This window comes from Neoarius graeffei, chromosome 18, assembly GCF_027579695.1.
Source record: "Neoarius graeffei isolate fNeoGra1 chromosome 18, fNeoGra1.pri, whole genome shotgun sequence".
In the NCBI taxonomy this organism is placed as follows: domain Eukaryota; kingdom Metazoa; phylum Chordata; class Actinopteri; order Siluriformes; family Ariidae; genus Neoarius; species Neoarius graeffei.
The window spans coordinates 24,005,465-24,149,643 of record NC_083586.1 but is presented as its reverse complement, the minus strand read 5'-3'; the positions used below and the strand labels follow the sequence as shown (position 1 = coordinate 24,149,643).

Below are 144,179 nucleotides of genomic sequence, written 5' to 3'. Positions count from 1 at the left end.
CGCCGAGAATTGGCGAGTTTTTGAACAGGAGTATGACATTTTTATTGCCGCGGCACACTCCGACAAGCCAGCTAAGACCCAGGCTTACATCCTCCTCAACATCGCTGGGCCAGATGCCATTGAACAGGAGCGTTCGTTCGTCTATGCCCCAGAGGTGCGTGTTCCTGCCGAAGAAGGAAGGTTCAGGATTGTCACCCCTGCCGAGTCCAGAGAGGATCCGGAGTGCTTGAAGAAAAAGTTTCGTGAAATCTGCAACCCACAAAACAACAGGACAATGGAAAGACACAAGTTTCACACAAGAAATCAGAAGCAAGGTGAGACTATCGAATCATTTATTAGCGATCTGAGGATAAAGGCCAAGTGTTGTCACTTTGGAGAAATAACGGATGAGCTAATCTGTGACCGCATTGTCTGTGGCGTCACCAGTGACACTTTAAGGAAAGCCTTGTTAAGAGATAGCAAGCTAACTCTAGCCAAAGCCATTTCAATCGCTCGCATTCATGAAATGACTGAGGAAAGTAGTAAGATGCTGGCACCACCAGCTACCAGTGTTGACGCTGTTAAACCAGCCTCAAGCAATCTACTCAAACCAAAGCCACAGTCCGCCCCACAGACGATCACAAACTGCTCAAATTGTGGAGGCAGCCACGCAGCCAGGCAGGAAAACTGTCCGGCGTTTGGAAAGCAGTGTCACGGTTGTAAGAAGCTGAATCACTACAAACAGTGCTGCAAGTCTAAACCACGCAGCCAGCTACACAGGACCAGACAGTCTGTGAACGAAATAGAAGTAGATGAATCGACATTCAAAGACGAGACATTTTATGTGGATGGCGTTAAGATAGACAGCCAGGTGGATTGTGTTTGTTCGGAAGCAACTGAAAAGGATGAGGGATTCGTCACTATGGACATAAACAACAAGCACATCAAAATGAAAGTTGACACAGGAGCAAGATGTAATGTAATGTCACTGAAGACTTTCAAAAGAGTGACAAATGGAGAACAACTTGTCAAGCAAGGGAAAACTGTCAGCCTTGTTGCTTATGGGGGTACCAGAATTGAAACCAGTGGCATAGTCACACTGCCATGTCGCTTAAAGGAGCAGTACCACCCCTTGCCTTTCTTTGTGGTGGATAGAGAGGTACAACTGCTGCTAGGTTTTAATGGTGATGATACACAGGGCAACTTTTTGGGCAATGTTGCCGAGCAAAGTTGCTGGCAACGGGCAACTAGGTGAGACACAGGGCAACTTTTCAGGGCAACAACAGTTAGCAACGGCAGTTTACAGTTAGCTAAAAAAAAATCGATGTCTTAATTTTTGCTGTGACCATTTAATCAAGCTGTCTGTTGTTTTTTTAGAGCTTTGGTGAGGTAAATTCCTCCATATAGAATATTAAAATAACAACTTACCGGCATAAAAACAGATGAGGAGTCTCTCCATCTCTTCACTCCACTGACACTGAGCGGCCGCCATATTTGTTTGAAATTTCTGATCCGAACCTCACCGGAGGTCACATGATTCGATACTCGCGTTCTGATTGGCTTATCTCAAAAAGTTGCCAGAGATTATCAAAACCATTCAGAAAGAAGCAATGTTGCCCAATCTCAATAGAAAAGAGTCAAAACGCAATTGCCCAGCAACATTGCTCGGCAACATTGCCCAAAAAGTTGCCCCGTGTATCATCACCATTAGGCATGCAAGAACATGGGCATCGTTAAAATGTGTCCTGATGTCCACCAGATCAGCGTGGAAAGCAACACCGACTTCAGCTCACAGGTACTAGCCCAGTACAAGGATCTGTTCAGTGACGAGCTAGGAGAACTTCCTGTCACGTACTCCATGAAGCTGGATCCCAATGTACAGCCTGTGGTCTGCCCTGCCCACCGTGTTCCTGTTGCAATGCAAGAGAGAGTCAGGGGCGAGCTTGAGCGCATGCAGCACATCGGCGTCATAACACCAGTCACAGAGCCAACCGACTGGGTCTCATCCATAGTACCAGCACACCAGGAGGACAAGCGCAAGATCAGGCTGTGCATCAATCCAAAAGAGCTCAACACGGCATTGAAGAGGCCCCACCACCCAATGCGCAGCGTCGAAGAAGTAGCAGCACAGATGTCGGGAGCGACAGTGTTCTCGGTTTTGGATGCCAAGAATTCTTTCTGGCAGATATGCCTTGACAAGAAATCTTCAATGCTGACCACGTTCAGTACCCTGTTTGGGCGCTTCAGATTCCTACGCATGCCCTTCGGCATCAATTCCGCAAGCGAAGTGTTTCAGCGCTCCATGGAACAACTGTTTGCAGGCTACCCATGCTCAGTCATCGTCAATGACATCATCATCGGAGGACGCAGTGTTGCTGAGCACGATGCCAACTTACACAAAGTGCTCGAACGTGCAAGAGAGGTCAACCTCAGGCTAAACCCTGACAAGTGCAAATTCCGGCTAGACCAAGTGTCCTATGTGGGACACATCTTCACTCGTGACGGCCTCAAAGCAGACCCCTCGAAAACAGCAGTGATCAACGCAGTGCCGGTCCCCACAGACGTCACATCCCTGCAGCGGTTCCTTGGCATGGTCAATTACCTTGGCAAGTACATTCAGAACCTCAGTGAGATCGCAGCACCCCTGAGACAGCTCACTCACAAAGAGACTGCATGGTGTTGGTTCCAGCAGCACCAGGAGGCCTTCGACCGCCTGAAAGCCTGTTTGTCTAGCCCTCCAGTCCTGGCATACTACAATGTCAAGGAGCCAGTCACACTTACCTGTGACGCATCTTCCCATGGTCTAGGTGCAGCGTGTGTGCAAAATGGCAGACCAATAGCCTTCGCTTCACGTGCTCTCACAGAAACCGAAACATGGTATGCCCAAATCGAAAAGGAGTTACTAGCCGTTGTCTTTGCCTGCACTAAATTCAGGGACTATGTTTACGGAAAGCCCACCATCGTGGAAACGGACCACCAACCCTTGGTCACCATAATGAAGAAGCCCATCCACATCACCCCTGCCAGTCTCCAGAGGATGCTACTACGCCTGCAGAGCTACGACATCAGCCTGGTCTACAAAAAGGGCAAACACATGTATCTTGTGAATACTCTTTCCAGAGCTCCATGCTCAAAGACCTCACAGAGCCAATCCAAGACCACAGACTTTGAGGTCATGACTGTGGGGTGTATCTCCACGGCCCGTCTGGAGGAACTGAAAAAGCACACAGCACAGGATGACGTGCTACAAGCCCTCAGCTCAGTCACTCACAGAGAGTGGCCTTCCAGAGAAGGCCAGCTCCAGGCTGCCATCGTGTCCTTCTTTCCTTACAGGGATGAGCTCAGCATGGACGACGCACAGGGAATACATCAGCATTGTCCACAAAGGTCACCCGGGTATCAACGCGACTAAGCGCAGAGCCAGAAGTGTCATCTTCTGGCCGGAAATGTCAAAGGACATAACAGAGGAGCTGCTCTCATGCGCAGTGTGCAATAGCACTGTGGCAGCGGGGGCTTGGTCAAGCACCGGTTTGTGACAGGAGGGCGGAGCCAGGGAAGGTGAGTGGCAGAATCACTACACCTGACAGTAATTAACCTGTGTTTGTGTGTCTTCCCAGTAACCGCGCCCTATTTAAGGAGGCAGAGGGAGAGCAGAGGAGAGCTCCTCCCGGGACAAGAACACAGCGTGTGTGTGTCTAACAGAATCAAACTAGGCTATGATACTGAAAAGTCTGACAATAAAAAAGCTTATTAGTACCTGAAGCTTTGTCCTGCCATCCTCTGTGCTCCACCCACACTTCAGAGAGCTCTACAGTGGTGCTGAAACCCGGGAAAAGGTGGAGCACCAACCTCGCAGCCCCATGGAATCCTCCCCATTCGCGGACCTGGTCCACGCCCTCGCCACAGCTCAGCAAAGCCAGCACCAGGCACTCGTCACGCTCCGAAAGGAGCAAGAGCGGCACTTCGAAGCCCTGGTGCTGGTCCAGCAGGAAGATCGCAAGGCATTCCGGCATATCCTCGCGTCGGCGGGGTCCACCAGCGCCCCGGCCGCGGGCCCATCTCCCCTCACCGTGACCAAGATAGGCCCGCAGGATGACCCCGAGGCGTTCCTCACATTGTTCGAACAGGTCGCCGAAGCCTCGGGGTGGCCAATGGAGCAGCGCGCGGCGCGCCTCCTCCCCCTCCTGACGGGAGAGGCACAGCTGGCCACGCTACAGCTCCCCGCCGACCGCCGGCTGGCCTACGTGGACCTTCGCCGGGCCGTCCTCCAGCGCTTGGGGCGCACACCAGAACAACAGTACCAGCGCTTCCGCGCGCTGCAGTTGGAGGAAGTCGGCCGGCCATTTGCGTTCGGCCAGCAGCTCCGGGATGCCTGCTGGCAGTGGCTGAGGGCCGACGATCACGACGCCGAGGGAATCATAGATCAGGTGGTGCTGGAGCAGTTCATCGCGCGCTTACCAGCCGGAACCGCGGAGTGGGTCCAGTGCCACCACCCGGCGTCGCTGGATCAGGCAGTAGGACTGGCGGAGGATCATTTGGCGGCTGTTCCGGCGGCAGGACAACCGACGGCATCTTCTCTTCTCTCTCTCTTTCTCCCCTCCCTTCTGTGTCCCATCCTCGCCCCATTCCCCCACCACGGAGGCGGGGGCCGGCTCCACCCCAGCCGGCCCGCCGCACCCGTGGTGCCCTCCCGTTTCTCCCTTCTGTGTCTGTCTCTCCCCCCCCTCAGGTGAGTGAGCCCCAGAGCACAGGTGCAGAGGGAAAGCCCGGGCCGGTTTGCTGGCGTTGCGGGGAGCTGGGCCACCTGCAACAACAGTGCGCAGCAATGGAGGTGGTCGCGGTGGTACGGATCCCCGACGTGCCAGAAGCTGCCCTCGATCGGGCCAGAGCATATCACATACCGGTGAGTGTCCAAGGGGCTACATATCAGGCGTTGGTGGATTCTGGTTGCAATCAGACCTCGATCCGCCAAAGCCTGGTGCAAGACGAGGCATTGGGGGGAGCACAGGGGGTGAAGGTGTTGTGTGTGCACGGGGATGTTCACAGCTACCCTTTGGTGTCGGTCCACATATATTTCAGAGGGGAAAAACCTATAGTGAAGGCGGCGGTTAATCCTCGCCTTACCCACTCTTTAATTTTGGGGACTGATTGGCCGGGATTTCGGGGTTTAATGACGCGCCTAGTAAAGAGTGGGTCCTGCCATTTGACAGGGGGAGGTCCTGGTGTCGCTTTGGCTGGAGCTGCTGTCGCAGAGCCGTCTACGTCATCTCCGCGACAGAGTGAGGAGCCGCCGGCTCCTCCTCTTTCTGTTGGGGAATCCCTCGCGGATTTCCCATTAGAATAATCGCGAGACGAGACTCTGCGACATGCGTTTGACCAAGTGAGAGTAATTGATGGTCAAACGCTCCAGCCGAACGCCACCCCGTCCTTCCCCTATTTTTCTATTATGAAGGATAGATTATACCGAGTGACGCAGGACACTCAGATGAAAGAGCGAGTCACACAGCTGTTAATTCCAAAGAGCCGCCGGGAATTGGTATTTCAGGCGGCTCACTTTAATCCCATGGCTGGACACCTAGGGCAGGATAAGACACTAGCCCGGATAATGGCCCGATTCTATTGGCCGGGGATTCGCGGCGATGTCCGTAAGTGGTGTACGGCGTGCCGCGAATGCCAGTTAGTAAATCCAGCGGCCATTCCAAAAGCGCCTTTGCACCCTCTACCGTTAATCGAAACCCCGTTCGAAAGAATTGGGATGGATCTCGTCGGGCCATTAGATCGGTCAACAGGAGGGTACCGCTTTATATTGGTTCTGGTGGATTATGCAACGCGATACCCAGAAGCGGTGCCTCTTCGCAATATCTCAGCACGCAGTATTGCGGAGGCCCTCTTCCACGTCATCTCCCGGGTTGGAATCCCGAAAGAGATTCTGACTGACCAAGGCACCTCGTTTATGTCACGAACACTGAGCGAACTGTATGGGCTATTAGGTATTAAGCCGATCCACACCAGCGTTTATCACCCACAAACGGACGGTTTAGTCGAACGGTTCAATCACACCCTCAAGAATATAATTTAAAAATTCGTAAATGAGGACGCACGTAACTGGGATAAATGGCTCGAACCCTTGTTATTTGCAGTGCGAGAGGTCCCCCAAGCCTCCACGGGGTTCTCCCCGTTTGAATTGTTATACGGGCGTAAGCCGCGCGGCATTTTAGATGTGCTGCGAGAAAATTGGGAGGAGGGACCTTCACAAAGTAAAAACGAAATTCAGTACATTATGGACCTGCGTGCAAAACTCCACACGCTCACACACCTAACTCAGGAGAATTTGCGGCAGGCCCAGGAATGGCAAGCCCGCCTGTACAACAAGGGCACGCGCCTTAGAGAGTTCCCTCCGGGAGATAAGGTGCTCATACTGTTGCACACGTCGAGCTCCAAATTAATCACCAAGTGGCAAGGACCCTTTGAGGTCACACGGCGAGTCGGGGATGTCGACTATGAGGTAAGGCGAATGGACAGGGAGGGGGCGCTACAGATCTACCACCTCAATCTGCTTAAACTCTGGAACGAGGAGGCCCCCGTGGCGTTGGTGTCGGGAGTTCCGGAGAAGGTGGAGCTCGGGACGGAGGTTCAAAAAGGGACATTGGCATCACGTACCTCTCCGGTCCCCTGTGGAGACCACCTCTCCCCGACCCAACTCACGGAGGTCGCCCAGTTGCAGGCCGAGTTTTCGGATGTGTTCTCGCCCCGGCCCGGTCGCACGAACCTCATAGAACACCACATAGAGATGCCCCCGGGGATGGTAGTGCATAGCCGCCCTTACAGGCTACCCGAACACAAAAAAAAAGGTGGTTCGGGAAGAACTTCAGGCCATGCTCGAAATGGGCATCGTCGAGGAGTCCCACAGTGACTGGAGCAGCCCGGTGGTCTTGGTACCCAAGGCTGACGGGTCGGTCCGGTTCTGCGTGGACTATAGAAAAGTCAACGCGGTGTCTAAATTCGACGCATACCCAATGCCTCGTATTGACGAGCTGCTCGATCGACTAGGCATGGCTCGCTTTTACTCGACACTGGATTTGACGAAGGGATATTGGCAGATCCCCTTGACTCCATTATCCCAGGAAAAAACGGCCTTTTCCACACCGTTTGGCTTACACCAATTTGTCACACGTCCTTTTGGGCTGTTTGGGGCGCCCGCTATGTTTCAGCAGCTGATGGACAGGGTCCTCCGGCCCCACGCCACCTATGCGGCCGCATATCTCGATGACATTATTATTTATAGTAACGACTGGCAGCGGCACCTGCAACACCTGAGGGCCGTCCTTAGGTCGCTGAGGCGGGTGGGTCTCACTGCCAACCCAAAGAAGTGTGCGATTGGGCGGGTGGAAGTACGGTATCTGGGCTTCCACTTGGGCAACGGGCAGGTGTGTCCCCAAATTAATAAGACAGCAGCGATTGCAGCCTGCCCGAGGCCCAAGACCAAAAAGGGGGTGAGACAGTTCCTGGGGCTGGCTGGCTACTATCGTAGGTTTATACCTAATTATTCGGACGTCACCAGCCCACTGACTGACCTCACTAAAAAGGGGGCGCCAGATCTGGTCCAGTGGACAGAGCAGTGCCAGCGGGCTTTCTCTGAGGTAAAGGCTGCACTGTGTGGGGGGCCACTATTACACTCCCCTGACTTCTCTCTCCCTTTTGTGTTGCAGACCGACGCGTCGGACAGAGGGCTGGGGGCGGTGTTGTCCCAGGAGGTGGAGGGGGAGGACTGCCCCATCCTGTACATTAGTAGGAAGCTGTCGGTGCGTGAGGGGCGCTACAGCACTATTCAGAAGGAATGCCTGGCAATCAAGTGGGCGGTCCTCGCCCTCCGTTACTACCTGCTGGGGCGCCCTTTCACCCTCTGTTCGGACCACGCGTCCCTCCAGTGGCTGCACCACATGAAAAATGCCAACGCGCGGATCACCCGTTGGTATCTGGCACTCCAACCCTTCAATTTCAAGGTGGTCCACAGGCCGGGGGCACAGATGGTCGTGGCGGACTTCCTCTCCCATCAAGGGGGGGGGGAGTCGGCTGCGGGCCGGACGGGCGCCCGGCCTGAGTCGGGCGGTGGGGGTATGTGGCAGTGGGGGCGTGGTCAAGCGCCGGTCTGTGACAGGAGGGCGGAGCCAGGGAAGGTGAGTGGCAGAATCACCACACCTGATGGTAATTAACCTGTGTTTGTGTGTCTTCCCAGTAACCACGCCCTATTTAAGAAGGCAGAGGGAGAGCAGAGGAGAGCTCCTCCCGGGACAAGAACACAGTGTGTGTGTGTCTAACAGAATCAAACTAGGCTATGATACTGAAAAGTCTGACAATAAAAAAGCCTATCAGTACCTGAAGCTTTGTCCTGCCGTCCTCTGTGCTCCACCCACACTTCAGAGAGCTCTACAAGCACCAAAGCACATCAGCAGAAAGAACCACTCAAGCTCCACCCGGTTCCAGACCTCCCATGGTCTACAGTAGCTGCCGACATTTTCGATTGGCACGGAAAACATTACCAAGTCCTTGTTGACTCCTACTCGGGCTGGTTCGAGGTCAACCTTCTCCACGATATGACATCAACAGCAGTCATCTCGAAGCTAAAGAGACATTTCTCTGTCCATGGCATGCCGCACACACTCTTCAATGACAATGGTAGACAATACACAAGTCAGCAGTTTCAGGAGTTTGCCAAACAATGCAACTTTACTCACTCCACAAGCAGCCCGGAGTTCCCACAATCAAACGGGCTTGCCAAAAGGGCTGTACGCAGTGCCAAACAGCTCATGGAGAAATCACACAGAGATGGGACTGATGTTTTCCTCAACCTGCTGAACCTGAGGAACATCCCCCGTGACATGACACTGGGCTCCCCTGCTGAACGTCTCATGTCCAGACAGACTCGCGCTGACATTCCGGTGAGCAGCAAATTGTTGCAGCCTGCTGCAAGGCACGCCAGGCAAATTCATGACCAGTTCCTCAACAAAAGGCTAACAGTGAAACGTCACTATGACAAGTCAAGCCGCCCATTACAGCCTTTACAGGAGGGGCAAGTTGGCCGCATGCAAACAGAAAAGGGCTATGACAAACTTGGCACTCTGACAGAGGTGAGCAGGGAGCCACGGTCCTACATCATCCAGGCCAATGGCAAGACCTACAGGAGAAACCGCCACCACATCCTCCCTGTGGCAGAGCCTACACCGCCTCAGCTCCAGCCCTACAACCCAGAGTGGCAGGATGCCAGCTCTCCTCCAGTGGGAGGCACGACACACACACAACACACACCAGAGCCCAACACCACAAGCCCACCACCCCCACCCTCTCCCAATCCCAACTTACCTGCGCAGGTCCCCATCCAGAACGGCAGATCATACACTACGTGTTCAGGTCGCACTTGCAAGCCAAACCCAAAATATATGTGAAAAAAGACACCTGTTAAAAAAAAAAAGAAGAAGAAAAGCTGTGAAAAAAAAACTTTTGTCATGTTCAGTGTGATTTCAGTATTTTGTGTAATGCCCAATATGATTCTGACAGCATTGTTGAATTTCAATAGGTTATGATGCCTGCTGGCTATATACACTACTAGTCAATAGGGGCATGCTCATTAAGTTAAGTTAAAACTGAAGTTTAAGTTGTTACAGTGGTGCTTGAAAGTTTGTGAACCCTTTAGAATTTTCTATATTTCTGCATAAATATGACCTAAAACATCATCAGATTTTCACACACTTCCTAAAAGTAGATAAAGAGAACCCAGTTAAACAAATTAGACAAAAATATTATACTTGGTCATTTATTTACTGAGGAAAATGATCCAATATTACATATCTGTGAGTGGCAAAAGTATGTGAACCTCAAGGATTAGCAGTTAATTTGAAGGTGAAATTAGAGTCAGGTGTTTTCAATCAATGGGATGACAATCAGGTGTGAGTGGGCACCCTGTTTTATTTAAAGAACAGGGATCTATCAAAGTCTGATCTTCACAACACGTTTGTGGAAGTGTATCATGGCACGAACAAAGGAGATTTCTGAGGACCTCAGAAAAAGCGTTGCTGATGCTCATGAGGCTAGAAAAGGTTACAAAACCATCTCTAAAGAGTTTGGACTCCACCAATCCACAGTCAGACAGATTGTGTACAAATGGAGGAAATTCAAGACCATTGTTACCCTCCCCAGGAGTGGTCGACCAACAAAGATCACCACAAGAGCAAGGCGTGTAATAGTTGGCAAGGCCACAAAGGACCCCAGGGTAACTTCTAAGCAACTGAAGGCCTCTCTCACTTTGGCTAATGTTAATGTTCATGAGTCCACCATCAGGAAAACACTGAATAGCAATGGTGTGCATGGCAGGGTTGCAAGGAGAAAGCCACTGCTCTCCAAAAAGAACATTGCTGCTCGTCTGCAGTTTGCTAAAGATCATGTGGACAAGCCAGAAGGCTATTGGAAAAATGGTTTGTGGACAGATGAGACTAAAATAGAACTTTTTGGTTTAAATGAGAAGCGTTATGTTTGGAGAAAGTAAAGCACTGCATTCCAGCATAAGAAGCGTATCCCATCTGTGAAACATGGTGTTGGTAGTATCATGGTTTGGGCCTGTTTTGCTGCATCTGGGCCAGGATGGCTTGCCATCATTGATGGAACAATGAATTCTGAATTATACCAGCAAAATCTAAAGGAAAATGTCAGGACATCTGTCCATGAACTGAATCTCAAGAGAAGGTGGGTCATGCAGCAAGACAACGACCCTAAGCACACAAGTCGCTCTACCAAAGAATGGTTAAAGAAGAATAAAATTAATGTTTTGGAGTGGACAAGTCAAAGTCCTGACCTTGATCCAAACGAAATGTTGTGGAAGGACCTGAAGCAAGTAGTTCATGTGAGGAAACCCACCAACATCCCAGAGTTGAAGCTGTTCTGTACAGAGGAATGGGCTAAAATTCCTCAAAGCTGGTGTGCAGGACTGATCAACAGTTACCGGAAATGTTTAGTTGCAGCTATTGCTGCACAAGGGGGTCACACCAGATATTGAAAGCAAATGTTCACATACTTTTGCCACTCACAGATATGTAATATTGGATCGTTTTCCTCAATAAATAAATGACCAAGTATAATATTTTTGTCTCAATTATTTAACTGGGTTCTCTTTATCTACTCTTAGGACTTGTGTGAAAATTTTATGATGTTTTACATCATATTTATGCAGAAATATAGAAAATTCTAAAGGGTTCACAAACTTTCAAGCACCACTGTATATCTAGTTAAATGGTGTCAAGGATCAGTCCTGGATCAGTTCAAAGTAATCCCAAGAAAACAAAAAAGGGAAATTCTGTTTTGATGAGTTCATTAAGTTTTTTTAAATATTATTGGCTAAAAAGAAGGGATGTAGATCATTTGGTAAATGATTCTCTGCATTGTTTGTCTACCACTGGCCACCGTATTTGTGTCACGTGGCCCAATCAGAATGCTCTTCTCCCCAGCTCTGTTATGTTATATGTATCTGGCGCCAGCCGTGTTATCAATTGGATTAAACTACAGTCACGGTAAACCTTGTGTGATCATTGACTCATGCAACAAGCGAAATCTTTACAGAAACCCTTCATAAAAGTATTGCTGCGGCTCCTTAGGCAGGTTTAGCAATGTGACAGGATGCATCAGAGCTAGGCTACTGCATAGCTGCAGAGAAAAGGAATGCTGGAGCAATGTAACTTGGTGTTAGATAATATCCTTGATGAATGAATGTTAAATTTATAGACCTAATGGCTTTACAGAATGTAAGTAGTCAGATGTAGGCTACTGCATGGCCATGCAGATGTGCGACTTGCATTTCAGAATCAACAGCGTGACAGCCGCTGAGTCTGCTGCGTTCACCGTTTTACAGAGACCTCTTTCTGCTACTACTAGGTGAGGCTAGATACAACAAATCCATGGTCCTTTACTGCCACCTACAGATGAATATTGGTAACTGCAGCATGAACATAAAAGAAGTCACAAGCACATCTGCAGTGAAAATCATAACACATGTTGCCATCCTTGACTTTCATTACATGACGTTACATTTAGCTGATGCTTTTATCCAAAGCGACTTACTGTTACTATTTTGGTACAGGGTATTGGTTACAGTTCCTGGAGCAATGTTGGGTTAGGTGCCTTGCTCAAGGGCACTTCAGCCATGGATGGAGATGTAAGGGTGGGATTTGGACCTGCAACCCTGGGATCCAAAGACCAACTCCCTAACCATTAGACCACAGCTGCCCTCGTTAACCTATAAGACCTGCATGACATGAAATTATGATTGCTAATGAAAAAAAAAACACCATTCAGAAGCTCTGCCTTGGATCACTTTTGTGTCCCCACCAATGTCAAAATCAAAGTTACTCCCTTGATTATTGGTCCATGTGCTTTGAATCTTTCCCTGTCTTTTCAAGTTACGTGCCTTTCTTGCGATGTCAGAGTTTCGTTTTATGAGATGCTTATTTATGAAGACGTCTGTCCCTTTCAATATCCTTATTGGTTTCAGCAGTACCGTCCTGTATTTTCTGTTTATGAATCTCATGATTACGGCCGGTGTATTTCTGTCATTTCTCCGGGGCAAAGTATGGCATGCTTCCACGGTGTTTAAATCCACTTCAACACCCTTTGATTGGAGGAAAGCAGCCACCTGTTGCTCTGTCGATCGGTCATCCTGCTCACCGGGCTCCACCCCGTTGTCAGTGGTCACTGCCCGGGCATATGACCGGGGTTTGATGCGAAGCCCAGTGATAATCACATCCTTGATCCTTGAGTACTGCTCCAGATCCACCACTCTGTTCTCCAGTTCCGCCAGACCAGGGGCGTGTTTAGCCTATTTTTGGGGGTGCTCAAGCACCCCCCAAAACGAGCTGAGCACCCCCTAGCTCAGCACCCTCAAAAACACTGCTTTTGGACGTAATTTTCAGAAATAAGTGCCCTTGCGCACTGCGCAATGAATGTGTGCGCGGGCGTGTGTGTGTTCTTGAATTCACCTGTTACGTGATAGTTCTATGAGCAGTAAAATCCCTCTCCTCCTTGCGTCCCCTCTGATTGGGTTGCCTGTCCGCGCGAGTGCTTGCTACGACATGGTGTTTTTTTTAACTGGATTCCACGCCGATGAGGAACTCGAAGTAGCACCTGAGTATTACTGGCATAGCGAGATGTGAAGGTACGGACTGGAGTTACAATTGTTAAACACAACACAATAATATGCATAATGCAATATTGATGTTCCCTGGTCTATGAACAGAATGATAAAAACGACATTTATCATCCATATCGAGATACTTTTGTGCAGAGCTGTACAAATGCTACGGTGCTAGACCACCGTGTGTTAGTCAATTTTATTTAATGTAACATAGTGTTTACTAATGTAAAATCATAATAATACACACTATTATTACACAATACACAACACATTAATTAACAATTACCACTGTTCCAAAATGAATAGCTCTTACTATTTTTAAATCACATACTTCTAAACACAAGTAATTTAAACATATTTACCTGTACCAACAAAACTGAAAATAAACAAAATAAACAAAGTAAATAAAAATATGTGCAAAAGCCCTAGTGCTAGTCCCACCCTTCTTCCTCCCTGTACCTAGTGAATACCATGTGTTTGTACCGCTGTTTGAATATACTCATGCTTGGACATTGCTTCAGCCCCCCCGACAGTCTGTTCCACAATTTCACTCCACATACTGAGATGCAATGTATTTTTAAGGTTGTGCGAGCAAAAAGATGTTTAAAGTTCATTTCCCCCCTCAAATTATATCCCCCCTCTTTCTGAAAAAAAAGTTTTTGAATGTTGACTGGAAGTAGGTTGTTTATTGTTCTATACATGATTTGTGCTGTTTGAAAATGAACCAGATCTGGGAGTTTTAGTATTTTTGATTTTAAGAATAAAGGATTAGTATGGGCGGCACGGTGGTCATGTTTGTTTTGGCCTCTAGAGGCCGCCACTGTTCCTGTGTTTGTGTTGATTGCCTGTTTGTCTTCATTATCGTCACCTGTGTTCAATTTATTTTGTGTATAAATACTCCTCTGTTTGTTCCCTAGTCACAGAGTCTTTATGCTATGCTGTTAGTGCTAGTTCCCTCTGTCCCATGTACCTTGCCTGTGTCTTAGTATTCTTAGTTTTGTTGCTTTCTTTTGGACTTTGTGGATTTTGTTTTGACCTTTGGATCTTCTGAGCGTTTGAGTTTTTGCCTCTTCTTTTCTTAGTTGGATTTTGGACATTGAACCTTGGGATATTTTTTATTTTAGTATATCTTCTGAGCTTAGCGCTGTCGCCTCACAGCAAGAAGGTCCTGGGTTCGAGCCCCGGGGCTGGCGAGGGCCTTTCTGTGTGGAGTTTGCATGTTCTCCCCGTGTCCGCGTGGGTTTCCTCCGGGTGCTCCGGTTTCCCCCACAGTCCAAAGACATGCAGGTTAGGTTAACTGGTGACTCTAAATTGACCGTAGGTGTGAATGGTTGTCTGTGTCTATGTGTCAGCCCTGTGATGACCTGGCGACTTGTCCAGGGTGTACCCCGCCTTTCGCCCGTAGTCAGCTGGGATAGGCTCCAGCTTGCCTGCGACCCTATGTAGAAGGATAAAGAGGCTAGAGATAATGAGATGAGAGGATTAGTATGTTGTTAGGACTGGGACTGTTTTGGCCTCTAGAGGCCGCTGTTATTTCCTTTTCTTGTCATGTTTGTTTTGGCCTCTAGAGGCTGCCACTGTTCCTGTGTTTGTGTTGATTGCCTGTTTGTCTTCATTATCGTCACCTGTGTTCAATTTATTTTGTGTATAAATACTCCTGTTTGTTCCCTAGTCACAGAGTCTTTATGCTATGCTGTTAGTGCTAGTTCCCTCTGTCCCATGTACCTTGCCTGTGTCTTAGTATTCTTAGTTTTGTTGCTTTCTTTTGGACTTTGTGGATTTTGTTTTGACCTTTGGATCTTCTGAGCGTTTGAGTTTTTGCCTCTTCTTTTCTTAGTTGGATTTTGGACATTGAACCTTGGGATATTTTTTATTTTAGTATATCTTCTGAGCTTTGGGTTATTCTTTTTGTTTTTTCCCTTGGATTGTATATATTGTAAATAAACTGTTTTTGATACTCTACTTTCACCTCATGCCTCTGCACTTGTCATCCCCCTGGTGGCCTAGTGGGGGTTTGCTGGATTATCACACCAGTGACCTGGGTTTGAATCCTAGCAAAACCCTCACATATGTTCTCTATAACCAGTGTTATGAATTGTCCTTATGGCTCTTTTCTGCAGTATAGTCAGTGGTTGTAATGTACATTTTATAAGTATTACCCCAAATCTCTACACAATTTAAGTATGGTAATATTAGTGAGCTGTAAAGAAAGTGGAGTGATTTGTGGTCCATAAAGTGTTTTGCCTTACTCAGTACTGAAATGCTCCGTGACAGTTTAGTTTGTACATGTTTTATGTGGGATTTCCATGTTATTTTATCGTCCACAATTACACCAAGAAATGTATTTTCATGTACCCTTACAATATCAACCCCATCTACATGTATTAGTGCTTGAGTATTCCTTTTACAATTCCCAAATAACATGAATTTAGTTTTATTAAGGTTTATAGATCATTCGTTCCTGTCAAACCACTTCTTTAATTTAGACAGTTCTGCAGTGATCATCCCCAGAAGATCCTGTAAATTCCCCCTGAACAAAAAATGTGTCATCTGCAAATAAAACTAATTTTAATAACTTAGAAACTTTGCAGATATCATTTATGTAGAGAACGAACAGTTTTGGACCCAATACTGACCCCTGGGGAACACCACAGTCAATGTCCAAGCATGAGGAAGTGTAATCTCCCAACTTCACAAACTGTCTCCTGTCCCTTAAATAACTTTTCACCCAGTGCAAAACTATCCCCCTGATCCCATACCGTTCCAGTTTATTGATTAATATATCATGATTGATTGTGTCAAAAGCTTTCTTGAGGTCGATGAATATTCCAATTGCGTACTGTTTGTGATCTATAGTGTTATAGTGATTTCCTCAACTGATTCCATGAATGCCAGTGCTGTTGAACTGTTTGATCTAAATCCGTATTGACTGTCAGAGTAATTTATGCTTATCCAGGAATTTGTCTTATCTGTTGTTGAATATTTTTTTCTAGAATTTTTGAGAATTGTGGTAATAAAGAAACAGGCCTGTAGTTTGTGAAGTGGTGTCTATCCCCAGTTTTATACAGTGGCACAACTTTAGCTATTTTCATTTTGTTTGGAAATTTGCCAGTTTGGAATGGTAAGTTACAGATGAAAGTTAATGGTTTTGAAATTCCCTCAATGACCCTTTTCACAATTTTCATATCAATGTTATCACAATCAGTAGATGTTTTATGTTTACAGTTTTTTACATTATCAATTATTTCTTTTTCTTCCACTGCTGTGAGAAACATTGAGCTTTGATTTCTATCTATAAGGTTATCATTCAAATCCTGCGATGACGATGGATCAGGGATTTTTTCTGCCAAGTTTGGTCCAACGCTTACAAAAAATGATTAAAACTATTAACTACGGGGGCATCGTGGCTCAGGTGGCTAAGGCGCCATACCATGGACCCGGGTTCGATTCCGACCCAAGGTCATTTCCCGATCCCTCCCCGTCTCTCTCTCTCCCACTCATTTCCTGTCCTGTCTCTACACTGTTCTATCCAATAAAGGTGAAAAAAGCCCCAAAAATATCTTTAAAAAAAAACTATTAACTATATTGTCTTTCTTAATGTTGTTATCTATAAAGTACTGAGGGTAACATTGTCTAGAGCCATTTTTGATTATATTATTTAATAAAGCCCATATTCCTTTAATATTGTTTTTATTTTTATTTAATATTTCATGATAGTATTCCTTTCTGCTAGCTCTAATAATATTGGTTAACTTATTTTAATATTTTTTATATTTATTCTCTGCCTCTTTAGTTTTCTATTTTATGAATTCTCTATGCAGCGTATTTTTCTTTTTACAGGCATTTTGTAATCCCTTGGTGATCCATGGTCGATCCGTGTATTTATGTTTCCTGCTATATTGTTTAATTGGACAATTTTATTATATAGTGATGTAAATATCCTCAGAAATGTTTCATATGCATTGTCAATATCATTATTCTTGTACAGTATATAGCGTCCCAGTTTTGCACTAGCAAGTCATTCTTAAATGCATTCGTTTTCCTCTGTCCTCAATCGTCTATTTGTATCTGGATGATTTCCTTTAAAACTGCCGTCATAAACTGTAAAAACTGGTAGGTGGTCACTGATGTCAGTGATAAGTAATCCGCTCACATTTCAATGTCATTAGTGAATATGTTATTGATTAATGTGGAACTGTATGATGTGATTCGGGGTTTGGTGATTTTTGGATAAAGACATACAATACATTGTATTAATGAATTCGTCAGTTATTTTATGCTTCTTAAGATTTAAAAGGTCAATATTAAGATCACCACAGATGATTCATCCTCGAAAAAGATGCCTCGATCCAGTCCTTGAATAAGTCCATACTAGAACCTGGTATTCTATATATACTGATTATTACATTTTTTTTTTTTTTTTCTGTACAGATTTCAATAGTTATACATTCTAACAGATTGTCAATTGCAGTTGAAATATTTTCCAATATCCTACCGGTATAATCTAAATTTTTGTCCACATATACAGCCACACCTCCGCCTTTGCTCTTTCTGTTTATATAGTTGAATTCATATCCATCCATTTCAAAATCCATCCCCTTATCAGCGTTGATCCAAGTTTCTGATATTGCAATAATTTTGAACGGTTTTGTAAACTGACTTAAGTAGTCCTTAATTTTATTAAATTTTGCATACATGCTTCTGCTGTTGAAATGGATTATGGATAATTTGTTGTCAGTTCTAACGGTCTGATTGTATTGTTCGTTTGTATAATAATAGCAGTTGTCATTAATACTGAAAAAGAAGTTGTCCGGATCTATAACGTTTTCTATATCCAGTAAATTATAATCGGAATATTGAAAGGTTTTTAGCTCCATATTGTTATGATCAGGAATCCTTTGAGATGTGCCATCATTAACTCCAAATGCAGGTGAATGAGTTTCCGACAATGTCATGGTTGTGTGCTGTGAAATGAGTCATCATGCCAGTTTATGGTGATTATTGGTACCTGTCCAGATCCTCCATGGTCTTGATGACCACAACCTTAGCTTGCTCTGGCGTTCCGTTAAGCTTAATGAATATTTTACAATTATTGCCAATAATTGTAAAATATTCATTAATCAGCGTGAGAAATCGGAGGTATGGCGTGTGAGCGTGTGAAGACTCTTCACACGCTCACACGCCATACCTCCGATTTCTCACGCTGAAAAAAATCTAGTTTATCTATCTGATCTCGGCTACCCATTGCGTCGCGCCAACCACTTGTGATCGATCAATTATGCCTTACGCACGGCTGAACAGGCAGAGAGGTGTTCCCTTCTGTACACACTCCCCTATGGTAGGTGGCGCATCTAATGATGTTGCACTCGCCGGAAGTTGGATAATTGCCTACCGTCAATTTAGAGGAAGAGGAGAGAGAAGAAGGTATCCGAGTTGAAGACGGGTGTCTCAGACAGGTTTGTACATATGCACGCCAATGTGTGGCATTACTGGCGTAATTATGAACTTACAACCCCGATTCCAAAAAAGTTGGGACAAAGTACAAATTGTAAATAAAAACGGAATGCAATAATTTACAAATCTCAAAAACTGATATTGTATTCACAATAGAACACAGACAACATATCAAATGTTAAAAGTGAGACATTTTGAAATTTCATGCCAAATATTGGCTCATTTGAAATTTCATGACAGCAACACATCTCAAAAAAGTTGGGACAGGGGCAATAAGAGGCTGGAAAAGTTAAAGGTACAAAAAAGGAACAGCTGGAGGACCAAATTGCAACTCATTAGGTCAATTGGCAATAGGTCATTAACATGACTGGGTATAAAAAGAGCATCTTGGAGTGGTAGCGGCTCTCAGAAGTAAAGATGGGAAGAGGATCACCAATCCCCCTAATTCCGCGGCAACAAATAGTGGAGGAATATCAGAAAGGAGTTTGACAGTGTAAAATTGCAAAGAGTTTGAACATATCATCATCTACAGTGCATAATATCATCAAAAGATTCAGAGAATCTGGAAGAATCTCTGTGCGTAAGGGTCAAGGCCAGAAAACCATACTGGGTGCCCGTGATCTTCGGGCCCTTAGACGGCACTGCATCACATACAGGCATGCTTCTGTACTGGAAATCACAAAATGGGCTCAGGAATATTTCCAGAGAACATTATCTGTGAAGACAATTCACCGTGCCATCCGCCGTTGCCAGCTAAAACTTTATAGTTCAAAGAAGAAGCCGTATCTAAACACGATCCAGAAGCGCAGACATCATCTCTGGGCCAAGGCTCATTTAAAATGGACTGTGGCAAAGTGGAAAACTGTTCTGTGGCCAGACAAATCAAAATTTGAAGTTCTTTATGGAAATCAGGGACGCCGTGTCATTCGGACTAAAGAGGAGAAGGACGACCCAAGTTGTTATCAGCGCTCAGTTCAGAAGCCTGCATCTCTGATGGTATGGGGTTGCATTAGTGCATGTGGCATGGGCAGCTTACACATCTGGAAAGACACCATCAATGCTGAAAGGTATATCCAGGTTCTAGAGCAACATATGCTCCCATCCAGACGACGTCTCTTTCAGGGAAGACCTTGCATTTTCCAACATGACAATGCCAAACCACATACTGCATCAATTACAGCATCATGGCTGCGTAGAAGAAGGGTCCGGGTACTGAACTAGCCAGCCTGCAGTCCAGATCTTTCACCCATAGAAAACATTTGGCGCATCATAAAACGGAAGATACAACAAAAAAGACCCAAGACAGTTGAGCAACTAGAATCCTACATTAGACAAGAATGGGTTAACATTCCTATCCCTAAACTTGAGCAACTTGTCTCCTCAGTCCCCAGACGTTTACAGACTGTTGTAAAGAGAAAAGGGGATGTCTCACAGTGGTAAACATGGCCTTGTCCCAACTTTTTTGAGATGTGTTGTTGTCATGAAATTTAAAATCACCTAATTTTTCTCTTTAAATTATAATTTTTTTTCAGTTTAAACATTTGATTTGTCATCTATGTTCTATTCTGAATAAAATATGGAATTTTGAAACTTCCACATCATTGCGTACCATTTTTATTTACAATTTGTACTTTGTCCCAACTTTTTTGGATTCGGGGTTGTATATAAAGTTTCTTAATCGTTTTAGCCTATAAGTGTTGTGAAAATATTTAATGCCATATCGAGAGCTGTGTACTAGGCATGCTAAATCATTATAGGCCTACTGCTGTGCCACAGCCTCTATCTTCCCCAACAAGCAGCACGGGAGAGCACCTCCTTAGCACATGTTTATTAAGCGCATTTTTAGTTTGTTTACGGTATGTTATCATACTTTATGACTTTATTTGAAGCCATACTGGAAATAAAGCAAGTAAGAGATAATATTACAAATGCAAGAGTCATTAGCCACCATACCTATTGTTTATTTACAGGGTATTTAATTTTAATTATTTATGATGTATGTAATTGCTCAGTGAAAGTAAATAAAGCATGGTCACCTGTAATATCAAAGAACTTGAACTTGTTGTGAATAATTAAAAAAAAATAGACAGAGAACAATATACTGATGTAGGTACACAGTCCATCTAAGAACTACAACAGCCCGTCTCTTTAAGAAACTACATTTCCCATCAGCCAACTTCCGCGTTGACCTATGTCACGCGTGGGCGGGATCACCAACATCACATCCTCCATGAAAGCATAAGAAACCCGGAAACTCCTAGCTCCTCCTCTTTTGGCACCGTGATTTCAACACGGACACAAGGAGGACCTCTCTCTCTCGTCCGGATTTCAAGCCATCTGGACACACAAAGAGATACCCTCCACCAGAAAACCAGATAAGACGTCTTTTCTTCCCTTTCTTGCAAGATCCACAATTCAGCGTGATTTCTTTGTTTACCACTGGCCACGGTAAAAATCCAGAATCGCGCGATTTTAAACTCAGCTTGAGTTACAACCGGTTTTTCATTTGTTCCTTATAAGTACGTACTACTGCAGCCCAGGCAGTTATTTTAAAGTTAAGAAGCGACTGGATCCTTTTTAACTCAAAAGCTGTGCACAGTATTTAATCAGAGACTTTTCATCACGAGCGACCACGCGTCGGACCAAGAAATTCTCTGCGCCTCACGGAAGCGACTCATGTGCTCCACAACGGCAAAACTCCAAAAGTCTCGGAACATCTCTTCATAATCTTGCTAGAGGCAAGATACTGAGTAAGACTTGTCATTTGGGCAAAACCTAGTCTTAGGAATTAGCTTTTATTGAAGTAGTGTGAATTTAAACTCAGGAACGTTTTTTTTTTTACACTGTAGACTGAATTAATTGTTCTATGTTCTCTCAATTGTTTAATAGATAGGCTGTGCATGCTTCTCTATTCTTACTAACATAATTCTCTTATTATACATCTTGACCGCATCAAGATTTCAGTGGATTCAGTATTGTTATAAGCTAGTGAAATTAGCCTACGGCTAATTCTTTTGTCCCATTAGCCTCCAGGGCTAAGGGTATTGTCTCAAGGGAACACGTGGCGGTCCTCCCCCCACACTCACATACACACCTTTTGTTTTAACTCCACAAGGTAGGGTCCTTGGGCCTTAGCTAACCACACGGCTAATTCCTTTGTCTCGTTAGCAAGCTAGGCTAACCTTTTGCTTAAGCCACAAGGCCTACACCACATGGACACATACAAACACACCTTGGCTAACAATCCGTGCTAACTCTTTGTTCAGGCCACGTGGCCACACACAAACACACCTTAGCTAGCTTTCCTTTGTCTTAGCTAGCAACACAAGGCTAATCTAGGCCTCCACCACGTGGCCACACACAAACACACCTTTAGCTAGCAACCAGAGCTAAATCTTTTGTTCTCAAACCCCATGTGGTGACACACCCTCCTTAGCTAGCCACACAAAGCTAATTCTTTTGTCTTAGCAACCAAAGCTAATTCTTTTGTGTAGGCCACACACACACACACACACACACCATATCATATTTGTATATAATGATTCCATCTGCTATTATCCATTTTTATCTTTGTTATAATAAATTCCATTATTATTGAAACTGTGTGTATTTATTTGTTGTGCTTTATATACTCGAAGTTGCCCAATCTCCAAAGAATTCTAAAAAGGTGCATATAAGCTATGTAATATGGTAAGTGATCATAATAATTTGGAATATACCATAATTTAGCTGTTTGGTAATGTATTATTAAGCACCAAAATTAATGGTATTAATTAATGAGGCTGATTCCATGAGTGATTTAATGATAATGTGAGACTGATTCAATGAAAATGATTCAATGAGACTGATTTAATGAGATTGATCACTTAATATTTACCAAATGCACCCACACTGAAGAGACAGGGTTTCAAAGAGGGCAAGACAGGTAGAGAATATTTGTCAGATAACAGGCCCTGATGAATGCTCTATTACTAATAAGAAACATAGATAAGAAATAAATTAATAAGAAATCTATTAATATAGCTTATTTAAGTATGACCAAAATTTTTAAGCCCAACTTTGTGTGCACATTCCCACCTGTGGCCAAGGTTCAGCTTTTTGTGTTTCAATACTGTTCAGACTTTAATGTTTCTTGTAGCACATGCACATTTTGCTTACTGTTTAAGCATTTTATTTGTTCTTTTGCTGTTGATATTTTTCCCCATGCCAATCTTCTGCTGAACCCAGTGGTGGGGAAAGCCCTTAAATGCATAATGAATAGTCAGTGAGGGACAATCTTATTTTTGTAACAGTTATTAAAAACTTAACATTTAGTTTCAATTCAGAAGGTGTTTAGGCTTAGCTGATGAAATATTTTCAAACATGAACTTGCCTTTAAATCTGAAACACAGGTCTATAGGGCTACAGGAACATTGGCAGTCATCTGTAGTTTTCTAGTGTGGGGGCTTTTAAGCCAAAACTTGGTGCTTTTGTTGGCCACAAGCTGAAGGCCTGGCAAGTCAGGGTGTGTAAGAATGTAGGTATGGCACAGCAGGCCACTCCAAAAATCCACCAGAATGCAGGAACATCTACTAAATCCAAAATCTCAACCCCCCCTTCATTGTCCATCTCCAGCTGAAGAAGGCCCTGGGTTTGAGCCCAGCGGCCGGCGAGGGCCTTTCTGTGTGGAGTTTGCATGTTCTCCCCGTGTCTGTGTGGGTTTCCTCCGGGTGCTCCGCTTTCCCCCACATGCAGATTAGGCTAATTGGTGGCTCTAAATTGACTGAGTGTGAATGGTCTCTGTGTCAGCCCTGCGATAACCTGGCGACTTGTCCAGGGTGTACCCAGCCTCTCACCCATAGTCAGCTGGGATAGGCTCCAGCTTGACCCCGTACAGGATAAGCGGCTATAGATAATGGATGGATATATTTTTGCCTTGTTAACATCAAGAGAGAGAATAAAGAGAGGCTGGTGAGGGAATGACTGTTTATAGCTGCTATAATGTAAGTGACAACAGGAACCCACTGGTTTCACAAACATTAAATGCAACTATAAACAGATAAAGTATGTCATGTTGTTTATTAATAAATAAAAATGGCAAATTGTGGTGTAAAAGAATAAAACACTTGGGAAACACTTGGGAATATAATAATAGCACTAAACTCTGGGGCAGGAAAATTAACTCTGTTTCATCACACCACCCTGTCACTGATCATTTTCCTCTAGCAATTTTCCTTTACTGGCCTCTGGCCAGTAAACTCACCATGGAGAGCCGAACAACTGTCTACAAGCTACAGGTATGCAGCGTCATGGAATACGCCTCACTCAGCTGGATGAGTGCCTCACCAACACATCTTGGCCTACTCGACAACATCCAGAAGAAGGCCCTAAAGATTATAGGAGTGGACCAGGACACTGCCAGCACAAAACTCTCCATCCCCAGCCTTGGCCACAGAAGACAGGTTCCTGCTGCTACAGTCCTGTTCAAAATGCACACCCACCACTGCCCTATGGATCTCCGGGATATGCTCCCCCCGCCACACCCTAGACGGTGAATCACCCACCTATGCACAGCTATGCCAGATCATGCCCTGGATCTCCCAGCCTCTAATACTCGCACCCTGGACAGAACCTTCCTCCACACTGCTGTCCGGGTATGGAATAGCCTTTCAGAACATGTACCGTAGTTGGACCCGTAGACACTGGCCCCCAGGCCTTTAAATGCAGGGTCCACAGGCATCTTCTGACCACTCCTCCCACTACCAGATGAGCGACAGCGAACCAGATGATTGGCCAAGTGGAATTGTATTCTATCTTGCTATTTTTCACAATTGTACACAATAAAAAAAAGTTATGTTTTATTCCTTAATTATGCTTGTACGAACAAATTCATTTTTATATCTCACACGTATTACCACTATTTACACTGAAATGAAATGCTGGAACTCTCCAGTTCGGACCCCATGAACTCAAATGTGATTCATTCGATTCATCAAACACGAAACTACAAATGCAGCTTACAGTTTATAGAACATAAAAAAATACATATAAACATACAGCGTAATGTAAAATAAAGTCCTGACGGAAATGTAGTGATTAATTTGTCGTGAAGTCCATCAGGAGCAACTGAACACAAAATAAATGACTCAGTAACCGATACTGAGTCGTTCACATTAGTGACTCGTTCAAAAGAGTGAATCGTTTACTAACTCAGGACTTGAATGCGGCATTAACACTTCCGGTCATTTCTGAATTGGTAAACACTGTCATACTTATGGGTAAATATCATATCCACTGTTGTAAATGGAGAAACAATAAGCCTTCCTTTTCATGTTTTGTTAATGACTTTAAATTTTTTTCCTGTCTCTCCAAAAAGTGAAGTCTAAGTTGGCGTGTAAAATCGAATGAATGAATGAATGAATTTATTTATTTATTTATTTATTTATTTATTTATTTATTTCGAACATGTATAAAAATGTATGTAACTATTTGTACATACAAAAGAAAGAAAATGAGAAATTAATTAAATAAATAAAATAACATAAAGAGCAGCCCTGTGATGACCTGGCGACTTGTCCAGGGTGTACCCCGCCTTTCGCCCGTAGTCAGCTGGGATAGGCTCCAGCTTGCCTGCGACCCTGTAGAAGGATAAAGCGGCTAGAGATAATGAGATGAGATGAGACATAAAGAGCTAAGACATTACAAAACACTGCACATTGTTCGAAAAAGGAGTGGGAAGAAGTACAATACTTTTTTAATTTCCCACCCCTTTTTAACTACCCCGAAATCCAAACTACATTAATACACCTATAAAAATATATACCATATATACACTTCATGAATATCTATATAAATATATAATTACAAAAATTAATATATACTACATACCATATATACACTTCATAAATATCTATATAAATATATAACTACAAATGTATATACTATTATACGTTATTACCAGCCTGTTTTACCCAAAATAACCACCAGATGGCGCAAAGTTACATTTCTATTGTTGCTATGGACTGGCTTGACAATGGGGATATACAAATATCCACTGTGGATCACATATCAGCAACGCAGCGGAGAGAAATCAAATTTCATGGTAAGTGATATAATTTTCAGATATCAGTAAAACTGTATTTAGATAGCTGCTATTTCATCAGATATCACAGCTGTGTATGTGGTATGAGTAGACAAGTCAGTACGTTAAAAAATACATTAGGTATAAAAAGTTGAATCACATTTTGAAAGTAAGACCCTTTTTTGTAAAAGTGTAGTCTGTGGGGTAAAACGCCCCCTTAATGGCGGGGTAAATGGCCCCCAGGGGGCATCGTTTCCTTTTATCATAATTACTGTATTTCATACATTTCTGAATAGCAGATACATAGTTTTAATAACATCTCGCTTACCTGGTTGAGTAAAGCAAGTAATTTGAACTTAATATTAAAAAATAATTGAAATTAAAAAAAATTTGAAATTAAAATGCGAAATATAATAAAATAATGCATCTATTCATTAATTCAGGGATATTTTCTTGTTTCTTTCACATTATAGGCTTAAGTAAACACTTTTGTTATCCAAACAGCTTTTTTTGAGTGAGGGGGCCTATTGGCCCACCTCAGGGGGCCTTTTACCCCACTGGGGGGGGGGGGGGGGGGGGGGGTAAAAGGCCCCCTTGGCACAATGTTTGTTTTTGTTAAAAAAAAATTAAGTATTAACTTTAGGCAAACTTTAGGTGTCATTATTGTTCATGTCACTGTTGTCAAAAACTATGATTAAAACTAAACACATGGTTCATTTCAACTTGGAGAAAAACTGAATTTTCCTTAAGGGGGGCTTTTTCCCCCACTCTACATTTCATAAATATCTATATAAATATATAATTACAAAAATAAATATCTACTACATACCTATCCCTGTAAATATAAATATATAAACTATCCCCATAAATAAATATATACCATATACTTAGTTCTAATATAACAATCAACCCTATTCTATTTATAGATTTATCCCTCATCATCCTCCGTTAACACACTTCCTCTTCCACATACTTGTTTAAAAATATTTTTTGTACCTTTTTTTAAACAGATTTATATTTGCACTTTGTTTTATTTCTGTCTCCAGTCTGTTCCATAAAGTCATCCCACAGCTCGATACGCACATGTTTTTCATATTTGTTCGAACCTTTGGGGTTTTTTTTAATTTAGGTCTCCCCTTAGATTATATCCCCCATATTTAAATCCACAAAGACATTAATTTTATGTTACTTTTATGAAATGACACTGCTCCTTTATCTGTCAATGTTTATTGCCCCTTTGTTTTGTTTTTTGCTTTGCTTGTTTTTGTTTACTTTGATATGTCTTTTTTTCCTCTTCGAAATGCTGTATTTCAAATTCTTATTTAATAAAAAAATTTTAAAAAAACACTTCCGGTTTCGGAGCTGAATCCTAAACCAATCCCTGTTGAACACGTAGTGCACTGTGTGACGTGGAGAAATCACACTCTGTAGTGCAGCAGTGTAGGGAGCAGGCTGCGATTCAGGACTCGCTTCCTGTGGACGTGTCGATTCCTGCATCACTTCCTGCGTTCCCGGGTCGGTTTATTCAGAATCATAATAATAATAACAACTTACAGTGTGTTGTAGAGGACTTTATGTCAGAGATGAGTCCCTCAGGCGTGGACACTGACACACTTTGTCTGTTTGATGTGGACGGAACATTAACCGCAGCTCGGCAGGTGAGTGTGTGTTCATGAAGAGCTATGAATATCACCATCGCTGACTCTATCACCAGCACTCCTAACGGGTTACTCTCACTTTTACTCTTTATGAGGTGAATTTTTCACGCTCAGATGCTTTAGTTTATTTGTGTAGTTATTGTAACCTTTTTTTTTTTAACATCCTCGTGCTGGAGCCATAAACCGAATGAATGATTTTGACACCGGGGTGCGTTCACTGACCCCCTCACATTCACCTCCCTGAGTGTTTCCGAGTAGTTTAAAGCAGCTGTCAGTGACTTCATGACGTTGTTTCAGTTTAAAAAGCATCGTTAACAGATAAGTCAGTGCTGCTTTAATGTTTATTTAAATATTTAATTTATTAATATTTTTTATTTGTCACATGCACAGAGAAATTCATCCTCTGCATTTAACCCATCTGAAGCAGTGAACACACACACTCAGAGCAGTGGGCAGCCATACCAGAGCGCCCGGGGAGCAGTCAGGGGTCAGGTACCTTGTTCAAGGCCGCCCCACGTTAACCTAACTGCATGCCTTTGGACTGCGGGGGAAACCCGCGCAGACACGGGGAGAACATGCAAACTCCACATAGAAAGGCCCTCGCTGGCCGCGAACCCGGAACCTTCTTGCTGTGAGGTGACAGTGCTAACCACTACACCACCATGCCGCCCTGTAGACTTTCTACCGTCACAGTATCATTTGTGCCTATAGGAAAGTTCGGCGTTACGTCACCAAAAGCTAGCTTAACATTAAACCACCATGATGGCATAGCATGTGTTCATTTTGTGAATCCACATTTCTGTCTTTGGTAACGGCATTAGGTATCGTAAGTGTTGTGGCAATAATACAACGATGTGCTGACAGAAGATGTACTTTTAATACTTAAGTGTTTTTAAAAGCAAGTACTAAGGTACGTTTAAGTAAAAATTTGACTGGAGAACTTTCACTTGTATTGGAGTAACATTTGACCAGTGGGATCTGTACTTTGACTTAAAGGGATAGTTCGGGATTTTTGACATGAATCTGTATGGCATCCCCATCAATAGTGTCGTGCAAACACACTGACTTACCCCTGACAGCATCCTGTGAGTCCAGTTCTTGTCCAGTTTTGGTCCAGACGAAAGTAGTCCGGCAAGTTTGTTGGGGTCACGAAAGTAAAACGTTTTTCGTCTCAAAACAGTATGTGTTCAAAAGAGTGATATATTTGCATCACAAAACCGTTGCCAAATAAAAAGTCAGACCTCGAAATCGCTTGGCACTATTTTCTCTCCCTTCTTATCACTGCGCGCTGCCGGCTTCATCCAGCTGCGGCTCCAGCTTCAAGGATAAGCTGGAGTCGCATAAGTAGGAGTCCCGGCGGGTGGTTTGTATTCGATTCATTTATATCCCGACCTTGTCAGCTGTCAGATTTATGTTCATGGACCCGGTAAGCTGGTAAATAATATATATATTTTTTTTCTTTACCAAATTCTAACAGAAAACGAGAGCGCCCGAAAGGGAAAACCGAGCCGAGCCGCCTCACGGCTGTAATGCAAATTGCTTTCCTCCTCAGTATACAAGTGCGCGTTCATGGCAGGGAAAAAGAAACTACCACTGCTGCCTATGTAGTGCCCTATTTATACAAATAGGAGTCATTCACGATTCAGCCATGTTTTTGCTCCGTGTCATGGCTGAATCCTGAATGACTCCTATTTGTATATGGGGATGCCATACAGATTCATGTCAAAAATCCCGAACTATCCCTTTAAGTAATGAAGTTGGGTACTCTGTCCACCTGTGGTAAATTCAATCCTTGGACATGATTAGGGATTGCCAACACCTGCCTATATAAGGTCCCACAGTTGACAGTGCATGTCAGAGCAAACGCCAAGCCATGGGGTCAAAGGAATTATCTGCAAACCTCAGAAACAGGATTGTGTCAAGGCATAGACCTGGAGAAGGGTACAGAAAAATTGCTGCAGCTTTACAGGTCCAAAAGAGCACGGTGGCCACCATCATTCATAAATGGAAGAAGTTTGGAACCACCAATAATTTTCCTAGACCTGTCCGCCCGGCCAAACTGAGCGATCGGGGAAGACGGGCCTTGCCCAGGGAGGTGAGCAGGAACCTGAGGATCACTCTGACAGAGCTCCAGCGTATCTTTGTGGAGATGGGAGAACCTTTCAGAAGATCAACCATCCAGGCAGCACTCCACAAATCAGGCCTTTATGGTAGAGTGGCCAGACGGAAGCCACTCCTTAGTAAAAGGCACATGACAGCCCGCTTGGAGTTTGCCAAAAGGCACCTAGAGGACTCTCAAACCATGAGAAACAAGATTCTCTGGTCTGATGAAACCAAAATTGAACTTTTTGGCCTGAATACCAAGCGGCACATCTGGAGGAAACCAGGCACTGCTCATCACCTGGCTAATGCCATCCCTATGGTGAAGCATGGCGGTGGCAGCATCATGATGTGGGGATGTTTTTCAGCAGTGGGAACGGGGTGACTAGTCCTGATAGAGGGAAAGACGAATGCAGCTAAGTACACCGAGATCCTTGAAGAAAACCTGCTCCAGAGCGCTCTGGACCTCAGACTGGGGTGAAGGTTTGCCTTCCGACATGACAACGACCTGAAGCACACAACCAAAAGAAAGGAGTGACTTTGGAGAAAGTCTGTGAATGTCCTTGAGTGGCCCAGCCAGAGCCCAGACCTGAATCCAATTGAACATCTGTGGAAGGAGCTGAAAATGGCTGTGTACCGATGCTCCCCATCCAACCTGACGGAGCTTGCAAGGATATGCCAAGAGGAATGGGCAGAAATGTCCAGAAACAAGTGTGCCAAGCTTGTAGCTTCTTTCCCAAGACGCCTTGAAGCTGTAATTGCTGCCAAAGGTGCATCAACCAAGTATTAGGCTAAAGGCCTCTGCATGCTCTTGTGACAAGGCTTTCGCAGATAGCTTTTCGCAGACAGTTGTAATTTATCGTTGAGCGGGGAGTAATAGGCGTGCGCGATGTTATTCACCGCCACAACGCAAGGGGGCGCGAAGTCACGAAATCGCTAGGAGTAGTTGGTGGGTGTGGTTAGTGGAGTGTTTATCCTCCGGTTACTTATAATGACTAGAACTGGAGTCGTATAGATGTACGTACTTCCTCACTTCCTCGATCAACCGCTCTTCGTGCTGCTCCATCTTCACTCGTGTTTTTAAAAATGCCAGTTGTGAAAACAAACCAAACCGGGAAAGTAGGGAAGCGGAAGTGCGTGTACAGCGGATGTAGAGTGGACCAATCAGAGCTCTCTTGTCTGTGAGGCTTCTGCGGTGGTCAGAATTTTTGGGAGGTGCGCGCAGAGCATCTGCGAAGGTGGGGGGGCTATGCAGACACTGTCTGCGATGCCGTCTGCGAGGACTGGGTTGTCAGCATAAATTGGCCTTAAGGGTGTGTACAGATATGTAACCCCTAAATAACCTTTTTTTTTTTGTCAGTAAAATTAAATTGCATATTTTTTAAAAACCTGCTTTCACGTTGTCATTGTGGGCTATTTTGTGTAGAATTTTGTGACAATTATTGTAGAATAAGTGTGTAACGTAATAAAACGTGGAGACAGTGAAAGGGGTGTGCAGACTTTCCGGCTTGACTGTATTTTCTATAACACTGTTTGATGACGTTTGTTCAAACTTTGGGTTTTGATATTAGTAACGTAAAGGTATAAACGACTCGTGATCTTGTAATAAAACTGTATTCTGTGTGTGTTAGAGAGTGACTCCACACATGCAGGAGTTCCTGAGTAAACTGAGACGGCTGGTTCGAGTCGGAGTCGTTGGAGGTTCAGATCTGAACAAGATCAAGGAGCAGCTGGGTGAAGATGGTGCGAGAGATGATCACTAAGAGAGATTTATTTATTTATTTATTTATTTTTTAATTTATCATTCATTAAATGTGACTCACTAGGAGTGGTGATGAGTCTGTAAAGTTCAGGGAGTAAAAATAATGGCTATATGTTTAATTTACACTCTAAAGTGTGTTTCTGGAGGTGTGAGGATTTTATTTTTTACTTCGCTGACTTGTGAAATTCTCATTATAACATCACTCTGTGTGTGTGTGTGTGTGTGCAGTAATCGAGCAAGTGGACTATGTTTTTGCTGAGAACGGTTTAGTGGCCTACAAATTCGGGAAGCTCCATTCTGTACAGGTATATACACACACAGAGAGCCAATTTATTCTAAAACACTGGTATAGGTCTCCCCCCTCTCTGTAGTTGAAGTGATTGTGTGATTGTGTTTGGTTACTCAGAGTATTCAGTCGTATCTCGGGGAGGAGATTTTACAGGATTTCATCAACTTCTGTTTAGATTACATGGCCAAGATCAGACTGCCCAAGAAAAGGTGAGTGGGATAAACAAACAAAAATATAATTATAAAACAACTTATTTTCCTCTAACAGCTCGTCCCTGAGTGTCTTATTCCTCTTACACTACAACACTTTACCGACAGTTATATTCGTTATTTATTAAAGGTCCCATGGCATGAAATTTTCACTTTCTGAGGTTTTTTAACGTTAAAATGAGTTCCTCTGACCTTCTTAAGTCACCCCAGTGGCTAGAAATGTCATAATGTGTAAACCAAACTATGCCCACCCTTTGTCAATATTTGAGAATGGCGCGTCAAAATGGCGCGTTGATAGGCTCTTCCCTTTACTATGTCAGCAAGGGAGATGATCCCCACGCCCCCCCTCTGGATTCCCACCCACTGTATGGATTGCCCACCCAGCTCAAAAGTTGCCACCATAGATACGTCACTTCAGTTTTGTAGTGAGGAGACCATAGAGGACACAACAACATGGCACCACCTAAGCGAGCGAAACATGGAAATTGCGCTATACATGGATGTGACAACACAGAAAGGAGTCTGTTTTTACTGCCGACGGGAGAGCCCCTGAAGACGCAGTGACTTAATTTTATTTACTTCAATAATACGCCGTCGAGTCTACCTAAGACGGTGTATGTTTGTCGGAAGCTTTTTCCTGAGGAATGTTTCCACAACTTGGGACAGTACAGGGCAGGTTTTGCACATCAACTGTCACTGAAGCCTGGGTCCGTACCAAGCATCCCTGCCGCATCAGCCACAAACACCGAACAAGTAAGTGTATAACTGGTCGTTTTGCCGTGTTTTAAAATCGGTGCCACGTTAGCCTTGCAATGGCTACATTAGCTGTGCAGCTAACCGCTTCCTGCAGTTAGCCAGGTACTCTGTGCTACAAAACCAAAAAGCATGCAGCATGCTCTGTTAAACTGAGTTTAGTCTGGAAATTGACTGTAACTTATGAGCTTATGTTTGACTATTGCTCCGCAATGCATGTCTTCTGTTGGATAAGCGATATGTTGCTGTAGTTGCTGCTTCTATCCTCTTTGGTTATGGAGTACATGTTCAAGCCTAGGGTATTATACGTTCGTAAACTATCACTCCGAACACTCTCACTCTCTGTTCTCTGTGTCACGTTGAGTTTACGAAAGGAGTCCGAGGGAGAACGGGGTTTTGTCTTAGCAGCGTGGCTACAGGCGCTGATAGCAGCGAGTATGTGTGTGCGCAGCTTGGTCAAGCCCCTCTCCCTCCCCCCATGGCCCGCCCCCACCCTCTACCCTTCCCCGCCTCCTGCTTCTCATTAGCAAAACGACGCACTGGGAAAAGCGCTGAAATGGGGCTCTCTCCCAGGAGGCTATATCTACGTGCCGAGGGTTCATTTCGAGAAAGGCTGCGGATATAACATCCGGAAACCTCCACGAGCCCGTTTAAAGCATCAACAAACCACCATGCCATGGGTCCTTTAAAGAACGACACGTCATCATCGTAAACAGATAAAAGGGAGACTTAACTAACAATGCGTCTTTATTACAGTGACTGTGAGAGGCTGTCCTTTGTGTGTGTTCTCCTCTGTGCTGTGATCTGATTGGTTGATCAGCTGATAAAGATAACTCTAATTACAGGTCATAGGCAAGGGTCGGAGGTGAAACGTAGAATATCAACTTTATTGTCTAGAAGAACGACCCAAAAAGTGAATTCAGTCTTCCTGGTGTCTAATTTGCACCATAAAACTGAATAAAGCGGTTAAAATATACTGTTTTGCTCAATTTCCGAAGGTTTGTTTACATCTCACTTATGTGCACTTTCACCGCCAGGGGACGGTCATTATGACATCATTCAAGCCAAACAGACTGGGAGCAGCTCTGTGTTTACTTGCAAACCAAGCACACGTGTACGGACTTTGGTCGTGAGAGGTTGTGTAAAATGTCTGAAAGCGAGAGCGATTTTGAAGTAGGAACTCTCCAAATTGAATATCGAGAGGTGAAACCATACATGTATGAACCTATGGCCGTTGCGAAGCAATCAGTGAATGTGGCTCACTGGTTTGACCGTGCGGCCTCGGAATTGGACTCTGATCGCGGTGACCCCGGACCCCAACAAGACTCGCGCCCAAACGATTTATCCTGGTAATTATGATAAATTCCTACTTTCGTTGTAATACTAAATAAGAGCCCTTTTGAAGAATAATTAAACCGCCCTCCCTAGTGGATATACCGTAGGTAACGATTACTGGACAGTGTGCCGGTAGGCCACATTAACCTGCCATCCGCGGCATTATACTATTTATAGCCTACTCTAAGCGAGGAAATATCCCTTTGCTTCATTTCCACAATGATTGATTGTACAGGATCCCTCAGGATTCTTGACTTGTCAATTGCAAGCAAAAGTAAAAATGTTTACCTCCAATCTTCTCCTTTTTGCTTGAGCGTTGCTGCTCCATTTCTTCTTTGACTGCTTGATTTTGTTTCACGCGCACAATCCACTCTCTCCGCCTCTTCTCTTCTTCCGGAAAACAACAACCCTCTGGCTTCAAGCACACAATCCACTCTCTCTGCCTCTTCTCCTCTTTCGGAAAAAGCCAACCCACTCACTCTGCCTCTTCTCCTTTTTCGGAAAAAGCCAACCCTCTCGCTCTGCCTCTTCTCCTTTTTTGGAAAAAGCCAACCCACTCGCTCAGCCTCTTCTCCTCTTTCGGAAAAAGCCAACCCACTCGCTCAGCCTCTTCTCCTCTTTCGGAAAAAGCCAACCCTCTCGCTCTGCCTGTTCTCCTTTTTCGGAAAAAGCCAACCCTCTCGCTCTGCCTCTTCTCCTTTTTCGGAAACAGCCAACCCTCTCGCTCTGCCTCTTCTCCTTTTTCGGAAAAAGCCAACCCACTCGCTCTGCCTCTTCTCCTTTTTCGGAAAAAGCCAACCCACTCGCTCTGCCTCTTCTCCTCTTTCGGAAAAAGCCAACCCACTCGCTCTGCCTCTTGTCCTTTTTCGGAAAAAGCCAACCCACTCGCTCTGCCTCTTGTCCTTTTTCGGAAAAAGCCAACCTTCTCTCTCTGCCTCTTGTCCTTTTTCGGAAAAAGCCAACCCACTTGCTCTGCCTCTTCTCCTCTTTTGGAAAAAGCCAACCCTCTCGCTCTGCCTCTTCTCCTTTTTCGGAAAAAGCCGATCCTCTCGCTCTGCCTCTTCTCCTTTTTCGGAAAAAGCCGATCCTCTCACTCTGCCTCTTGTCCTCTTCCGGAAAAAGCCAATCCACACTCTCTGCCTCTTCTCCTCTTTCGGAAAAAGGTAAAAACTTCTTCCTGAACCGGTTGTGTTGTTACAGTTCACTGCACAACAATAAGGCATGGGGTTTTTCTTTGGAAATTCCCGAACGCATGTCTGCACTCAAGCCGAACGGCAATGCAAGTAAACGGAAGCGGACTCCACTCAAGCGGTTTGTTAGTCTTAAATGACGTCACACGCCGAGTGGTCATGAAAATAGCCGAACAGAAATTCGCCGCGATCTGTGCTAACTTATTTTAATTATTACTTATTAACAATACTTCTTGGGACCAGAAGAAAATTACAGAGGGTTTTTTAACATATAAAGTTTCAAACATGCATAAAATTAAAACCGTTGCGTATGAGCTTTAAGAAGCAAAAGCTGCCTTTTTAAACTTCAGGCTTTAAAATGATGGAAGAAGTGTGTTTTTGAGACGTGTGAGATGACGGTTTCTTAACGTTCCCATCCCAGAGGAACGTTTATCGAGTTCCGGAACGGGATGCTGAACGTCTCTCCGATTGGCCGGAGTTGCAGTCAACAGGAGCGAATCGAATTCTTCGAGCTGGATAAGGTAACGCCTCACAGACTAAAGCTTCAACTCCACCTCCACCTTCTGGAGCTGAGCGATACGACCAGATCGGACCAGGATCGCGATTATGATGACGCAGTTCACGTTTCTGATGTATTGTAAATATATTTATTCCAATCTAACCAGAAGCAGCTGGTTCTGATATAAACACATTGGGAGAAGTTTGTGTCCTTTTCATTGTTTTTAATAAAAATGGTACGATGTGATCTTGGTGTCGTATCGCTCAGCCCTACTGCACACACTGATCACTTTTCTTTACAAAAAGGGCAATCTAGAACCCTGTTAGGAGGCAAGAACCCTTTACTGAGTGTGTACATGCTGTGAGCTCAGATCAGTTTCTCCTGCAGAAGGAAAGGATCCGAGAGAAATTTGTGGCCGTTCTGAAAGAACAGTTTGGGGGCAGAGGACTGGCTTTCTCTATCGGTGAGCTGTGTGCGCACGCGCACTTAATTAGATTTGTATCATTAGATTGGCGTTAATTGTTGATCAATATTAAATGAATGAATAATTAGTAATGTCAGTTCATCCTGGGGGCGGAGCTTAATCAATTGAATTGAATCCTGACCGCGGTGTCTGATTACAATCAGCACATCAGACTGATTTATTTGCTGGAATACACATTTGTGTGTGTGTGTGTGTGTGAGACAGGAGGACAGATCAGCTTCGACGTGTTTCCAGAAGGTTGGGATAAACGTTATTGCCTGGGAATCGTAGAGGACGACGTGTACAAGACCATCCATTTCTTTGGGGATAAAACCAAACCAGTATGTGTCCTGAATTAAAATATAAATATCATGGATTAACACACACACACACACACAAGTAAAGAACATGCTTTACAGGAGAGAAATGTTCCCAGCCTGATAAACCTGTACAGCACAATATCATCCGTGAACGTGTGTTAAGTATTAATCAAGTCACTGTTTGTTTGTTAATCAGGGAGGAAATGATTACGAGATCTACACAGACCCCCGAACCATCGGTCACGAGGTCACATCACCCGAGGACACACAGCGGCTCTGTGAGGAGCTCTTCTTCAGCTGAGTGAAGGAGCTGCGCTGACGCTGTCTCTTAAACGTCACGTTACTATAAACGTAGCGACTCTGGTGATGGTGTTTACCTCTAATTCATCCTTTAAGTTTAAATCTCATCTCTCTTTGCTGCAGGCCATCCGTGATGAACACTGTGTACACACGCGCACACACACGAGAGCATGTGTTTCAGGAGACCTGGTGTCTCATCCGTCCACTGAGGAATTTTGTGCTGCAGCTTTTAGAGAAATTTGTGTCTGTTAATCATAATCACGTTGTCAGTTTAACCCCTCAGATTGTCTTTTAGAGATCAGTGAAGACGACACAGACGTGGTGCTGCATCTTCCTTGTAGAAGAGAAATAAAGGCCCCAAGGCACATGTTTCCATTTAGAAAAATATTAAATGCAGTCTGTGACTATGGTGAAATAATCATGCTGCTTATGGTGTTTGTGAGAGATTGTAGCAGATTTGGGATTTTAATAAATAAATTCAGGAATGAGCTTGTTTTACAGAATACACTGAGGAATATATATATATATATATATATATATATATATATATATATATATATATATATATGTGTGTGTAAAACTCAACCCCATGCTTTTTATTTCTTAAACGATAGTTTCATTAATTTATGATTTGTATTAAACTGAAAGTTAAATCCTGGTTCTTTTATATTTTTTTGCCTCAATTAAATAGTCAGGGGGCGGCACGGTGGTGTAGTGGTTAGCGCTGTTGCCTCACAGCAAGAAGGTCCTGGGTCCGAGCCCTGTGGCCGGCGAGGGCCTTTCTGTGCGGAGTTTGCATGTTCTCCCCGTGTCCGCGTGGGTTTCCTCCGGGTGCTCCGGTTTCCTCCACAGTCCAAAGACATGCAGGTTAGGTTAACTGGTGACTCTAAATTGAGCGTAGGTGTGAATGTGAGTGTGAATGGTTGTCTGTGTCTATGTGTCAGCCCTGTGATGACCTGGCGACTTGTCCAGGGTGTACCCCGCCTTTCACCCGTAGTCAGCTGGGATAGGCTCCAGCTTGCCTGCGACCCTATAGAACAGGATAAAGCAGCTAGAGATAATGAGATGAGATTAAATATTCAGGTAATAAACTCAGACTTCACACCTTATTTCACAAACACTTCCTTTTTATTTTACATTCTCAAAACGGTGTACAGTCACAGGAGACTGAGGATTTTACTGGGATTCAGACTCCAGTCTGTTAAAATCACGTGGACTGAAAACGTCTAAATGCTGTTCAAGTCACGTAAAATCACTTCTAGAGTGGAGATGGGACTGGAGCACTGTATAACAGAATAACGTGTAAAATCATATCCTGTTATTTTGAATTATGGTTCTGAGAAAAATTGGCAAAAATGTAAATGTATTAAACATGCTGCAGAAAAAAAAATTAAATAATTCTTATACAAAATTCATGTTCCAATGCTTTTGTCAGCTTTGACACTCCACTGTTTTGTAACATCCACAAAAACATGAAGAAAAACCCGGGGGAAAAAATCCTTAACAGACTTCAACACATCACAGTATTTGAGAAAATATTTACATTAATTGTCTGAGGACAACTTAAAAAAAAAAGTTCAAGAGTACATGTGGAGTTTAAATATATAAAAAAAAAAAGTCAACATGCTGAAAGTTCTCTATTTTCATCCTGACTAATGGTTTATTACATTACAAGCTGGATCTAATCTCAGATTTGGATATAAATCCTGTTCGGGTGGAGTTGGAAGGCCGAGCTCAGCGGATGGGGCGGTACTGAAAGGCCATGGAGGCAGGGTGGAAGGCGTGTGGAGGAGGGAGGGGCGAGTGCGCTGTGTGTGGTGTTAGCTGGTGGTGTGTGGTGAGGGCTGGGTGGGCAGGCAGAGGAGAAAGGGCAGGGTGGGGCGAGAGCGGAGTAGGCCTGGCGGGGTGGATGTAGGGATACACGCTGGACTGGAATGCCGCACCGTGTGGAACCACTGGACCGGACATGACCAGCTGTAACATGCTGAAAAACACAACAAATAAGGAATCTGACACTAGAGGGCGTAATGGAGCACAATCCCTGTGACCACCCCGACTCAACACTGATTATTTTCCTTTAACAGCACTTCCTGAAGTGTTATACAAGTCCAAAAAAGTTGAGACACTGTGTAAAACAAATAAAAACAATGTGAAGATTTGCAAATCATGGAAATCCTATATTTCATTGAAAGACAACAAATATTGAAACTGAGAAATTTCATTGTTTTTTGAAAAAGATATGCTCATTTTGAATTTGATGTCAGCAACACATTTCAAAAAAGCTGAAACAGGGCAACAAAAGACTGAAAAAGTTGTGTAATGAAAAAAAACTAATTTGGTTAACTGGCAACAGGTCAGTAACATGACTGGGTATAAAAAGAGCATCACAGAGAGGCTGAGTCTCTCAGAAGTAAAGATGGGTTGGGGTTCACTGCTCTGTGAAAGACTGCGTGGGCAAACAGTGCAACAATTTAAGAATAACATTCCTCAATGTAAAATTGCAAAGAATTTGTGGATCACATCATCTGTGGTACATAATATCATTAAAAGATTCAGAGAATCTGGAGAAATCTCTGTATGCAAGAGACAAGGCTGAGAACTGCCATTGGATGCCTGTGATCTTCAGGCCCTCAGGCGACACTGCATTAAAAGCAGACACGTGTCTGTAGTGGAAATCACTGTATGGGCTCAGGAACACTTCACAAAACCATTGTCTGTGAAAACAGTTCATTACTGCATCCACAAATACAAGTTAAAACCAAATATAAACAATATCCAGAAACACCGCCACCTTCTCTGGGCCCGAGCTCTTTTACGATGGACTGAGGCGAAGTGGACAACTGTCCCGAGGTCTGACGACTCAAAAGTATAAATTCTTTTTAGAAATCATGGACACGACGTCCTCCAGGCTAAAGAGGAGAGGGACCATCCGGCTTGTTATCAGTGCACAGTTCAAAAGCCAGCATCTGTGATGGTCTCGTCTCGTCTTCTTCCGCTTTATCCGGGACCGGGTCGCGGAGGCAGCAGTCTAAGCAGGGAAGCCCAAACTTCCCTCTCCCCAGACACCTCGGCCAGCTCCTCGGGAAGAACACCGAGGCGTTCCCAGGCCAGCCGAGAGACATAGTCCCTCCAGCGTGTCCTGGGTCTTCCCCGGGGCCTCCTCCCGGGGGGACATGCCTGGAACACCTCCCCAGGGAGGCGTCCAGGAGGCATCCGAAAAAGATGCCCGAGCCACCTCAGCTGATTCCTCTCGATGTGGAGCAGCAGCGGCTCTACTCCGAGCTCCTCCCGAGTGACTGTGCTTCTCACCCTATCTCTAAGGGATAGCATCTGTGATGGTATGAGGGTGCATTAGTGCACATGACATGGGGAGCTTGTACATCTGGGAAGGCGTCATTAATGCTGAATGATATGTACACGTTTCAGAGCAATATGCTGCCGTCCAGACAAAATCTTTTTCAGGGAAGGCCTTCCTTCTTTCAGCAAGATAATACCAAACCGCATTAAAACTGCATGGCTCTGTAATAAGAGTCTGGGTGCTAAACTGGCCTGCCTACAGTCCAGACCCATCATCCACTGAAAACATTTGCCGCATTATGAAGCGCAAAATACAACAAAGGAGACCCCGAACTGTTGAGCAACTGAAATTTTATATCAGGCAAGAATGGGACAACATTTCTCTTTCAACTCTACAGTAACTGGTCTCGTCAGTTCCCAAACGCTTAAGGCCAATTTATGCTGACAACCCAGTCCTCGCAGATGGCGTCTGCGAAGCCCCCCCCCCTTCGCAGACGCTCTGCGCGCACCATGCGCGCACCTCCCAAAAATTGTGACCACCGCAGACAAGAGGGCTCTGATTGGTCCACTCTACATCCGCTGTACACGCACTTCCGCACTTTCCCGGTTTGTTTTGTTTTCACGACCGCCATTTTTAAAAACACGAGCGAAGATGGAGCAGCACGAAGAGTGGTTGATCGAGGAACTGAGGAAGTACGTACATCCATACGACTCCAGTTCTAGTCATTATAAGTAACCGGAGGATAAACACTCCACTAACCACACCCACCAACTACTCCTAGCGATTTCGCGACTTCGCGCCCCCTTGCGTTGTGGCGGTGAATAACATCGCGCACGCCTATTACTCCCCGCTCAACGATAAATTACAACTGTCTGCGAAAAGCTATCTGCGAAAGCCTTGTCGCAAGAGCATGCAGAGGCCCTTAGTGTGTTGTTAAAAGTATGTGTGATGCAACACAGTGGTAAACATGCCCCTGTCCCAACTTTTCTGAAACATGTTGCTGACATCAACTTCAAAATGGGTGTATATTTTTCAAAAACCAATAAAATCTCTCAGTTTCAACATTTGAGATGTTGTCTTTGTACTATTTTCAATGAAATACAGGATTTCCATGATTTGCAAATTATCACATTCGGTTTTAATTTACAGTTTACACAGCGTCCCAACTTTTTTTGGAACTGGGGTTGTATTTCTCATTATCTACTGATACAAAGAAATTGTCAAGAAGTGTAAAGACGGCTGAAATGGTAAAGTTACACAGCGCTGACACTGGAGACTCCTTCCTTCCACAAATGTTGTACAAACACATTTCTCCTTACAAAATATCACCAATCACACACGTTATTATTCAGTTTATGACTAGTGGATGGTCTGTCGTACGTGACCCTGTGAAGGAGCTATTACTATAAAAATGATGAGGTATTAGCAGAGACCTGCATGACTGTCAGTGCTGCTGTGCGAGAGAATTACTCACTTGTTATGTGGCAGTCTCGAGCACAGAGTTCTCAGGTCCTCTGAAAGAGACAAAACAAAAACATCGTTTACATAAGCCACTCTGTTTGACATTCTATTAAACCCAGAGTGCATCCCACTCACCTCGAGAACACAGCAATGCTCCTGTCGCCATGGCAACTTGCAAGGCCTGGGCCAGCCTATCCAGAGCCAGCTGGATTTGATTAGCAGCATGGAGTGGGTTGAGCTCCTCCACCAAAACACTCACTTCCTCCACTAGAGCAGCCACGGACTCCACCTGCAGCACGGCCAGACGCCCGAGCAGGTTCTGCTCCGTCAGGTGGACCTAGGAGAAGCAGAAACAGTGCTATTAAAGTCCACACAAAATGTTCTGAGAGGTATGGGCGGGGTATGATTCTGTATGTTGATGCGTCTCCTTCACAGTGACCGCGTGCTGAAGAACTTGACACAACAGTGTTTGAGATACAGCAAGCCACGCCCCCTGACTTTTTCTTCGATGTATTGGGTCATACTGGTGTCCACTATATGAAATCTCTGACACACTGAAGTTTAAAGTTGATGGTGTGAGATAAACAGGAAGTGCACCTGTAACATGAGGAACACTTGAAGAACACTCAGGTGCAGTTTGGAGTACAGCTCTTCACACACTGCTCTGTTCTCCTGCTCCAGCTGTGCACTGGTCACCGCTGACTTCCGGGCTCTCTGAGAGGCGAGCGGCGCTTTCACACACCACCGGAGCAGACCCGTGAGGGGCGTGACCTCCAAACACCCTAACGGTAGGCTGGATGTCAGGGGAGTGTTGATGAAGGTCAACAGGAGCAGTCTGGAGTCTTCTGTGATCCAACCAACCACCATGTCCAACAGGGAGGGGGGCGGGGTTAACTCATCTACACACACACACACGTATATAAACCTGTGATTTGAATTACAGCTGTACTGTCAGAGCTGCTGTTATAGAGAAGGAATCAGGTGTGTGTGTGTACCTGAGGAGAAGTCATACAGGGCGGTGACGGCGGTGATAAACTGGCAGCAAAAGCGAGGACTGGCTGAGCAGACGTTCTGCAGGGTTGTGATGGAGCCTGGTACCAACGTGCAATAATCATCCACCAACACCAACGCCAACCGGACACACCACGCCGAGTGAGTACGCTACACACACAGAATTAACAGGGTACACACAGTTTTCATTACACAATCATTATACTGCTGACAAAATAAAACAATCACATACTACAACAAACAAAGTGCTCTCTGCCCTCTTCATGCACACAGGCGCACACACAGAGTCCCACGATTGGCTAGTGTCACTGTGATTGACAGGGGATAGGGAGTATGCCCCTCCCATCCAGTCAGCACATCCAATTACGCTCTCTTAGACTCCCAGCATCATCAGGTTTGGATCTGATGACACACTGTTTTGTTGCGTTCCTCAGCCACAGCTCGTATTACCAACAAAGTTAGTCTGTCTCCAAGGAAATGATCGCTGAAGTCCCAGTGGCTTCTGATCGCTAAGGGGTGGAGCCAGAAAGCGCTTGGACCCCTTAATTGCTGCTTACTCTAAATGCACCGATACTTTTATTTTAACTTCCACACTGATGGGATACACTGAACCACAGCCCTGTTAGAGAAATGACAGCAGACAGAATGTGGTGTTGGTGGCGGTGTTGTTCCCACCTGCAGCCAGGTGGCAGCGCACTCTAGGATGGGCACGCGGCACACAGCGACGGCCATGGACACCAGTTTTCCCAGCGTGGCCATGCGGTTCTCGTCAGCTTTGTTTCCCTGCAGACTGAAGAGCGCAGAGAAGATCACCTGTCTCACTGCATCCTTACTCTGCTCCTGGAAATAACTGCACATGATCTCCAACAGCTGCAGCTCCTGAACACAGCTCATCCTCTGACACACACACACAGAGTGTACTTCAGTAGACAAACACATTATAGAAATAATAATAGAAATTCCAGCTGCTCAGCTCACATCTGGATTCGTCCCCCTCCCCATCCTCACCTTGCGCTGTGTGTTCCGGTCTTTCGGGACGTGGAAGATGAACTCCTCCACCAGGTCCACTGTGTTCTTGTCCAGGCCTGGGCCATTCTGCAGCGTGCTCCCTAACGCGATGTCCAGGTGGTACAGGACCTCTTTGGCCGCACTCAGAGGGTCTCGCCGCAGCAGGGCGTGACGGATATCACTCATATCTGCTCAATCAAAAAAACCCACACACATACACACTCCCTGAGTGGGAGCGGTGACATCATCCACACAGAGACACTGTTACTAATGGTGTGTTTCTCTCCCCCCACCCCGTGACGTCATCGTGGGACACAACCGTTAACTTTTCACGGAATAACAGAAATACATCAACAACAAAAAAATTCAGCAGCAGAATCACAAGCCACAACACAGATATTTCAGGATAAACACATTTCTGACTGGAGTTTAACTTTAACAACAACAATAAACAACAACAACAATAATAATAATAATAAAGGGGCTGAGCTTTAATAAAAAAAATTAAAAAGCCCCACTACACTTTTAAAATCACAAGCACACACATATAACTTCTTATTTTAATAATTTAATTAAAAAATTAAACTTTTTCCTCTAATAACACATTAGCACTGAGCTCGCGGGACATGGACCTGGTTAGCCTGCTAGCTTAGCGCCTGGTTTTGTTCTGTTTTATTTTAAAGTTAAAGCGTGAATTTTAACCCAATATCGCTACGAGACTGTGTTAAAGACTGAAATCCCACCTGAGCTTTATCCCACCGACGTTTATTCCATTAATTATTTATCAAAACAAAATATTTTTAGTAGCAACCGCACAACACTGCCTGCGAGCCATCGCAGCGTAAACACGGCGGCCTGCGCAGGTCATACCGTCTATTTTCACAACGCGTTTACTGGAACACACCGAGCTCCAAACCGCTCTCCATTGGAAGTGAAGTGCACTAGGTAGGGCGCTGAAGCCTTTATCAGTCCTGTCTGGAGTGCACATGTATGTGGAGGAGAGAGCGATTTGGGATTCGACATCTGACTGATAAATTCATATTTTACACACAGTACAGTGTCAGTGCACAAACCCACATCATCTACCGAGTTAGTGTTAGGATGCAGTACACACACACACACACACACACAGACACACACACAGTGATGATTCATTAGCGAAAAAGTCGACTCCTTGAGCCGACTCTTTTAGGTGAACACCGGGAGTCGACTCACATCTCTAAAGAACAGTAACAAACCCTCTTCAGAATATTTAGCCTCTTCAGTGCAAAAATTTTTTTTAATAAATAAATTAATTAATTAATTAATAATGATAATAATAATAATCGATTGATTGTAGTAGACTTTAGAAAATTTATCAGGACTAAAAAAAACAGGAACCTTCGAATTCTGCTCTTAATAATATATAATAATGTAATTCTACTTTTAATAATAATAATAATAATAATAATAATAATAATAATAGTAGTAGTAGTAGTGGTGGTGGTATTTGAGAAAGTAAATATGGAGCACCTTATATCAATAGACAAAACAAATAAAATTATTATTATTATTATTATTATTATTATCAATCCATCCATCCATTATCTGTAGCTGCTTATCCTGTTCTACAGGGTCGCAGGCAAGCTGGAGCCTATCCCAGCTGACTACGGGCGAAAGGCGGGGTACACCCTGGACAAGTCGCCAGCTCATCACAGGGCTGACACATAGACACAGACAACCATTCACACTCACGGTCGATTTACAGCCACCAATTAACCTAACCTGCATGTCTTTGGACTGTGGGGGAAACCGGAGCACCTGGAGGAAACCCACACAGACACGGGGAGAACATGCAAACTCCACACAGAAAGGCCCTCGTCGGCTGCTGGGCTCGAACCCAGGACCTTCTTGCTGTGAGGTGACAGCGCTAACCACTACACCACCGTGCCACCCTATTATTATTATTATTATTATTATTATTATTATTATTATCAAGCTCTGTGATGACCTGGCGACTTGTCCAGGGTGTACCCCGCCTTTCGCCCGTAGTCAGCTGGGATAGGCTCCAGCTTGCCTGCGACCCTGTAGAACAGGATAAAGCGGCTAGAGATAATGAGATGAGGGAGATGAGATTAAAGTAAAAAGTGCAGCAGAGAGGGGTTAGGTGATCCTGGCAAATCAGGCTGGTAAGGCACATCATCAGCTCAGGGACCCTTGCCCCCTCTACACACAGCCCAGAGAGCGAATGGGACTAGCTCCCAGGAAGCGCTGCCTAGTCAAACCCACCAAGAACTTTCCTAAGGATATGGAGACTCCCCAACACGGCAGCCTTCTGCATTGTCCACAGAGTGAGAAGAGCTGTGCTCCTGATGAAAAACCCAGGCACACTCCGAATCTGCATCAAGAGATCAGGAGGTACCAAACCTAGGGCACCGAGAACAATGGGGAGTCTGACAACTTTGTACCTGGGATACAAGCGAGACGCTGCATATGCAAGGTCCGCATACTTTGAGTGCTTCTCCTGAATCTTGTCAATCACATTGGTGTCAAAATGAACAGAGAATTCTATGATGAAAATAATTTCATTGGTTTTGTCAAATAAGACAAGAGCAGGTTTGTTGGCTTGTAAATGTTGTAAGCTGTATATGGGCCTATTCCAGTATAGTTTAAAGCACTCATTTTCCATGACACCCTGTGCATGTTCCAGGTCGTACCATGGATGGACCTCAGAGTCAAAGCCACAGGCATGCCGAAGATGGTAATAGAAAACACGGGCCACGCCATTGTGCCTCTTGAGGTAGGAAGTTTGAGCCAAAGCAGGACATTCACTGACAAGATGCTGGACAGTCTCACTAAATTCATTGTACAATCTACATTTACTATTTACAATTTCCTTTAAAATCACAGTTTGGCGATTTTGGGTGGTTATTATTATTATTATTATTATTATTATTATTATTATTAATATTTATATAATTAAAAATATCAGCTAGCAATACATAATACAAACACATTTTATAACAAATGAATAAGTACATTTTATACACAATGCAAAGTGTAATGTTATTTTCTTAATCAGAAGGAAGAGATTTTAAGATTTTATTAAAGATTTAAGTGATATTCTTTTTGTTGTTTTAATCATAAGGAATCGTTTAAGAGCTAAAATACTCGTCTCTTACTGGTGATCTCTCTCTCTCTCACACACGCACACACACACACACACACACCCCTACATTTACAGTATCCTTGACTTGCAAGTGACGTCAAAGCAAAATAGAAACCTGAATGTCGGCCATGTTGGTGGATATACAAATGTGGGATCAAGTGATAGTCCATGCAAAAGATAATCACGCATGAGCAACTCTCTTTGGCACGTTCCAATTTTTTAGAATTCCGTCTGTGATTCGAAAAGAGGGCAAGGAAACTCTGAGGCTTAGTATGGAGAGGAGACGATGGGATTAGGACACTTCGTCCAATAGTTAAGATATTTCGTCCAAAGCCTTTTTCATACGCACTATCAATTATTTTATATTTCAGGTATTCCTGTGTTTGTGAACGTATGCACAGTGTGCTATTGTTACACTCATTCTTACAACACGATGACATAGTGGCTATTGCCTCGCTTCGCTCCTATGAGGCAGTAGCCACAAAAACCGAAAAGAATGCTTAAAGCAGTGGAAAAACAAAGAGAGCTGCACATGCATGACTATGTTTTGTATGGAATGGCACTTAACCTTGCTTTATACCTCCACCAACATTGCAGACAGCCAGGTTTCTATTTTGCTTTGACGTCACTTTGCAAGTCAAGGATTTTTTTTCTCATCTCATCTCATCTCATTATCTCTAGCCGCTTTATCCTTCTACAGGGTCGCAGGCAAGCTGGAGCCTATCCCAGCTGACTACGGGCGAAAGGCGGGGTACACCCTGGACAAGTCGCCAGGTCATCACAGGGCTGACACATAGACACAGACAACCATTCACACTCACATTCACACCTACGGTCAATTTAGAGTCACCAGTTAACCTAACCTGCATGTCTTCCAAAGTCAAATATGCCAAAGAAAACATCCTTGAAACAGAAGGTAAAGTCTGCAATTAAGGCAGTTTGTATAAAGTCCAACACATCAGACCAGAATCTCACTGTATGAGAACAGTTCCAAAACAAATGGGAAACATTTTCATCTGGGCTATTACAGAAGGGGCACTCAGAATTAATATCTTGTTTGTATCTCCGAAGGAAGGATTTTACTGGGTAAAACCTGTGAATTAATTTGAAAGTAACTTCTCTCACTTTATTAGTAACCAAGTATTTGAAAGGTAAGGACCACACTTTCCTCCAGGGTACATTCTCTATTATACCATTCCAAAATGGGATAATGTAAGGAATAGTAATGATGTGTTCCTGAAATAAAGCTCTAATTTTCCAATTAATATTGTGATGTTCTGCTGAGAAGCACAAATGACCCACAACAGTATTCAACAAGTGTTGCCAGTAGTGTTGCCACCTGTCCCGGTTTTTCCTGATTGTCCCGGATTTTCATGGTCTGTCCCGGAAAAAAAAATAAAAATCCGGGACATTGAATGTCCCGGTTTTTTGTACATAATGGGCAAAATGTGTATTTCAACTTGCGAGCCAGCTGAGAACCAGTTTGCTTTTCCGAGCTCGCCGTGCTAAGCGGAGCCACGTCATTACGTCGCTGAATACGTCATTATGTCGGTGTATACGTCACTTACATCGCTGTATATGTCAGTTACGGCGCTACGTTTGCATAAACCTTGGCGCGAATATCAAAGCAAAAACAACACGGAAGAAGCAGCAGCAGCAGCAGCAACAACAATAATAATGATGATGGCTGACTTCGCGTTTGTACAGCTGCTGCTTCTCGCCGCTTAAAAATGGCGATCTTTCGCGGTCTTGTTATTGTTGTTGGTCTTAACAACTCCGCCCCCCGCTGACGTAAGCGGTTCTTTCCTCTGGCCCAGCAGAAAGTTGGTGCTAGCCTGGAACCGGTTTTTCTGGCCCCAGAGCCAGTTCTTTGTCAGTGGAAACAGAAAACCCGGTTCCAAACTAAGCACTGGCCCCGAACCAGCCCTGGAACTGCTTTGGTAGAAAAGGGGCAATGGAGGATGCTTGGACTGATAAAAGAAACAGACTCTCTGTTGCAATGGTGAAGGCTGAGCTTCAAGTCAGGCTAAACTTTCAGTTGTCCTGTACTGAGTTCAAGACATTCATTGAAAATCAGCCAGGACTCATAGCAGCAGCAAAGAAAAACACCAAATATAAATGGAAGATTAGGTAAGGTTTTGGTGAATTAAATGAAATAGTGTAGTGTAGTACATACTCCTGTATGTGCCCAGTTATATCAGTTCCATGTCCTCCTATGTATTTGTTTAGCCAAGAGCAGCAGAGGCACAGGCAAGCACAAGCAAAGCACACACCACACTCGAAGCAACCAGGTAAGCTGTTTGACACTACACCTTACATTGTTACATTCAGGTATTCTTAGATACGGTGAAAAATTAATTATTTTTATTCCACATAAGCAAACAAACAGAACTTAGTTATGTATTCCCCTTTTACCTGTGCCCACTACTGCCCCCAGGTGTCCACAACCAAAAACTGTTGGAAATAAACCAAAATAATGAAGACCTGCTTTATTATGTAAAGCAATTAACTAAACAAATAACTAGCAAAAGCGTCATTTTTACTAATTAGAGCAATACAATTTCAGCGTAGAAGGGCGATTTTTGTCTTGGGTTAGATGTGCGAAGGGCGCCGTTGCTTACAAGCAAAAAGGTCGATTGGATGGTCGAAATGTCCAGGATTTTTGTCAGACACAGGTGGCAACCCTAGTTGCCAGGCAAAACAAACCTCACCCGGTAGCACTTATGATGAATATGAAAGAAGATATCATGAAAAAAAATAGGTACCTTAAGGGTACATGTTGCTACTGCTTATAAATAAAATAGTTTTCTGATCCCATGTCCATACAGTAAATAGAGCATATATATATATATATATATATATATATATATATATATATATATATATATATATATATATATATATATATGCTCTATTTACTGTATGGCCATATATATATATATACTGTAGACAGGGGTTAAATTGGGCCGGGGCTGTCCGGGGCTGAGCCCCGGCACATAAGCTCGGAGCGGATGGCATATGATCACGCACACATCAAAAGCAACAAACCCTTTTCACGATTTTCAGTTCTGAATAATTAAATATCGTTTTATTAATCAATAAACCCATGACTTTTATGAGATAGATCATAGTTTTCCTGATAACAAGACGACCTGTCAAAGCTATTTAGAACAGAACTTGCGATCAGAGATTCTGGTTTCTGGAACCCTGCGTGGGTTGCCAATTCCGCTTTTTATAAGCGACTTTGGGGTTTCTTTTTTTGTGAGCTCGCTTTAAAAAAAAATCAGAAGTCGTGGTTTGCGGGTTTTTGGGCTTGTGTTTCAGCGTTGTGACTAGTTTATAATTTTCTCCGTACACTGTCTCCCCTTTTAAAATAGAAGCACAATCATTTGAATGCAGCAAAACTTTTGCTGCATTCAAATGATTGTGCTTCTATTTTGCTGCTATAATATGCTCATCTTATGTATGTTCTAGAAAATACAAAAAGCACCACATGCCAAATAAATAATTGAATACATAATAATAACAATAATAATAAATGCTTCCAATGTTATAGTGTTGTTTGTATTTGGTTGCATTCACTGCATGAATATATTTGATTGACAATTTGACTGACAGTGTTTTGGCATATTTAACATTTATCCTCCAAAATAAATCACCTGTTTTGGTTTAAGATTGTGCAAGCCTTCAAATTTTCTCACTGAACATTTCTCCTTCACATTTTTCACCTGTAGGCATGTGACAAGATTTAACATGATATTGCTCAACCTACCTCTGTAAAGTCAGCTAACAACTTATTAAAATGCACCAGAATTCAGCAAATAACATGTATGATAATAAAAAACTTCTGGGGGAGGACCCCCAGACCCCCCACTAATCATTTCCTTCAAACCAATGTACAACAACCTGTACAATCTGTTACATTGGCCAACCAATCTACATTCAAACTGCCATAATGTGTAGGGGGGCACTACAAGACACACATAGGCCTACAACACACAGATAAGGTGTATATCTCTGTGCAATATGATATGGTTATCAAATTAGAGGGTTATTTTCCAAAAAGTATATTGGGGCAGGGCGGCGGCGGCAGGGGCGGGTACGAGGCAGAGCCCCCCACATAACCAATCCCAATTTAACCCCTGACTGTATATATATATATATATATATATATATATATATATATATATATATATATATATATATATATACTCTATGAGGCAGTAGCCACAAAAATGAAGCGTAATCCAAAAATGAACAATTTAAAAATCACAGAAGTAAAATATACCAAGTGTCTGTACTTTATATTATTCTACTCTTACCTCTTACAGATTTCAAAACTGAATTCTCCAAACCGAGGCTGATATACACACGCTGTCACCATGACCGAAACTCTTATTTCCCGGAAATGGCCTGGCGCTAGAGCTCAGTGGAACGCACTTTCCCTCTGTAATAAGCAATAAACATGTCTGAAAGCGATTTCTTTAGTCTAGTCCATTTATTTCAAATGGTGAGCTGAATTGTATACACTCAATGGCCATTTTAATTGGAACACGTGTATGCACAGTGCGTGATTGTCACACTCTTACAGTCTTACAGCATGATGACGTAGTGGCTAGCGCCTCTATATGAGGCAGTAGACACAACAAAAATGATTTTGACCTTTTTGGTGACATTGACTGGATGACCCTCAAAATGTTGGAGGTTCAATTTGAGACCAATGCCCATCCATCCTGAAAGTTTCATGAAGATTGATCCAGCTGTTTTCTCGTAATATCGTTAACAAAAAAACAAAGAAACCCGACTGAAAACAATACTTCGCCCTGCTTACTCCATAGTGGGCGAGGTAACAAAGAAACCCCACCGAAAACAATACCTTGTCCCCTGGTGGACTCCATCCCGGGCAAGGTAATAAATCGGCAGTCTAAATGGGTAGCTGTGGGGGAGCATAACCCCTCAACAACATTAAAATTCCAGAAGGAATTGCATCAAAAACAACTGCATATTCCTTGGCTGTTATCGGAATTTGGTACTTACTCAAGAAATCTGAATATTTGTACAACTCTCTATTATGATCAAAAAGTTGACTAACAAGTATAATATTAATTTTAAATCAACTTTCAAAGAATAAAGATTTATTTTTTTTTATCAAGAATGTTCTTGTTATTCCAAATATATAATCTGTCAGGAGAGAAGTTATGCTTGAATATGAGAGTCCAAGCCAACAGGATCTGTTTATGAAAGTTTGACAATTTGAGTGGGAGTTTACTGATATTATAATTGCACATCAGAAGAAACTCCAGGCCACTGACTTTGGAAAAACTATAATTAGGGATAAAATTCCACAAACATGAAGGGTTGTTGATAAATTGTCTAATCCATTTTACTTTAAATGTGTTGTTTAATGTTGTAAAGTCCAGGAAATTCAACCCCCCACATTCAGAGGCGGCGGCAGGAAGTTTTGGATGGGTGGGCAATGTGTTCCGCGCTGAAGGTGCACCAAATCTAGGGGGGTCTGGGGCCATGCCCCCCTGGGAAAATTTGGAATTTTTAACCCTCTAAAACGCTATTTCCCGCATTTTGAGAGGCAAATTTTGGTGGAGTAAAGCTAAGTTTAATGTCTCTATTAGAAAACATTTCGCCCATGTATTTTTTTCTATATGAACAAGAACCAATGATACTATAACGTCATTACGTCTACTTAGTATCGTTGAGAGGATAACACTGTCTTACCATGGGTTTGGTACTTTTCTACTGTGTTTACATGTGAGTAAATACACATACAACGTTCAAATGTACCTTACTTAATTGAAGGAACCAAAGTAGCACGTTCTCTCATCATTGAAAGACAAGAAGGCAGCAGCAATAGGGGTCAAGTTCATGGTGTCCACGATATCTATACATGATATATACATGTACAGTGGTGCTTGAAAGTTTGTGAACCCTTTAGAATTTTCTATATTTCTGCATAAATATGACCTAAAACATCATCAGATTTTCACACAAGTCCTAAAAGTAGATAAAGAGAACCCAGTTAAACACATGAGACAAAAATATTATACTTGATCATTTATTTATTGAGGAAAATGATCCAATATTACATATTTGTGAGTGGCAAAAGTATGTGAACCTCTAGGATAAGCAGTTAATTTGAAGGTGAAATTAGAGTCAGGTGTTTTCAATCAATGGGATAACAGTCAGGTGTGAGTGGGCACCCTGTTTTATTTAAAGAACAGGGATCTATCAAAGTCTCATCTTCACAACACATGTTTATGGAAGTGTATCATGGCACGAACAAAGGAGATTCCTGAGGACCTCAGAAAAAGTGTCGTTGATGCTCATCAGGCTGGAAAAGGTTACAAAACCATCTCTAAAGAGTTTGGACTCCACCAATCCACAGTCAGACAGATTGTGTACAAATGGAGGAAATTCAAGACCACTGTTACCCTCCCCAGGAGTGGTCAACCAACAAAGATCACTCCAAGAGCAAGGCATGTAATAGTTGGCAAGGTCACAAAGGACCCCAGGGTAACTTCTAAGCAACTGAAGGCCTCTCTCACATTGGCTAATGTTAATGTTCATGAGTCCACCATCAGGAGAACACTGAACAACAATGGTGTTGTTCACCACCATGGTGAACAACATGGCAGGGTTGCAAGGAGAAAGCCACTGCTCTCCAAAAAGAACATTGCTGCTCGTCTGCAGTTTGCTAAAGATCACGTGGACAAGCCAGAAGGCTGTTGGAAAAATGTTTTGTGGACGGATGAGACCAAAATAGAATGTTTTGGTTTAAATGAGAAGCGTTATGTTTGGAGAAAGGAAAACACTGCATTCTAGCATAAGAACCTTATCCCATCTGTGAAACATGGTGGTGGTAGTATCGTGGTTTGGGCCTGTTTTGCTGCATCTGGGCCAGGACGGCTTGCCATTATGGATGGAACAATGAATTCTGAATTATACCAGCGAATTCTAAAGGAAAATGTCAGGACATCTGTCCATGAACTGAATCTCAAGAGAAGGTGGGTCATGCAGCAAGTCAACAACCCTAAGCACACAATCGTTCTATGAAAGAATGGTTAAAGAAGAATAAAGTTAATGTTTTGGAATGGCCAAGTCAAAGTCCTGACCTTAATCCAATCGAAATGTTGTGGAAGGACCTGAAGCGAGCAGTTCATGTGAGGAAACCCACCAACATCCCAGAGTTGAAGCTGTTCTGTATGGAGGAATGGGCTAAAATTCCTCCAAGCCGGTGTGCAGGACTGATCAACAGTTACCGGAAATGTTTAGTTGCAGTTATTGCTGCACAAGGGGGTCACACCAGATACTGAAAGCAAAGGTTCACATACTTTTGCCACTCACAGATATGTAATATTGGATCATTTTCCTCAATAAATAAATGACTGAGTATAAGATTTTTGTCTCATTTGTTTAACTGGGTTCTCTTTATCTACTTTTAGGACTTGTGTGAAAATCTGATGATGTTTTAGGGCATATTTATGCAGAAATATAGAAAATTCTAAAGGGCTCACAAACTTTCAAGCACCATTGTATATCATGTAGCAATGTACAGTTGTTAAGTCGTTGTTCGGTCATCGAAGACCGAAGGTATGTCAACACCCTTTTCAAGGTGGACAAAGCTCTTTCAGATGCTGCGGATGCCGCTGGGCTGCCGGGATGAAGGGACACAGCGGGATTTAATAAGGGAAAACAAAGGCGCACAGCGGGCTGTTTATTCACACGACTCTCTCCTTTTCTTCCTTGTAAATAGTCAAAGGACTCCCATCCTAACTTGGGGGGCCACAGCCCCCTCAACATAATTTTAGGGAGGGCAGTCCCCCCCTGCCCCCCTCTGCTGCCGCCACTGGCATTGATTTGAATTCATTATAACAGACTTTCTAATATAGTGAATGTAAGGTTCGCTACGTGTGGGTGGAGCACAGAGGATGGCAGGACAGAGATCGGAGGGAAATAATGGCTTTATTGCCAAACTTTTCAGTCTAACAATCGGTATATTTAATACACACAGAAACACACATGCACTAGCGTCTCGTTCAGCCATCCGCTCTCCTCTGCTCTCAGCTCTCCCTCTTTAAATCGGGTGCGGTTACTGGGAAGACACACAAACAGGTTAATTGCTCTCAGGTGTAGTGATTCTGCCACTCACCTTCCCTGACTCCGCCCTCCTGTCACAGACCAGCGCTTGACCACGCCCCCGCTGCCACATACCCCCACCGCCCGACTCAGGCCGGGCAGCCGTCCGGCCTGCAGCCGACTCCCCCCCCTTGATGGGAGAGGAAGTCCGCCACGACCATCTGCGCCCCCGGCCTGTGGACCACCTTGAAATTAAAGGGTTGGAGCGCCAGATACCAACGGGTGATCCGCGCGTTGGCATCCTTCATGCGGTGGAGCCACTGGAGGGGCACATGGTCCGAACAAAGGGTGAAAGGGCGCCCCAGCAGGTAGTAACGGAGGGCGAGGACCGCCCACTTGATCGCTAGACATTCTTTTTCAATTGTGCTGTAGCGCCCCTCACGCACTGACAGCTTCCTGCTAATGTACAGGACGGGGCGGTCCTCCCCCTCCACCTCCTGGGACAAAACCGCCCCCAGCCCTCTGTCCGACGCGTCGGTCTGCAACACAAAAAGGAGAGAAAAGTCAGGGGAGTGTAATAGTGGCCCCCCACACAGTGCAGCCTTTACCTCAGAGAAAGCCCGCTGGCATTGCTCCGTCCACTGGACCGGATCTGGTGCCCCCTTTTAGTGAGATCAGTCAGCGGGCTGGTGACGTCCGAATAATTAGGTATAAACCTACGATAATAGCCAGCCAGCCCCAGGAACTGTCTCACCCCCTTTTTGGTCTTGGGCCTCGGGCAGGCTGCAATTGCTGCGGTCTTGTTAATTTGGGGACGCACCTGCCCGTTGCCCAAGTGGAAGCCCAGATACCGTACTTCCACCCGCCCAATCGCACACTTCTTTGGGTTGGCTGTGAGACCCGCTCGCCTCAGCGACCTAAGGACGGCCCTTAGGTGTTCCAGATGCCTCGGCCAGTCATTACTATATATGATGATGTCATCAAGATAGGCGGCCGCATAGGTGGTGTGGGGGCGGAGGACCCGGTCCATCAGCCGCTGAAATGTAGCGGGCACCCCAAACAGCCCAAACGGAAGTGTGACGAATTGGTGTAACCCAAACGGTGTGGAAAAGGCCGTTTTTTCTCGGGATAGTGGAGTCAAGGGGATCTGCCAATATCCCTTCGTCAAATCCAGTGTCGAATAAAAGCGAGCCGTGCCTAGTCGATCGAGCAACTCATCAATACGAGGCATTGGGTATGCGTCGAATTTAGACACCGCGTTGACTTTTCTATAGTCCACACAGAACCGGACCGACCCGTCGGCCTTGGGTACCAAGACCATCGGGCTGCTCCAGTCACTGTGGGACTCCTCGACGATGCCCATTTCGAGCATGGTCTGAAGTTCTTCCCGAACCACCTTTTTTTTGTGTTCGGGTAGCCTGTAAGGGCGGCTATGCACTACCACCCCCGGGGGCGTCTCTATGTGGTGCTCTATGAGGTTAGTGCGACCGGGCAGGGGCGAGAACACATCCAAAAACTCGGTCTGCAACTGGGCGACCTCCGTGAGTTGGGTCGGGGAGAGGTGGTCTCCACAGGGGACCGGAGAGGTACCTGATGCCAATGTCCCTTTTTGAACCTCCGGCCCCAGCTCCGCCTTCTCCGGAACCACCGACACCAACGCCACGGGGACCTCCTCATTCCAGAGTTTAAGCAGATTGAGGTGGTAAATCTGTAGCGCCCCACCCCTGTACGTTCGCCTCACCTCATAGTCGACGTCCCCGACTCGCCGTGTGACCTCAAAGGGTCCTTGCCACTTGGCGATCAATTTGGAGCTCGACGTGGGCAACAGTACGAGTACCTTATCTCCCGGAGTGAACTCTCTAAGTTGCGTACCCTTGTTGTACAGGCGGGCTTGCCGTTCCTGGGCCTGCCGCAAATTCTCCTGAGTTAGGTGGGTGAGCGTGTGGAGTTTTGCGCGCAGGTCCATAACGTATTGAATTTCGTTTTTGCTTGGTGAAGGTCCCTCCTCCCAGTTTTCTCGCAGCACATCTAAAATGCCACGCAGCTTACGCCCATATAATAATTCAAACGGGGAGAACCCCGTGGAGGCTTGGGGGACCTCTCGCACTGCAAAGAGCAAGGATCCGAGCCATTTATCCCAGTTACGCGCATCCTCACTTACAAATTTTTTAATTATGTTTTTAAGGGTGCGATTAAACCGTTCCACTAAACCGTCCGTTTGTGGGTGATACACGCTGGTGCGGATCGGTTTAATACCTAATAACCCATACAGTTCGTTCAGTGTTCGTGACATAAACGAGGTGCCTTGATCAGTCAGAATCTCTTTCGGGATTCCAACTCGGGAGATGACGTGGATGAGTGCCTCCGCAATACTGCGTGCTGAGATATTGCGGAGGCACTGCTTCCAGGTATCACGTTGCATAGTCCACTAGAACTAATATAAAGCGGTACCCTCGTGTTGACCGATCTAATGGCCCGACGAGATCCATCCCAATTCTTTCAAACGGGGTCTCGATTAACGGTAGAGGGCGCAAAGGCACTTTTGGAATGGCCGCTGGATTTACTAACTGGCATTCGCGGCACGCCGTACACCACCTACGGACATCGCCGCGAATCCCCAGCCAATAGAATCGGGCCATTATTCGGGCTAGTGTTTTATCCTGCCCTAAGTGTCCAGCCATGGGATTAAAGGGAGCCACCTGGAATACCAATTCCCGGCGGCTCTTTGGAATTAAAAGCTGCGTGACTCGCTCTTTCGTCTGAGTGTCCTGCGTCACTCGGTATAATCTATCCTTCATAATAGAGAAATAGGGGAAGGACGGGGTGGCGTTCGGCGGGAGCGTTTGACCATCGATTACTCTCACTTGGTCAAACGCATGTCGCAGAGTCTCGTCTCACGATTGTTCTAATGGGAAATCCGCGAGGGATTCCCCTATAGAGAGAGGAGGAGCCGGCGGCTCCTCACTCTGAAATGGAGATGACGTAGACGGCTCTGTGACAACTGCTCCCACCAAAGCGACACCGGGACCTCCCCCTGTCAAATGGCAGGACCCACTCTTTACTAAGCGTGTCATTAACCCCCGAAATCCCGGCCAATCAGTCCCCAAAATCAAAGGGTGGTCAGGCGAGGATTAACCGCCGCCTTCACTATAAATTTTTCCCCTCTGAAGAAAATGTGGACCGACACCAAAGGGTAGCTGTGAACATCCCCGTGCACACACAACACCTTCACCCCCTGTGCTTCCCCCAATGCCTCATTTTGAACCAGGCTTTGGCGAATTGAGGTCTGATTACAACCCGAATCCACCAACGCCTGATATGTAGCCCCTTGGATACTCACCAGTATGTGATACGCTCCAGCCCGATCGAGGGCGGCCTCTGGCGCATCGGGGATCCGAACCACCGCGCCCACTTCCATTGCTGTGCACTGTTGTTGAAGGTGGCCCGGCTCCCCGCAACGCCAGCAAACCGGCCCGGGCTTTCCCTCTGCACCGGTGTTCTGGGGCTCACTCACCTGAGGTGGGGGAGAGACAGACACAGAAGGGAGAAACGGGAGGGCACCGCGGATGCGGTGGGCCGGCTGGGGTGGAGCCGGCCCCCTTCTCCGCGGTGGGGGAATAGGGCGAGGACGGGATACAGAAGGAGGGGGAGAGAGAGAGAGAGAGAGAGAGAGAAGAGGAGAGAAGGGTCGACGTCGTCTGCTGTCCTGATGCCGGAACAGCTGCCAAATGATCCTCCGCCAGCTCGATTGCCTGATCCAGCAACGCTGAGCGGTGGCACTGGACCCACTCTGCGGTTCCTGCTGGTAAGCGGGCGATGAATTGTTCCAGCACCACTTGGTCGATGATCCCCTAGGCGTCGCGATCGTTGGCCCTCAACCACCGCCAGCAGGCGTCCCGGAGCTGCTGGCCGAACGCGAACGGCCGGCCGACTTCCTCCAATCGCAGAGCGCGGAAGCGCTGGCGCTGTTGCTCCGGCGTGCGCCCCACGCACTGGAGGACGACCTGGCGGAGGTCCGCGTAGGCCAGCCGGCGGTCAGCGGGGAGCTGTAGCGCGGCCAGCTGTGCCTCTCCCGTTAGCAGGGGGAGGAGGCGCGCCGCGCGCTGCTCCATCGGCCACCCCGAGGCTTCCGCGACCTGTTCAAATAGCGTGATGAACGCCTCGGGGTCGTCCTGCAGGCCCATCTTGGTGACGGTGAGGGGAGACGGGCCCGCGGCCGGAGCGCTGGTGGACCCCGCTGACGCGAGGAGGTGCCGGAACGCCTTGCGGTCTTCCTGCTGGGCCAGCACCAGGGCTTCAGAGCGCCGCTCTTGTTCCTTCCGGAGTGTGACGAGCGCCTGGTGCTGGCTTTGCTGGGCCGTGGCGAGGACGTGGACCAGGTCGACGAATGGGGAGGATTCCATGGGGCTGCTTGGTTGGTGCTCCACTCTGGATCCCGGGTTTCAGCACCACTGTAAGGTTCGCTATGTGTGGGTGGAGCACAGAGGACGGCAGGACAGAGATCAGAGGGAAATAACGGCTTTATTGCCAAACTTTTCAGTCTAACAATCGGTATATTTAATACACACAGAGACACACACGCACTAGCGTCTCGTTCAGCCATCCGCTCTCCTCTGCTCTCAGCTCTCCCTCTTTAAATCGGGCGCGGTCACTGGGAAGACACACAAACAGGTTAATTGCTCTCAGGTGTAGTGATTCTGCCACTCACCTTCCCTGACTCCGCCCTCCTGTCACAGACCGGCGCTTGACCACGCCCCCGCTACCACAGTGAATTTTATTTTTCCATATAAAATTGCACAACATATTGTTGATTTTTTTTTTGGATGAAATGATATCTACAGCTAAAGACAGAGCTCTATAAGTAACCCTGGATAAACTATCAGCTTTTGAAAGTAAGATTATATAGCCAGTATCTCACTGGGCTGCGACAGCCTGCGACTAGTTGGAGACACAACAATTGCAATAAAATATTAGCCTAGTAAACTAGACCCAACCGCCTAGCGGCCAAAAATATTTTTTGCCTAGCGAATGGGTCTAGCCTCGCACCATATAAACAAAAACACCCCGGGCATCAAATCGTGCCCGCCAATCACAACGCAAGGTTTTTGTTTGGATTCTTTGGGCAGGCTTTTGCAGGAGTGACGACAAAGCTGCGCGACACTGGAGAAAGCGCAACAGGAAAGATGGCTTCGGGCTAGTGAACAGCGCACGTTTGACTCTGCTTTGGAATCAGTTTTAGAAGAATTAGACTTGGAGTTTCCGTTGAAACATGAGCAGGAAGAGGCTCTCCGCTCATTCCTTTTCAAGAAGGACGTTTTCGCTGTTTTGCCGACCGGCTATGGCAAAAGTCTGATCTACCAGCTGGCTCCACTCGTAGCCAAAAGGATGGGGCTAGTTTGTGCAGTACGAAGAATTAATAAACAGCTTTGAAACATTATTTTTTGATTTTCTTATTTTCCCATTATTTTAAATTTAAGGGAAATTATTTCACCAAACACCACTAAATAAAAACTCTCAAAAACAGTTTAAGCAAACCCTTGAAAAACACTTGAAAAAAAAATGTGTATGTGGTACAGACTCCAAACTTGTGGTCATTATCTCCAAACTTCTTAATATCTAGAACCTGCTTATTAATTAATATGCATTTTGAAAAATTATTTAATTTCAAGGCCTCCCCCACTGCTTTCTGTCGCTCTGACTACATCACAGTCACTGTTGCGCTGATTGGTCAGAGCGTTGGCCTATACCGGAGGTGGAAAAACCCGGGTGCAGAAAGTAAAAACCCTGCCACATTTTTGCTCCAGCCAATTCAATGAACCAGCTGATCCTAATTACCGCATCCCCTTAGCCAGGTTGATGAGCTAATTGGTGAAATCACCTGTGTTGAGAGCACAGGCAGAAGGAAAACCTAAGCAGGACTTTTACTTTGTCAATCCAGTTTTTCCACCTCTGGCCTATATGCACAGAGACAGTTTGAAAGACAGCGGTTTGTTCCTCCTACCCCCGTCGGAAATGTCTACGGATCGAGGCCAGACTAAATATTCACATTTAGTCTGGCTTGCCAGGCTAATAAAATATGCAAATTAGCGACAATTTTCACTTGGAATCACACTGAATTGATATTCGCATATTTTACCGCAATTGTCGTGTCTCCAACTAGTCGCAGGCTGTCGCAGCCCGGCTTTCCCTCGCAGGCGGGGAAGTAGAGGAAGCCTCACGGAAACTGACTTGAGAAGGGTTCGCGACGGCTTTGCGACACCAGCGACGCATTTGCGGCTATTTTGAGAGAAATTTTGTCTCACGAATTTTTTGAACATGTTCAAAATTTCAGCGACGAAGGAGCGACACTTCGCGACTCATGCGAGGAAATTGAGAAGCCCCGCAAACGTTTCAAGACAGTTTCGAAACTCTCTCGCGAATGACGTTCGCAGTTTGTCGCAGCCCAGTGAGATACTGGCTTATCTGTCAGAGATAAATCTCTTTGTAACCATGAATTTAATTTCCTTTGTGTTTTAAGGATAATGGAGTTGAAATTTAATGAACACCTTGTAGTTTGATCTTTGGAGATGATGACTCCCAAATAAGCAACCTAATCCTCCACAGGGATGTCATGTAAAGAGGGCACAGAACTATCTTTTATGGCCATGAGTTCACTTTTTTTTTTTAAGTTTAAGTGGAGGCCAGAAGTGTGAGAGAAACTTTCAATCAACTCTACTGCGAGAGGAATTTTGAGACGCATCCTTCAGGAAAAGCGTGACGTCATCAGCTGCAAGTCAAGGATATCGACCACATGTTCCGGCTTCGCTCTTCGGCCCGCCCACACTGAGTCCCCGCGCTGTGATTGGCCAGTGGTCGCTAGGCGCCTGCACGCGACGCAGCGAAAAATGTGAAATCAGAGTGCGCGCGCATACAGAGCAGAGATGACCATCAACACACCAAGAGGAGGAGAGCAGCGCGCGCACATGGCCTGTTTCACCAAGGTACACACACACACACACACACATTTAACTATATTCAAATAACTCTAAATAATAACAATAAATAATTCATTATTAATTATTATAACTTTTTGAGGTTTCATTTAAATATGACAGCTTTATATGTATACATTTTGGGGCGGGGTTTAATATATTTAAATGTGGATTAATAAAGTTCAATAAAGCACTATTCTTGACTTTATGAGATTAACTCTGTTTTAAAGAATAGATTATATTAATCCCTTTCAACAACAGTGTCACACTCCCTGTGTGTGTGTGTGTGTGTGTGTGTGTGTGTGTAGATGGAGAGGATGATTGTGTCCATGCAGGATCCAGACATGGGAATGAAGATGAGAAACCAGAGACTGCTCATTACAGTCATACCTCATGCCATGACCGGTCAGACCACCTGTCTGTCTCTCTACCTGTCTGTCTCTCTCTTTACCTCTCTCTGTGTCTCTCGGGACCTGTCTTGTCTCTTTTATTTTTCCTAAGTTGAGCCTAGCAGCAGTAAATCACTCAGAGTCGTGTGTGTGTGTGTATTCCCTCATGGCTTGAAATTGTTCCGTTCAGCTCCGTGTTAGTGGCGTGTCACGACACGATCCTGCTGTATGTTTATTCCACATCATCAGGATGGAGAATTGTTCTGATGTCAGATGAATAAATCTCTGTCTCTCATTCCCTCTCCCTCACTTGTTTGAGAGATTAGATCGGATTACAGATTATATGAGATTTATGTGAATTCATGAGAAGTCAGACTCTGTAGGATCAGACGTGATGTCCTGTTTCACGACAGTCAGACCTGCACTTATGAGTAAAATCATCAATAATTAATGAGGAATTAGTGATGAAATTATCCCACAGTCTGCAGTGTGAGGAAACGGAATCTTTTGTTTTATTTCAGTTTATTATTTTATTATTAATATTCCATCCATCATCTGTAGCCGCTATTCCTGTTCTACAGGGTCGCAGGCAAGCTGGAGCCTATCCCAGCTGACTACGGGCGAAAGGCGGGGTACACCCTGGACAAGTCGCCAGGTCATCGCAGGGCTGACACATAGACACAGACAACCATTCACACTCACATTCACACCTACGGTCAATTTAGAGTCACCAATTCGCCTAACCTGCATGCCTTTGGACTGTGGGGGAAACCGGAGCACCCGGAGGAAACCCACGCGGATATGGGGAGAACATGCAAACTCCACACACTGTGTTCGAACCCGGAACCTTCTTACTGTGAGGCAACAGTGCTAACCACTACACCACCGTACCGCCCTATTATTAATATTAATCAAATAAATATTCTTTATTATATTATTATTATTATTTTACAGATGCATTTCATTTTATTATAATTCAGGCCACAGTATTTGGTATATTAAAACAATTTTTGTTATAACTCTACCTATCTACCTATCTACCTATCTATCTATCTATTTATTTTTATGTGCACAAATGAGTGCGAAAGTTTTCATACCCTTACTTCACTTATCCCGGGATAGACTCTGGATTCCCTGTGCCCCAGACCAGGATAAAGCTCTTATTGAAGATGAATGAATGATGAAAAACAGATGAATAATTCAGCAGTAAGTGGTGTGTGTTGTCACTTTACTGATACACTGCAAAGTGAAAAGCTCTTATCTGTCGTCAGATCTGTTCAGTATTATAAGATTGATAAGATCACATTAAACTATATGTAAGATTATATGTATAAGTGGTGTATATTTTAAGAAAATTTACCTTTTGATTACCACAGCTTTTGTTTGGTCCTTTTGAAAAGTGAAATAAAGAGTTCTGTAAGTTTTTTTTTTTTAGCTTTTTGGCAGATATTTAGAGTCTTTACACTTATGAAACAAAATGTTCTCATTAGTATCAGTGACCTTGAAAGAACAGAGACCACACTTGTGAGATTGGATCAGTTGTTATAACACGAAAATAAGTGTTACTGGGCAAGGTTTGTTTTGCCTGGCAACATTTGTTAAACCTTTTTTTGACTCATTTCAAGTTTGTTCTTTTGTTGGATAATTTTCCATCTTTGGAGCTGTAAATGCTAAAATGAGCTGGACGATCTGCCAAAAGAACATGATTATTTCAAGTGTGAGATGTGGAATAATGTCTAGAAAAAGGTTTAAAGGGTACCTGTAGTCAATTTTTATTACTAGCTATTTCAAAAGATCACGTATGATACCAGTGGTTCTGTCATGTAACGTTCGTCTTAAGCTCTTGTCAAGTATGCGCAAGTTTTAAGTCACTGTTCCAGCAGTCAGGTATGGTCAGCGACATGAACACCGGTAGTGACGCACAGTCGTTGGTTTGTCTGGGCTGCAGTGGACTGGTCACTGATCCCATGTTGCAAACACCAGTCTAAGATAACACATTAACAACTGATCTGCTCATAAGAAATAGAAGAAATATTTACACTTACTCGAGCTGGTCTTTGGCTGGATCAAGTCAAAGTACAAAAAAAAAAAGCCTCCGTCCATCATCAGTGTCACAGTTCTCAAGATTGATCCGAATCGCTGTCCTGAATCATGAGTTGATTCGCTGTCCTGAAACTGAATCGCTGTCTTGAATCATAAAATGAATCATGAATTGACTCGCTGTCCTGAATAATCCGAAGCGCATAAAATCCGCGTGCCATCACGTAATAGGTTTTACCTCCAAATAGCCCAAACTATGTCAGACAGATTTTATCCTGTTTACGGTGGGCGTTCCCACCGTGAAAGAGAAACCGAGAGTGAAAGTGATTATCATGCCGTTACCATCCCTGTGTCCAAAATTGCTCACTTGTTCACTACTTCCTAGTTCCTACTCCCTATTTAGGGAATTACTATATAGAGGACTATATAGTGAGCTCATTGGTAAAATGAAAAAACGCTTTTGGAAACTAGTCCGTCACGCTGGTATTTACGTCATTACTGTTGCACAATTAAAATGTGCCAGATCAGCTGGGTGGGTTTTCAAAATAATAAATACATGCATGTATTTTTGTGATAAATCCATATTATACTGAGTGCATTTCCCACATTAATAAATACAAAGTACCTGCATTTTTCAGTTCTTTTAAATCAAGGCTGAATACTTTCTTCTTTGCCGCTGCCTTTTATTAAATCAAATTTGAGACTTTTAATTTGATTTCTTTCAGCGCGACCGCAATGCATGATGGGATATATTGCTTGATTAGTGATCATTGGTTGTAAACTACTTTTCGTGATGCATTGTGGGATACTTTGAGTGCACTATAGGGTGTAAATAATTGTCACTATCATTTCGGACAGCACTAAAAAATGGCGTCCTCACTATATCATGCCCTATACAGTGGTGCTTGAAAGTTTGTGAATCCTTTAGAATTTTCTATATTTCTGCATAAATATGACCTAAAACAGCATCAGATTTTCACACAAGTCCTAAAAGTAGATAAAGAGAACCCAGTTAAACAAATGAGACACAAATATTATACTTGGTCATTTATTTATTGAGGAAAATGATTCAGTATTACATATCTGTGAGTGGCAAAAGTATGTGAACCTCTACGATTAGCGGTTAATTTGAAGGTGAAATTAGAGTCAGGTGTTTTCAATCAATGGGATGACAATCAGGTGTGAGTGGGCACCCTGTTTTATTTAAAGAACAGGGATCTATCAAAGTCTGATCTTCACAACACATGTTTGTGGAAGTGTATCATGGCACGAACAAAGGAGATTTCTGAGGACCTCAGAAAAAGTGTTGTTGATGCTCATCAGGCTGGAAAAGTTTACAAAACCATCTCTAAAGAATTTGGACTCCAGCAATCCACAGTCAGACAGATTGTGTACAAATGGAGGAAATTCAAGACCATTGTTACCCTCCCCAGGAGTGGTCGACCAACAAAGATCACTCCAAGAGCAAGGCGTGTAATAGTTGGCAAGGTCACAAAGGACCCCAGGGTAACTTCTAAGCACCTGAAGGCCTCTCTCACATTGGCTAATGTTAATGTTCATGAGTCCATCATCAGGAGAACACTGAACAACAATGGTGTGCATGGCAGGGTTGCTCTCCAAAATGAACATTGCTGCTCATCTGCAGTTTGCTAAAGATCACGTGGACAAGCCAGAAGGCTATTAGAAAAAATGTTTTGTGGACGGATGAGACCAAAATAGAACTTTTTGGTTGAAATGAGAAGCATTATGTTTGGAGAAAGAAAAACACTGCATTCCAGCATAAGAACCTTATCCCATCTGTGAAACATGGTGGTGGTAGTATCATGGTTTGGGCCTGTTTTGCTGCATCTGGGCCAGGACAGCTTGCCATCATTGATGGAACAATGAATTCTGAATTATACCAGCGAATTCTAAAGGAAAATGTTAGGACATCTGTCCATGAACTGAATCTCAAGAGAAGGTGAGTCATGCAGCAAGACAACGACCCTAAGCACACAAGTTGTTCTACCAAAGAATGGTTAAAGAAGAATAAAGTTAATGTTTTGGAATGGCCAAATCAAAGTCCTGACCTTAATCCAATCGAAATGTTGTGGAAGGACCTGAAGTGAGCACTTCATGTGAGGAAACCCACCAACATCCCAGAGTTGAAGATGTTCTGTCCAGAGGAATGGGCTAAAATTCCTCCAAGCCGGTGTGCAGGACTGATCAACAGTTACCAGAAACGTTTAGTTGCATTTATTGCTGCACAAGGGGGTCACACCAGATACTGAGAGCAAAGGTTCACATACTTTTGCCACTCACAGATATGTAATATGGGATCATTTTCCTCAATAAATAAATGACCAAGTATAATATTTTTGTTGCATGTGTTTAACTGGGTTCTCTTTATCTACTTTTAGGACTTGTGTGAAAATCTGATGATGTTTTAGGTCATATTTATGCAGAAATATAGAAAATTCTAAAGGGTTCACAAACTTTCAAGCACAACTTATTTGACTGTATACAGGACATTCTCACTAACTGAGATGTTTTTGGCAGAGCACTCACTCATCCTGATCTTTATTAGGAAGGAAATTTACGGAACTGGAGCTGTAATACAGCTTAGATATGAACATGTGAGCGTTTATTTCTGGCTGAATATAGCACAGAGTTTCAGGTCAGAGTTAGAGATCAAAGTTAGAGGTCACACTAATTTCTGCATCTGTTTCAGATGTGTGACTCAGTACTCTGTGAAAAGTGTGTTGTACATTTACACTTTTAATATTATTCTACAAATGTGTAGGATTCGGATGTTGCTTTTCAGAAAGTGTGACTTTTTCCATGAACATCAGGAACGTCACTAGACCTTAAAAATTGTGAGTGCTGAGCCATCACTGGGTGGGGCTAAAGGCATGATTCCTCCTTTTGGATAAAAATGAACCTCAGAAAGTCTATTTTCTTTATTTTTAGAGTAAAGAGCATGAAGCTCTACAGTTGATTTCATCGTAATTTCTATTGAACACGGATTTACTGATATAAAAGCTATAAATGATATGAACACTGACTGTGTGTGTTACACTTCCAGTGGTGACAGAGGATCATGTGTGATGGTGAATCGATGGTGATTCTGTGTTTGTGGTGATTGTTTTTTACTGTTAAAGAAACTGATCCATCAGCATTAAGACAGAAAACAGCCTTTTGCTGGATCACTAGAACAAACAGGATTCAATGTTTGAAAAAGAAATTATACCAAATATTTGAAAGTTTACACCAGTGAAGGCCATTTGTTTGGGGGTGAAGCCTGTTTAACCGAGCGACACCCATGATGAACATATTTTTGGCTGTGATGATAAAACTCGCGTGTGTGTGTGTTTAAATATGTTCCTCCTCTATCTGTCTCTGCAGGAAGTGATGTTGTTGAATGGCTGATAAAGAAATATAACATCACTGAAGAAGGTATCTACATTTTGATGTGACAAACTTTTATTTATATATATATATATATATATATATATATATATATATATATATGTGTGTGTGTGTGTGTGTGTGTGTGTGTGCGCATGCAAGCGTGCATGCTGGTTGTTGCCTTTTATCTCTAGTAGAAGTCCCTGAAGAGATGATGTCATCTCATGTTTTATCCTTTGGGACTCTCGCAAGTCAGACACTTGCACGCATTCACACACACACACACACACACACACACACACACACACACACACACACACACACACACACACACACACACACACACAAAGTTCACCTGCTTTAACTACGATAACTGCTTCAACTAAATTTCACTTCGTAAAAGAGTAAAACTTTTCTGTGATAACGGGAATGACCAAGAATAAAACATTCAGCAATTCACAACAAATTATTTCAGGTTACACTGACTTAAATCAGATCGGATAAACTTTCTGATCCTGTAGAAACTTACTCAAGACAACACAAATAACACTGAAAAGATTTATTAAATATTAAGTGTGTGTGTGTGTTTAGAGGCATTACATATTGGAAACCTCTTGGTGAAGTATGGCTACATATACCCATTAAAGGAGCCTCGGAACCTGTGCTTGAGGCAAGATGAGTCACCTTATCGCTTTCAGGTACAGAGTCAGAGTCTGAGCTAACACTGTGCTGTGGATTAAGAGGAATAAAACACACGGAAATGTGGTGTTATTGGAAAATAATCAACATCAGAGTGGTAACATTAAAAGTAACAGGGAGAGTAACGTTAACAGTGAGAGAAGCAAAAACAGTAGCAGTGAGAGTAACAGTAACAGTGAGAGAAACATAGACAGTAAAAGTGAGAGTAACAATAACAGTGAGAGAAACAGTAACAGTGAGTGAGAGAAACAAAGACGGTAACAGTGAGAGAAACAGTAACAGTGAGTGAGAGAAACAAAGACAATAACAGTGAGAGTAACTGTAACAGTGAGAGTAACAGTAACAGTGAGAAAAACAAAGACAGTAATAGTGAGAGTAACAGTAACAGTGAGAGAAACAAAGACAATAACGGTGAGAGTAACAGTAATAGTGAGAGAAACAAAGACAATAACAGTGAGAGTAACAGTAACGGTGAGAGAAACAAAGACAGTAACAGTGAGAGTAACAGTAAGAGAAACAAAGACAGTAACAGTGAGAGAAACAGTAAGAGAAACAAGGACAGTAACAGTGAGAGAAACAGTAACAGTGAGAGAAACAGAGACAATAACAGCAAGAGTAACAGTAACAATGAGAGAAACAAAGACAGTAACCGTAAGAGTAACAGTAAGAGAAACAAAGACAGTAACAGTGAGAGAAACAAAGACAGTAACAATGAGAGTAACAGTAACAATGAGAGAAACAAAGACAGTAACAGTGAGAGTAACAGTAACAGTGAGAGAAAGAAAGACAGTAACAGTGAGAGAAACAGTAAGAGAATCAAGGACAGTAACAGTGAGAGAAACAGTAACAGTGAGAGAAACAAAGACAGTAACAGTGAGAGAAATAAAGACAGTAACAGTGAGAGTAACAGTAAGAGAAACAAAGACAGTAACAGTGAGAGTAACATTATCAGTGAGACTAACAGTAACAGTGAGAGTAACAATAACAGTACCAGTGAGAGAAACAAAAACAGTAACAGTGAGAGTACCAGTGAGAGTAACACAGACAGTAACAGTGAGAGTAACAATAACAGTACCAGTGAGAGAAACAAAAACAGTAACAGTGAGAGTACCAGTGAGAGTAACACAGACAGTAACAGTGAGAGTAACAATAACAGTACCAGTGAGAGAAACAAAAACAGTAACAGTGAGAGTACCAGTGAGAGTAACACAGACAGTAACAGTGAGAGTAACAGTAACAGTGAGAGTATCAGTATCAGTGAGACTAACAGTACCAGTACCAGTGAGAGTAACAGTGAGAGTATCAGTATCAGTGAGACTAACAGTACCAGTACCAGTGAGAGAAACAGACAGTAACAGTGAGAGTAACAGTATCAGTGAGACTAACAGTAACAGTGAGAGTAACAGTTCCACTGAGAGAAACAAAGACAGTAACAGTGAGAGTAACAGTACCAGTGAGAGAAACAAAGACAGTAACAGTGAGAGTAACAGTTCCACTGAGAGAAACAAAGACAGTAACAGTGAGAGTAACAGTTCCACTGAGAGAAACAAAGACAGTAACAGTGAGAGTAACAGTACCAGTGAGAGAAACAAAGACAGTAACAGTGAGAGTAACAGTAACAGTGAGAGAAACAAAGACAGTAACAGTGAGAGTAACAGTAACAGTGAGACTAACAGTACCAGTACCAGTGAGAGAAACAAAGACAGTAACAGTGAGAGTAACAGTGAGAGCAGCTCCCAGTGCTGTTGTTCTTAGTCATGTACTTTTAATCAATGTGTTAATGTGCAATAATAACACATCCTTATAAAGAATTTTAGTAACACAATCAGTTCATAACACTTTAGACATTACACACACACACACCTCTCTCTCTCTCTCTCTCTCTCTCTCTCTCTCTCTCTCTCTCTCTCTCTCAGACTCCATATTACTGGACATCGAGTCGCTGGCCTGCCAAAGAGCTGGATTACGGTGAGTTTCCTAACGTTATGTTCATCACTGTTGTTTGTTGTTTGATTGTTTATTGTTGTTTATTCATGTAAACCCCAACTCTGACCCTCTGCTCTACTGTGTGACAAAGCTATTTATTTGGCCAAGAAGAACATTCGCAAGCAAGGAGAACTGATAGAGTATGAAAAGGTACAATTGTTTCTTTATTTCAACACAGTCCCGGAGCATGTAACATGGGATACTCACTCTCTCTCACTCTCTCTCTCTCTCTCTCTCTCTCTCTCTCTCTCTCTCTCTCTCTCTCTGTTTTATAACAGGAGTGTTATAACGCTTTGCATAAGAGAATCAATCACACCTGGGATTTTGTGGTGATGCAGGCAAGAGAGCAGCTCAGGTGAACACACACACACACACACACACACACACACACACACACACACACACACACACACACACACACACACACCGTTTTTCCACTTATCATCACAGATCTGTTTATTATCATACACAAGAAAACCAGACAATCCAGAGAGTCACAGCTGAGAGCAAACAGGAGCACAAAATCCACTGAGTACAGGATTATATGTCATCACTTTGTTTATACACACAGCTATGCTGAGAATCAAGGTGTAACATAACTGGGACAAGAGGCTATGGACCTACAAAAACAGACATTCCTGAATTAAAAATACAAAAAACAACAGCTCAGAAAAGCAACACCATGAGATAGAGACTTCAAAGATAAATAGTGTACAGAGTGAGGAGTGGTGATATTATATATGAGGATAAAATCTAAAATCTATCAATGAATTAATGATCAAAATGTTACTGTCACACTCAATACGGTGTTTATACATAAATACGGTGTTTTTCTCTTATTCAGGACATCGAAACACCGTCGGAAATCTGATCGCATCGTGCTGGAGTGTCAGGAGCAAGCGTACTGGCTGGTGAACAGACCTCCTGTGAGTAAAACAACCTATACCCACTCCATACACACCCTATACCCACTCCATACACACCCTATACCCACTCTATACAGACCCTATACACACCCTATACCCACTCTATACCCACTCTATACAGACCCTATACACACCCTATACCCACTCTATACACACTCTATACCCACTCCATACACACCCTATACCCACTCCATACACACCCTATACCCACTCTATACACACCCTATACCCACTCTATACACACCCTATACCCACTCTATACACACCCTATACCCACTCTATACACACCTTATACCCACTCCATACACACCCTATACCCACTCCATACACACCCTATACCCACTCCATACACATCCTTTACCCACTCTATACACACCCTATATCCACTCCATACACACCCTATACCCACTCTATATACACCCTATACCTACTCTATACACACCCTATACCCACTCCATACACACCCTCTACCCACTCTATACACACCCTATACACACTCCATACACACCCTATACCCACTCTATACACACCCTATACCCACTCCATACACACCCTATACACACTCCATACACACCCTATACCCACTCTATACACATCCTATACCCCCTCTATACAGACCCTATACACACCCTATACCCACTCCATACACACCCTATACCCCCTCTATACAGACCCTATACACACCCTATACCCACTCTATACACACCCTATACCCACTCCATACACACCCTATACCCACTCTATACACACTCTATACCCACTCCATACACACCTTATACCCACTCCATACACACCCTATACCCCCTCTATTGAGGTTTTTCACCTGACGTCACAGGGTCACGTGATGCCCCGGTGTCCGCCATTTTGAAGGTCAAGCTAGCTAATGTCAACAACATCATAGCTGGTATGTTACTGTAGCAATGTTTACGTTCAGTCATTTGGATGACTGTTAAAACCTTTCAGTCTCAAGTTTTTCCTTTACTGTATTTACTAGTTTACTGTAATGATGATCCGGCAGCTATTTACACCGGATCCAGTGTAAATAGCTGCCGGAGCGCGCTCCGGCTTGCTCCCCCTCAAATTAAGCAGCGCGCTCCGGCTTGCTCCCAGAGTGCTCCGGCCGAGGTTCTGGAGCGCGCTCCGGCTTGCTCCTCCTCAAATTAAGCAGCGCGCTCCGGCTTGCTCCCAGAGTGCTCCGGCCGAGGTTCTGGAGCGCGCTACGGCTTGCTCCTCCTCAAATTAAGCAGCGCGCGCCGGCTTGCTCCCGGAGTGCTCCGGCCGAGGTTCCGGAGCGCGCTCCAGCTTGCTCCCCCTCAAATTAAGCAGCCCGCTCCGGCAGCTATTTACACTGGATCCGGTGTAAATAGCTGCCGGATCATAATTACAGTAAACTAGTAAATACAGTAAAGGAAAAACTTGAGACTGAAAGGTTTTAACAGTCATCCAAATGACTGAACGTAAACATTGCTACAGTAACATACCAGCTATGATGTTGTTGACATTAGCTAGTGCTAACAGCTAGCTGCTAGTGCACTGCTAGAACACAGACACCGACCCTAATAATACAGTTCTTGGTCATTGCCTGGTAACAGCAAATTTATAACGGGCCATGTCTCAACAGACTAAGAAGTTATTTCAGTGACATTTAATAACATTTTGTTTATCCTGAGAACCGAAAGTAAATGAAAATGTGAACAAACCTTAGCTGTAATAAGATGGCGACCACCGGCTCCAGGGACGACCCGCTGATGTAGGCATGTTACGCAGCCTGACACTAAATATTTGTAGGTATCCAAACTCTTATACGCTTTCAGATCAATACCTGTGTATGGCGATGGGTTTTTAACGACATAGGTATACAGATCATGTGGGCCGAAGTCAGGTAAAGACGAGGGCTTCGTGTACTTCCGTACGTCAGTGAACAATCCTGGTGGAAGCAGGTAAACGTCGTTCTCTAAGCCTGCTAACCTCAATTTTTGCAAATACCTCTCCCTCTGCTCGCCCTGTAAATGCCCTACGTCGCTGGATAGTGAAGGTGTTTTCTGCATCTCGCTCCTTTTTCTTTTATGTTTTTCGTTTGTCGCCTTCCTCGCATTCAAACTGATTCGAGCCGTGACGTCCAAAATGGCAGCCTCACATGACTTGGTCACGTGGGTGAAAAACCTCAATACACACCCTATACCCACTCTATACACACCCTATACCCACTCTATACACACCCTATACCCACTCCATACACACCCTATACCCACTCCATACACACCCTATACCCACTCTATACACACCCTATACACACCCTATACCCACTCTATACACACCCTATACCCACTCCATACACACCCTATACCCACTCCATACACACCCTATACCCACTCCATACACACCCTATACCCACTCTATACACACCCTATACCCACTCCATACACACCCTATAACCACTCTATACACACCCTATACACACCCTATAACCACTCTATACACACCCTATACCCACTCTATACACACCCTATACCCACTCCATACACACCCTATACCCACTCCATACACACCCTATACCCACTCCATACACACCCTATACCCACTCCATACACACCCTATACCCACTCTATACACACCCTATACCCACTCCATACACACCCTATAACCACTCTATACACACCCTATACACACCCTATAACCACTCTATACACACCCTATACCCACTCTATACACACCCTATACACACCCTATACCCACTCTATACACACCCTATACCCACTCCATACACACCCTATACCCACTCCATACACACCCTATACCCACTCCATACACACCCTATACCCACTCTATACACACCCTATACCCACTCCATACACACCCTATAACCACTCTATACACACCCTATACACACCCTATAACCACTCTATACACACCCTATACCCACTCTATACACACCCTATACCCACTCTATACACACCCTATACCCACTCCATACACACCCTATACCCACTCCATACACACCCTATACCCACTCCATACACACCCTATACCCACTCTATACACACCCTATACCCACTCCATACACACCCTATAACCACTCTATACACACCCTATACACACCCTATAACCACTCTATACACACCCTATACCCACTCTATACACACCCTATACCCACTCCATACACACCCTATACCCACTCCATACACACCCTATACCCACTCTATATACACCCTATACACACCCTATACCTACTCTATACACACCCTATACCCACTCCATACACACCCTATACCCACTCTATACACACCCTATACACACTCCATACACACCCTATACCCACTCTATACACACCCTATACCCACTCTATACACACCCTATACCCACTCCATACACACCCTATACCCACTCCATACACACCCTTTACCCACTCTATACACACCCTATACCCACTCCATACACACCCTATACCCACTCTATATACACCCTATACACACCCTATACCTACTCTATACACACCCTATACACACTCCATACACACCCTATACCCACTCTATACACACCCTATACCCACTCTATACACACCCTATACCCACTCCATACACACCCTATACCCACTCCATACACACCCTATACCCACTCTATACACACCCTATACACACTCCATACACACCCTATAACCACTCTATACACACCCTATACCCACTCCATACACACCCTATACCCACTCTATACACACCCTATACACACTCCATACACACCCTATACCCACTCTATACACACCCTATACCCACTCTATACACACCCTATATACACCCTATACCTACTCTATACACATCCTATACCCACTCTATACACATCCTATACCCACTCCATACACACCCTATACCTACTCCATACACACCCTATACCTACTCCATACACACCCTATACTTACTCCATATACACCCTATACCCACTCCATACACACCCTATACCCACTCCATACAAACCCTATACCCACTCTATACACACCCTATACCCACTCCATACACACCCTATACCCACTCCATATACACCCTATACCCACTCCATACACACCCTATACCCACTCCATACAAACCCTATACCCACTCTATACACACCCTATACCCACTCTATACACACCCTATACACACCCTATACCCACTCTATACACACCCTATACCCACTCCATACACACCCTATACCCACTCCATACACACCCTATACCCACTCTATACACACCCTATACACACCCTATACCCACTCTATACACACCCTATACCCACTCCATACACACCCTATACCCACTCCATACACACCCTATACCCACTCCATACACACCCTATACCTACTCCATACACACCCTATACCCACTCCATACACACCCTATACCCACTCCATACACACCCTATACCTACTCCATACACACCCTATACCTACTCCATACACACTCTATACCTACTCTATACACACCCTATACCCACTCCATACACACCTATACCCACTCCATATACACCCTATACCCACTCCATACACACCCTATACCCACTCTATACACACCCTATACCCACTCCATACACACCCTATACCCACTCTATACACACCCTATATACACTCTATACCTACTCTATACACACCCTATACCCACTCCATACACACCCTATACCCACTCTATACACACCCTATACCCACTCTATACACACCCTATACCCACTCCATACACACCCTATACCCACTCCATACACACCCTATACCCACTCTATACACACCCTATACCCACTCTATACACACCCTTTACCCACTTCATACACACCCTATACCCACTCCATACACACCCTATACCCACTCCATACACACCCTATACCCACTCTATACACATCCTATACCCACTCCATACACACCCTATAAACACTCCATACACACCCTATACCCACTCTATACACACCCTATACCCACTCTATACAACCCTATACGCACTCCATACACACCCTATACGCACTCCATACACACCCTATACCCACTCCATACACACCCTTTACCCACTCCATACACACCCTATACCCACTCTATACACACCCTATACACACTCCATAGACTCCCTATACACACTCCATATACACCCTATACCCACTCTATACACACCCTATACACACCCTATACCCACTCTATACACACCCTATACCCACTCTATACACACCCTATACACACTCCATAGACTCCCTATACACACTCCATATACACCCTATACCCACTCTATACACACCCTATACACACCCTGTACCCACTCTATACACACCCTATACCCACTCTATACACACCCTATACACACTCCATACACACCCTATACCCACTCTCTACACACCCTATATGCACTCTATATACACTCCATACACACCCTATACCCACTCTATACACAACCCAGTATTGTAGTCAAGTCACTAAACCTCGAGTCCAAATTCAGTCTTGAGTCCCCAGTGTTCAAGTCCAAGTCATTAAAGGAAATTTTGAGTCTGAATCGAGTCCACTATTGATCCGAGTCAAGTCTGATTTGAGTCCGAAAACAAGACTCCATCTGCACCATTTGATGCTGGCTGTTGCTGCCTTTATGTGAAAGCGTCTCTGCTACTGTGTTGGACTAATGTTACTGCTCGACTGCCCCATTTTAGTTAATAGGCTACAAATAAAAAGCTTGTTCATTGCTCAGCAAGCCCCACCCACCATCAACAAGGCAAATAACACGAGAGAGGGTTAACACTAGCTAGTTCATCGGTCAGCAAGCCCTGCTATCAACAGAGCAATGAACACAGCGTGTCACTTACTCCTCTGGGTGGAGTCTTGCCAAATGACGATTGAAGTTTGAGGTTGTCCCCGTCGTCTCCTTGATAGTTCTTCTACATATGGAACACACAGCGGTGCATTTTTTCCCATTGCATGAGAAGTCTGTATAAGCAAAGCACACAATCCTAGGGGCTTCTCTCCAGGCATTTTAGCACCATTAAGGTTAGTTTGTTCCTGAACATGATGTATGAACAGGTGAATGTACATTCTCTTGCACAAAATTAGTATAAAAATTAATGTAGATATAAATATCCTATGCCAAATTATTATGGCATGTTACAAAAAAAATAATGGAAAAATCCGAGTCCTCATCTCCAATTTATGAGTCCGAATACAGTTAATGCACGAGTCCAAGTCTGAGTCATCAGTGCTCAAGTCCAAGTCAAGTCATGAGTCTTTAAAATTAGGGCACGAGTCCTGGACTCAAGTACTACAAGTCTGACACACCCTATACCCACCTTATACCCACCCTATACACACTATACCCACTTTATACACACTCAATACACACCCAATACCCACTCTATACACACCCTATAGATACCCTGCATACACTCTGTATGCACCTGATACACACTCTATATGCACACTATATACACTCTATACACACCCTTTGCATACTCCATACACACTCCATACACACCCTACACACACTATATACACACCCTATGACTCTATACCCACCCTATACAGACCCTATACACACCCTGTACACACTCTATATGCACTCTATACACACACCCTATATGCACTCTATACACACCCTGTACACACTCTATATGCACTCTATACACACCCTGTACACACCCTATGCACACTCTTTACATACTCCATACACACACTCTATATACACTGTATACACACCCTATACACATGCTCTATACATGCTATACACACCCTATACACAACACACACCGTATACACACCCTTTACAAAACCTACACACACCCTAAACACACCCTATATGCACTCTCTACACACCCTATACACAAAAGACACCCTAAACACATCCTACACACACCCTACACACACCTAATACGCATTCTATACACACCCTATACACACACATACACACATCCTACACACAATGCACACACACACACAATATGGACTCTGTCCACACCCTATACACTATATACACTCTATACACAGTCTGTATACACTGTATACATATTCTGTACACACACTGGGAAATAGAACCTCTATAAATCTATATAAAGCAGCCGTTTTATATTCCAGACATCTAATATGCTTTCCGGAGTCTCTCTTCCCTCTCATTTTCCCTGTGAGGCGTCCGAATGTCTCCTACTCTACAGAAGCGCAGACTGTTTCTCAGGAACAGAGCAGCAGGCACTTGAACTGATCAGTTAATTTATAACTCAGATTATTGTGTTGTTTTAGAGATGGAGGAGATCTAACTGAACGTTACAGGAATATAATATCACTAAAGGTTCACTCACATGTTCACATCTGCTTCTTCAACAGATCTTTCACCACATGTTTATAGTCTTCTAATAGATCATCTCTCTACATGACAGGTGTATTGGCTACAGACATGCTGGCCAAAGGCTTCTGTGTTGAGTTCTGGACTCTGATTGGTCAGAAGATATTGATTAATTCTATATAACAGCAGCTCTGACAGTAGTGCAGCCGTAAATCACCGTGCTTGTTCTTATCAGTTCTATAGTAACAGCACATTCACATGGATTAAGACTGTGTGTAATCACTGACATGGCGAAGTTTTCATCTTCAGGACAGAGGAGCCTCGGTTATTTATGACTGTGTTGCTCAGCCTCTTTTTGACGTTTACACCAAATCGCGAGTAAACTTTCAGAAAGGCAAATTTTTAAGGCTGCAGAATGTAAATGTGTGAAGTACACAATTGTTTTTGCGCCTTTTATGTTATAATTTTGGTTGTAGTGTCTGTAAAGGAAAATCCTGCACATGCTTCCATATTTACACACAGATTCTAACTTCTGAAATGTTTAGTTTGTCTGATAAAAGCCTCAGTCCCTTTTTTATTAATAAAAATCAGGGTTGGGATTGTGTCAGAGGCAGAGTAATAGGGATGTGATTTTTCCGTGAATTTACGGATTTCCGCTTTTTTCACCTCAAAATTAAAAAAAAAAAAGTTTCCGATTTTTCGCTCAAAAATCCGCATTCGTATCCTATTCGTTCCGACTTTCAGTAATTCCGTCATTGAGATGAAACGAGGTACGTGATTGGCCCATCGCTCTGTAACAACCAATGAACGCGCTTGTTAAAAAGCTGTACGTAAGCTCGCTTCAAACAAAGAGTTGAAAGATGGCAGCCTCCGTGATCGAGCGTAAAGATGCACCTGATCATCAGTTTGGTGTGTGTTTTTAAAGTAAATAAACATGGGGAAGAAGAAAAAAACAACCCAGCTCATTTCTTTCCCCATAATAAGCCTGTGAGTGGTGATGGTGTCACTGCACGTGCGACGGAGTGACGAAGGTTGCCGTGGTAACGGGGCCTCGCGCCATCTGTTGCTTCCTGGATGCGCATGCGCACGCTATGAAAGCTGTGGTGAAAAGGTTAGCATCGGAGGCTAAACCTTCTGAGGAGAAAAGAAGGGGCGGTTTTTATTTCAGTTTGTTTTAGTTACGTCCGAAGAAACAGCAGTTTAAATCACGGCTCTAGTTTACAAATCAAAATGGTTACTCAGTGTAAACAAAACAAAAGCTAGAGAGAGGGGGAGTGGTGTAGAGAGAGGGGGAGCGGTGTAGAGAGAGGGGGAGTGGTGTAGAGAGAGGGGGAGTGGTGTAGAGCGAGGGGGAGTGGTGTAGAGCGAGGGGGAGTGGTGTAGAGCAAGGGGGAGTGGTGTAGAGAGAGGGGGAGCGGTGTAGAGAGAGGGGGAGTGGTGTAGAGAGAGGGGGAGTGGTGGGAGTTTAACCCGGGAAAGTGAGTCTGTGAGGCGGCAGTGACGCTTGACCCCTCCCGCCTCCTCTCACTTTACCTCAGAGTCTCTGCCAACTTCATCACAGATTATTTCACCTTTTTCACTCGAAGTTAGTTTTAATTTTCGCTCAAAACTTTTCCCACAGCGTGGATGTAAGGTAATTATACACAATTTTGATTTGTTTATTCAATATTAAAATGTTAGTGCAAATAATACATACTTGCCAACTTTTCAAAATTCTCATGAGGGAGAAAAGTGCATGAAAGACATTTTCAGTTGGCCGAGGGTCTGATGCGCGGTTGAAATGATAAAAACAGTGGATCCCAATTAATTGCAAACACATTTTTTGTGAATGTTGTTTAGTGAAAAAGTGATTTTTATTCTTGCATATGAAAATCCTCAAGTGAGTGAACACTGTACAGTAGGGCTGTAACGATACACCCAACTCACGATTCGATTCGTATCGCGATTTTTGACCCACGATTCGATACGCCCACGATTTTTTTAAAAATGTTTTTTTAAAGTAGTAAATTTGACTTATTAACATTTACTTACTTACATTAACTATTTAATAACAAATAATTCAGACCACTGCAGAGAATGAGTAATATGTATGCAAAAATGAACAAATGTATATCCAAAGATTGTTTTATTTCTCAAAATAATACTGTTGAGCCGGAAGCTCTGGTTTTTTCGGTTCTGAAAAAGTCATTTTTCCAAATCGTGTAAATCTGTTAAGATTTTTTTTGGGGGGGTGGCTCTCTCACTGTCTCACTCTCATAGGGCCAATGATTTTCTGTGATCGCGGAAAACAGATGGAAATTGCGGAATTTTTATGGTGAAACATTGCTCGCGTGTCAAAATGTAACTGCCACAGAAGGCTTCCGCCCAAGCAGACATGCCTTCAGTGTTGCCAGATATTGCTAACGTTTTCCACCCCAAAATATGTTCAGAAGATTGTCGCAGGTCGGCGAAAAAACGACTTACTAATAGATATTAAAAAATAAAAGTAATTTAAGTAAGTTTAAAATGTAATTTAAATAAAAAGTAAAGTTTTCATAAATTGAAGTTTGGAAGCGCCTCTGTTTTTGGGCTGAGGAGAAGTTTGAAAGGGTGTACCGCGATTCTGCCTTCTTGTATCGCGATACGGATCGTGGCTCTGCGTATCGCGATTTCGATTTCGATACGCATATCGTTACAGCCCTACTGTACAGTTCTGTATATGAGTCAATTTCACAGAAAACGTATTTTTTTTGTCCGGACGTGTTTTGTTTACATTTTGAGATTTCTAAAACCTTTTTATGGTCTCATATGATAAAACATTATCAGTTATACCTTGCATTTCAAAATTTGACTACTTTGGTTCATAAATGTGCATTTTGTAGCAAATTTTAGGGTCGAAAATGAGCAAAAATGGCTGTTCCACTGAAAAGAGACTTTTTTTCCCAGACATGATTCTTAATGTTAGACAATGGTGGAATTGAAACTTTTTCACGTTCAACGACAAGACTGTGTAAACCACAATGGACATATGATGTCACAAATTGAAAATGCCATTAAGAAAAGATATTTTTCGATTTTTTGTTAATTTTTGTACCTGTCCCAGAGGTTTGTGTCAGTTCTGTTACCGTGATTAATCACATAACAAAAATAAATGCTCCCAAAAGCTATTATTGAAATTATTTGTTGCCAAGGATCTACATATTCTCACCTTTTATATGGATGGCAGAATGAACTGAATCTGAGAATATTTACTTAAAAATTTCAGTTTTGGTAAGTAGTCTATGCATGACTAATTTTTTTTGTGTGTCAATCCTGTTACCCTGTCTAAACGGGGTGTGCAGTAACTTAATCAAATATTAGAAGTTGCCATACATAAGAAGCAAACCGGGAAACTACCAGGAGCAATAGAGTTTAATAAATAATGGTGGATGAATTCTTATGTTGCATCATGTTTGTTTGAAAAGGCACATTTAGGTATGTTCAACTTCTACAGTAATTGAAAGTATAAATTTTGTTTTTCCTCATACAATTTTCTATTTATTCTAATGCAGATGATTTAATTTAGAATGACATTTTTAGGTTTCATGTTTTGGCTTTTTGGCAGTTAAGAATCATTGAATTTACTACAGGGGCTCAGAGTTGCATGTTGACCATTAAATTGGCTTGAATTTGTTAATCATGACAAGTTTTTTCTTGTGTGTTTGCTTGCCATTTTAGTACAATTTTTAAGTCAGAAAACCCCAGAACCCAGGAGCTTCGGGGGGCTTCGCCCCCCTTGTCCCCCCACCAGGGCGCTGCCCTGGATCAGCTGCGGGCCTACGGCCCCCAGACCCCCGGCTAAAATTTTCAGATAATTTCACCAGCCCCAAATCACATCCCTGGAGTAAAACCAAGAGGCAGAGAAAAAGTGTAATGCAGTGTGAGAATGAAGGATGGAGAGAGAGGGAGAGACTCAGGTTTGAGAGTAAGTGAGCGAATAGTGTGTGTGTGTGTGTATGTGTGTGTGTGTGTGTATGTGTGTGTGTGTGTTGGCAAGGTCATATGACCAGGGCTTTTTCTTTAATGGATCCATCTTCTGCTACAAAGTATAAGCAGATTCCATTACTAAGATATCTTGTGTGTGTGTGTGTGTGTGTGTGTGTGTGTGTGTGTGTGTGTGTGTGTGTGTGTGTGTGTGTGAGAGAGAGAGAGAGAACTGGAGCTTAAATCTAAATCTGATGGGTTTAGAGGATTTCATGCTTGTGTGTGTATGTGTGTGTGAGAGAGAGAGAACTGTAGCTTAAATCTAAATCTGATGGGTTTAGAGGATTTCATGCTTGTGTGTGTGTGTGTGTGTGTGTGTGTGTGTGTGTGTGTGTGTGTGTGTGTGTGTGTGTGTGTGTGTGTTGAGGGGTTTGTAAGTGAATCCAACAACCAGGCATTGACAGTAAATGTACAGTGAAGGGTAAATGATTTGATTTGAACAGAAGTGTGAGTGCTGAAGCGGATGCAGTGAACTACAGAGTGATGTAAAATGAATCTGAGTTTAAATGAATCATGACTGCAGTGTTTCCCACAGAATTAAGGGGCGGATACATGTAAAGCGATTTGCTCATCACTGAGTGGACATTTCACGCTCTGGTTGCCTCGGTAACTCTCTTATGTATTTCTCTTAAATGCTTCTGAGTGAAACAAACAGTAGCTATGGCTGGTTTACTACAAGACCATAAATATTTCACTCATATGTGTATATGAACAGAGCTGCACTTTAACAGTGACAGTTCACCCACGTCTAATTTCTTTAACAGTGGTGCTTGAAAGTTTGTGAACCCTTTAGAATTTTCTATATTTCTGCATAAATATGACCTAAAACATCATCAGATTTTCACACAAGTCCTAAAAGTAGATAAAGAGAACCCAGTTAAACAAATGAGACAAAAATATTATACTGGGTCATTTATTTTTTGAGGAAAATGATCCAATATTACATATCTGTGAGTGGCAAAAGTATGTGAACCTTTGCTTTCAGTATCTGGTGTGACCCCCTTGTGCAGCAATAACTGCAACTAAACGTTTCCGGTAACTATTGATCAGTCCTGCACACCGGCTTGGAGGAATTTTAGCCCATTCCTCCGTACAGAACAGCTTCAACTCTGGGATGTTGGTGGGTTTCCTCACATGAACTGCTCACTTCAGGTCCTTCCACAACATTTCAATTGGATTAAGGTCAGGACTTTGACTTGGCCATTCCAAAACATTAACTTTATTCTTCTTTAACCATTCTTTGGTCGAACGACTTGTGTGCTTAAGGTCGTTGTTTTGCTGAATGACCCACCTTCTCTTGAGATTCAGTTCATGGACAGATGTCCTGACATTTTCCTTTAGAATTCACTGGTATAATTCAGAATTCATTGATCCATCAATGATGGCAAGCCGTCCTGGCCCAGATGCAACAAAACAGGCCCAAACCATGATACTACCACCACCATGTTTCACAGATAGGATAAGGTTCTTATGCTGGAATGCAGTGTTTTCCTTTCTCCAAACATAACGCTTCTCATTTAAAGCAAAAAATTCTATTTTGGTCTCATCTGTCCACAAAACATTTTTCCAGTAGCCCTCTGGCTTGTCCACATGATCTTTAGCAAACTGCAGACGAGCAGCAATGTTCTTTTTGGAGAGCAGTGGCTTTCACCTTGCACCCCTGCCATGCACAACATTGTTGTTCAGTGTTCTCCTGATGGTGGACTCATGAACATTAACATTAGCCAATGTGAGAGAGGCCTTCAGTTGCTTAGAAGTTACCGTGAGGTCCTTTGTGACCTTGCCAACTATTACACGCCTTGCTCTTGGAGTGATCTTTGTTGGTCGACCACTCCTGGGGAGGGTAACAATGGTCTTGAATTTCCTCCATTTGTACACAATCTGTCTGACTGTGGATTGGTGGAGTCCAAACTCTTTAGAGATGGTTTTGTAACCTTTTCCAGCCTGATGAGCATCAACAACACTTTTTCTGAGGTCCTCAGAAATCTCCTTTGTTCGTGCCATGATACACTTCCACAAACATGTGTTGTGAAGATCAGACTTTGATAGATCCCTGTTCTTTAAATAAAACAGGGTGCCCACTCACACCTGATTGTCATCCCATTGATTGAAAACACCTGACTCTAATTTCACCTTCAAATTAACTGCTAATCGTAGAGGTTCACATACTTTTGCCACTCACAGATACGTAATATTGAATCATTTTCCTCAATAAATAAATGACCAAGTATAATATTTTTGGGCCACACCAATTTAATCAGTTGGTTCTCTGATTTTTTCAGGAAAAATATGAAGTGAGTGAGCAAAATAAAAATAAAATAAAAAAAATGCTCTGATGGTAAAATTAGTGGTGGAACTAGAGGGCTTTCATAATAGAGAAACAAAACAAAGACAATACATTATTTTTTGTTTGCCCCTCAGATCAATCAATGAAATATAGAACCAGAGTTGTGGACATTCTCTCCTTGTGCTAAACATTTGGGGAACTCACATTCTCACTTTATACATGTTTGTATGCAGGGTATATAATGTACAGCATGTTATATATTTTCAGCCAGGTGCTATGGATATTTTGGAGTTTGGTCCTGAGAGACGGAACATCATAAACACACGAGTACAACTGGTGAGTGAGGAGAACCATTACATTGTGATCTGCACACACCTCTCCTGGAACAGGAAATGATATACACTCTGTATTAATTATTCCTGCTCAGTCTTTGCAGGATCTGTGCTGAAGTGTTCAAAAATTAGATCATCGAGGACAAAATCTGTGTTCTAAAGTTCTGTGTTCAGAGCGAAAAGCCGACAGAATCGCCCTCTGTTCACATGAGGAGAGTTTCAGTCAAATATAATAACAACCTTTTCTTTACTGTTCTCATAAATTGGGGGTTTCTTCTCTCTGAGTCTCATTTATTAAACTGGATACGAAGGAATTTATTCCTAAATAATTCGCTATTGTGTTTACACACTTCATAAAATTCCAGTTTTCATGGACTCTGGACAAATAACAAGCATGTCACGCTTAGGAGGCGCTCTTTCACTGTTTAGTTGCCAATTTATCATTTTCAGCTCTTTTTTTGCTTTTTATTGGAGTTTTGTGGGTGTGGTTAAATGTAAATATTGTGTGAACACACTTGGTAATTGACGGCTGATTGGTTTATATCACAAAGTGCATGTGAGCTGGAAGAAAATCAGAATCACTTGTAAATCTGGTAAATTTTTATTTCACAAAACTTTTCTACAAAATGGAGAAATCAGATACAATCCATTTATTAAGCTAATCCACACAACCTCTAGAACATAATCCAGCAAATAAGAAAATCTGAGTGGAATATTATAAACCAGGATTAATACACTCACCGGCCACTTTAATAAGAACTTGTTCTTGATTCTAAGATTCCTGTTCTTGGCTGCAGGAATGGAATCCAATGTGGTTTTCTGCTGTTGCATGCTGAGATGCTTTTCTGCTCACCACGGTTGTAAAGAGTGATGATATGAGTTATTATATTGAGTTACATGGAGTCAACAGGAAATCTTTTGGTGGAGAGGGTGGAGACCTCGACTGGCTATCGTAGCCTGCAGGGAATCGGCCGTCAGACATTCTGTCGCATGTCCCAGACCCGGTGAAATGTAACTGAATTGCCTTGGCCAGCCCTAAGGGTCCCATCTGCATCTCATCATTGCTGAGGAGTGTGCTCCCATCACCCAATCAAGCATCCAGCCAGAGCAGGTCATGATATATTTTACCATATTAACATGCCATTGTTGTGTGTTATGCCTGATGTAAAGACTCTCGTCTCTGCGAGCCTACCATACAGATTTAATACTTGTCATTTTTAGGGCATACCTAACAACGTGTTTTCTTTCTCTCCCCCCCCCAATCTGTCCCTCTGAGTTACATGTTGATCCTGGGATTGAGATGCTGGCCTCTTCTGCCCCTCGGACCTGCTTGATCCATCCTGGTGCCCTGTGTCTGGTCGGAGTTTTATCGCACCGCTCCTGTGAAGGACGGCCCCATGAGGACAGTTGAGGGTTATACCTGTTAAAACTGTTAATATTATAGTCAGGCTGTCTGTTGTTGCCCAAATGAGGATGGGTTCCCTTTTGAGTCTGGTTCCTCTCGAGGTTTCTTCCTCATGTCGTCTGAGGGAGTTTTTCCTTGCCACCGTCGCCACAGGCTTGCTCATTGGGGATAGATTAGGGATAAAATTAGCTCATGTTTTAAGTCGTTCAAATTCTGTAAAGCTGCTTTGTGGCAATGTTTATTGTTAAAAGCGCTATACAAATAAACTTGATTGATTTGATTATATCCTTCCTGGCAGCTCGAAACAATTTGTGGTGGGTTTCCCAAAAGCCTCTTAACACTAAGAGCATCTTAACTAGGAGAAAGATTGTTCATTATGCTGCTCACGCCACCATTCACTGATGATCTTTATGCTACAATGCTTTTGGGAAACTTGGCACTCAGTCCTGACCACCTGTCCCTGCAGATGAAAAATATCCCCACAGCATGATGCTGCCACCACCATTCCTCTGACCTTCCTCATCAACAAGGCGTTTCCACCCACAGAACTGTTGCTCACTCAGTGTTTTTTTTTTCCACACCATTCTGTGTAAACTCTAGAGACTGTTGTGTATGAAAACCTCAAGAGATCAGCAGTTTCTGAAATACTCAAATCAGTCCATCTGGCACCATCTGGCGCAGTGAAAGTCACACTTTGAGATCACAATTTTTCCCATTCTGATGTTTGAATTAAACATTAACTGAAGCTCTTGATTTGTATCTGCATGATTTTATGCATTATGCTGCAGTCAAGGGATTGGCTGATTAGAGAACTGCATCAAACAACAGGTGGTTTCGTGTTCCTAATAAAGTGGCTGAGGAGTGTATTTTTGAATTATAATAGAAACTTTAATATCAGCAAATTACTCATTTTTAACACACACCCGTTTGTTTGTATAAAAATCAAAGTGAATTTATAAATCATGTGATGTTGAAAATCACTTACGTCTGCATCTGCCTTGATAACTGAATACCAAAATATACTTCATGAGCTAAACTCACAACTAACATGGACAGATCTCTCAATCTCTCTTTCTTGTTTTCTTTCACTTGCTTACATCTTTAATCACGTAAGTATCTACTTTGTAAAGATGTGTATTTAATGTTAAATTTAAAAAAAACAACGTGAAAGTAATAGGTTTTGCATAAAATATAGTTTCTTTGATAAATATTAGAATCATGTATTAGAAACTTTATTGCAGAGTTATTTTAGTAAAAAACATGGTAACATTTTCTTTTGTTAAATTTCAGAACAGAACAGTGAATTCTACAAGAGAGAGGTAAATGTAGTTTAATTTCTATTATCTGATTTTAATTTACAGTACGATGTCAGCAGTCACCTCCCAATCATGATGCAGTTGCTGTTATGTTGTACTGCAGTGTTAACTAAACAGAGTGTTACATTGGAGGAATATTATTTTGTGTGTGTGTGTGATGGCCTCAGATTGAGCAAATCAGGAAAAACTTGGGAAGCAGGAACCGGATTAAATCCTCTGTTTGTCTGGAAAGGTACTTCAGTTTTATGTATGTGTGTGTGTGCATGCATGTTTTTTATATACTACTGAGGATCAAATGTGCCCACAAGGATAGTAAAATCTGACATTTTGGATGCTCCCCACAAGGAACTTGTTCTGTTTTTTTTAACAAAAATAAAAGAGAAAAAGTTTTCTTTTCATTCCTGAAGTTAAGGTGAGGGTCAGGTTCAGGCACAGACACCGTATTAATTACAGTGTCTTGCAAAAGTATTCATCCCCCTTGGTGTTTGTCCTGTTTTATCACATTACAAGCTGAAATTAAAATGGATTTTTTGGGGGTTAGCACCATTTGATTTACACAATATGCCTATAACTCTAAAGGTGCAAATTGTTTTTTTTTAAATGTAAAACAATAATTAAGATAAAAAACAGAAATCTGGAGTGTGCATAGGTATTCACCCCCCCAAGTTAGATGGGTTGCGTTGGTGTACAGCAATCTTCAAGTTATGCCACAGATTCTCAGTTGGATTGAGGTCTGGGCTTTGATTAGGCCATTCCAAGACATTTAAATGTTTCCCTTTAAACCACTCCAGTGTAGCTTTAGCAGTATGTTTAGGGTCATTGTCCTGCTGGAAAATGAACCTTTGTCCCAGCCTCAAACTTCTGGCCCACTCAGTTTTCCTCCAGAATTGCCCTGTATTTAGTGCAATCCATCTTTCCTTCAATCCTGACCAGCTTTCCTGTCCCTGCAGATGAAAAATATCCCCACAGCATGATGCTGCCACCACCATGCTTCACTGTAGGAATGGTGTTCTCAGGGTGTTGAGTTTGCGCCACACATGGCATTTCCCATGATGGCCAAAAAGTTCAATTTTAGTTTCATTTGACCAGAGAGTCTTCTTCCATGTGTTTGGGGAGTCTGCCACATGCTGTTGGGCAAACTCCAAACGTGTTTTCTAAGCAATTACTTTTTTCTGGCCACTATTTCCATAAAGCCCCACTCTGTGGAGTATACGGCTTAAAGGGCATATCACGGGTAAATTCAGGAGCAAGATCAATGTAATTCTCCTATTTTATATTAAACTTTGGTCAAGTATCTGTAACATTCTGCATTCTCTGCAATTTTTTTTACCTTGTGCAATACCAGAAAAATTCAGTTGAAATCAAGCCATTTGAGGCAAATTGGTCCACCTCTGAAAAAACTTGGCATTTGGATTTCCCAGGAAACATTGATTTTCGTGACGTCATCTGCGGGACGCCTCCTTCTGAATCCTACGTCAGCGCTGGTTTGTTTATGAGAAAACGACCTGGTGGTTTTCTGCAAATTTCTTCAACGTTATCGCGTAATTATTAAAATGGTTAACAGATGTATCGTAGGAGGTTGTAGCAACACCAATCTTGATGGGATTAGTACTCATCGTTTCCCAAAAGCCCGGACAATGAGAGAGAAATGGGAGCATTTGGTCTACACAGACTGTGCATTTAAACCGTGCAAAGCTTGCGCATCCTGCTCGCGCTTCCGCAGATAACGTCACGATTCTGGCTCCAGACTCCCTTGGGATTTTTCCAGATGCGTTTTGTTATTTTATTTTTTTCTGCTGTAGACAGATGGCCTTGTGCAAAATTACCCTTCTGGATGAGTGTGTAAAGGGACATACTTTCAGATAAAAAAAAACAAAATTGGTTCAGAATATGCCCTTTAAAATGGTCCTATGGACAGATACTCCCATCTCTGCTGTGGATCTTTGCAGCTTCTTCAGTGTTATCTTTGGTGTCTTTGTTGCATCTCTGATTAATGCCCTCCTTGCCTGGTCTGTGAATTTTGGTGGGCGGCCTTCTCTTGTCAGGTTTGTAGTGGTGCCATATTCTTTTCATTTTGCTATAATGGATTTAATGGTGCTCCCTGGGATATTCAAAGTTTGGGATATTTTTTATAACCCAACCCTGAGCTATACTTCTTCACGACTTTGTCTCTGACCTGTTTGGAGGCTCCTTGGTGTTCATGTTGCTTGCTTAGTCATGTTGCAGAGTCAGGGTCCTTCCAGAACAGGTTGATTTATACAGACATCATGTGATAGATCATGTGACACTTTGATTGCACACAGGTGGATCTTAATTAAATAATTATGTGACTTATGAAGTGAATTGGTTGGACCAGCTCTTATTTAGGAGTTGCATATGAGAGGAATTGAATACCTATGCCCACTCCAGATTTCTGTTTTTTTTTCATCTTAATTATTGTTTGTGTCACAATTAAAAAAAAAAAACAATCTGCACCTTTAAAGTGGTAGGCATGTTGTGTCAATCAAATGGTGCTAACCCTCCAAAAATCCATTTTAATTCCAGCTTGTAATGCGACAAAACAGGACAAACACCAAGGGGGATGGATACTTTTGCAAAACACTGTACCTGCATTAATAATTATGTCAACAGAAGGTCCTCAGAAGGATAGTGATGTGTGTGTGTGTGTGTGTCTGTCCTTACTGTTTTATACCTTCTGCTTGCCGTCTTCTTTCATTCCAGCTGTGACTAATGGATCTTCTATGTAGGATACAACAGAGCATAATGTGTGTGTGTGTGTGTGTGTGTGTGTGTGTGTGTGTGTACAGTTTTGTTAAGTACAGTGCCCAGTACCTGGACCATGACCCCATAATGCAAGGTTGCCTTCCCAGCAACCCCTGGATCACAGATGACACCATGTTGTGGAATATCAACTCCGACATGTGAGTCTATAAACACACACACACACACACACACACTAGCAAGTGGATTAGTGAAACTTTAAGCTGATGTAAAGTGAGACTCAGGCGAAAAAAAAGCTCTGAACCGAAGAACTGTAATGAGTTCTTATTCAATAAACACTGCCCCTTGCTAGTGTGAAGCATCTATCTGTTTTATAGCATAAGTGAGAATTTCTCGTTTATAGTTTATAATAAGGGGCGGCACGGTGGTGTAGTGGTTAGCGCTGTCGCCTCACAGCAAGAAGGTCCTGGGTTTGAGCCCCGCGGCCGGCGAGGGCCTTTCTGTGTGGAGTTTGCATGTTCTCCCCGTGTCCGCGTGGGTTTCCTCCGGGTGTTCCGGTTTCCCCCACAGTCCAAAGACATGCAGGTTAGGTTAACTGGTGAATCTAAATTGACCGTAGGTGTGAATGTGAGTGTGAATGGTTGTCTGTGTCTATGTGTCAGCCCTGTGATGACCTGGCGACTTGTCCAGGGTGTACCCCGCCTTTCGCCCGTAGTCAGCTGGGATAGGCTCCAGCTTGCCTGCGACCCTGTAGAAGGATAAAGCGGCTAGAGATAATGAGTTGAGTTGAGTTTATAATAAAGAACGTCATGTATTAACACATGATTTTATTGATCAGGGTTGCCATGCCGACTAAGCTCCGTGTGGAGCGATGGGGCTTTAGCTTCCTGGAGTTGCTGAACGACCCAATGGGCAGAAAAGAATTTCTCACTTACCTGGAGAAAGAGTTCAGTGGTACACACACACACACACACACACAAAGGAATATAAAGTACATAGGAAATATTTGAAGGTTGATGGACAACTTCATTTCACTTCATTTATTTAAATGTATTAATAAAGCTGAGCCATGAATCACTCCAACAAAAACCCTGAAACATGACAAAATTAAATATTAACTAACTGGAGAAAAACTCCCCAAAATTTGGAAAAAAATGTTTTTAAATATATTTTTGTGGATGTTTTCCCAGACATCTGGGACTTCTTTCATCATTTCACTTCTTGTTTATTCCTTCACTTTTCCCTTTCTCTCTGTCTTTTCTGTCAGCGGAGAACCTGTATTTCTGGCAGGAGTGTCAGGAAATGCGGCATGGAGAAACTTCCAAAATCCCAGAGAAAATGGATGAGATTTACAAGTAGGACATCCTCACACAACTCACAGATGTAGATGTAAAGCTAAATGTCAAGACAGAACAGAACTATAATACAGAGAAGGCAAGGTTTTTCCAGCCCATAATCATCAGACAGCAGAACTGGCATGTTCAACTTTGGCTTATATAGTCAGAATTCTTTCAGGAGTGGGGGCGAATTGGTAAGAATTCCTTCAGGAGTGAAGGACAATTGGTGAGAATTCCTTCAGGACTGGGGGGATTGGTCAGATATCCTTCAGGAGTGAGAGAAATTGGTCAGAATTCCTTCAGGAGTGAGGGGAATTGGTGAGAATTCCTTCAGGAGTGGGGGGAATTGGTGAGAATTCCTTCAGGAGTGAGGGGAATTGGTGAGAATTCTTTCATGAGTGGGGGGAATTGGTGAGAATTCCTTCAGGAGTGGGAGGAATTGGTGAGAATTCCTAAAAGAGTCGAGGGAATTGGGCAGAATTCCTTTAGGAGTGAGAGGAATTGGTGAGAATTATTTCATGAGTGGGGGGAATTGGGCAGAATTTCTTCAGGAGTGTGGGAATTGGTGAGAATTCCTTGAGGAGCGGGGGAATTGGGCAGAATTCCTTCAGGAGTTGTGGGAATTGGTGAGAATTCCTTCAGGAGTGAGAGGATTCAGTGAGAATTCCTTCAGGAGTGAGAGGAATTGGTGAGAATTCCTTCAGGACTGAGGGGAATTGGTGAGAAATCCTTCAGGAGTTGGGGGAATTGGTGAGAATTCCTTCAGGACTTGGGGGAATTGGTGAGAATTCCTTCAGGAGTGGGGGAAATTGGTGAGAATTCCTTCAGGAGTTGGGGAAATTGGTGAGAATTCCTTCAGGAGTGAGGGGAATTGGTGAGAATTCCTTCAGGAGTGGGGGGAATTGGTGAGAATTCCTTCAGGAGTGGGGGGAATTGGTGAGAATTCCTTCAGGAGTGAGGGGAATTGGGCAGAATTCCTTCAGGAGTGAGGGGAATTGGTGAGAATTGCTTCAAGAGTGAGGGGAATTGGTCAGAATTCCTTCAGGAGTAAGAGTAATTGGTGAGAATTCCTTCAGTAGTGTGGGGGAATTAACGAGAACCCCTTCATGAGTGGGAGGAATTGGTGAGAATTCCTTCATGAATGGGGGGAATTTGTGAGAATCACTTCAGGAGTGAGATGAATTGGGCAGAATTCCTTCAGGAGTTTGGGGACTTGGGCAGAATTTCTTCAGGAGTGTGGGAATTGGTGAGAATTCCTTCAGAAGTGAGGGGAATTGGTGAGAATTCCTTCAGGAGTGAGAGGAATTGGTGAAAATTCCTTCAGGAGTTGGGGAATTGGTCAGAATTCCTTCATGAATGGGAGGAATTTGTGAGAATTACTTCAGGAGTAAGATGAATTGGGCAGAATTCCTTCAGGAGTTTGGGGACTTGGGTAGAATTTCTTCAGGAGTGTGGGAATTGGGCAGAATTCCTTCAGGAGTGAGGGGAATTGGTGATAATTCCTTCAGGAGTGAGAGGAATTGGTGAGAATTCCCTCTGGAGTAAGGGAATTGGTCAGAATTGCTTCAGAAGTGAGAGGAAGTGGGCAGAATTCCTTCAGGAGTAGGGGAATTGGGCAGAATTTCTTCAGGATTTGGGTGAATTGGTCAGAATTCCTTCAGGAGTGAGAGGAATTGGTGAGAATTCCTTCAAGACTGAGGGGAAAATGGTGAGAATTCCTTCAGGACTTGGGGGAATTGGTAAGAATTCCTTCAGGAGTTGGGGGAATTGGTGAGAATTCCTTCAGGAGTTGGGGGAATTGGGCAGAATTCCTTCAGGAGTGAGGGGAATTGGTGAGAATTCCTTCAGGAGTGGGGGGAATTGGTGAGAATTCCTTCAGGATTTGGGGGAATTGGTGAGAATTCCTTCAGGATTTGGGGGAATTGGTGAGAATTCCTTCAGGAGTGGGGGGAATTGGTGAGAATTCCTTCAGGAGTAGGGGGAATTGGTGAGAATTCCTTCAGGAGTTGGGGGAATTGGTGAGAATTCCTTCAGGAGTGGGGGAAATTGGTGAGAATTCCTTCAGGAGTTGGGGGAATTGGTGAGAATTCCTTCAGGAGTTTGGGGAATTGGTCAGAATTCCTTCAAGAGGAAGGGGAATTGGTGAGAATTCCTTCAGGAGTTGGGGGAATTGGGCAGAATTCCTTCAGGAGTGAGGGGAATTGGGCAGAATTCCTTCAGGAGTGAGGGGAATTGGTGAGAATTGCTTCAAGACTGAGGGGAATTGGGCAGAATTCCTTCAGGAGTGGGGAATTGGTGAGAATTACTTCAGGAGTGAGTGGAATTGGGCAGAATTTCTTCAGAAAGGAGAGGAATTGGTAAGAATTCCTTCAGGAGTGAGGGGAATTGGTCAGAATTCCTTCAGGATTGAGAGTAATTTGTGAGAATGCCTTCAGTAGTGTGGGGGAATTAATGATAATCCCTTCATGAGTGGGAGGAATTGGTGAGAATTCCTTCAGGACTGAGGGGAATTGGTGAGAATTCCTTCAGGAGTTGGGGGAATTGGTCAGAATTCCTTCATGAGTGAGATGAATTGGGCAGAATTCCTTCAGGAGTTTGGGGACTTGGGCAGAATTTCTTCAGGAGTGTGGGAATTGGTGAGAATTCCTTCAGGAGTGGGGGAATTGGGCAGAATTCCTTCAGGAGTGGGGGAATTGGTCAGAATTCCTTCAGGAGTTACAGGATTTGGTGAGAATTCCTTCAGGAGTGGGGGGAATTGGTGAGAATTCCTTCAGGAGTGGGGGGAATTGGTGAGAATTTCTTCAGGAGTGAGGGGAATTGGTGAGAGTTCCTTGTGGAGTTGGGGGAATTGGTGAGAATTCCTTCAGGAGTTGGGGGAATTGGTGAGAATTCCTTCAGGACTTGGGGGAATTGGTGAGAATTCCTTCAGGAGTGGGGGGAATTGGTGAGAATTTCTTCAGGAGTGAGGGGAATTGGTGAGAGTTCCTTGTGGAGTTGGGGGAATTGGGCAGAATTCCTTCAGGAGTGGGGAAAATTGGTCAGAATTCCTTCAGGAGGATGGGGAATTGGTGAGAATTCCTTTAGGAGCTGGGGGAATTGGGCAGAATTCCTTCAGGAGTGAGGAGAATTGGTGAGAATTGCTTCAAGAGTGAGGGGAATTGGTGAGAATTGCTTCAAGAGTGAGGGGAATTGGGCAGAATTCATTCAGGAGTGAGGGGAATTGGTGAGAATTCCTTCAGGAGTTGGGGGAATTGGTGAGAATTCCTTCAAGAGTGGGGAAAATTGGTCAGAATTCCTTCAGGAGGAAGGGGAATTGGTGAGAATTCCTTCAGGAGTTGGGGGAATTGGTGAGAATTCCTTCAGGAGTGAGGGGAATTGGGTAGAATTCCTTCAGGGGTGGGGAAAATTGGTCAGAATTCCTTCAGGAGGATGGGGAATTGGTGAGAATTCCTTCAGGAGTTGGGGGAATTGGGCAGAATTCCTTCAGGAGTGGGGGGAATTGGTGAGAATTCTTTCAGGAGTGGGGGGAATTGGTGAGAATTTCTTCAGGAGTGAGGGGAATTGGTGAGAATTCCTTTAGGAGTTGGAGGAATTGGGCAGAATTCCTTCAGGAGTGAGGGGAATTGGTGAGAATTCCTTCAGGAGTGAGGGGAATTGGTGAAAATTCCTTTAGGAGTTGGGGGAATTGGTGAGAATTCCTTCAGGAGTGAGGGGAATTGGTGAGAATTCCTTCAGGAGTTGAGGGAATTGGGCAGATTTCCTTCAGGAGTGAGGGGAAAATTGGTCAGAATTCCTTCAGGAGGATGGGGAATTGGTGAGAATTCCTTCAGGAGTTGGGGGAATTGGGCAGAATTCCTTCAGGAGTGAGGGGAATTGGTGAGAATTGCTTCAAGAGTGAGGGGAATTGGGCAGAATTCCTTCAGGAGGACGGGGAATTGGTGAGAATTCCTTCAGGTGTTGGGGAATTGGGCAGAATTCCTTCAGGAGTGGGGAATTGGGCAGAATTCCTTCAGGAGTGAGGGGAATTGATGAGAATTGCTTCAAGAGTGAGGAGAATTGGTGAGAATTGCTTCTGGAGTGGGTGGAATTGGGCAGAATTTCTTCAGAAATGAGAGCAATTGGTGAGAATTCCCTCATGAGTGGGGGGAATTGGTAAGAATTCTTTCAGGAGTGAGGGGAATTAGTCAGAATTCCTTCAGGATTGAGAGTAATTGGTGAGAATTCCTTCAGTAGTGTGGGGGAATTAATGAGTATCCCTTCATGAGTGGGAGGAATTGGTGAGAATTCCTTCAGGACTGAGGGGAATTGGTGAGAATTCCTTCAGGAGATGAGGGAATTGGTCAGAATTCCTTCATGAATGGGGGGAATTTGTGAGAATTACTTCAGGAGTGAGATGAATTGGGCAGAATTCCTTCAGGAGTTTGGGGACTTGGGCAGAATTTCTTCAGGAGTGTGGGAATTGGGCAGAATTCCTTCAGGAGTGAGGGGACTTGGTGAGAATTCCTTCACGAGTGAGAGGACTTGGTGAGAATTCCCTCAGGAGTGAGGGAATTGGGCAGAATTCCTTCAGGAGTGGGGGAATTGGGCAGAATTCCTTCAGGAGTTGGGGGAATTGGTCAGAATTCCTTCAGGAGTGAGAGGATTTGGTGAGAATTCCTTCAGGAGTGAGAGTAATTGGTGAAAATTCCTTCAGGACTGAGGGGAATTGGTGAGAATTCCTTCAGGACTGAGAGGAATTGCTGAGAATTCCTTCATGAGTGGGGGGATTTGGTCAGAAGTCCTTCAGGATTGGGGGGTATTGGTCAGAATTCTTTCAGGAGTGGAGGGAATTGGTCAGAATTCCTTCAGGAGTGAGGGGAATTGGTGAGAATTCCTTCAGGAGTGGGGGGAATTGGTGAGAGTTCCTTCAGGAGTGGGGGTAATTGGTGAGAATTCCTTCAGGAGTGGGGGAATTGGTGAGAATTCCTTCAGGAGTCAGGGGAATTGGTCAGAAGTCCTTCACGAGTCGGAGGAATTAGTGAGAATTCTTTTGGCAGTGGGCGACTTTGGCCAAAATTCCATCTAGAGAACTCCTTTTATTTGATATTTTCAGAATCACAAAGTATTTAAAATGATTATAAAATGACTAAAATGAAACATGTGACTGAAGTTACTAAAGTAAATGAAAGATTAGATTAGATTAGATTAGATTAGATTAGATTAGATTAGATTAGATTAGATTAGATTAGATTAGATTAGATTAGATTAGATTAGATTAGATTAGATTAGATTAGATTAGATTAGATTAGATTAGATAGAACTTTATTGATCCCTTTGGACGGGTTCCCTCAGGGAAATTAAAATGATGGAAAATGTAACACAGACTCTCCACACCCTGTCCACAAAAGACTTTCTGTTGTTTTCACCACAGAGAGCTTCATGTAGCCCCACGTTAGACCTGTGTTAGCTTTGTATAAGCCTCAAGCTAGCTTTCTGTTAGCCTCCTCTTAGCACTGCAGCATTCATTGAGTCATAAATGATCACAAGAAATGAAATTTATATTGTTTGTGATGAAAACAGTATTAGTTTGTGGTGTCTACAGAAGCCGAGTGGAAGTGCAGTAATAAACAGCAGTGCAGTTTGGGTTTGCAGGGTTCAGTGTGTGTTTGTTTGTTTGTTTCTTGAGCTGAGCTGCTCTCCACAGGCAGTACCTTGCTCCCGGAGCTGCAAACTCAATCAACATTGACGGTAAGACAATGGCCATCACTCTGGACGGAATGAAGAACCCAAATCACTTCATCTTTGATGGAGCACAGATGCACATCTATGTCCTCATGAAGAAGGTAAGACCTTTACCCTACAGCTCAGTCATACACACACACGCAGAGGTACTGAGCACAGGAGAAACATCACAACACAGGAAATATTAACTGGAACAATACACATCACTGTGTACTTACTGTATATATGTGTGTGTGTGTGTGTGTGTGTGCGTGCGCAGGACTCGTACACTCGCTACCTAAAGTCTGAACAGTACAAGAGCTTGGTAACAAAAGCTGTGGTACCACAGGAAACAAAGAAGAGGTACACACACACACACCTCAAAAATTTAATATTAGTCTGAAACAAGGAATCCACTTAGACACTGTGCATGTGTGTGTGTGTGTAGTGTGTTCCCGTGTATGCGTCGTCAGCGAAATTCAAGCTATGCACCTGCTCTGGTACAAACAGGAGACGACAGTGGAAAGACCAATCCTGGAACTGCTTCACAGATTTAATCTCTCTCTCTCTCTCTCTCTCACCCACTCACACACACAGAGGCTGAATTTATTCAATATTTACCTCCATGTAGGTTCCTGAAATATAAAATACTGCTTATTTAATCATATATCTAATTACTTCTGACTCTGATCTAGCAATACTTAATAATATGCATTAAATCACATGACACTGTTATTCTGACCTTATCTCAGTTTATTTGTTTGATTTCACATTGATTCATAAACTAAACAGCATGTATTATTCATCATTTTTAATTTTTTTCATTATATTACTCTGTACTGGGCATCGTTTAATTCACATTAAATACCCGAATAAGAGTTTTATCTAATCCTTCTCTGCATGTAGAATTTCACCAAAACTGATTCTTCATAAAGGAGGCACTGAAGTGTGTGAGTCTCAGGCGGAGGGCCGTGTTTTTAGAGATAAAAGAATTCCGTATGTTGAAGTGGCCTGTGGTTAAAGGTGACCATCCACAAAATCAGGTTGTTAAAAATCCCATCAGTGGGAACATAATTTTTTTTATAGCAGTAGAGTAGCGGATCTGTGCAGAGCCTCACCCACATCATTACTGTCGAGGAAAAGAAGAAATTGCATGCAAATGACAAAGAAATAAAATTGACTCGTGACCAACAAAAATAGCAACAGGTCAATGTTAGCCAGCAGACACTCCGTCTCTGAAATAAAGCCCAAACTGTTGAGGTTTATTATTAAAGTGTAAAACTGTTACTAATCAAAGCTTCTATAGCTGTATGAACGTTTCTAAGATTCACTTCAAATGATTAACGCTGGCGTCAGGACCGTCACAGTCAGGTTCAAACCGAGATCGAGTCGAGACCAAGACTGAAAATCATCGAATCCTTTTCTCGGTCTTTACTTCAGTTAGTCAGCTTCATTTACAGACTCATCCAGTAATTTGTGTGGAATTAGTTCTTCACATGAAAAAAAGACATGTTATTTGCACAAACTCTGACACTGGGTATATAATCACTGTGAGATTTTGGGCCATCCCAGATGAAAGATCGTCAAAGTGAAAGAAATGCAGCGATATCTTTGGTGTGGCTCCAAAAGCAGTCACGTGTCACACCGTGGTTCAGAGTGGCTGTTGTGACGGTCTTGTGACCAAAGATAATCTGGGACAAAATTCTGAGTGTCAGAAGTTTTAGATGACCATCTCATGTGTGACTGCTGCTATGACCTGTGTCTACTAACCAACCAATCGGATCGCAGCATGAAATGACTCACTGATCGACATGACACGGGGGCCAAACCAGCAAGGGCTTGATTCTTACTCAGCTTCATGATTCACCACGATAACGTCACAGATGGAAGACGCACTCTGATGATATTTTATTCTTGTATATTGACTTGTGCTGTAGCCTCTGATTTAGTACGTTATCACCTACAACCCCGATTCCAAAAAAGTTGGGACAAAGTACAAACTGTAAATAAAAACGGAATGCAATAATTTACAAATCTCAAAAAATGATATTGTATTCACAATAGGACATAGAGAACATTTCAAATGTCGAAAGTGAGACATTTTGAAATTTCATGCCAAATATTGGCTCATTTGAAATTTCATGACAGCAACACATCTCAAAAAAGTTGGGACAGGGGCAATAAGAGGCTGGAAAAGTTAAAGGTACAAAAAAGGAACAGCTGGAGGACCAAATTGCAACTCATTAGGTCAATTGGCAATAGGTCATTAACATGACTGGGTATAAAAAGAGCATCTTGGAGTGGCAGCGGCTTTCAGAAGTAAAGATGGGAAGAGGATCACCAATCCCCCTAATTCTGCGCCGACAAATAGTGGAGCAATATCAGAAAGGAGTTCGACAGTGTAAAATTGCAAAGAGTTTGAACATATCATCATCTACAGTGCATAATATCATCAAAAGATTCAGAGAATCTGGAAGAATCTCTGTGTGTAAGGGTCAAGGCCGGAAAACCATACTGGGTGCCCGTGATCTTCGGGGCCTTTAGACGGCAGTGCATCACATACAGGCATGCTTCTGTATTGGAAATCACAAAATGGGCTCAGGAATATTTCCAGAGAACATTATCTGTGAACACAATTCACCGTGCCATCCGCCATTGCCAGCTAAAACTCTATAGTTCAAAAAAGAAGCCGTATCTAAACATGATCCAGAAGCGCAGACGTCCTCTCTGGGCTGAGGCTCATTTAAAATGGACTGTGGCAAAGTGGAAAACTGTTCTGTGGTCAGACGAATCAAAATTTTAAGTTCTTTATGGAAATCAGGGACGCCGTGTCATTCGGACTAAAGAGGAGAAGGACGACCCAAGTTGTTATCAGCGCTCAGTTCAGAAGCCTGCATCTCTGATGGTATGGGGTTGCATTAGTGCATGTGGCATGGGCAGCTTATACATCTGGAAAGACACCATCAATGCTGAAAGGTATATCCAGGTTCTAGAGCAACATATGCTCCCATCCAGACGACGTCTCTTTCAGGGAAGACCTTGCATTTTCCAACATGACAATGCCAAACCACATACTGCATCAATTACAGCATCATGGCTGCGTAGAAGAAGGGTTTGGGTACTGAACTGGCCAGCCTGCAGTCCAGATCTTTCACCCATAGAAAACATTTGGCGCATCATAAAACGGAAGATACGACAAAAAAGACTTAAGACAGTTGAGCAACTAGAATCCTACATTAGACAAGAATGGGTTAACATTCCTATCCCTAAACTTGAGCAACTTGTCTCCTCAGTCCCCAGACGTTTACAGACTGTTGTAAAGAGAAAAGGGGATGTCTCACAGTGGTAAACATGGCCTTGTCCCAACTTTTTTGAGATGTGTTGTCATGAAATTTAAAATCACCTAATTTTTCTCTTTAAATGATACATTTTCTCAGTTTAAACATTTGATATGTCATCTATGTTCTATTCTGAATAAAATATGGAATTTTGAAACTCCCACATCATTGCATTCCGTTTTTATTTACAATTTGTACTTTGTCCCAACTTTTTTGGAATCAGGGTTGTACATGTACAGATACACTAGCTGCAATACCCAGGTTTATTAGACCTCCGTCACACAGACTGTCTGACAGTAAACTTATCTGACTGTTGAAGTCTCACAGGCGCCCTTAATCAAGACCAAGAGCACGTTCATCCAGAAAACATCTCAAGTCCTGCAGCTCTAATAACATTCAGATAACAACTTACACTATCTGCAGTTGACTGTACTCCATCATCTGGATTCTGCTATAACGTGTCCTGAACACATTGTTCCAACATGTCAGTGTTATTTTTTCTCCTGGACCTCTCTCCTCATAAATCACAGAATAAAGCACAATCTGCACATCCTCTCGTTCTCCTGGTCATGAATTCTGTCCTGTTTATGAAATATTCACCTGGTGGAGGATTTTCTGGGAGACTTTCTGACCCTCAGTGGAGCTGAAGTTTGTATGAACGCTATCAGATAGTTTGGCCTTCATTCATTGCGTCCAACAAAACACTAAGTGTAGAGTTTGTTTTCGGAGATAAAGACCCTCAGTTCTCATGTCCTTCACTTCTCCTCTGAGGGAGCTGCGGATACAGAAGCCCGACGGGGGGATGGCATTAAAACTGTGACGTGGTCTTTAAGATACTTGAACCACCCACAAGCTTATTTCCATACAAACATGAAAGTAAAGAACAAACCAAATACAGGTTTTATTTATGAAGACAAAATATCTTAAAGAATCTGAGATCTTGTGATGAAAAAGGACTTTTATGATACAGAATGAAGTAAATCATTTTATTAAGACTAATCAGTTTTAAAAAGTGCTTACAAAACAAATTTCAAACTTAGAACAGAAAAGAACAATTTATTAATACAATATTTTAATTATATTATTCTCTGCAGAACCCAGGCCCTTATTAACTACTGATTAATCATCACGCACACATGCACACACACACAAAACTGCAGTGAAGTGCTGAAGAGGTCCATACCCCTTAATGCCAGATTCAGAACCACAAAGACAATAAAAAGTACAACATAAGTGAACCAAGAAACCCAGAGAATAAAGGTCTCTCTCTCTCACACACACACACACAAAAAAAAATACACTCTCAACCAAAATTTCATGTATAATTTATAAAAGTGCCTTATCAAGTACCATTTTTCCTTTATTTTTAAAGGGATTAAAGCTGCTTTATGATTTAATGACAATCCTGAATAGATATTAAACATATTTGATTGTCACGAGTGTACAGTGTATATACTCTCACTGGCCACAGTAATGGTATTAATGTAAATAATGAAGTGCTCCTGGTTGTGTCTGAGACTCAGAGTGAACCAGCGTATAAATCATACTGCAGGAACTCGGTGTATGATTTTCGTACGAGTTCCAAATCTGATTATAAAATTATTATAAAAACTCGTTTCCATCCACGGTGATGTCACACTGTTCCACCTCAGCCACACCCTTTACTGTATTACAGCTTACCAAAAACAAAACAACAATAACAAAAACACATCGATTTTCACTCAAAACAGAAAGGGGTGGTCCCACAGCACATGCTTGTTCCTGATTGGCTGGAGGATGTGTCACAGGAAATCTACTGAAGCTTTTAGTGCATTCATACTTTATTTTTAATTTCCTTTATTGAATAAAAATAACTATCAGGTTTAAGGTTAAGGAGAACGACAGAAGAGGAGCACATATTTCTACTTTTTCTCTCATTTATTTCACACTTTTAAGGTTTTTACTTTTTGGTTCGTATTTGCTATAAACTTTCCACACATTAACCTCCTAAGGCCCGAGCTGTTTTTTTTACATGCATTTTTTATTTCTCTTTGCTATTTGGGCTTATTAGAACCTGATTAGAATAAAAACTAAGCATCATCTTTTGATAAGATGTGCTTTTAAAGAAAAAGTATGTCCACATATGTGGATTCTTGTTCCGAATTTCCATAAAGTGCTGTCCACGCATGTGACCGCTAAGCCCTAGGAGGTTAATACGAGAATACGAATGCGGAAATTCTGCTGAAAGGAAATCGGGCTGTTCACAGTGAAGACTTCCTCCGTACTGGAACTTTGTATTCAACTTAATAACAGACTGTGATAGTCTGTGATTGTCATGTGATACACCGTGTCCAGTCAGCAGCAAGCAAGTCATACTCAGTAAGGCCCGCCCCTTTCTGTTCAGAGCTCATGTTGTGTTTCACAATTTAACGTTTTCTGACTTGCTGTTGTATTTGTGTTGTGGCTTTGGTTGTTTTGGGTTTTTTTGGTAACATGTAACTTTCTCATCTCCACTCAAAGATGGCTGAGTGAAATCAAACCCCGTCCCCAATCAGCAACACAATCCATGTGTGAAGCTGACCATTACACAGCATTGGTTCAAATGTCCAGCATGTCGTGTGTGTGTGTGTGTTTAGGAGACAATGTGAAGCTCTTCCTTCTCATTGAGGCAGATTTTATATCCACAGATTTTGTGTGTCCAACCCCAGGGCGGCATGCTCTTCTCACGCGGTGGCAGGAGAAACACCACACTGGTGGCTACCATGATGTGCCAGATAGAGTGTGTGTAGTAGTAGTTGTTGTCTGTCTGAGCGAAGACGTACACACACAGGCCGATGAGTGCCGATATGATGCCGGGAATCAGGAAGAAAACCCAGCGCTTCCATGTGGGTGGATAACACTGACGACGTTTTACACCCCGATAAATCTGTAAAAAATAATCATCACGATGGACATGAAGATGTGGAGATGATGTCAGTACTGACACCACAGCACCACTGACTGCTGGAGTCTCAATCTAAAGATGATCAGATGATGAAAACTTACCCAAGCAGTTAACATGATGGCTAACGCAAACAGCACAGGACCTAGAAGGTTCCACAAACCTCTGCGGTCCAGCTGCATCGCCATGGCAATAAGGAGTGCCCCACCCAAGAAGAAGACCTGGAGGACAGGAGACATGTGTTACCATGAAGGAAATTTACACCAAGTCTACTTTTATTTTCTAAAATCACACATTTTCTTGCTGCAGCATTGGACTTTATCAGTAAGGAGACACCGGGTTAGGGGTGGGTATTGCCAAGGACCTCACGATACAATATGCATCACGATACTTGAGTCACGATACGATACAATATTGCGATATCAAAATTTTGCGATATATTGCGATATTCTACATAGTTCATTGAAAAAATGTAAAATGCATTATGCATCTTAAAATCCAAGTTGCATGTACATCAGATGATAGTGATAATTCATGGGACAAACTGAGTCAAAACAATGTAATTCAAATTATCCATGCCATTTTATTGTAACTATACAAGCGCAAGTTACAACATATTTGCAGGAACAACACACTGTCTGAAACATTGAAAAGTGAAGTGTGCATCTTAATCTCCCTGAGCACAATTATGAAACATAGTGCAGTGTGGGTCAGTGTCCACACACTGAAACTGAATTGAAACCTCAGTGAATCATGTTTCTTCTGAACTTAGAGGAAATACTCAAAATAAAATGCAGTGTCTCACACACACTAAAACTGAAAATGCAAAATAAAGTGCAGCTTCTTGCCTTTGGCCTTAAATGACAAAATTAAGTTCACAGTTACAGTAAGTCACACATCACTGAAGTAGATGGGAGGACTTTGGCGCTGTCCAGTGTAGTTTGCTTCGGGTTGGGTTTCGGTGGCTCCGGCTGAGCTAATATGTCGGGGTGGTGTCGTGCTAAGTAAGTTTGCAAGTTTATTGTGTTACCTGAATATCTAATTGGAGCGAAACAGGTTTTGCAAAGTGTGTACTCTTTGTCCAGCTCACTGTTTTTTTCTCCTTTCCTTTGGAATCCAAAGTGCCTCCAAACATCTGCCTTAAAGTTCGGCAGCGTCTCTAGGTTTATGTTAACAGCCATGCTTGCTTGTTTTTTTCCTCACTGCAACCGCCGGGGAAAAAAGAGAAGACAAAGAGTGCCTTGCAGTGAGGTAGCGGCACAGCGACACCTCGCGGAGCGGAGGTGCGGAAGTCGTACTGGATTTACAACCCGTCTGAAACATGATTTATTATTTGAAAAAATATCGATATTCAAATTTTGAGTATCGATATTGAATCGGAAGACAAAGTATCGCGATATATCGCCGTATCGATATTTTTGCCCACCCCTACACCGGGTTACATCAGTATTATCGTAAACACAAACAAACAAACAAGGAGCCAGGAGAAAATATGAGAATGTAAGCCCTCAGAGTGTTCTACAGTGGTGCTTGAAAGTTTGTGAACCCTTTAGAATTTTCTATATTTCTGCATAAATATGACCTAAAACATCAGATTTTCACACAAGTCCTAAAAGTAGATAAAGAGAACCCAGTTAAACAAATGAGACAAAAATATTATACTTGGTCATTTATTTATTGAGGAAAATGATTCAATATTACATATCTGTGAGTGGCAAAAGTATGTGAACCTCTAGGATTAGCAGTTAATTTGAAGGTGAAATTAGAGTCACGTGTTTTCAATCAATCAATGGGATGACAATCAGGTGTGAGTGGGCACCCTGTTTTATTTAAAGAACAGGGACCTCAGAAAAAATGTTGTTGATGCTCATCAGACTGGAAAAGGTTACAAAACCATCTCTAAAGCATTTGGACTCCACCAATCCACAGTCAGACAGATTGTGTACAAATGGAGGAAATTCAAGACCATTGTTACCCTCCCCAGGAGTGGTCGACCAACAAAGATCACTCCAAGAGAAAGGCGTGTAATAGTCGGCGAGGTCACAAAGGACCTCAGGGTAACTTCTAAGCAACTGAAGGCCTCTCTCACATTGGCTAATGTTAACGTTCATGAGTCCACCATCAGGAGAACACTGAACAATGGTGTGCATGGCAGGGTTGCTCTCCAAAAAGAACACTGCTGCTCGTCTGCAGTTTGCTAAAGATCACGTAGCCAGAAGGCTATTGGAAAAAAGCTTTCTGGACAGATGAGACCAAAATAGAACTTTTTAGTTCAAATGAGAAGCGTTATGTTTGGAGAAAGGAAAACACTGCATTCCAGCATAAGAACGTTATCCCATCTGTGAAACATGGTGGTGGTAGTATCATGGTTTGGGCCTGTTTTGCTGCATCGGGGCCAGGACGGCTTGCCATCATTGATGGAACAATGAATTCTGAATTATACCAGCGAATTCTAAAGGAAAATGTCAGGACATCTGTTCATGAACTGAATCTCAAGAGAAGGTGGGTCATGCAGCAAGACAACGACCCTAAGCACACAAGTCGTTCTACCAAAGAATGGTTAAAGAAGAATAAAGTTAATGTTTTGGAATGGCCAAGTCAAAGTCCTGACCTTAATCCAATCAAAATGTTGTGGAAGGACCTGAAGCGAGCAGTTCATGTGAGGAAACCCACCAACATCCCAGAGTTGAAGCTGTTCTGTACGGAGGAATGGGCTAAAATTCCTCCAAGCCGGTGTGCAGGACTGATCAACAGTTACCGCAAACGTTTAGTTGCAGTTATTGCTGCACAAGGGGGTCACACCAGATACTGAAAGCAAAGGTTCACATACTTTTGCCACTCACAGATATGTAATATTGGATCATTTTCCTCAATAAATAAATGACCAAGTATAATATTTGTGTCTCATGTGTTTAACTGGGTTCTCTTTATCTACTTTTAGGACTTGTGTGAAAATCTGATGATGTTTTAGGTCATATTTATGCAGAAATATAGAAAATTCTAAAGGGTTCACAAACTTTCAAGCACCACTGTTTAAGATTTTAATCCAAGAAAATCAAGTGTAATACCAAAAAAAAGCCCCATTGATTTGAATGTATTAAACACCTACGTATTTCAGTGTGTCCTTCAGTCGTGCCATGCAGACGATGGTCACCCACACGGCCACCACTGAGCCCAGGAAGTCACAGAACTGCAGTGTGTCATAGTCCATGATGCAGAGCACCGTCACGCCGGGCTGATCACATGCATGATAAAACTGTGCGCACGCACACACACACACACACACACACACACACACACACCAGGTTTGTGAGCAAGCTGTGAAGGACAGAAACCTCTCATACTGAACATGATCCATTTATTAAAAAAAATAAAACAAATAAAAACCTGTAGTTATCATATCACTAAACATTTCTGATGTGCTTAAAAAGTCACAGTTCACTTGAACTCAAACTTACAACGGCGTATTCGGGCCAAAGTTTAGAAATAAAAAATACAGACCTAGAGGAGGGGAATTTATTTTATCTTATTGTTTGCCTGATTTGCACGTTTGCTTATTTATTTTACCTTATTTTTATCTTGTTTATTTCGTTCTTATTTCTTAATATCTTAGACTATTTTTATGTCGCTCCTTTATTAGAATAGTGTGGCAGCGGGGGCGTGGCTGAGCGGCGGTCTGTGAATGGAGGGCGGAGTCAGGGAATGTGAGTGGTCGAATCACTACACCTGTTGTCAGTTAACGTGTGTTTGTGTGTCTCTTGACCCACAAAAGGAGTGAGAGGAATAGAGGAAGGGAGATTTTTGGACAAGAACACAACGCTGTGTGTGTGTGTGTCTGAATGTCCATCATAAAGATTTGTGCTGAAAAGCCAATTAAAGCAAATTTGAAGCTAATAACAGCCTGCCATACTTCTGTGCTCCACCCACATCTGGGCAGATTCTACAAATAGACTGTCTTTATTTAGTGTTTATTTATTTAGCACCTTAACTCCAAGCCAAATTCCTTGTAGTTGCAACAATTACTTGGCAATAAAACTCTTTCCGATTCTGACGTTTCAAGAAAAAAAAAAATCTGAATTTCCGAGATTAAAGTCATAAATTTATGGGAAACACTTGAGCAGCGCTGAATTCTCAACTCAACATAAACCTCTCCAGATGCGAAGTGTAGACATTTTAGCAGTTATGTTCATGTACAATTAACTTTTACTCAAAATAAAACACAACCACACACGTGCGCGCGCACACACACACACACACACACATTGGTGTTTAGTGGGACTGGGTCAGTGGATGATACACACCGTCGAGAAGAACATGGTGAAGAGGTAGACGGTGGCCTCGGTGTGGTAGCCTCGGTACAGCGCCACCACAATGGGAGGGATGAACAGCAGGTTACTGAGTGTGAGCAGAAGCACTGCGGCTAACTGCCGAGAGAACGACAGAGCGCTCGAGCCATCTGAGCAGCTCCATCCCAACCACCCTGGTACAGACACACACACGCACACACACAGAGCTTCAGAGAACAACAAAAGCTACCTCTGTGAAGCTGACAGCACAAATAATGTATGATTTAATTTCCACATGATCTCTCTGAGCAAACAGAGTGTGTGTGTGTATGTCACCTGTTTTACACACACAGGCAGTGTACAGGTAGCTCTGTGTGCGCAGTAGCCTGCAATCTCCGTACGGACCGCAGTCATCAATACATGCGTTCACACTCACTGCCACGCCCACCACAGCCGAGCTGTTACTGCACACGACACTGAAAACACCACAACGCATCAGAATGAGCTCATTAATATATGCTACCGTCAGAGCTGCTGTTACAGAGCAACACCTTCTGACCAATCAGAGTCCAGAACTCAGCAGCTGAGTGAGATAAATATATATTATTATTATAATTAGATTTAAATATAGGATTTTTATTAACCCCGCCGACAGTAGTCGGAGGGGTTATTATTTTCACCTGCGTCAGTCTGTGTGTGTGTGTGTGTGTGTATCTGTCTGTCTGTGTGTCTGCAAGATATCTCAAGAACCAATGGATCGATTTGGACCAAATTTTGTACGTGTTGCCAGTCACCCAGGAAGGAAACCATTAAATTTTGGAGGTCAAAGGTCAAGGTCATGGCAGAACTTCGAAATTTTCGCCCAATGTATTTTAATAGGGAAAAGGCGGGGTTTGCACTCGTTAGAGTGTCCCTGTCTAGTTCTATCTGCATTCACTGGATATGAGCAATTGCGTGCTCTGATTGGCTACTCTCCTACTAGGATATCAGCTCATATACCGTGAGTAGAGAAAAACAAAATCATGGAGTGTGTTGCTGAACCAACCGAGGACAAAATCAAAACTCTGCTTGAAAAAAAATCCCCAAAAATACAAAAAAAAAAAAAAAAGCACCAAAATATTGAATAAAAGTATTTGATGGTAAGAGCATATCTTTTTTTTATTTTTCAAAATTATTATTATAGCATTTTTCACAAATTGCTTCTGTCATTTCGCTGGTTTGTAAGCGGAAATTATTTTGTCAGATGTTTTGTATAAAGTTTTTATTTATCAAATTTGCAAAAAAAATGTAAATAAATTTCAATCTCGTCAATCTTGTCATACATGGCTTATAGCCAGTTCAGTGCTACAAGCCTGATCGGCTATCAGCTCAAGTACAACTTGAGTTCCTGGAAAAATTAATTATTTATTATTCATTATCAGTAAAGCTGGTTAGGAATTTCAGGACCAAACACATTTCAGGAAATTCCATTAAACTGGTTATAGGCTTCAGGGCATGAAGGCATAATATTGTGTGTGTGTGTGTGTGTGTGTGTGTGTGTGTGTGTGTGTGTGTGTACCTGCTGTTACAGATGCTCTGCAGACTGAGGTACCACGTTGCTGCTTTAGGAAAGGGAATCCTCAACAACGCCTTCGTTTCATTACTGTTTATTCGGAGTGAATATCCTTCCAGGAACGCCACACACACACACACACACACACACACACACACACACAAACTTTAAACAACTCAATTTTTTACTTAAAAAGTCTTATACAGGTAGTTGTCGACTTACGACCTATGCGACTTACGACCGATTGACTTTACGACCGTCTGGTTATGACTGGCAAGTGTTTCCCAGCTGAGCTAGCTGAGCGTATGACAGTTTCCGCCCCAGCTCCCGGCAGCGCCTCTCGCCGCGTACAACAGTTTCCGCCCCAGCTCCAGGCACATGCGCAGTCTCTCTTGCGCTCCCTCGCGCACTCCGTCATACAGTTTCCGCCCCAGCTCCAGGCACATGCGCAGTCTCTCTCGCGCACTCTGCCATACAGTTTCCGCCCCAGCTCCTGGTTTATGAAACGAGCAAATCCTCCTGCCAGCCCGAGCGCTGCAACAGCTGATGATGACGTAGACGACCCACAGCCAAGCACCAGTGATGCCAGCGGTCACTAAATTTTGTATTTTGCTATGTTTTACATTTGTATTTTGGTATGTTTCAAACTAAAATGTTTTCTATTTTTCACACCTGTATTTCGTATTTTTTGTTTTGCACATATTAAACGAATTGTACTGTACGCAGTGTAGTATGCAGTGTTTGACTTAAGTCAAATAATGAGCCAAGGTAATGAAATAAGAAAATCTCATCTCATTATCTCTAGCCACTTTATCCTGTTCTACAGGGTCGCAGGCAAGCTGGAGCCTATCCCAGCTGACTACGGGCGAAAGGCAGGGTACACCCTGGACAAGCCGCCAGGTCATCGCAGGGCTGACACATAGACACAGACAACCATTCACACTCACATTCACACCTACGCTCAATTTAGAGTCACCAGTTAACCTAACCTGCATGTCTTTGGACTGTGGGGGAAACCGGAGCACCCGGAGGAAACCCATGCGGACACGGGGAGAACATGCAAACTCCGCACAGAAAGGCCCTCGCCGGCCACGGGGCTCGAACCCGGACCTTCTTGCTGTGAGGCGACAGCGTTAACCACTACACCACCGTGCCGCCCGAAATAAGAAAATGTTGATAAAATAAGACTTTAAGATGATTACAATATCATTACACATCACAATATACTTACATTCATTTAACATAGGCCGACTTACGACCAGATCAGTTTACGACCGGTCAGTCGTAACCAAACGCAGTCGTAAGTCGACGACTACCTGTATGTCCATGTGATCATTTTGTGTGTGTGTGTGTGTGTGTGTGTGTTGAGGTAGTAACACACCTGCATCACATGACTGGCTGGTGTTGAGTTGCAGAACAGGAACAGAAGGTGTCAGACACGCCCTCACACTGTCAAATGGACCAATCACAGAGGACTGGAACATAAACACACACACACAAACCTACGTTTAGACCCAGAAAATGTAAAATTTATAAGATAAATAAAAACACTTTGTGACATTCTCAAGCTCAAAAGAGAGGATCTGTAAAATAATTACAGCAGCACAAGAACAAAAAAACCCTAACGTCTGACAGAAGACCACAATAACAATGAATGTTGTAAATTCACTGGAAAAGACGCTGATGTTATAGGAAAATAAGAAACTCTGTCACTGATTATTTTTATGGAACAGCACAACCCCAAGTGTTTCATTCATTACTTCAGTCTTATCGATTTCCCCATACAGTGTTTCACCTAACAGCAGTGACAATCATTCGCAATAGGCCAACACACACACGCACACACCATGTTGAGGTCGAGCTGGAGGATTAGCGACCCTCCGCTGTCTGTAGAGTCCAGCTCCAGGGTTAGCAGGGTGGGGATATGGGACAGTGCGGTTACAGTGCTGTTCGCAATCGCAAAGCGAACTGAAAAGACGTCCTGCACGTCCCGTAACACAACCGGGGTCTGGAGACAGCTGTTGGCGTAGAGCGAGACGTCACCCGAGGAGTTTCTGGGGGACACGATGAGAGACGAGCTGCTCAGGGGAAAGGAGATGTTCACATCTGAAGGAACACTTGAGGGTTTACAACCCACTGTTAGACAGACAGAAGGGGAGGGTGCAAAGAGAGAGAGACGGACAGAGAGAGACAATGGGGGGGACAGAGAGAGAGGGGCAGAGAGAGAGCAAGTGAGAGGGGGCAGAGAGGGAGAGAGAGAAAGAGAGAGATGGGGACAGAGAGAGAAAGAGAGGGGCAGAGAGAGAGAGAGAGAGAGGGGGCAGAGAGAGAGAGGGGCAGAGAGAGAAAGAGAGAGGGGGCAGAGAGAGAGAGAGAGAGAGAGAGAGAGAGAGAGATGAACTGAATTCTTTTTGAAAATATACAAAAATATACCAAATCACATATTTTATTAAACTGGCAGAACTCAAAGTCTCACTCCATATCTTCTGTTTACTGATGACATCAACCTTTGGATAAACCGATTAAAAATTTTTGATATGAAGTTTTCTTGAATGAGATGTTTCTGTAAAACTTCTGGAAGGAGTCTCCAGTGTCAGCGCTCTGCAACAGTCAAAGGCGAAGCTGGAACTAAGTTTTCTGGCGTCTTCAGGACAGAGGAGTTTACATTTCTTTACAGTTTCTCTGGAACAAGCTGCGTGAATATTTTATCTGATTAACTTGAAGAGAGAATAAAGAGAGACCAGTGAGGGAGCGACTGTTTATAGCTGCTATAGCATAAGTGACAACAGGAACTCGCAAAACTGAACATTAAATGTAACTATAAATGCATAAATAGCATGATGTGTGATTCTGTAATAAACTTCAGGACGTGCTGTTATTGTGAAATACACTTTTTTTTGTGAACTGAATACGGTCAGCATTGCAGGTTCCTCATTTCTCTCCTCTACACAGTCGTCTACAACCCCAAGTCCAAAAAAGTTGGGACACTGTGTAAAACATAAATAAAAACAGAATGTGAAGATTTGCAAATCATGGAAACCCTATATTACATTAAAAATAGTACAAAGACAACATATCAAATGTTGAAACTGAGAAATTTTATTGTTTTTTGAAAAAGATATGCTCATTCTGAATTTGATGTCTGCAACACGTTTCAAAAAAGTTGGGACAGGGGCAACAAAACACTGAAAAAGTTGTGTAAATGCTAAAAAAAAAAAAAAACTAATTTGGTTAACTGGCAACAGGTCAGTAACATGATTGGGTATAAAAAGAGCATCCCAGAGAGGCGGAGTCTCTCAGAAGTAAAGATGGGTTGGGGTTCACTGCTCTGTGAAAGACTGTGTGGGCAAACAGTGCAACAATTTAAGAATAACATTCCACAATATAAAAATGCAAAGAATTTGGGCATCACATCATCTATGGTACATAATATCATTCAAAGATTCAGAGAATCTGGAGAAATCTCTGTATGCAAGAGACAAGGCTGAAAACTGACACTGGATGCCTGTGATCTTCAGGACCTCAGGCGACACTGCATTAAAAGCAGATACGTGTCTGTAGTGGAAATCACTGTATGGGCTCAGGAACACTTCACAAAACCATCATCTGTGAAAACAGTTCATTACTGCATCCACAAATACAAGTTAAAACCAAATATAAACAACATCCAGAAACACCACCTTCTCTGGGCCCGAGCTCTTTTACGATGGACTGAGGTGAAGTGGAAAATTGTCCCGAGGCCTGATGAATCAAAAGTAGAAATTCTTTTTAGAAATCATGGACACCACATCCGCCAGGCCAAAGAGGAGAGGGACCATCCGGCTTGTTATCAGTGCACAGTTCAAAAGCAGCATCTGTGATGGTATGAGGGTGCATTAGTGCACATGACATGGGGAGCTTGTACATCTGGGAAGGCGTCATTAATGCTGAACGATATATACACGTTTCAGAGCAATATGCAGCCATCCAGACAAAATCTTTTTCAGGGAAGGCCTTCCTTCTTTCAGCAAGATAATACCAAACCGCTTTCTGTGCATATTAAAGCTGCATGCATCCGTCGTAAGAGAGTCTGGGTGCTAAAATGGCCTGGCTGCAGTCCAGATCTGTCTCTCATTTAAAACTTTTGGCGCATGATGAAGCGCAAAATACGACAAAGGAGACCCCGAACTGTTGAGCAACTGAAATTATATATCAGGCAAGAATGGGACAACATTTCTCTTTCAAAACTACAGCATCTGGTCTCCTCAGTTCCCAAACATTTACAGTGTGTTGTTAAAAGTAGAGGTGATACAACACAGTGGTAAACATGCCCCGTACCAACTTTTCTGAAACGTGTTGCTGACATCAAATTCATAATGGGCATATATTTTTCTAAATAAATCAATAAAATTTCTCAGTTTCAACATTTTATATGTTGTCTTTGGACTATTTTCAATGAAATATGGGGTTTCCATGATTTGCAAATTATCACGTTCTGTTTTTATTTACGGTTTACACAGCATTCCAACTTTTTTGGAATTTGGGTTGTAATAAACTCTGCTGAATCAAACTGATGGCAGAATTACAAAGTGAAGTTCCCACAGAATAAACCTGCATCCTGAGCTGTTTCACACCTTTAACCTGAAGAGGCTTTATAAAGAATTAAGTGAGGAAGAAAAGCCCACGTCCTCGTCACATGACCTTCATCGCCACAGCTTTTCACTTGGAGTTACAGTACAGTTATAACTCTGATACACTCAGAACTCGGGAGTTACAGAGAAGGTGAGACTTGTATCAGGTATAATTTTGACCCTGTGTTGATTTCAGAAAGCCCAAAATAAATTAAAACTTGTGCAGCAAATTCTTGTTTTTTTTTCTATTAAAAGATGCATTAATGTTGTAATCATTCTGTGACAGAAAAAGAACAGTTCAGAGAATTACTGAAAGCCTGTTATTTCCATCACAGCCATGTTCCTGTATGTAAACTTCTGACTGAAACTGTATGTGGACGGACCTGTGTAGTTTGCCAAGATGCTGAAAGTCGTCGTCACGTTCACGTGGCTGATTTCCACTGAAACTCTCACCCAGGTGCTCCACGGTGGATTGGAGAGAGAAGCAGAGCATGACCCGTTCCCGGAGCAGTTCATTGTAATCACTGAGCTCTGGCCCAAAGAGGTGGAGCCTAAAGTGATTGACAGTGAGCACTCACTCACAGGAACAGTCTGTACAGAGCACGACTGGATAAAGACATCCAGCTTGGAGGAGAACTCGGGAACAAAAACCCTGCAGCAGAAGATTAGTTACAGAATTATTTACGAAGATCCTACCTCAAAACACCATGACAACATTCATCACCGTGACAATGTCTTATTTCTTCATTTACACAACAGCTACAGTAATACAACCCCGATTCCAAAAAAGTTGGGACAAAGTCTCATCTCATCTCATTATCTCTAGCCGCTTTATCCTGTTCTACAGGGTCGCAGGCAAGCTGGAGCCTATCCCAGCTGACTACGGGCGAAAGGCGGGGTACACCCTGGACAAGTCGCCAGGTCATCACAGGGCTGACACATAGACACAGACAACCATTCACACTCACATTCACACCTACGGTCAATTTAGAGTCACCAGTTAACCTAACCTGTATGTCTTTGGACTGTGGGGGAAACCAGAGCACCCAGAGGAAACCCACGCGGACACGGGGAGAACATGCAAACTCCGCACAGAAAGGCCCTCGCCGGCCACGGGGCTCGAACCCAGAACGTTCTTGCTGTGAGGCGACAGCGCTAACCACTACACCACCGTGCCGCCCTGGGACAAAGTACAAATTGTAAATAAAAACGGAATGCAATGATGTGGAAGTTTCAAAATTCCATATTTTATTCAGAATAGAACATAGATGACATATCAAATGTTTAAAGTGAGAAAATGTATCATTTAAAGAGAAAAATTAGGTGATTTTAAATTTCATGACAACAACACATCTCAAAAAAGTTGGGACAAGGCCATGTTTCCCACTGTGAGACATCCCCTTTTCTCTTTACAACAGTCTGTAAACGTCTGGGGACTGAGGAGACAAATTGTTCAAGTTTAGGGATAGGAATGTTAACCCATTCTTGTCTAATATAGGATTCTAGTTGCTCAACTGTCTTAGGTCTTTTTTGTCGTATCTTCCGTTTTATGATGGACCAAATGTTTTCTATGGGTGAAAGATCTGGACAGCAGGCTGGCCAGTTCAGTACCCGGACCCTTCTTCTACGCAGCCATGATGCTGTAATTGATGCAGTATGTGGTTTGGCATTGTCATGTTGGAAAATGCAAGGTCTTCCCTGAAAGAGACGTCATATGGGTGGGAGCATATGTTGCTCTAGAACCTGGATATACCTTTCAGCATTGATGGTGTCTTTCCAGATGTGTAAGCTGCCCATGCCACACGCACTAATGCAACCCCATACCATTAGATATGCAGGCTTCTGAACTGAGTGCTGATAACAACTTGGGTCGTCCTTCTCCTCTTTAGTCCGAATGACACGGCGTCCCTGATTTCCATAAAGAACTTCAAATTTTGATTCGTCTGACCACAGAACAGTTTTCCACTTTGCCACAGTCCATTTTAAATGAGCCTTGGCCCAGAGAAGACGTCTGCGCTTCTGGATCATGTTTAGATACGGCTTCTTCTTTGAACTATAGAGTTTTAACTGGCAACGGCGTATGGCACGGTGAATTGTGTTCACAGATAATGTTCTCTGGAAATATTCCTGAGCCCATTTTGTGATTTCCAATACAGAAGCATGCCTGTATGTGATGCAGTGCCGTCTAAGGGCCCGAAGATCACAGGCACCCAGTATGGTTTTCCGGCCTTGACCCTTACGCACAGAGATTCTTCCAGATTCTCTGAATCTTTTGATGATATTATGCACTGTAGATGATGATGATATGTTCAAACTCTTTGCAATTTTACACTGTCGAACTCCTTTCTGATATTGCTCCACTATTTGTCGGCGCAGAATTAGGGGGATTGGTGATCCTCTTCCCATCTTTACTTCTGAGAGCCGCTGCCACTCCAAGATGCTCTTTTTATACCCAGTCATGTTAATGACCTATTGCCAATTGACCTAATGAGTTGCAATTTGGTCCTCCAGCTGTTCCTTTTTTGTACCTTTAACTTTTCCAGCCTCTTATTGCCCCTGTCCCAACTTTTTTGAGATGTGTTGCTGTCATGAAATTTCAAATGAGCTAATATTTGGCACGAAATTACAAAATGTCTCACTTTTGACATTTGATATGTTGTCTATGTTCTATTGTGAATACAATATCAGTTTTTGAGATTTGTAAATTATTGCATTCCGTTTTTATTTACAATTTGTACTTTGTCCCAACTTTTTTGGAATCGGGGTTGTACAACACATAATTAACACTGTGTTTACACTCCTGGGTCCATGCTTGAATAAAATAAACGACGTCACAACAGTTAAAGAAAGTGAAGTGTTTGTGAGCATCGTTTGTTTCAGTTTAATTTGAACATCCCGCCATCCATCCCTCCAGGTTCTCCATCAGGGTCGTGAGGGAAGCTGGATCCATTAATGTGAACATTTCTCAACAAAATAAGGCTTATCTGAACACTGAGAATCAACTGAGGACCTATTTTAGCTTTTAAGAAGAGATGCAATAAAACCAGTTACAGGAAAATAACCAACTTCATAACAGAAACTGTCATTTATTATTTTCCTGTAACAGCACATCCCCAATGTGTTTTATTCTTTACTCACTGTATAAACATATCTTGAAAACTTTAGAAATCTATATAATTATGACGTTATTATTCCATGCCTGGGGCAGAACAGTACAGGAAGTTTAAGCTTGCTTTAATGGACACCTTTAGGTTCATCTAAAGAAGGGATTTCCATCATTATGGCAGGTGATTTAATCATCAAATGAATTATATTTAGTGTGATTTCAGTACGGGTTGTCGTTCACTCACAATGAACACGTATCTGTTTCTTGGGTCAGAATGATTTTGTCTTTGCTCATGTTTTTCTTTATCTTAGCCTTGAGTATTGTTTCTCTGATCTAGACTGTGTCCTCTGCATGTAACGTCAGCATAACATCAGTGTATAAATCAGCTGTGTCCAGCTTTAGTTTAGACGGAGACGGAGACAAGCTGCTGTATTTTGCTGGTAATCCAATAAAATTTACAACACAAGCCTTGTTTTTATGTATGTGTACCAGGCTTGTAGCACTCGAGTCTGACTCGTGCCCCAATTTTAAGGACTCGTGACTTGACTTGGACTTGAGCGCTGATGACTCGGACTCGTGCATTAACTGCATTCGGACTTGTAAATTGGAGACGAGGACTCATTTTTTCTTTACTTTTTGTAACATGCCATAATAATTTGGCATAAGATATTTATATCTACATTAATTTTGTACTAATTTTGTTCAAGAGTGTCACACCTGCGCGCCTTGGCGCGTGCATCAGATAGACTCTCGGGTGTGCTCCGGAGAGCATGTGCGCCAAGTGGACTCTCACGCGCGCCGTAAACGACTCGCACCTGCACAGGATTAAGGTGCAATCAGCGCGCCGATATAAAAACTGTGAAAACACACTTACTTTGCGAAGTATTGAGTTGCGTTGCTGACACATTACCGAGCTTTAGTTTCTTGTTTGGTTTCCTGATTTCCTGTTTCTTTCTGCCGAGTCTACGATAGCCTGTTTGTGCTAGAGCCCTGCACTCCCGCGGAAGTCCCGCGGGACCCGACGCAAAGCAGTGCGGTGCGGTGCGGGACAAATTTTGAAAGCTCATTGCGGGCGCGGGCGGGAGTGCACAATGCGGGAGCGGGCGGGAGAGGTGAAACGCTGCAGTCCTGCTAACTAAAAACGTGTTTAAAATAAAATTTATAAATTACTGCACTGAACGTGAGTTGTAGATATTTATGCTCAAATCCACTCAAAGTAGGGGGCGGGCCACCATCACGCTGTGTCTTTAAATTATATTAATTTCTTATAGGCCTACTTGTATTTCCTAGAATGCAAATGTGAGGAGTGACATATAAGCTATGTGCAATGTACAATATTCTTAATATCCACTGTAGATTTTGGTAGGTGTGTTGGGTATCTCTGTAAAGCCTCAGCTGCGCATGCCGCCTGGCAACGCGCACCCTCGCTACGTGAAGGATCGGTCAGTGGAGAGCTCAGCTAAGCTCAGCATGTTTAATTCCCCAAGCCAATGACAAGAACTTTCGTGAGGAATAACGCGAACGTCTGCATCATGCGGGATTTGCGGGCGGGAGCGGGACAAAATATGGCAGGCGCGGGCGGGAGCGGGACTGAAAATCATAATTCTTTGCGGGAGCAGGCGGGAGTGGGACTGCACAATACGGGAGCAGGACTGAAAATTCTGTCCCGCGCAGACCTCTGGTTTGTGCCTCGCTCGACCTGTTGCCTGTTTCACTGTATTACGATTTTGCCTGCCATTCTGGATTGTTTACCGTCTTCACTTGTATTAATAAAAACACACCTTCTGCACTTACATCCGTCTCCCAACCATCTCTGACAGAATACTTCACACTCCCTGACAAAGAGAAGCACATTCACCTGTTCATACGTCATGTTCAGGAACAAACTAATGTTAATGGCGCTGAAACAGCCACCGTCACATGGTGCAATTGGAGTTGTGTTCTCGGACTCGAAATTTTTTTTAATGACTTGGACTTGAACACTGGGGACTCGAGACTGGACTCTGACTCGAGATTTAGTGACTTGACTACAACACTGATGTGTACAAACCAAGCTGGAAATCTTTCCTTTAATTTATGTTTAATTTTCTCCACAAACTAGGAAATATGTCACCCAATGTTAATGAACCATGTTAGGATTAAAATATGATTAAATTAAGGTATTAGGACACTGAGAGTCAGAGCTGCTTTGAGCTACAAATGAAAGTTCCTGATGTTGGACTCATCAGTTTTGTAGAGAATGTAGAACGACTGCTTTGGTTTTTTTTAGAATTCTATACTTAGCTCACACACAAACAAGTCATTGTTACATGCACACAGTTCATGTGTGTCTCTCTCTCTCTCTCTCACACACACACACACACACACACACACACACCTGTACTGAGCACGTTGCTGAGTGAGTGTCTGAGTGAGTGGAATGTTGGTTTGCAGGATGGGTGTGTCGATGGCCCTCTTGACGTACATCTGCGGCTGCAACAAATACGAACATGACGGCAGCCCCTGGAAGACAGACACACACAGGACTGAAAAACATTCGTTGAACTTTCTGTACACACTCCGCTGCTGATTTGTGCAACAGATCATGTTCAGTTCCTATCAGCTGGAAACAGGAACCAAAATGATCCCACCCTGCTGCTGAACTCTGGGTTCTGATTGGTCAGAAAATGTTGATTCATTTTCTTTTATGGCAGCTCTCTAATATGTTATCATTTCTATGGTAACAGCTCATTCATAGGGACTCGTAAAGCAGATGCTCCATTGAAAATAAACAGATTAAAAAAAAAAATCACTCATATAGTGGAGTTTTCTTAAAGTAAGGAGATGTTTATCTAATGTTTACGGAAGGAGTCTTCAGTGTCAGACACAGTCAGATGTAAAGCCGTTCCATTCAGTGTTTTATTCCTCTTATACTACAGCAAACAAATTAATACGAGTGAAGTTACAGCTGAACCTCAGACTCTGACAAAGCGCTGAGTCTGGACACTCCTTCCAGAAGATTCTGAGTGAGTACTGTATGTATACCTGCTGTTCTATCTTGCCGTCGTCTTTCGGTAGATGGGCGGCGATGAACCAGTCTCCAGCTTCGGGCTGCGTCACATTAAACAGCGTGACGCTCAAGGCCTGAGCATGATTCACACTCACAGTCAGGTTATAGGCCAGAGAGAAGGCCGTGGAGTTTGGGAACGCCGTATTAATAGGGTTGATGACCGGCGGTGCTCCGGCCCGGAAGTGTCTGTTACAGTATTTAATAAACACAACAAACACTTCTTACTGCTCAGCTTACATGACAAAAATGTGTGTTAGTTATATACTAACATCACACACTGTAACAGGTAACGTCACACACTGTTAGATGATTTTATTTCACATTAACGAACTCAAAATATCTGTACAGAAAGTGAGAACGTGAGACGAGAGAATACTAACTAATGTGAGATGGGGAGAAAAGGGCGGGGCTTCCAATCAGGCCTCAGATAACATCAGAAAGTTCAAAACAACTGTCAATCATCCAGATTCACATTCTGATTGGCTCACCTGCTGTTTTTCTTCGAGGGAAACACTGCATATTTTTTAGCAGTAACTGTACTAATTAGTGTACTTCAGTGCTGAAAACGTGGAGCTCAGAATGATTGACAAGTTGCACTTTGAAATTTGTGGTAGTACTTCTGGATTTATTTGTTTGTTTATTTATTCTATCCTAATTAAAAAAAAAACACCAGCCAACAGGTTATCCTCCATAACTGCGGTGTGTGAAGGTGGAGTGTTGGTGTCACTCACACGGTGATGTTCTGGTCTCCGCAGCTGAACCCAGAGCTGCGCATCACTGTTAGCGACCAGCGTACAAGCTCCGCCCCTTCCGGAACCTGGAACCGAAACAGGCGTGCGTTCCCGAACCAACTATACTTGGACAGCCTCTGGGGTGTGTTGGAATAGAACCCACTGACGTAGCTGACATCTGCGGAAGGGAAGTGATGTCACGGAGGCAGCATTTATTAAAAAAAAAACGATGAAAGTGTTTCTTTTATTTTTTTGCATGTTCATCAATGCCAATTTAGTTTTAATTATAAATTTTATTAGAATGGCGGCTACAATTATCAACACCTTTTCAGATTTACCAATAACAATTTTACAAAAGGTGAGTTTCAGTTCCAACAGTTATTATTGGTTAAATAAATCAACCGGAAGACCTGCCTCGCCTTTTGATCTTGTTGTCTGATGACACAGATCGTTACCTGAGATGGAATATTTTTTAGATTAGATTAGATAGAACTTTATTGATCCCTTTTGGGAGGGTTCCCTCAGGAAAATTAAGATTTCAGCAGCATCATTACAGGATAAACAGAGAATAGAAAATAGAGAAAAAACTTCTAGATAAATTAAATTAAATTAAGTATTTACATATACAAATATAAAAAGAATAAGATATGGGGAAGGGAGGAAAAAGAAAAAAAGGGGGGGGCAGCAGGAAGATATTGCACATTATATTGCACATTGTCCGGTATTGCTTATTGTCAGGCTAGGCTACTGCTCCTTCCCGTCCTCTGTCCTCCTGTTACCCCTCCTCCCCCCCAGAGAGGAGTTGTACAGTCTGATGGCGTGAGGGACAAAGGAGTTTTTGAGTCTGTTCGTCCTGCACTTGGGAAGGAGCATTCTGTCACTGAACAGGCTCCTCTGGTTGCTGATGACGGTGTGCAGAGGGTGACTGGCATCGTCCATGATGTTCAATAGTTTGTCCATAGACCTCTTCTCTGCCACCGTCACCGGAGAGTCCAGCTTCATTAATCAACTGGAAGACGATTTTTTAGCACGATCAGCAATTTGATGAAAATGCGGGCGTTATCATATGGAATCAATTTTGTGCCAAAATGTTCATACAACACTTTTGAAATATCAAACAAAAATGACAAATCAAAATACAAAAAAACAGTCAATTTTTTTAGACTGGCAAACAAATTATTCGTGTACTCGTGCAAAATATCAGTCTATTACTCTTCAGAAACCTTTTATTTTTGTTCCGCATCTTTCTCGGTTTTGTTTGACGTAATTTATTTTGGTTGTGATTCCAGTTTTCTCGTTTGCGCTCCCTGACTTTTTGCTTGCAGTTTTGGCACAAACTTCCCGTGTGGGTGGGCTGTCCAGGAATGCATTCCCATTGGCTAACTTGTGTTTGACTGACAGCTACGCTCAGCGATTCCCTACTCGGATTTTGGCGGACTGTTCGACGAGTGACCGATCCATTGACGGTAAACAAGGATCGAGTGGACTTCAGTGGCGACTATGATATTGAATTTACACTTTGTTGAATTAATTCAATATCATAGTCGCCACTGAAGTCCACTCCATCCTTATTTACCGTCAATGGATCGGTCACTCGTCAAACAGTCCGCCAGAATCCGAGTTGGGAATGGCTGAGCGTAGCTGTCAGTCAAACACAAGTTAGCCAATGGGAATGCATTCCTGGACAGCCCACCCACATGTGCAGTTTGTGCCAAAACTGCAAGCAAAAAATCAGGGAGCGCAAACGAGAAAGCTGGAATCGCAACCAAAATAAATTACGTCAAACAAAACCGAGAAAGACGCGGAACAAAAATAAAAGGTTTCTGAAGAGTAATAGACTGATATTTTGCACGATTACACGAATAATTTGTTTGCCAGTCTAAAAAAATTGACTTTTTTTTGTTTTTTTGTATTTTGATTTGTCGTTTTTGTTTGATATTTCAAGTGTTGTATGAACATTTTGGCACAAAATTGATTCCATATTATCATCGCAGGTGAGCATGGTGGAAAGCTCATGGACATGTTTTTACTTCTCAAATTCACCGATATTTCATGATCTCCTTGTTGAAACCTACTTTGTTTCTTAGTCTTTCATTTGACAGTCGCCATTTTGTATCTAAACGCGCGTTTGAGAAGTCACGTGAGGTGTCAATAATAGTGATCACTTTCACCTGTGTCCACCATTATCGACACCCTGTGGAATTAAGTGACATTTACAACTGTTATGGATCGACCTTTGTGTAACATTGTTGAAGTAGATGAAGTACTTAAAAAAAAATAATAAAAGTGCTGAGATTTATCAGTTTTATTTCTGATTCATAACAGAATGGAATGCTTAGAGAGTATTTGCAATCCTACTTCAATAAATAGAATTAGGCCAGAATTAAATTCCTAACATATATATATATATAAAAAAAAAAGAATTACATGCTTGGAATATTCAGATTTTTCTATCCCATTCAGAAAATATCTTTTTTTTGCAGTTTGTTGTAAATATCTACCAGATGTTACAATATCAGGAGACATTTTATATTTTGTTTTGAGGAACGACATGTGACCTGGATTTTCATGTGGTTGCAATGTCAAGTGCCTGTTGATATTTATTGGTAAACTACAGAACTAGAAATTTATACAAAAAACAATGAATGATTAACAAAATGTTTATCGATGAAAATACTTAGAAAGCGGAACAAAAAAAATTTCTGACACAGGTTAAACATCAGTTCATTTGTTTACAAACATTAGAATTACTTCCTCATTTACGTAAACACTGACATCGATATATTTATATAAAAAATATTTTGTACTAAATATACAGTGCTGAGCGTAAATGAGTGCACCCCCTTTGAAAAGTAACATTTTAAACAATATCTCAATGAACACAAACAATTTCCAAAATGTTGAAAAGACAAAGTTTAATATAACATCTGTTTAACTTATACCGTGAAAGTAAGGTTAATAATATAACTTAGATTACACATTTTTTCAGTTTTACTCAAATTAGGGTGGTGCAAAAATGAGTACACCCCACAACAAAAACTACTCCATCTAGTACTTTGTATGGCCTCCATGATTTTTAATGACAGCACCAAGTCTTCTAGGCATGGAATGAACAAGTTGGCGACATTTTGCAACATCAATCTTTTTTCATTCTTCAACAATGACCTCTTTTAGTGACTGGATGCTGGATGGAGAGTGATGCTCAACTTGTCTCTTCAGAATTCCCCATAGGTGTTCGATTGGGTTCAGATCAGGAGACATACTTGGCCACTGAATCACTTTCACCCTGTTCTTCTTCAGAAATCCAACAGTGGCCTTAGATGTGTGTTTAGTCATGTTGGAAAAGTGCATGACGACCAAGGGCACGGAGTGATGGTAGCATCTTCTCTTTCAGTATAGAGCAATACATCTGTGAATTCATGATGGCATTAATGAAACGCAGCTCCCCGACACCAGCAGCACTCATGCAGCCCCACATAAGGACACTGCCACCACCATGCTTCACTGTAGGCACCAGGCATTTTTCTTTGTATTCCTCACCTTTGCGATGCCATACAGTTTTGAAGCCATCAGTTCCATAAACATTTATCTTGGTCTCGTCACTCCAGAGTATAGAGTCCCAGTGGTCTTCATCTTTGTCAGCATGGGCCCTGGCAAACTCTAGGCGGGCTTTTTTGTGCCTGGGCTTTAGGAGAGGCTTCTTTCGTGGACGGCATCCATGCATGCCATTCCTCTGCAGTGTACGCCGTATTGTGTCACGGGAAATAGTCACCCCAGTTTGGCTTTCTACTTCTTTAGATAACTGCAGTGAACTTGTATGCCAATTTTCTTCAACCCTTCTCATCAGAAGACGCTCCTGCCGAGGTGTTAACTTCCATGGATGACCTGGACGTCTCTGTGAGATGGTTGAAGTTCCATCTTTCTTAAAGTTTTGTACCACTTTTGCTACAGTATTCTGACTGATAAGTAAAGCTTTGCTGATCTTCTTGTAGCCTTCACCTTTGTGGTGTAAAGAAATTATTTTCTTTGGGGAATTCTGAAGAGACAAGTTGAGCATCACTCTCCATCCAGCATCCAGTCACTAAAAGAGGTCATTGTTGAAGAATGGAAAAAGATTGATGTTGCAAAATGTCGCCAACTTGTTCATTCCATGCCTAGAAGACTTGGTGCTGTCATTAAAAATCATGGAGGCCATACAAAGTACTAGATGGAGTAGTTTTTGTTGTGGGGTGTACTCATTTTTGCACCACCCTAATTTGAGTAAAACTGAAAAAATGTGTAATCTAAGTTATATTATTAACCTTACTTTCCCGTTATAAGTTAAACAGATGATATTAAACTTTGTCTTTTCAACATTTTGGAAATTGTGTTCATTGAGATATTGTTTAAAATGTTACTTTTCAAAGGGGGTGGACTAATTTACGCTGAGCACTGTAAGTCGATGTAAAACAAATGTAAAATAAAAACTGTTTTGCTAACTTAATACCACATACCCATTATTATTTTTTAATATAAATAAATCATCTAGATGTCGATAACTGTGGACAAAGGTGTCGATAATTATGGAACAGTGTCAAGTGATCTGATACACCAAGTAATCTGGAATCAACTCCTTTTTTTTTTTCCAGTGGAAGTTTGAGTAATTATTCATGCACAATTTACATACTGGGCAGCACGGTGGTGTAATGGTTAGCCCTGTCGCCTCACAGCAAGAAGGTCCGGGTTCGAGCCCCGGGGCCGGCGAGGGCCTTTCTGTGTGGAGTTTGCATGTTCTCCCCGTGTCCGCGTGGGTTTCCTCCGGGTGCTCCGGTTTCCCCCACAGTCCAAAGACATGCAGGTTAGGTTAACTGGTGGCTCTAAATTGACCGTAGGTGTGAATGTGAGTGTGAATGGTTGTCTGTGTCTATGTGTCAGCCCTGTGATGACCTGGCGACTTGTCCAGGGTGTACCCCGCCTTTTGCCTGTAGTCAGCTGGGATAGGCTCCAGCTTGCCTGCGACCCTGTAGAACAGGATAAAGCGGCTAGAGATAATGAGATGAGATGAGAATTTAGGTACTGAAAGTGTTTTCTACTTTTGCAACAGCCAAAAGATTGTTAAGGTGTCGATAACTGTAGCCGCCGCTCTATTTATTATTACACTTCACACTGCTACAGCTTCTGTAACAATAATGTAAAGCATTACATCTTTCCAGGATATAAAATATCATTAAATATAGCATGTGACGTCAGAACTTTAGCTTGTGACGTAATTAAAGGCGTTAAAGTTGTGTGTTGACACTGAACCTGCCTGCCACAGTGTCACAGGGATCTTGTGAACAAGGACTCTAGGAATTATTTCAATCCTATTTGATAAACTACACGTACATTGTTTAAAAACAAACAAACAACCCTGTACTTTAATCCAGCTAAAGTGTAATGCTAACATCAGCAAATATAATAGTAAAATAAAGATAAAAATGTAACTAACTTACCGTCTGCGAAACAGTGAATCACTGCGTTAAACAGACAAAGCCATTTTAATAAAATTCCTGCCATTTTAAAACTCAAAAACTAAAACATTCACATGTTTGTTTTAATAAATGTTGAACTGACGACGGCTGCTATGACTACTGCTGCATCTTACTTCCGGGTCCCGTTTGTTTCCGCACCGCTTCTACGGCATAGCCACACCCCCTCCCAGCTCCTTGCGCTGTGATTGGCCACTGAGTCTAAACAATCTACTGAACACTGACCTGTTTGTGTGTGAAAATGTAACAGAATACAGAGGACATTTATTTTTCTGTTGTTCATTTAAGCATTCTTATTGGTTTGACCTTCTACACTTAAAAATAAGGCTGATAAAGACATTTCTCTCGACACTATCTGAATAGGCTGTTACTATAGGAATAATAACGTATAAAGTGGAGGTGCTTTCTTTTTCAGTACATGCACAGATGTTTGACCAGCAGATGTCGCCAGAGAGCTGTTTCGACCCTTTCGAACTACAGAAGTGATTTATTAGCATTTGAGTAAACCTAGTAAAGTAATACAGTACGGTATTGTAGTCAAGTTACTAAACCTGAAGTCCGAGTCCAGTTTCGAGTCCACAGTGTTCAAGTCCGAGTCAAGTCAAAGTCATTAAAGAAAATTTCGAGTCGACTATTGATCTGAGTCGAGTCCGAGAACAAGACTCCAACCGCACCGCACCAACCGTACCAGGGCGGCACGGTGGTGTAGTGGTTAGCACCGTCGCCTCACAGCAAGAAGGTTCTGGGTTCGAATGTAGCAGATGGCGAGGGCCTTTCTGTGTGGAGCTTGCATGTGTTCTCCCCATGTCTGCATGGGTGTGCTCCGGTTTCCCCCACAATCCAAAGACATGCAGTTAGGTTGACATGGGGCGGCCTTGGGCTGAGGTGCCCTTGAGCAAGGTACCTGACCCCTGACTACTCCCTGGGCGCTCTGGTGTGGCTGCCCACTGCTCTGAGTGTGTGTTCACTGCTTCAGATGGGTTAAATGCAGAGGATGAATTTCACTGTGCTTGAAGTGTGCATGTGACGAATAAAGGTTTCTTCTTCTTCTTCTTCATTTGACGGTGGCTGTTGCTGCCTTTATGTGAAAGCGTCTTTGCTACTGTGTTGGACTAACGTTACTGCTCGACTGCCCAATTTTAGTTAATAGGCTACAGATAAAAAGCTTGTTCATCGCTCAACAAACCCCACCCACTATCAACAAGGCAAAGAACATGAGAAAGGGTTAGCACTAGCTAGTTCATGGGTCAGCAAGCAAGGCCCGCTATCAACAGAGCAATGAACACAGCGTGTCACTTGTTTCTCTGGGTGTAGTCTCGCCAAATGACGATTGAAGTTCGAGGTTGTCCCCGTCATCTCCTCGATAGTTCTTCTACATATGGAACACACAGCAGTGCATTTTTTCCCACTGCATGTGAAGTCTGTATAAGCAAAGCAAACAATCCTAGGGGCTTCTCTCCAGACATTTTAGGGCCATTAACGTTAGTTTGTTCCTGAACATGATATATGAACAGGTGAATGTGCCTTCTCTTGCACAAAATTAATATAAAAATAATGTAGATATAAATATCTTATGCCAAATTATTATGGGATGTTACAAAAAAAATCAGAGTCCTCATCTCCAGTTTATGAGTGTGAATGCAGTTAATGCATGAGTCCGACTCCCAGTCCAAGTCATCAGTACTCAAGTCCAAGTCAAGTCACAAGTCCCTAAAATTAGGGCACGAGTCAGCCTCGAGTCCGAGTCCTGGATTCGAGTACTGCAAACCTAGTACAGTATTCATTGGCTCTATTACTAATTAGTGACGGCACCTAATTATGCATAAAGTAAAACTTTATTATCAGAAAATCTGATTAGTTCTTTTGTGCAAAAAATGGCCACATAACAGCAGTAATAATAAAATAATGAGGAGAAGAAGAAGAAGAAGAAGAAGAAGAAGAAGAAGTTATATTTATGTGGTGCCTTTCACAAACCCATGATCACTTTACATGGGGGGGGATAGTTCTTATATTGAGTGTTGTGGTGTTGTGTTCAGGTGTTGAGAGGTGGAGGTTTTGTGGTGTTCAGCTATTCAGGTGGTGTGTTGTTCAGGTTTTGTGGTGTTGAAGTCCTGTGGTATAGTGGACAGTATCGCTGCCTGTCACATGAGAGGGTGGGGCTCTATTCCCAATCAGGGAGCCAACTGTGGAAGAATAATCAGAAAATATATTGTCAGATTATCTCTTTTATTCTGCATATAATCCATATTATAATGTATGTCTTAATGTATCTCGAGAAGGAGCTCTGATTTAGGGCTATGTGCAGAGGGCAGCATGACATGATTACAAGTTCATAATTATCAAATGGCCTTAATTCCAGGCTCCAGTAAGTTTGTCTAATAGAGTTAGTTTTTAGCAGGCTAGACAAGGAATTGTTTAAGATGAGGAGAAGTAAAAAGGCTTGATAGATGAAGAGGTCGAATGAACAGTGCATAAACAGAGAGATGTGCATCAACAATAGATTGGAAGAGAGTCAAGTCATCCGTGAGAGTCAGCCTGACCTGTTGTGGCCTCAGCATCCTTGGTTTCATGGGGGATCTAAAGGAACAGGAGGACAGTTAGTGGAAGTGAAGGGAGTTAAAGTGAGGGAAATAAAGTAAAATAAACCATATAGATGGGTCAAAAATGTTCTGCCTTTGGGGGTTTTAAGATGCACATGAAGATCATGCAGAGTTCACTCTCAAGACGGATCTCTTTTATTGCTTAGGTTTACCTTTGTAATAGAATTTATTATGATTTTGAGAAGTTTTGGTTTCCTTGCATATCCTTGAACCAACATGGGAGATGGGAAAGAATTCCCCACAACAACTTTGGTGAGCCAGCCAGGAGGGCAATACCCTGTTGGAATGGGACAAGGTGGACTGCCAAGGTAGGGAAGGACTGCTTGGACATCATAGGGAAAATAAAAGGTAAGCAGAGCCTGTTCTATCAAATTTTGCATTAGTAGCAGTAATTCCCCTGCCTGTGTAGTCTGCATGGTATACACTCTATTATAACATGATGATGCCTTCCAAGAGGAAAAGCAAGAAACGGAGAAAGCAAAGGTGAGCAGGAAGGAGATGAGAAAAAGTACAGGCTCATTGTGTTTTTATAGGGGTGAGGAAAGTTGTTCGAAAATAACCTCACTGCTTGGGTACAGGTGTTTAAAATTACTGATGTCTGAAAACCCACGTTCAATTTAATTTGTTCTATTCCAGGAAAAGCATTAGATGGATCTCGGTCAATGAATAGAACTCATGGCTTGTGTTGTGGTGTTGAGGTGTTGTGATATTGAGATGTTGTGGTGTTGCGCTGTTGAAGTATTGTGATATTGAGATGTGGTATTGAGGTGTTGTGTTGAGGTGTTGTGGTGGTGAAATGCTGTGGTATTGTGGTGTTGTGTTGAGGTGTTGTGGTATTGAGATGTTACGGTATTGTGGTTTTGAGATATTGTGGTGCTGAGATGTTGTTCTGTTGTGGTGTTGTGGCATGAAGGTGTTGTGGTGTTGAGATGTTGATCTGTTGTGGTATGGAGGTGTTGAGGTGTTGCGGTGGTTAGAGGTTGTGGTATTCTGGGGTAGAGATGTTGTGGTATTGAGGTGTTTTGGTGTTGAGATGTTCTAGTGTTGTGGTGTTGAGATGTTGTGGTATTGAGGTGTTTTGGAGATGAGGTGTTGCGGTATGGAGGTGTGATGTTGAGATATTCTGGTGTTGTGGTGGTGAGATGTTATGGTGTTGTATTGTGGTGTTCAATTGTTGTGATATTGAGGTGTTGAGATGTGGTATTGAAGTGTTTGGTGTTAAGGTGTTTTGGTTTTGAGGTATTGTGCTCTTGAGATGTTCCGTTGTTGTGATGTTGAGATTTTGAGATTTTGTGTTATTGAGGAGGGGCGGCACGGTGGTGTAGTGGTTAGTGCTGTCGCCTCACAGCAAGAAGGTCAGGGTTCAAGCCCTGTGGCCAGCAAGGGTCTTTCTGTGCAGAGTTTGCATGTTCTCCCCGTGTCCGCGTGGGTTTCCTCTGGGTGCTCCGGTTTCCCCCACAGTCCAAAGACATGCAGGTTAGGTTAACTGGTGACTCTAAATTGAGTGTGATTGGTTGTCTGTGTCTATGTGTCAGCCCTGTGATGACCTGGCAACTTGTCCAGAGTGTACCCCACCTTTCGCCCATAGTCAGCTGGGATAGGCTCCAGCTTGCCTGTGACCCTGTACAACAGAATAAAGTGGCTAGAGATAATGAGATGAGATGAGTGTTGTTGTGGTGTTGAGATGTGGTGGTGAGATGTTATGGTTTTGAGGTGTTGAGATATTCTGTTGTTTTGGTGTTGAGGTGTTGAGATGTTGTGTTATTGAGGTGCCGTGGTGTTGGGGTGTTGAGATGTTGTGGTGTTGAGGTTTTGTGGTATTGAGGTGTCATGGTGTTGGGATGTTGTGGTATTGAAGTGTTGCTGATGTCTCCGTGAGTTCTGAAAATAAAAATGTAAATTCTTCAGTGTGGATCTGAACTCATACTCGTTCTGGTACTGATAGTAACGGGGTGGACTGAAACAATATTTCAGACTGGGAGTTTGACTCTCACACAAACCACCAGACTGCTAATTCTGTTTACTAATCATGCTCGTGGTCTGGATGTGAAAGGTGCCGGGGCCACAGATCGGACTTCACACGATCCTCCTGGTCACTGGTCTGTTGACACGATAAGCGTAATACAGATAGGGCTCTACACGATCCTCCCCGTGGATTCTGAGAGGTCTGATGGCTCAGTCCTGCTCTCTGTGTTAATGTTAGAGCTGCTCAAGGTGACTGTTCACGACAGGCCAAAACCACCAGTCTGGTACTGATACTGGAACTGTCCATCCGTCCATTATCTGTACCCGCTTATCCTGCCCTACAGGGTCGCAGGCAAGCTGGATCCTATCCCAGCTGACTATGGGTGAGAGGTGGGGTACACCCTGGACAAGTTGCCAGGTCATCGCACAAACAACCATTCACACTCACATCTACAGTCAATTTAGAGTCACCAATTAGCCTAACCTGCATGTCTTTGGACTGTGGGGGAAACCAGAGCACCCAGAAGAAACCCACGCAGACACGGAGAGAACATGCAAACTCCGCACAGAAAGGCCCTCGTCGGCTGCTGGGTTCGAACCCGGGACCTTCTTGCTGTGAGGCGACAGTGCTAACCACTACACCACCATGCCGCCCTGGAACTGGTACTGTTTAATACATAATCTTTCAGTGACTTTTCTTTAGTGTTGTAATAAAAGTGATGAACCTGGCGACTTGTCCAGGGTGTACCCCGCCTTTCGCCTGTAGTCAGCTGGGATAGGCTCCAGCTTGCCTGCGACCCTGTAGAACAGGATAAAGCGGCTAGAGATAATGAGATGAGATGAAGTATATATATTTATTTTTTTCGTGGTCCAAATCCTGCGCTCTGATTGGCTGGCGAGCGGGTCCGTATCCTACGATATGGACCCCGGTTACGGACCCCGGTTACGGACCTCTGGCAACTCGCTCATTCACAACAACAAACATAGTAGCAAATTTTTGTCAACATTTATTTTCGCATTTCTCAGGAGAATAGCATTAATTTTACAGCATGGATAGCGATAACGACAGTGTTCACAGCGAAAGCGAGTTTTACTCCCCTGAGGAAGAAGAAATAAAAGAAAACATTTCAGGAGAAAGCTAAAAATCTGTAACTTGCTAACGCCAAGCAAAAACATGGCTGAATCCTGAATGACTCAATTTTGTATAAATAGGGCGGCATAGTGTAGTTGTTTTCCTGCCATGGAAGTGCACTTGTATACCGAGGAGGAAGCCATTTGCATTACAGCCGTGAATGAGGATTTAAAATGGCGGCTCGGCTCGGTTTTCCCTTTCGGGTGCTCTTGTTTTCTGTTAGAATTTCATCTTATCTCATCTCATCTCATTATCTCTAGCCACTTTATCCTTCTACAGGGTCGCAGGCAAGCTGGAGCCTATCCCAGCTGACTATGGGCGAAAGGCGGGGTACACCCTGGACAAGTCGCCAGGTCATCACAGGGCTGACACATAGACACAGACAACCATTCACACTCACATTCACACCTACGGTCAATTTAGAGTCACCAGTTAACCTAACCTGCATGTCTTTGGACTGTGGGGGAAACCGGAGCACCCAGAGGAAACCCACGCGGACACGGGGAGAACATGCAAACTCCGCACAGAAAGGCCCTCGCCGGCCCCGGGGCTCGAACCCAGGACCTTCTTGCTGTGAGGCGACAGCGCTAACCACTACACCACCGTGCCGCCCTGTTAGAATTTGGTAAAGAAAAAAATAAATATATTATTTACCAGCTTGGGGCGGCACGGTGGTGTAGTGGTTAGCACTGTCGCCTCACAGCAAGAAGGTCCTGGGTTCGAGCCCCGGGGCCGGCGAGGGCCTTTCTGTGCGGAGTTTGCATGTTCTCCCCGTGTCCGCGTGGGTTTCCTCCGGGTGCTCCGGTTTCCCCCACAGTCCAAAGACATGCAGGTTAGGTTAACTGGTGACTCTAAATTGACCGTAGGTGTGAATGTGAGTGTGAATGGTTGTCTGTGTCTATGTGTCAGCCCTGTGATGACCTGGCGACTTGTCCAGGGTGTACCCCGCCTTTCGCCCGTAGTCAGCTGGGATAGGCTCCAGCTTGCCTGCGACCCTGTAGAAGGATAAAGCGGCTAGAGATAATGTGATGTGTGTGATTTACCAGCTTAAGGTCGGACTGTATGGTGGAATACCGTGACCTCGGCCTTGAATACTGACCTCGGCCCAGAGGGCCTCACTCAGTACTTTCAAGACCTCGGTCACGGTATTTCACAATACGGACCGACCTTAAGCTGGTAAATAACATCATCTCATTACCTCTAGCCGCTTTAGTCTGTTCTACAGGGTCGCAGGCAAGCTGGAGCCTATCCCAGCTGACTACGGGTGAAAGGCGGGGTACACCCTGGACAAGTCACCAGGTCATCACAGGGCTGACACATAGACACAGACAACCATTCACACCTATGGTCAATTTAGAGTCACCAGTTAACCTAACCTGCATGTCTTTGGACTGTGGGGGAAACCGGAGCACCCGGAGGAAACCCACGCGGACACGGGGAGAACATGCAAACTCCGCACAGAAAGGCCCTCGCCGGCCACGGGGCTCGAACCCAGGACCTTCTTGCTGTGAGGCGACAGCGCTAACTACTACACCACCGTGCTGCCATATATATATATATATATATATATATATATATATATTTTTTTTTTTTAACTACAGATGTTGGTCAGTGTTCAGGTTTCAAATCTGGTTCCTCTCTCTCTCTCTGATTTTAGATTGGACACATGATCAGACTGGTTAAATCACATCTTTGTGCATGTTTGTTTGGTTTGAGTTTTTTGTGCAGAATGAACAGTACACAGAACACACGCGGAATTGACTCTCCTTATCTCTTTAATGGGGTTTTATAAAGGGGCTCATTCAGAACTCAAAATGGCGTGAGATCCGATTTCACGCCTTTTTAGGTCCGCCTTAAGTGAGCGATAACGGCTGCGCTCCGGGGCTGTTTACGCAAGGCCGTGTTTGCGCTCTGTGCGTGTGTGTGTGTGTGTGTGATGGCACAGAGACACTCGAGCGTCCCCCAGCAAGCGCGCACCATCACGGCGGCTCGCGACCTCCGCGCCCGTTTCCGCTCTCTCCTCCGGTTGCCGGGCGCCGCGGCTCGCCTCGCGCTCTGTTTGCGCACAGGCACAATTACAGCCTCGCGCGCGCAAATATTTGCTGAGAAAACACAGCAGCACAGGGTCGCGCGCGCGCTGCGCACTCTCGATGGGTATAAAATGCACGCGCAGGTCGCCATGTACAGCGGCGAGACCGAAGAGCGCGCGGACCTGCACAGGTGCACGGTAAGGAAACTCATCATCAACAACAACAACAACAACAAACAAACAAAACACTGACTCACCACATGCACTGAGAACCGAATATACAAACACAGAACTTCTCAGAACTAAAGGTACCACAGTGTAGAATACTTCTCCATGACGCTGTTGTGTGCACGCGGCTACCTTTAACATTATTTAACACGCATTAAACACCACTAATCTAAACTCTCATTACAGGTACACACAGGAAAACAAACAAACAAACAAACAAAAAACCCTGCACCTTTTCTTGTCTTGGAGTTAAGTACCTTTAGTACCTTTAGTGCGTCACTTTTACACAGAAAGGTGCATGTATCTACAGTAGTTCACCTTTTTACCTTTACACTCACAGAAATATTTAACCCTAACTTTTAAGATTTATGTAATTTTATTAAATGACATTCACTTTTTGTTTTTTAGATAATTTAAACACAAACCTACCATATAAACCTTACATGATTCATATTCATTAGTGTAGTAAAGATTATGTATTTTGAATGCATAATCCTCAGGTTTACGTATTTAATATTAATTGAATTTGAATTTATTTATTTATTTATTTTGAACATGTATAAAAAAATGTATGTAACTATTTGTACATACAAAAGAAAGAACACGAGAAAGTGACAAAAAAAATAAATAAAATACATAAAGAGCTGGTGGCACAGTGGTGTAGTGGTTAGCGCTGTCGCCTCACAGCAACCAAAGGCCGGCGAGGGCCTTTCTATGCGGAGTTTGCATGTTCTCCCCGTGTCCGCGTGGGTTTCCTCCGGGTGCTCCGGTTTCCCCCACAGTCCAAAGACATGCAGGTTAGGTTAACTGGTGACTCTAAATTGAGCGTAGGTGTGAATGTGAGTGTGAATGGTTGTCTGTGTCTATGTGTCAGCCCTGTGATGACCTGGCGACTTGTCCAGGGTGTACCCCGCCTTTCGCCTGTAGTCAGCTGGGATAGGCTCCAGCTTGCCTGCGACCCTGTAGAACAGGATAAAGCGGCTACAGATAATGAGAGGAGATGAGACATAAAGAGCTAAGACATTACACCGCACATTGTTCGAAAAAGGAGTGGGAAGAAGTACAATACTTTTTTTTTTTTTTTTTTTTTTTTAATTTCCCACCCCTTTTTAACTACCCCGAAATCCAAACTTCATTAATACACCTATAAAAATGTATACCATATATACACTTCATGAATATACTTACAAAAAATAAATATTAAAATAAAATTTAATATTAATAAAGTATAACTACTCTAAATGAATAATAATGAGAGTAGTTATTTAAAATACATGAAGTATATTGTTTGAATTGCATAATAATCAGGTTTCCCCATTTCTTCTAATAACTTCTATGAAAACCAATCACATAAATTTTAAATAACAGAATCATGTTTGTTTTATAACTTTTGATTATTTAACCACATTAATATGTATTAAGTAATTACATTTCATACATTTTAGAATTGATTAAATTATGTAGATTATAATTAATTTTGATGCATACATTTGAAACATACACATTTTTAAATAAAATCAAATAGATGTAAATGCATAAAAACTAACTCTGCCATGAATCATTTCTGTGAGTGTACATAGATTTTTACTAACGGCATTTTTTCACTCAGGGTACACATTTGGAGAAATAAGATGTTATGTAGGTGTATTTAACCCTTTGATGCAAAACATGGGTCAAAAGTGACCCGGCTGAGTTTTTATCTTCTATATCTTTGCAATAAATTAATTCCATCATTCAGTATTCAAGGTATTCCTCAATTAACTTGTTTTTGATCATCATACATCCTTATTTTATTTTTTCCTTTCTTACTTTTTGAATCACTACCCTTCTAATGGGTCAAAAACGACCTGCATTCATTTTCCAGGTTATTTCATGTATGGCTGAGTGTTTCTATGATATACTTTTGAAATAAATTCATTTTGTCATTTACTTTTCCAAATATGCAGTAAATATCTTGTTTTTGTTTAGCACAAATCATCATTTTTATTTTTCCTTTCTTAAGTTATGAACAAGCACAGCTTTTGTAATTCTACATCAGGTTTACACACATGGGTCAGAACCGACCCGCATGCATTTACTCCAGCGTTTGGTGGGAACTGTGAATTGTGCTTGTGTCAGACATTTCACAGCTCAGCACGGCGCCCTTTGCCCATCTCATACATGCAAGTAATGTTTTTCAATTGTTCGAACATTACCTTAGAAAAAAATTGATTATGTTTAGGTTACCTTGAGAGAGTAGATTACTTGTCAGAAAGTTACAAGTAATTACTATTAACTACCGAGCTGTTGACATATTCTACTTTCGTTAGCTAATTTTATTGTAGTTGGCTTAGCTAACTACATAGTTAATAAATAAATAAATAACTGGCTCCATTCACTGCTAAAGTAATTACTTGAAACAAATTATTATTATTATAGTATTAAGACATTTCATTTTAAATCACACTTGGATGACCCATGTGTAGTAATATAAAAAGTATTTTTGTTCATAAAGTAGGAAAGAAAAAATAAATTAATGATTTGTGGTCATTAAAAACAAGATATTTAAAGAATACTTGGAATATTCAATCATAAAATAAATTGATTTCAAAAGATAGAGCAAAGAGAAACTCAGTCAGCATGAAATAACCTGGAAAATGAATGCGGGTCATTTTTGACCCATGTTGTGCATTAGAAGGGGTGTGCATATGTTTTGCATCAAAGGGTTAAAAAATATATATGTCAAATTTCTTGTATTAAACTTGTATGTTTATATTAGTGTCATCGGATCACCACAGAGAACACTTTTTTTTGTTTCCATGTTGATTCTTTATGCCTTTTTGGTCCATTTTAGGGCTGTTTTGGCATGTTATACTGTTCCACTGTACACAACTATATAACATCATACAAAACCCCACATTTCTAGTGTGTTTTGTGCTATACGATTGATATATGAAATGATAATATAGTATCGCGGGGCGGCACGGTGGTGTAGTGGTTAGCGCTGTCGCCTCACAGCAAGAAGGTCCTGGGTTCGAGCCCCGTGGCCGGCGAGGGCCTTTCTGTGTGGAGTTTGCATGTTCTCCCCGTGTCTGCGTGGGTTTCCTCCGGGTGCTCCGGTTTCCCCCACAGTCCAAAGACATGCAGGTTAGGTTAACTGGTGACTCTAAATTGACCGTAGGTGTGAATGTGAGTGTGAATGGTTGTCTGTCTATGTGTCAGCCCTGTGATGACCTGGCGACTTGTCCAGGGTGTACCCCGCCTTTCGCCCGTAGTCAGCTGGAATAGGCTCCAGCTTGCCTGCGACCCTGTAGAAGGATAAAGCGGCTAGAGATAATGAATGAATGAATGAATGAATGAATATAGTATCACTGCTTAATTTAATATATGCATATAAAGGAGTCATTTATCACCTGGCAAAATTTTTTGCGGTTCTTTAATAATGTGTCCATCGTTATGCCAGATGATGTTTTTGGTCAGTGTTCTCAAAAAGGAACCCAAAAATTCAGTCACTGATTCTTTTAATGGTATCCATTTTGATAGTTTCAATCTCTGTATATGTCGGAATAATGCACAGAAAAAAATGTGTTGACTGTAAGGCAGCGACACCTTTCAGCGTTGATTGAAAATGTTCACTGGGATAATGGAAAAAGCAATGTAGTCTCCATAGCCCTCTCTTAACTCGGGGTTTAATCAGGGTTAAGGAATTTCCCATAATGTTTTTATAATTACCATGAAAAGTAAAGGTATAAAAATGCCTTTAGTCATTACAGACTTGAAGTAATTGCACTGAGTAGTGGTTTAATTGAGAAATGTAGTCTCCGTAGCCCCCAATTCTTTGTTAGGCGTTTCTTTGTTAGAAAAGATATTTGATTCTGTGCTCATTGCCATACAAATTGTATTTCATAATATTTCCAATAAAATATATCTAGTTATACCTTTAAATCTTTCTTTTTTTATTCTGTGGAAAAAATGTACACTGGTGTAGTCTCCGTAGCCCCCACCAATTCACTGAAACGGTGGTCTTGATCAACAGGCCATATCTTCTGAATCACATGAGGATACCTCATGAAATTTTCACACTAATATTAAGATATGTGGAAACAGAATGCACTGACTCAAAATCTGAAAACTAACCTTTCAAAAAATGACCATTTTGGAACAGAAATATGTACCCTGAGTGAAAAAATACCATAACATTTCCATGTTAAAGGAACCGAAGTTCAGGGTACCATCACAAGGACCAGGAAAGGTTCTCTTCAGTACCCATTTTTCTGAGAACGTTATCCGCATAGAAATGTCGTATTTAATACATCACAGTTCTCTATGCTGTATGAGTTCTACACGAATTCATCATTTTAAACTGTGTGATGTTTTGATTTTATTCTTCTAGAAACTGCTCAGGGGGCGGCACGGTGGTGTAGTGGTTAGCGCTGTCGCCTCACAGCAAGAAGGTCCGGGTTCGAGCCCCGTGGCCAGCGAGGGCCTTTCTGTGTGGAGTTTGCATGTTCTCCCCGTGTCCGCGTGGGTTTCCTCCGGGTGCTCCGGTTTCCCCCACAGTCCAAAGACATGCAGGTTAGGTTAACTGGAGACTCTAAATTGACCGTAGGTGTGAATGTGAGTGTGAATGGTTGTCTGTGTCTATGTGTCAGCCCTGTGATGACCTGGTGACTTGTCCAGGGTGTACCCCGCCTTTCGCCCGTAGTCAGCTGGGATAGGCTCCAGCTTGCCTGCGACCCTGTACAAGGATAAAGCGGCTACAGATAATGAGATGAGAAACTGAGATATGGGATATGCTCGGGGTCCAGTTCCTGAGATCTATGAGATCCCTGTTCATTTCCGACTCCAGATATACAACATTTGAGAAATTGGAAAAACATTCTGGAGCTTTTTACTGAAGTCTGTGTTCCCTTTTCTGAAAATAACTCAGTGAGTTTTATGTCATATTAAAGGAGTACATGGTGCAAGAGCTGCTTTCGTAGAACACATCGTTTATTTTCTGTTTAAATGCACTGCATTTTTCATTTCATTTCCAAATATTTTGTCTTGTTTTCCTTAGATATCATGGAGCCTATGAGAGTTGCCTCATAGGCTCCATGATATCTAAGGAAAACAAGACAAAATATTTGGAAGGCATAAAAATTATACTAAAATTGGTGTAGTAAAATTTACTGGAGCGCTGTTGCCTCACAGCAAGAAGGTCCTGGGTTCGAGCCCCGTGGCCGGCGAGGGCCTTTCTGTGTGGAGTTTGCATGTTCTCCCCGTGTCCGCGTGGGTTTCCTCCGGGTGCTCCGGTTTCCCCCACAGTCCAAAGACATGCAGGTTAGGTTAACTGGTGACTCTAAATTGACCGTAGGTGTGAATGTGAGTGTGAATGGTTGTCTGTGTCAGCCCTGTGATGACCTGGTGACTTGTCCAGGGTGTACCCTGCCTTTCGCCCGTAGTCAGCTGGGATAGGCTCCAGCTTGCCTGCGACCCTGTAGAAGGATAAAGCGGCTAGAGATAATGAGATGAGATGAGAAAATTTACTGGATGCATATTACGTATACAGGGGGCTGCAAAAGTAGGTGTACATTAATGAAAAACAAAACGTTAGTATTAAATGAAACCTAGCACCACTATTATAACACTGGAATAATCCTTACTGTATACCTACTTTTGCAGCCCCCTGTATAAAAAAAGACACAGCAATGATAATTACTCATCTCATTATCTCTAGCCGCTTTATCCTGTTCTACAGGGTCACAGGCAAGCTGGAGCCTATCCCAGCTGACTACGGGTGAAAGGCAGGGTACACCCTGGACAAGTCGCCAGGTCATCACAGGGCTGGCGCATAGACACAGACAACCATTCACACCTATGGTCAATTTTTAGAGTCACCAGTTAACCTAACCTGCATGTCTTTGGACTGTGGGGGAAACCGGAGCACCTGGAGGAAACCCACGCGGACACGGGGAGAACATGCAAACTCCACACAGAAAGGCCCTCGCCGGCCACGGGGCTCGAACCCGGACCGTCTTGCTGTGAGGCGAGGGCTAACCACTACACCACCGTGCTGCCCGTGATAATTGCTAAGACATAAAATATTAAAGGATTTTGAATTAAACCCAAAACATTCTGAAACTACTGATATCCAGACCACAGTGTCATCAGAGCTAGTCAAACTCCTCACTACACACACCTTTACAGGTAACAAATACGGGTGACCAAAAAATGTGTGTTTTGGTACCTTTATTGCTGATCGATGGAGTTCATTTAAAAATCTAAACCTTATTAATGGAGTCTGCAGCTGAATTCAGTTTAATTCCAACAAATCTTATTTTTTATTCCTGAGTTAAATTGTAGTACCAAAGAAAAGTCATTACAGTGTATTTTAAAAAGAAGTACTAAACTGTACTGTCGTGAACTTTCCTTGTTGCTGGGGTTCTGTCCTCAAGAGTACATTTACATTACAGTGCCTTTTACCTGGAAATGTGAAAAATGATTTCAGATACATAACTGGACTATAATAACCACTGATGTACCTTTATAAATACTTGACACACACCTTGCCAGGCACAACACACGGGAACAAAAGATGCACTTTTCCAAGCTGGAAAAGCACAGCTTGGTACCTTTACTTCTTACATTGTTGAAATCTGTTATTTGACAGGATGGCAGCAAGTGTAATCAGAACCCTGAGCGGTTTCGGACCGAGACATCCAGCTCAGACCTGCTTCACTGCTGCTGAGGAAGATGAGCTTGAAGATGAATATGAAGAGGAACTCAGGGACGAGATGGAGGACAGCTTTGAGGAGGAAGAGGAGGATTCGACATGTGTCGAGCCTCAAATCACAGATCCATTAGCCTGTGATCTGTGCACTGAGATGACGGATCGCCTGCTACGTTTCGCTGAGCTCATCAGCAGTGATGTGCAGCGTTATTTCGGACGGAGCCAAGACTCAGACACGTGCGATATCTATGCAGGGAGGTCACGTCCTGAGGTCACTGGCCGACAGCGCTACTATTCCGACATCATTCGAGTGGCATCCTTGGAGCAGGGGGACGAGCCGGAAAACCTTGGGCCACTCGCAGAGCTCTTCCAGAAGACTCAGGTGAAGAAGCAGGGATTACCCATGATTCAGCGGCGTCTGCCGAGCAGCTTCTGGACCGAGCCTCATTCCGACCACCTCTGTGTCAGTGCTCATATTCCAGATGTGGTGACCTGCTCTACAGAAACCATAAACAGTAACACGAATATTCCGGTTATTAGCATGAGCAGCTCCAGTACACCAGATTTCAGTGATTTACTCGCACACTGGGCATCAGAGAGAGACAACTCTAGTGAGTTCAGCTGTGAATACCAGCTTCCATAAGAGCAGAAATAAGAATGTGGACACATGAATATACACACAACACACAGATACACATCATGACATGTTCACCAATTAAAAATAATGTAAATTTGTAATTCTTGCACATTGTGTTTTTGTGTGGAAAGACATTTGTGAATAAGTTTTTAGTGTAAAAAACATCATTATCTGTGTTAGACTTTGTGATACAGAAGGCTGTAACATGCTCACAAGTTCTCTAATCACTCACTAGATGTTTTACTGCTAGCTTTAAGCATCATCCTGACCAGCCTGGGACATGAGTCACACAAACAAACAACATAATAATGTCGTTAAAAGTAATGCAGGTCATCTCTTCTCTCTGCTCACCTTCCTGCTGATATTCCATTTATAAATCTGTGTGTTTATTAAAGATAAAAAATATTTTAAATACAAGTAAATGTTCTTTCAACAACCTGAGTTACTGTTTGTCACTTAAATCATGAATAAAATCACACTATACACTTTTCCTTCAAATATAATCATTAAAATACTTCAGAAGTCTGATTGTTCATGCATTCATGTGTGAATACAATTCACATCTCATCGTTGAAAAGTAGTTTTCCAGAACAGAAATAACATTAAAATAGAACAATACAACGTTGTGTATTATAAAAGTGTGTTAGAGTGACATGTTCTCTTTTGGCCCTTTTCCACTACCCTTTTTCAGCTCACTTCAGCCCGACACGGCTCGCGTTTCGACTACCAAAAACCAGCACGACTCAGCTCGTTTCAGCCCTGCTTAGCCCCTAAAACTCGCACCGTTTTGGAGTGGGGCTGAAGCGAGCCAAACCGTGCTGAGTGAGGCTGGGGGCGTGAGCAGACACTCCCCTGTGCACTGATTGGTGAGGAGGCGTGTCCTCACATGCCCACACACGCCCCGCGAGCGCGCTGGGATCTGTAAACACCGCAAACCCGGAAGAAGAATAATTACGAATTACGAGAATTTCTGAAGCCTTATGTGCCTCGCCTCATCTATACGCTCTTGCCAGTATCTGTTGGCGTTGTCGGTGACAACAAGCCACAGCACCAAGACCAGCAACACTAACGACTCCATGTCCTCCATGTTTATTGTTTACTATCCGGGTTGTGAGACTACCGCTTAAAAGATCACTGAATCAGTGACATACAGAGCATCGTGGACGAGTTCGCGGAGCGCAAGGCTCGTCGTATGCCCTTCAAATAATGTGCGCAGTAGGCTATTGATGTTTTATTATGAGCCATGTACAGTATCCTAATGTTTTTTGTTTCTGAGTTACATGTTCGTTTGAAGGACTTGATGTACTAAATAACATAGTTGCACCCGGTAGTGTTGAAATTGGTAAACACCGCAGTTGCGGACATTTTGTAGCCTAAAATGATGTTATGATAAGCTTTAACAAAGGGCCCGGTCATTTGCCCCGCCCCCGGCCCGGCTCTGACTTGTTCCGCCACTGTCACTGATGTCACTGTTTGCGCTGCTTAACGACATCACGTGACGTCCACCCACTTTTGCTAACTCCACCCAATGTGTCCACCCACTTCCAGCCAGCACGGTTCAGCGCGGTTGTAGTCGAAATGCAACTCCAACAGCCCCGCTCAGCTCGACTCAGCTCGACTCGGCACGGCACGGCTCAGCCGCGTTTGTAGTGGAAAAGCGGCATTTGTCTCAGTGAGTGCAGTGTTCAACAAGAACCTTTTTCATTGTCATTCCAAAACTTTGTATATGTAAGGAAAAGAAACTGGGCCTTCTTTACCACACTGGTCATGTTGGTGCTCCACATGATATTACATTAATGGCATTTAGCAGACACTCTTATCCAGAGCAACATACAACAGCCTGGGGAGTAGTTAGGGGTCTTGCTCAAGGGCACTTCAGCCATTCCTGCTGGTCCAGGGAATTGAACCAGCAACCTTTTGTTCCCAAAGCTGTGTCTCTAAACATCAGACCATGGATTACCCCATGAGATTGATTATGTTCAGTCGCAGGAGTGAGGAATGTGTGAGGTGCAGAGAGGAGGTGGAGTGGTGTGTGTCCTCCTGAAGTCTATAACTGTCTCCTTTGTCTTGTCCACATTAATGGAGAGGTTGTTCCTTTTGCACCAGGCGTCCAGTTCCTCCACGTCATTGCAAGCGATGAGTCCCACCACCACTGTCGAGTCATCCACACACTTGACAGTATGATTCGCTGGATGTCTGGCTGCTCAGTCATACGTCAGCAATGTGTACAGCAGCGGGCTCAGGACACAACCTCGGGGGTCTCCAGTATTCAGACTGATGGAAGAGGAAGAAGTGCTGTGAATTCTGACAGATTACGGCCTCGCTGTCAGAAAATTCATCATCCAGGTGCACGGGGAAGGCCTGAGTCCAAGTCAAGTTTATTTTTATAGCGCTTTTAACAATAGACATTGTCGCAAAGCAGCTTTACAGAAAATTAAATACTTTAAACATGAGCTAATTTTATCCCTAATTTATCC

General features: G+C 43.1%; 5 protein-coding genes across 6 annotated transcripts; 3 read left to right on the top strand and 2 right to left on the bottom strand.

Moving 5' to 3' along the window:
* The first annotated feature begins 27,108 nt into the window (after positions 1-27,108).
* Positions 27,109-37,956, top strand: pmm2 (phosphomannomutase 2). Its single transcript, XM_060898584.1, has 8 exons — positions 27,109-27,325; positions 31,057-31,168; positions 31,416-31,492; positions 31,594-31,685; positions 35,385-35,484; positions 35,850-35,925; positions 36,151-36,266; positions 36,442-37,956. Exons 1-8 carry the CDS (start codon positions 27,242-27,244, stop codon positions 36,544-36,546), a joined length of 762 nt encoding a protein of 253 aa, XP_060754567.1. The 5' UTR covers positions 27,109-27,241; the 3' UTR covers positions 36,547-37,956.
* ints15 (integrator complex subunit 15) lies at positions 37,652-44,188 on the bottom strand. 2 transcript variants are annotated; one of them, XM_060898583.1, is made up of 8 exons: positions 44,067-44,188; positions 43,324-43,548; positions 42,991-43,212; positions 42,300-42,465; positions 41,902-42,203; positions 41,440-41,641; positions 41,318-41,357; positions 37,652-38,529 (listed from the first exon to the last, which is right to left on the bottom strand). In XM_060898583.1, the coding sequence occupies exons 2-8, from the start codon at positions 43,507-43,509 to the stop codon at positions 38,280-38,282; spliced, it is 1,368 nt and encodes a 455-aa protein (XP_060754566.1). In that variant the 5' UTR covers positions 43,510-43,548; positions 44,067-44,188; the 3' UTR covers positions 37,652-38,279. The 2 variants fall into 2 exon arrangements, with proteins under 2 accessions (XP_060754566.1, XP_060754565.1); XM_060898582.1 differs by having other exon boundaries at positions 43,324-43,511.
* Positions 44,189-61,482: 17,294 nt separating this feature from the next.
* On the top strand, positions 61,483-98,107 carry rgs11 (regulator of G protein signaling 11). Its single transcript, XM_060898581.1, has 17 exons — positions 61,483-61,542; positions 61,842-61,938; positions 67,347-67,397; positions 67,941-68,047; positions 69,965-70,016; positions 70,126-70,184; positions 70,313-70,389; positions 70,879-70,960; positions 84,778-84,846; positions 87,543-87,566; positions 87,731-87,795; positions 90,371-90,484; positions 91,123-91,238; positions 91,552-91,639; positions 97,305-97,443; positions 97,602-97,684; positions 97,770-98,107. Exons 1-17 carry the CDS (start codon positions 61,483-61,485, stop codon positions 97,876-97,878), a joined length of 1,392 nt encoding a protein of 463 aa, XP_060754564.1. The 3' UTR covers positions 97,879-98,107.
* Positions 98,108-101,631: 3,524 nt separating this feature from the next.
* pgap6 (post-glycosylphosphatidylinositol attachment to proteins 6) lies at positions 101,632-126,546 on the bottom strand. Its single transcript, XM_060898580.1, has 13 exons — positions 126,385-126,546; positions 120,914-121,091; positions 120,158-120,368; positions 119,511-119,635; positions 114,411-114,679; positions 111,264-111,553; positions 110,799-110,892; positions 109,424-109,529; positions 108,202-108,341; positions 107,881-108,059; positions 106,689-106,835; positions 103,684-103,800; positions 101,632-103,564 (listed from the first exon to the last, which is right to left on the bottom strand). Exons 1-13 carry the CDS (start codon positions 126,446-126,448, stop codon positions 103,271-103,273), a joined length of 2,214 nt encoding a protein of 737 aa, XP_060754563.1. The 5' UTR covers positions 126,449-126,546; the 3' UTR covers positions 101,632-103,270.
* Positions 126,547-141,006: 14,460 nt separating this feature from the next.
* LOC132866664 (protein PERCC1) lies at positions 141,007-141,708 on the top strand. Its single transcript, XM_060899449.1, has one exon. The coding sequence runs from the start codon at positions 141,007-141,009 to the stop codon at positions 141,706-141,708; it is 702 nt and encodes a 233-aa protein (XP_060755432.1).
* The last annotated feature ends 2,471 nt before the right edge of the window (positions 141,709-144,179 follow it).

What these genes read in the sequence shown, in the direction of transcription:
- pmm2 (XM_060898584.1), top strand. Translation starts at nt 27,242, where the DNA reads ATGTCAGAGATGAGTCCCTCAGGCGTGGACACTGACACACTTTGTCTG. An exon ending in AATTCTTCGAGCTGGATAAG is followed by an intron (nt 35,485 to 35,849) that starts GTAACGCCTCAC and finishes TTTCTCCTGCAG; the next exon opens with AAGGAAAGGATCCGAGAGAA. An exon ending in AGGACTGGCTTTCTCTATCG is followed by an intron (nt 35,926 to 36,150) that starts GTGAGCTGTGTG and finishes TGTGTGAGACAG; the next exon opens with GAGGACAGATCAGCTTCGAC.
- pgap6 (XM_060898580.1), bottom strand. Translation starts at nt 126,448, where the DNA reads ATGGCAGGAATTTTATTAAAATGGCTTTGTCTGTTTAACGCAGTGATT. An exon ending in CAGCAACGTGCTCAGTACAG is followed by an intron (nt 114,680 to 119,510) that starts GTGTGTGTGTGT and finishes CTTCTGCTGCAG; the next exon opens with GGTTTTTGTTCCCGAGTTCT. An exon ending in TGCCTGTGTGTGTAAAACAG is followed by an intron (nt 108,060 to 108,201) that starts GTGACATACACA and finishes TGTCTGTACCAG; the next exon opens with GGTGGTTGGGATGGAGCTGC.
- ints15 (XM_060898583.1), bottom strand. Translation starts at nt 43,509, where the DNA reads ATGAGTGATATCCGTCACGCCCTGCTGCGGCGAGACCCTCTGAGTGCG. An exon ending in AAGTGTTCCTCATGTTACAG is followed by an intron (nt 41,642 to 41,901) that starts GTGCACTTCCTG and finishes TGCTTCTCCTAG; the next exon opens with GTCCACCTGACGGAGCAGAA. An exon ending in AGCATTGCTGTGTTCTCGAG is followed by an intron (nt 41,358 to 41,439) that starts GTGAGTGGGATG and finishes TGTCTCTTTCAG; the next exon opens with AGGACCTGAGAACTCTGTGC.
- LOC132866664 (XM_060899449.1), top strand. Translation starts at nt 141,007, where the DNA reads ATGGCAGCAAGTGTAATCAGAACCCTGAGCGGTTTCGGACCGAGACAT.
- rgs11 (XM_060898581.1), top strand. Translation starts at nt 61,483, where the DNA reads ATGACCATCAACACACCAAGAGGAGGAGAGCAGCGCGCGCACATGGCC. An exon ending in GTGAATTCTACAAGAGAGAG is followed by an intron (nt 87,567 to 87,730) that starts GTAAATGTAGTT and finishes TGATGGCCTCAG; the next exon opens with ATTGAGCAAATCAGGAAAAA. An exon ending in CCTGGAGAAAGAGTTCAGTG is followed by an intron (nt 91,239 to 91,551) that starts GTACACACACAC and finishes CTTTTCTGTCAG; the next exon opens with CGGAGAACCTGTATTTCTGG.